Genomic DNA, 144,179 nt, shown 5'->3' with positions numbered 1-144,179 from the left:
ATAAACATGAGGTTTGGAGATCTTCTGGTTGGATGAAAGGCGACGTCAAGAGGCGTCTGGCCGCTGCTATCTCGGATGAACATGTCCGCGTCCACGGACAGGAGTGCTCTCATATTCTGCTCGTTGTTGTACCATCTGCTGGAGGTCACGTGCATGGCCGTGCGACCTTCCAGAGTTTGCTGATCGATGTCCGCGCCGTATTTCAGCAGAGTTAGCAACACCGATGGCGAGTTATGGGTTTCCGCTGCTATGTAGAGCGGAAAAACGTCGTTTTTCGCCGGCGAATTCACGTCCGCGCCGTGCTTCAAGTAGAGCGTAGCCTGAAAAATGAACGAGGATTATGTTAGAGATTGAATTTCGAACGGAATGTCGAAGAAGTGTGAAATTTTCTCGTGTACTTACCAAAGCATCCTTTCCCTCGCGAACCGCTACGTGTATCGGCTGGTACTCGTGAACGACATCTCTGTCGTCGAGCGAGACGCCCTTCAGGATCATGACCTTGGCTAGCGCGATATGCTCGACGGCGGCGTATGCCAAGTAGTGCAGGATGTTCATTCCTGCGTCGTCCCTCTCGGCGAAGTCGGCTCCGTGATTAATCAGCAACTTCACCACTTTGTCGGCTTGGCTACTTCTTTGGAAAAACACGCGCTTGGCGTTAGGGTCGCCCTGCTTGTCGGCGTACTTTTCCGCCTCAATTTTATAAGTCCGGAGCACGTTGTGCAACGCGCTGCGGCCTAGTGTTGTTTTCAGATCGACGTTCGCGCCCCGTTCCAACAAGAGCTCTATTATTATCAGATTCTTATTCGCAGCCGCGATGTGCAGCGGAGTCTCGTCGTCCGCCGCCAGCGCATTCACGTTCGCGCCGTGGTCCAAGAACAGCTTCGTCTGAAAAAGAAAGAATCAGATAGTAAGTAGAGGAAAATTTACAATCGATTTCGAAGTCGAGTCGCACTGCGCACGAAATTTATACTCACCATTTCGAGATTTCCCTCGTGGACGGCTTGATGGATCGGCTGGAACTGCCTGATATTTTCTCGGTCATCGAGCGAAACGCCTCTGTCGATCAATGCTTTTGCCAGCTTCTCGAGATGGCTTTCACTAGCACAGGCCAATTCATGCAATATGTTCCGGCCGTCGCTATACCTGACGCCGACGTCTGCTCCGTTCACCAGGAGAAGGGGCAGCAGCTCTTCGGCTTTTTTACCACAGGCTGCTAGGAGAAGCGGCGTCATGCCCTCGCCGTCAACGGCATTAACGTCTGCTCCTTTTGCAAGAAGCAACTCAGCCGCTTGTACTCTGCCACACTCCACAGCGTGATGCAGGGCAGTTTTTCCTCTGGAGTCGCAGATTTGAAAATCGGCGCCGTTATCCAGTGTCAGAGCGATGAACTGCTCGTTCCAGCTGGACGGGAACATTTGGAGGAGTACGTGTAGAATATTCTTGGCTTCGTCCAGATCGTCAAGCGCAATTTCGTGGTGACAGGACTCGTTTACGTTGACGCCCAAGCGCAGCAGCAGCTCCGCCGAATACTGGTAATTTCTCAGCACAAATGTCCAGAGAAGCGGGATGTCATCTCTTGCTGAGAAGAATTGCGCGAAACCGGGCTCTCGCTTCAGTATGAAGCTTTTAATTTGGTCGCAATTCACTGTCTCGCCACTCGTTCTACACTCACTGAAGATCTCTTCGAGTATGCCCTGCAGCAATTCGTCTTCTTTTTTTATATTTTCGTCATACGGATCGAAACCCAACTCGTCCGAAAAAAGACTCTCGTCGAACCGCGTGAATTTGAAATAGTCACTGCAAGCCATCTTCTTATGATTCGATTATTCTACTGTTAACACGAGAACCTCTACTTGCGTTGTCCGGTTACACACCGATGTCCCGACTAGAAGAGCTTTCTTGAAGACCAACTCCGAGAGACTAATGTTCTGCACTGCCCGAACCGATCTATTTAAGGGGTCCTCGGGCCCCGATTCTTGCACTTGCGATGCGCAAACGGACCAATAAAATCGCTGCAGAGCAGACTCAGGTATACGCGCGAAATTTTCGATACACCGGGGCGACGGCTCCAAGGGACATCTCCGCCTCCTCCACCCCCCCCCCCACCCCATCCCAACCCCGCCACACCGACACCTCAAGGGGTGTGGCAAGGCAAAATTCCAGACCCAGACCACCTTCGAAAAGCCGAAACTTTTATAGCCGAGTACAATAAACTATCGGCTGCAGCGTTTAAAGGATAATCCTGTGCACGGGGCTTGCGAATGTCTCGGACTTTGCGAATTACGAATATCCGTCGCAGCTGTGGGAAAAATTGTATGTACACTCACAAGCCGTGTTTCGTCGAAATAAAAGAGAAAGTTGTACACAGTACCCCCCCGCCGCCCAAAGCACACGGCGCATATTATCATAGGTAACACGCGACTTTTTCATACTCGATTGTCGCAGCGCTTAGCAAAGCGAATCGCCACGATTCATCAGCCTCGCTCGACTCTCCGGCGACAAAATAAATTTCCCCTCGCCTATGTGCGCTAATTCTCATCTCGACGCGCATCAGCCGCGCTCTCGCAGACAGCTACAATCCGGGAAAAGCGCTCTCTCTCTCTCTCTCTCTCTCTAACAAACATTCTATTATACGAGGGCTGTATACCTGTGCTCGCGCGGGCGGGCGATGAATTATTTCATCTCGCACACACGCGCACGAACGGACGACTCTCTCTCTCTCTCTCGTGGGACTTTCGAAGGAAACTTGCGCGTACGTGCCCTCGTGTACTTTTTTTCTCTTCTCCTTGTCGTCGTCTCGCGATTTATCGTCTCTGCCTCGTCGGGATAAGTAGCTGCGTGACGGCGCCGAGCGACTGCATGTATAGCTGTGTGTGTGTGTGTGTGTCGCGTCGAAAGTTCGCGAAGCGCGTAGGCGCGAATAAGTTTCGCTTGGGTAAACGCGCCCGCCGTGGCCAAGATCGTGAGAGTGGAGTAGGGTGAAAGTGGGTTTGAAGAAAGAATTATTAAAGGAGACGTCGATGCTCCGAGGAGCGCGTATCGATGGGGTTTTTTGTCGATGGGCCCAAGTTTTGAAGAGCTTTCGGACTTTTATTTGAGCATTAAGGGGGTAGGCGCGAAGGACGCTGTAAAGACGAGACACCCGTTTCATAATAATAGGCGTTGGAAAGCAACACACACACACGCACACGCATACCTTTAGTTAATAATTTTGACGTAGTAGCCAAAACGAGACACCCGTTTCATAATAATAGGCGTTGAAAAGCAACACACACACGCGCGCGCGCGCGCACAGGCACACGCATACAGCGGATTATGGTTTACGACCGCCTGCACAGCGTCCTTGACTTAACAACATTGACCTAGGAGGCAATCGTAAATCGGGTGCACCTACCCGTCTCCGTTACGGGTACGCATTCTTCTGCCGACGCGAAAGACAATGTTAATGAGGGGGGCTATATAAGAGAGATGCGGGTGCGCTGTACCGTTATCGCTGTACCTAGAAACGAAATGCGGTCGGGTATATAGAACCAGGTATTATTGGCGCCGAGCATTGTCGGGACACTTGACTGAGCCGCGTCGCGCCGACGCCGCACTCCCACCTAGCAGGGGGTGAAAATTGGTGTTATGGAATAATAAAGGTATTAGTCTCAGCTCCGGGCGAGGCGACTAGCATTAATCTTCGTCTCTCGGTTTCAGGGGAAAAAAAGGAAGCCCGAAAAGAAAAACAATTTCGTTTGAACGAGAGAGCAGCTCTTCGTTGTGCTCCTCTTACATATAGCATATCTCGGCGTGTGCCACTTTCATCAATTTCGCGATTGATCGCTGCCACGGTCTATATACCGACGCTCGACCGGCGTAAAAAGGCCAGGCGTTTGACGTCGAGCACAGCTGCTCTGTTTACAAGTCTGTCGGCCGTCGAGTCTGCCGCAGCCCTCGACCGCCCTCGTCTCTGCCGGCGGCGCGCACTCGAAGACACTCTAGTGCCACGGGGGCCTTGATCGATCCGCGAGGCCTCCAAGAAGCGCGAGAAGAGATACAGAAGCAGCAGCAGCAGCAGCAGCAGTCTATGCGAGTTTACGGTCGGCGGCTCTTGTCGCTCGTTAATACCGCGTGTATTTGGCTACGACGAGTTATTTCGAGGATCTCTGACGGCTCTCTCGACGGGCTTCGGAGATTGAATTGAGTTTACGGCTCTTAGGAGCTGGCTCCGATGCGCGATGGGAATGAGAATGGGTTTCGGAATTTTGACGGGCTTTGGGGAGCTTTGCCGGTACCGATATGCGCGCGGAAAAATTGTGCGTTGATTCTGCTTTACATTTACGATACCCCCTTATACTCTCTTGATTAAAAGACAGCACAGGGTTGCGTTAAATTTATACGGAGCAACTTTTTTCTCGACTCGACGATTCGCGCGCCGAGTGAATTGATCAATCGCGAAAGCTGCGTAGAGCCAAATTCTCGTTTCAATTAAACGACCGTACGCGAAAGTTCGCATCAGCGCAACAAAAACAGAACGGAGCCAAGATAGAGAAAATTTTCAAAACAAAGCTGCACCGAGAGAGAGAGAGAGAGAGAGATAGAACAACGAACTTCGTTACGGCGTCAGCGCACGTTCGACTTGCAGTGTATACGAAAAGTTCGCTGATTGCGAGTAAGAGAGTGAGAGAGACGCTTAAATCTGTTCTCCTCCTTTCTCCGAATTTTACGTCAAAGTCACACTGTGAGCGAGAGAATCGAGAGAGATGTACATGGGTTACAAAAAAAAGAGAGAAAAAGCGATCACAGGGAGCGATTCATTAAGTTATGAGGGAATGTGGGTCGTCGCCATGGAGACGAAAGAGAGAGAGAGAGAGAGAGAGAACACACAACTCTGCAGTCGGCACATGCAGTGCACCGCACGCGCGCGAATTTCGTTTCGCCAAGCCGTGAATTGTCGCGCGAGAGCTGAATGCAGGTATGCAGCGAAGGAGCTGCGATCTCTGTGTTGTGGGGCAATTGCTCCCGAGGAGTGGCTGTATACGCGATCGTCTCGTATCGAGGTGACGGCTTCGCTGATACCAAGACTGCGGGGATCTTTTCGAACGAGGTTCTTCGGGTATTTAAAAAAAACAACTTCATTTTTTTCCAGTTTTATCGCTAACTGCCAGCGGTATATGAACTAGTTCACGCGCATATCGCACTCGTCGATCTTCGCATTGTGCTTTGCTTCAATACGCGTCGGAAAGAGCAGCCGCACAGCTTAACGCGCGGATATCTTCTCTCGAACCGTAACGAATTAATCGCTATACGCAAAGAAAACGGCTCGTCCTTATAAAAGCATCAGATGTCAGCCGATGCGAAAACCTTAACGCCGCCGTTCGAGAAGTTTGAAAAAGGGAGAGAAAAATTGTCGCGCTGCAAGAAAAGGACGACGATGCCGAGATGAAGATAGGCGTCTCCTCCTCGCTGACATCGCCGGCCGCGACTTTATATTCGCCGACGAGAGAAAGCTGTAGCCGGAGCCGCGACACAACAAACTGCGAAGAGGGAGGGAGAGCCGACGTAGTAATTTTCCTGCGCCACGCGCCTTCGGCCGCGGATAAAAGAGTTATTGTCTACTGCCTCGCTCTCTACCGCCGCCGCCGTCAGGAGGATCCTTTTTAGTCTACGGCGCAGAGAGTGAGAGAGAGAGAGAGAGAGAGGCGGCAACGTCGGGCATTAATGACGCTGAAAACTCCCGGCCGATTTTTCACCGCTGTATACTAGCTCTAAAACTCTACGGTTATAGCCGGCGAAGTAACGGCATTAATTCCTCGCGACAATTTGCACGAGTGAATTTCGATCGAGCCTTGTCCTGAATAGCTACGCGTCGCTGCCCTTCTATCATCGGTACACATATAGCGTATAACAGCTTGTCAAGTTTTACCGGCATACGCATTGTGCATTTGCGCTCATTGTTGCCGAGCGCGGCCCTGAGCCCATATAGCTCTACCCCTCGATGCCGCTGCTATACTCCTTCGACACTTCATCAAGGACTATATGTATACCTATATACTCGTGGCCGCACGTGCCGTATTATAGTAGGACACGCTGCTGCTCCATAGGCTGCAGACGCTTTTCGTCGGGGGCGGATTAATCCGCGCGAACTTTTGCTTTATCATCGGATTATTCTTCGCGGCTACCGCTGCGCGTATACAGCACAGCTCGCCTGGCGGGACTATTCGCCTTGGAAAGGGCACACTAGCACCAAGCACTTACGTGTAAATCAAACGACCGCAATTGGAACAAGGGGCGTGGCAGCGCCAAATTCTCAGACCGGTGGGAATTCTATAAGCCGATAAGTTAAAACTTTTACAGCTGAGTGCAATAAAGTCATCGGCTGCCGCAATGAAGGGGCTGTCGGAGGTGCAGCCGAAAGGCCTCGCCGCAACGTCCGAGTGGCACTGCGGTCAGGTAGCCCTTATGCATTAGTTACATGCCCTTGAACAATGGCTATTTTTCGATGTTGGAAGGCGGCTTTGCATGGTTCTAAACATGTACGATAAGAAAAAAAAAGTTGCGGGAGCGTGCCCCAACATTTGTTTTTTTCGGTTTCTCCAACCAGAAAATCGCATTTTTCCCATAGAATTCCCTGTATCTACGGACTGCGCAGCGGCAAGTGCGCATCATCGTTTTCCTCTCGCCCAGACAGACGAGGCTCCCTTTTTTCCTTCCTTCTTTCATTCAAGCTCGCGCGTATGCGCGACAAGGACGACGAGCTTGATTTTAAATATACGATTTGAAAAAAGGTCTGTCCCTAATTGGCTGTTAGGCAAAGCTACAGTACGTACATCGCCGTATAAATAGCAAGCACGGACAGTAAGAGCTGCGCGGAATTGAAAATACTTCCTCGAACAGCTTCATTCTGCCGAGAAAGAGGTCAGGTTGAAAAATACTACGTTCTAAAAGGGGCTCAGCGATCGTATTTTAAATATTCAATAAGCAAAGTCGATATACACGCGATCGATTTATTCGAACTCGAGTATAATCATATAGGGAACGACGTGGATTCGTAAAAAACACCTCGCGCGACAGAGTCATAAAATCGTCGAGCACAGTGTCTCCTCGTCGTTTTTCGCAGCGAAAACCCCATAAAACGCGCGAGCTTCGCCGTGAAACAAGTCGGGGCCGCACAGCTATACGAGACTTCAATTACGCCGGTGCTCTGTTGTACGCGACCACAGGGGGCGCGAATTCGAGGTAAATAAAAGATATTCGCCGATGTGACGTTTGACGAACTCCTGACCCAGTTTCCAGACGCGAGAGAGAGAGAGGGGGGGGGGGGGGAGGGAGAGGTGAGGCACATCGCGGAGAATAATAAAATTCGTGCAGCTGAGAGGTATCATTGGACGTTTTATGCGCTCTCAAGGTGGAATCGAAGTGATTTTTTAAAATTATCTTCTACGTCGTGTTTGTTGCGAAAATTCAAAACGATAAAAAAAGACCTATATACGGAGCAACTCAATTCGCGCGCGGCAGCCGATGAAATCTCCATCAAATTGAGAGCAATCCACGCGCGCCGCGGGAATAATCCCCGAATAGCTCGACTTTAAAAATTGGGACGTGGGCACGTATTCCGCGCGTAAAAGCGAGCTATCGGAGCGGCCTGTAATTTAAAAAATTTCCGATCGATTTGCAGCGATCGACTCTCCCTCCGCAACCGCGAAGTAATAAAAGGATAGAGCGCTGCTGCACGTATATATAAAAGTCAGCGAGCAGCGGTCCCGCAATCAAGGATGAACTCGATATGGCGCGGCGGGTATTTTTCAGCGGGAAAGAGAGCAAAGTGGTAACAGCATGACTATGGTCATCGGCGCTGGAAAACAATGGCTGACCAGCCATTGTTGGCGAGATCGAGAGAAAGAGCCGTTATAAAACCCTCGTCCGATATCGCCCGCGCACATCCTCTCTTCCTTGCCAATCGCGCTTCGTACATCTCTCTTTCTGTGCGTCCGAGTTTCGCTCGGTGTACAACTCCGCGGTGGGCTATGCGCTCTTAATCGCGTAAATCATCGCGCTATAGCTCTCGGGAGACAAAAATCGCCCCCTCGAAAACACTCGTATAGAGAGAGAGAGAGAGAGAGATGTGGAACGCGGGGATATCGTGCCGAGGCTGGGAGCTAGGTGGAGAAAAATGGATGAATGGAGAGAAAGAGGCGGAACAAAGGGATGCTCCTCTCTATATCCGCGCAAGGATCGGTTATATTGAAAGTAAATTTACTTTTCGATCTTGAGTGCTCCCTCTTAACGATCGAATTGCATTTTGTGGTTCAAAAGGGTTGCTGTGAGCTTCAAACTTTTCAAGACGCCGATTTATCAAAAATAAACCCTCTGACGATAAATAAATTCGAAGACTCATTCAATCTCTCGTAAAACCCGTAAAACGATAAAAACACACGCGCAAGTCGCATAGAAGGTGCAGAAGAGCCGGGCGCTCGGAAGAAAAGTCTCTCGCGACACAATACAAGTGAAAGTCAGGGGAGCGAAATAAAGATAGACGCGCGGAAAGATGTCACCCACGAGTTCGGTCGTGATTAATCGTCGGCTATAGCAGTTTGATGAAAATTACCCTCTATAGAATACACGCGATATCCGAGCATTGTATACAGCGCGCGATCGAGTTAACCGAAAGCGGCGAGTAAATGCCGGCGATTACTTTCGTGACGAAGCAATTTAACGGCGGCGAAACTCTCTCGTTTAAAGGGGAGTATGCTCCGCGCCGCGAGTTAAACAAATCATTCCGTGTCTAAGAGGCCGATTAAACTGCGTAAAACGCGTCGAACGGGAGTACGTTTCGCGGCTATGCTGAAAAGCTCGAGTGTGCGAGGGGTAAGCGTGCGCCACCTGATGTGTATTATTGGCCCCTTCACCCTCAGTAGCGTCCTTATCAACAATAATAGCGACAGCGCCGAAAAAGCTCGGTATAGGTCAAACTTGCATCACAGACAAAGTTCAGCGCGCAGGAGGTGTTTGGTCATCGAACGTTTTATGCAACAGCCAATCTGAAACAAGCGGACACTTTGACTTCCAATGAATATTCAAACCGATTCAAAATTAATACACCTTTCGCCGTGTATCGGTGAGCTCTTAATTAGCAAGTGGCACTTGATGCGTAACGCACGAGAAAGGGCAAGGAAACGCGCTGAACCCCTATATATAGCAAGAGGCGCCGCTCGATCGCAGAGTCTGATCTTCCTGCGAGAAAGTGCAGCGAAAACCAACGACGATGACGGCAAAATGAGACACGAGAAGGTATAAGAGCTTGAATTTCAGCTCAGCGTATATCGCAGGAGCGAGAGAGAGAGAGAGAGAGAGCGAGTGAGGTGAAATTACAGAGACACCTTTTCCGCGTCTCCGCCGAGAGAGAAATCCCTCCGCTAATGAGAGCTTAATGAGCTACACACCCACACGCGGCTGTATGAACCTACTAGACGGCGGCACACGCACATGTCGAATGCCGAGCGATGACGAATTATTAAAATACTCGCGCTGGGATTTTCTCCCCCTTCCTCTCGTCGGCTTTTCAGTACACACACGCCAGAGCGTTCACGTCATAAATATTCACCTCCGCCGCGTAATCAGCAGCAATTAGAATGTTGTCGGGAGGTTTAAAACGCCGGCCTTTGTCGCCTTATTTGTCGTGGCAATGCGGCTTGTATAATATAGGGTTATTCTTCCCGCGGAGGATCGCGCGTGCGCTCGATTGTCTCTCGTTGAAACGCGATATTCTTCCGCATTTTGCACAGCGATTCTGTTAACGATCTCGAGTCGAAAGACGCGTCAGCACTGCTGCGTATTTACATTTTCAAGATCTAATAAACCTGGCACCGTTGATTATGCAGTTTGGCCCGGAGTTATACGAAACAGCGTTACAATTCAGATTACACGAAGTAGTTGGACGTCTAGAGCAGTAGTCTACTGTCAGGCGCAACGAATCTTAATCCGGGCTCGCTCGAGTTTGCAGCAGCGAGAGTCGGCAATATAATTTGTCTTTTAAATGTTGCAATGGGGGATGGTCGTGTACCAAGGAGACTTTAGCAGTCATAGCATGAACCGATCAAGCAGCAGGCCCAGCATGGATGGCGACTCGCTTAAATGTCAGTGTGTCTCGCGAATAGTGCAGAGGGAAAGAAGAAAGTGCCCGCGCGCCACCTATTTTCGCTGCCCTGCAATTTCAATTTTCGTAATCGCATCTATACACATAAGACCGATCACAAGCCGTCTACATATCCGCTAAAAATACAATCCGGAAGCCCAGCGATGTAAACGACTTGTAGCAAGTTTCGCGAGGAGCCGAGAGGCTTCGTTTCCCTCTCGGCGGAATAACAGCTTCTGGCTTTTTGGCAAGAATTCTGCATCGCTCGCTCGCTCCGATCGAATCTCCAAGATGACGAGCCTTTCAGATCCGCGCAATATGAGTAGTCGTGTCAGCGTGAGAGATGGAAGTGTGCATACTAGGTACACATTCGGGATGTGCTCGAGAGTCGCGATGCAAGCTGACGTTAGTAATTAACGCGAGTCTTTATCAGTACTCCCGGGATTAGAGCGGCATATTGCTTCTGAGGAACGTTCGGCGAAAACCGCATTGAATAAATAAAGAAAATCGCGCAAAAGACGCTCGCGTCGTTTACATCTCGAGTCTCATCGTCCCGCAGTAGTGGCAAGCGCCACGTACTTACTCGCAAAGCATGCAAGGTCAAGAACGCCCACACGAGAGCGAGGACAATAAAATCAGTCGCGCCGCGGAGTCAACGGCCCGTGCGAGAGCCGCGGTGAAAGTCGTTTAATGCGATTACACGGAAGCGCCGCCGCCGCGCGCCGGACTGTTCGTGGCGCTTCGAGGAGAGTTGATAATGTTCTCGAGAGCTCTCGGGAAAAATGGCTTTGTTTCGACGATGCGATAGTTATAAAATTTTACTGAAAAAGACGTCAGAGGACTTGAGAAGCGTAGCATGATGCGAAAGCTGTTCACATCAAAGGCTCTTATACCCTTGTACAGTTCTGTGCACTCTTTATGTACATTATTTTCATACCAACTATACACTAAAAAATCGCTCGAGTCAATTTCTTCTAAAATTTACACAACATCTATACTACACGCCATGTCTCGTAGAGGCCTTTAAGAACGTCTTTATCATCGGCCATCTCATTGCGCCGTATACGAGTACACATACGAGGATTTCGCCGCGTAGGCGTGTATACACCGGCCGGCGTCTGGGGACCAGCTTTATACAGGTATATGCGTGTAACGGCTGCATTTGAATTGAATGAGAGCGATTACTCGTATGGCACATATATTACATGCCTGTCGGCTTCGAGAAACTCGTTTTAAAGCTGATGGAATTCGTATAGATTCGATTCTCGGCGTTATGTATCTTCGACTCGCGATAACGACTCCGAGAGAACAGTATACCGACAAAGGGCCGCAAATCTCTGTACTATATCCTCGGCAGCAGATCTTGAGCGCGATCGACGGGGCAAAAAGCAGCGGCAGCGCAACCAACTGCTCGCAGGAAAACAGATAGAAAACGGATCCGCTATAACAGGGCTTTTCACGCTGAGCCGAGCATTCCGACCTTGTAATTACAGTAGTCAGTTCGACCGGACGCCGCGATGACGAATGACAATCTGCGCTTCTTGTATGCAAAAAGAAGAGGCGTAGCAGCGTAACAAGCAGAGCGCGACGACGACGAGACTTGGATCTCTTCCTCCTCACCTAAGCTGGAGACGCGTGACCCCCTGAACAGCCAGTTCTCGGAAAGTTTGACCCTAATCCGCGCTTCTCTGCTCTCTCTCTCTCTCTCTACACGCGAATGGTGTCTTCGAGCTAATTGATCGATTCGGTCATTGTTATTGCGCCGCAGCGGTATAAGTATTAAGAGAAATCCCGAGTTCAGGAAGAAGTGGTGTAAGAAGCTGCTCCAGTTTGGCATTTATCGCGCGGCTGATTTGATGGAGCTTTTTGCTTGCCCGAGATGGATCTGTACACTTTTAGCGAGCCGTGTAGAAAGTTTGATCGACCGTAAGGTTTAATAACCCTTTTTGCGTGCAGAGGCTTTTGATCTCCCGCTTATCAGAGCGAGATATAGCGATTCGAAAGCGTCTTCTTAAATTTCGACGAAACTGCCGCCTATACACCCTCGAAAACTCACTACAATCTTCGACTAGCCAGAGCAGCAGCAAAAGGTGCCGATCAGCGAGTCAATTATCAAGAGTACTAGTACAGCCCGTGTCTGGCTGAATAATTCATCGATGCCCGCGCTCGATGAGCTGCCGATAGCCACAGGAGTACAAGAGCAAAGCAGCCGCCTCGAGTCTGCAGCGTATGGCTTTCTAAACTAGCTGCAAAGAGCTTCTCTCTTAGCCGCAAGCGCCCGAGTGCGAGATTCGCTTCATAACTCGCCGTGTGTAACGAGTATTATGCATACGCTGCGCGCGCTCTCTCTCTCTCTCTACCCACTGAGATCGATTTTCTGTTTCCTACTGTTTTGCTCGGTATATGAACTCGGGCAAGTTGTATTAGCAAAGTTTTTAAATTAAGGAGGTTCCAAGTTTTATCGGATTCCCTGGCTTTTTGCCTCGGGGCGAGGGTCGATCTGGAGACCGGCGAGTTCTTGCCGCTGCATGCTCCAAAATATTTCTCGAAAATAACCTCGGCGTTCGACGGAATCTATAAAAATCCAAACTTGTCTCTGTAAGACACGCGATTTCTCCGCGAGAGTCTCGGCGGCTCGTTACTTCCTCGTTGCGGCGTCGGTCGCCGTCGTCTATACGAGGTAACCGACGTCGAGGAGTTTTTGCGGATTGAGTCGACCGGCGCGCAAGCCATTTTGTCTTCGACAACGTCTCTCTCGTTTCGTCTGGATTTTTTGCCGCTAGCTACGGGCAAAAAGTCAGACGGCATTCGGCGAGTTTCCAGTGGAGAACAGATGTCCGCAGTTAGAATTAATTCAATGCGTTAATACATGACGTTATTGTATTATATGAATGGGTCGCTAAAAATAACGTTATCGTTGAATTCCAGCCCCAGAATTCATTCCACGGAATGAGAACATTGTTATAGGTCAAAAGTTCAGAGTATATTCAACGAACCGGCGAAATTGGAAGGTTTATCGCTACAAAGCGGACGTTTCCAATCGATATACCGAATGTAATAATCCAGTTAATTCGATGAAGCTTACACAACTCTCTCGATCACGCAGAGATAAAACTACAAGCTTCGCCATTACCAACTTTTTTATCGCAGCCCGTGCACACAACAGCGATACTGCAGCAACTCGCAAACTGAATAATCGCCGGTTGTTTATCACGCTCTATACAGCCTTATAACTGTATCGCGCGCGAATCCGCCTCTCATTTTTCTCATAACAAGCGCCGTCTTGTCCGCTGTACTTTTCTGACCAGGTGCAGCCGCGTTGTATATCCCGTTGCACCTGCTGCCGCGCGTATGATTCACGCTGCCGTAAACAGCATTACAATTAGTAAACTACACAATATCCCGGCCTTCCACGTTTATTGCTGAACCTTTTCTCGCTTTACTATATGTATATACTCGGCTGCGCTTTTGTTGCGATTAAATTATCGAGTCAACAGGTTGTCATTATGCGCCCGATGACTTTTTCCACGATAATCAACGGATATACGCGTGTACGATGATGAGCAGAAACATCAGAATTAATAGCGTAGTGGTGCCTCTTGTTTACAGAGGAATAGTTCGGCGTACACAGCTTATACATCCTTAAGTAGCGAGATCTCCAATCGTACTTCCGAGTGTACGTAAACTCGCTATCTCTTTCTCTCGGAGCGCGAAAAGAAATGGACAAACGAATAAGCAAAGTTTGTATTTCCCGACTACTCTTCGAAAACATAACTTCTCTCCGCCAAGGCTTATCGATCCCTATGACAAACTCACACACATACGTAGAGCGGCGAGGAATCTCCTCGAGAAACAAATGGAAGCAATTCCGGAAGTTTCGTCGTCTCGAAAAGCCGGTCACTTTAACCCTCCGTCGATCCTCTTCCCTCTTCCTCTCATCCTATTTTGTCTGAACGGGCAAAAATCAACTGACGACGACGACGTCGACGCAAAGTCTCTCCATATAACTCGCGTGCGCGCGACGACACGACATTTCCCCCGGGATGATACGAGCGGCTCTTTATTACCTCTCATACTTGCAAACTTCGTCGCGCTCGGGTCCCCCGGCGTTTTTCGTATAATTATCGATTTTTTGAGTTTGCGTTACACGTTGTTGTTTGTGAACATTTTGTCGAGCCAATATGCGACTGGCAAATTTTTCCGGAATTTCCCTCTTGATTTATTACACTCGCGCTTGCGGATAAGAGCTGCGAGATAATAGAGGCCGCGCGGGAGCTTGTCTCGCGCTGCACTAGCTCTCGAGCTAAAACGGCCTGAGAACACTCGGGCCAAAGTCACATATTTGTCGGACAAATATTACCGAGACCTTATAGTACGCGCGGGGAAACCTCCTTATGCTGTATCGCGATTTGTTAAATCAGGCGGGCGATGATCTCTGAAAAAATTTCCTTTAATACGAGCGAGCGAGTTATAAACCATCCCGAGATTCGACGAGAAGCCTTTAACAGCTGCTCGTAAAGGTAATCTCGGTCCATAAATGTTTAAGAGTGAAATTCAGCCTGAATAAGAGAGAGAGAGAGAGAGAGAGAGAGAGAGAGAGAGAGAAGTTTATACAGTGCGCGGATCGAGACGTAGGATATAAGAGAGGGAGAGTGTCTCGTCTCTCGAAAACAATTCAACGCTAATCGCCGCAATCAGCGCGAGTAATTAGCGGAGCTTCAATGTTTCATCGACCTGCAAAAATTACCATCGCTTATCGTACACTATACTTTCTGACCCATAAGACCGTCCGCTTCATCAGCTGCTTGAAAAACACGCAGACGTCGTCCGGCACGATAATCTTGAAACTCCCAAGTAGACACATGTATACACGGTATATCCGCGACGTCAGCAAACACACACACACACACACACACACAGAACGCGAAGCTCGATCGAAAGTCGGCCCCGTGAAACTTGGCAAATTGGACGGGACTATAGGACGCGGCGCCACTTAAAAGTTCAACCATCGCGATGATCCTCCGAGGAGTTAACTAATACGCGCGGACGCAGACGTTTAGTGGCCGCCGAAGGGCTGTCCGTCCGATTACAGCTCGCTCGGCGTGTGATTTTGTTATTCATCGGGAGGATCTCCCGAGACTCGCAGGGAGCGGTTTCGATATTGAATGTAGAATCGTGGAAGCTTCTTGGCTGCTGGAATTTCGATCCGGCGCTTTTGAAACTCATAGAGAGAAATGCGTTTACAGTGCACTCGAGGCTGAAAAATCGGCTGATGGGTCGAGTGAAATTTGCATCGGTCGAGTGTCTCGCTCTCGTAATCAGCTACGTTTGATGAAAATTCAAGGCTCTCATTGACACGTCCATCGAGGGCCAATTTCGAGAGACTCGAGAGGGTCTTAACTCGCCGGAAGGGTCCTTTCCTGGATATCCGATGCATGTATCGATGTATCGACTGTCTCTCCTTTCCGCCGTCGAGTGTACGCGATAAATACGGATTCGCGTTACACGGGCTTTTAATTCAGTTCGATTACCTTTTTCTCGTCGTTGTTTAAATTTCAGTTACTGGGTCAAGTTGAGCCTTATTGACTCTCGCGCATCGCTCGGCGCGAATAAAATTCCAGCGAATCGTTTTATAATTGAAATTGGATGCAGCGAGGCAACGAAACGTACGCGAGTCCTTTGAATATCTCTCCCCGACAAAGTATCGAAATAACCATATCTCAATACAACGATCGTCGCAGTACACTCGAATCCAAATTAGCGCGGAGCATTCAGCGCACACCAATCTGGCGACAGTTTAAATCCGTCCCTCGTATACTATACGCGATTTCATCAGCCCTCAAAAGCGAGGTCGTCAAAGACGACGAGAGCGACGCGACACGACAGCAGTATACGCTATACACACCTATATACCCTATAACATACTGCAGCTTCTCTCGCGAGCGAGCGCTAAAGTGCTTTTTGTTTTAATTAGTCTTTGTTCGCTCTCCCGACACTACAACCCTCGCGTGTACGTCGTTTTTCAGCGACACATACAACTGTATACGCGCCTTTGATCAGTGAACACTATGCTCTCTGTACATATGTACGCTTAAATTCTACGAACGACACAGCAGCAGCGGAGCCGATAAACCGAGTTCATTGTGCTCCGATCGCTGGAAAGAAAATCGGCGGCTGCGTCGCATTCGGCAAACTCGTGCGTGTCGAGCGAATTAACCCCCGCAGAGCCGCGCGCTGGTATACATATAAGCACAAAGCTGTATTTTTCGTATATGGGGAATTCTACGGGAAAATGCGATTTTCTGGTTGGAGAAACCGAAAAAAACAAATGTTGGAGCACGCTCCCGCAACTTTTTTTTCTTATCGTACATGTTTAGAACCACGCAAAACCGCGTTCCAACATCGAAAAATAGCCATTGTTCAAGGGCATGTAACTAATGCATAAGGGCTATCTGACCGCAGTGTCACTCGGACGTTGCGGCGAGGCCTTTCGGCTGCACCTCCGACAGCCCCTTTATTGCGGCAGCCGATGACTTTATTGCACTCCGCTGTAAAAGTTTTAACTTATCGGCTTATAGAATTCCTACCGGTCTGAGAATTTGGCGCTGCCACACCCCTTGTTGTAAAGTTCCAATTGCCGTCATTAGATTTACACGGAAGTGCTTGGTGCTAGTGTGCCCTTACCAAGGCTAATAGTCCGCCACGAGTTGGAACCTGGTTTTGCATGGATCTAAACATGTACAATAAGAAAAAAAAGGTTACGGGAGTGTGCCCCAACATTTGTTTTTTTTTTCGGTTTTTCCAACCAGAAAATGGCATTTTTCCCGTAGAATCCCTCATATGTGCGCGGGGACGAATTTTCCCTCGGCTCGCACGCTACTTTTCCACCCCCTCGGAGAAAGCGAGAGAAAGAGACTGATCTGGACCGGGTTTACGAGCCATTTGTGATTTTATCGCTTGATGCGTTCGTTGACTCGGCTGTGGGATTTATTTTGTTCGGTGTGTGTGTGCGTGCGTGCGTGTGTGTGTGTGTGTGTTTTACACATTTTGGGCGATAAAACACGCTGCGCGACGGATTAATCACCCTAACGACTCCCCATGATAATGCCCCGTTAATTGCTTTCAATTATACGAAACAGACGAGTGAATGATAAATTCTATGTACCCTTCGAAAACACCCACACACGCGGCATAAACCACTGGCGCACTGCGCAGGTTAAAGACGGAATTTAATTTCCCCGTTTCGCCCTAGACCATATATATTCTACACAGCCCTGTACGTCCGCATAAATCACGATCGCATTGTCTCTCCCGACTAACCCACATCTATACGTAGTTTATATATCAGAGAAACAGGGGAACGCCACGGTGCGCGCATTCGTCATATGCGACGACTAATACGTGAATAATAACGCGGAAAAGAAGCGGTACACTTTTATGGAAGTTTAATCCGCGTATCGCCCCCCCCCCCTATACTAGCTCGTATAGGAGTGAGAGAGAGAGAGAGACACACCCCCTTTCACCGACCCTCGTGTGTACGCGTCGTCCCATCTGGTTCTGCGTCTGACTTTTGCACCTCGAGTCTGTGCGCGGGCGCTAGTTCGTTTTTCTCGCCGGACGAGGGAGATTAATGGCGTTGCTTGCATTGTTTAGTCGTAGATGTCGAGCGTCTAGTACGAGGCTGATGACGTTCTTCTTCTGTTACACGCGCGCGGCTATATCTGGATACCCTAACGAAATTCGAGACTATTTTTGCGTGTAAATCTGAGAGTATTTCGCGCACACGTCGATGGCACCGCGTTTCGAAATTCGATAAAGGGCCGTCCCGGAAATATTTTCAATTTCCTATCCGCGCGCGAGAGCGGGCTGACCAAATTTGGCAGATATGGCTTTATATACTCTAATGGAATATGCAGAAAAATATCGGAGTAGGGCTTTCGCTGCTATTTCATACATATACGTAGTTTTCCGTTGTTCCCTCGTACACACAGCTTTAATAACTCAAAAGGCATTTCGCTATTTTTCAAACGATACTAAGGCGCGATCTCTCTTGATATTTTTCCTGAAAAAAAAAAAGTTCCCAGATTGTCGCAACGTTTTCCCTACTCAGCTGCACGCGTCTCAGCAGGTGCCCCGCAGTACCTCCTAATGAATCCACTCACGCGACACGAGCACACAGCCTAATGCATCAAACTCGTTGACTCAATCCCGCGGCGTCGGCATACACAGAAAGAACGAGAGATAACGAAGCCCTAATAAGGCCTGTATAAATCAATCTGTCTCTCTCTCTCTCTCTCACGCGCGCGCAGAGCCATCAGTTCACATGTCCTGCGCATTCCCCTTGAAAATCCCGAATCCCTCCGATATATCGATCCCCCCAAGCGCAGCGGCCCCTCCCCCATTCTATCAAGAATCCCCCGACGTTAAGTTCTCCGCTCAAAAGCTGCCGCTGCCGCCGCGTTATGCCTAATGGTCTGCGAGTAAATATCGTCCGGAGATATCGTCGGCCACACGGGTATCAGTATAATGCGATTATACACCGAGGGCTGCAGCGGCGGCGACAAATTCGCCTTTCTTCGAAGTGTACATACCTAGGATTCTTCGAAGGGCATTGTTTTTCGGGGCTGACCCTCGTGGGGCGATCGAAGACTCTGCGTTGATACAACTCGGCTGGTCGTGCGCGATAACGCTTACGCATATACGTGTGTACAGATAAGAGTCGGCTTTGCCCGATATTTATGTGCGCAGCTAGCTCTCTGCGGAATGGGACCGAAGCTTTTCCGTTCGTATACGTAAGTGCACACTATGCGCACGTGTGTGCGTACACGGGGTATAATATAATGATAGAGTTGTGAGCGGCCGGGAAAATTGAAAAGCGTCCAATTTCACGGTATAATTATGTATCGGCCTCTCGATCGCTGTCGGAGTCGACCGACGATTGTTATCCACGGGGTATCTTTCGTTGGACACTTTATAGCGCGGATATAATCGGCCGTGTACCTATGGTCAACGCGATGAGTCGAATAAACGTAATGGAATGATGCGATCGATCTCGCCGGTATGAAAGAGTCTAATCCACTCTAATTTGGCGTATACGAAAAAGCAAATGGTAACGAACCAAGTTAATAGCTGGGTATATTATCCCGAAGTCATTAACGGCTCTATACAACCTATTAATTATCGCGCGAAATAACGTAATCACGGTAAAAGCCCACTCCATTTCGATTCATTACACCCCCGCGCGGTTATCAGCCTCTCGCGCGATTTTAAACCGGCCGGAAAGCGCGTAATTACTTCCCAGCGAGCAAAAACTCGTACATTATCGCACAAAAGTAACCAAACCCTAAAACACTCAGCGCGAAGAAAAGAATAAAACGCATTCCAATTTCGCCGCGTCGATATATCAGGTGAATAAAATAAACCCAAGGCGCCGTATCATACCGCGTAAATTCCGAATCGCCCGATCATCGTCTGCAGACGAACGAAAAAAAAAAGAGAATCGAGAGGTTGTTCCTTCCTGCCGTAAACCGAGGAACGCGAGCTCTGGCTTTTTTTATGACTCGTAAAAAAGCAGAGCCGGAAAAGCTTCGCCGTTCGTAAAACGCCGAGAACCGCGCGCATAGATCGTTCCCCGCCGAAAGACTACGCGGGACGAGTATTATTGCGACTTTGATCCGTGAGCCTGAGCGAGTGTCCTTTTTAATATTCATTCGGCAAAAAAAAACACACACGCACGCACAGGTCCGTATGATCCACTTTTTTTCGATAAAACCGCTCTTCCTTTTTCTTTGGCACCCGATCGACTGCGCGAAACGAAAAGAGAGAACTTAACGAAAGCTTCGCCTCGAGAGCTTTTCGATATATTGCCCGAGCGAAGCTGAATTTTTCGAGAGAGATAACGCGCGAACTCTGGAAAATTGCGACAAACTGTTGCGGACTGCTGCGCAGATGCTCGCGCGCGAGTGTGGGAAACGAGTTTTTGAACTCTGACCCAGTCGCGCGCGCGCGCGCGGCGATGATGATAAATATTTTACGATGAACTGGTTACAAAGTGGGAGTAAATATTTTGCAAAGTTGCGGTAGAGCGAATAGCTGCGGTATTACGGCCGGAGCCTAGAGTAGTTTATAACTTGTTGTTGAAAGTTGTAAAAACGTCGGCTGTATATTTTGGCGTAGTTAAACCTCGTTTTTTTTTATAACACATCGACGCGCGAGTTCTCACTTGCACCTGAAGTAGAAATAGTAGTAGGGGATGACGCGGGTTCGGTATGAAATAATGAGACAGCGTCAGGGTTATAGATATAGCTAGCAGCGATAACGAGACTCGTGATTGACGGAAGGTGACCGACTGATAAGCCGGAATCAGGAGAAGCTCGAGCTCAGCGATCTATGTCAGAGCCCGATGACACTTTGCTCGTTACGTCCTCGCGCGACGTGTGTGTGTGTGTGTGCGTAGCTTGTCGTAAGGCCGTATTTGTTTGCTCGCGAAATTACTCGTCACACGCGCTGATGCGTAATTGTTATTCACTTTGACGATGTCGTGGCTAGTTTCACGCGTTTCGAGGTGTAACGGAATATGTAACAGCTTCCAAACTGTCGTTAGCTCAGGGGCGCGCGCAGAAGCTTTTGTTTGCATACGAAGCTCGTAAACGCGAATTATGAATTCTTACGAGCGTTTTCGCGTGTACAACGTCCGAAAAATTTCCCCCGAACTGCGAGGGTCTCGAAGGAGAATCGAAAGAGACGAAGTGACGGTGCCGATGACCCTCCATCAAAATTTTGCAAGTAAAAGCATTTTCATGTAGCCGCGCACACGTGTGAAAACAAGCGCCTTGTTTCCGAGAACCGAAATAGATATATTTTGAGAGTTGCTCGCGCACGCGCGTTGTAGTTTGCTCTCTCGAAATTGCTGACGATAACAAAACACGCCGCCGAAAACTACTCCGTCCACGAGCAACGCGTCTCGGTCTGCACATGCGCTTGTACGATCGGTCGCACGTGCGAAATCAGGCAACGGCAACGAAATACTTCATGGGCCATAAAAACGCGGCCATCCTCAAAGAAAGCCGATATTCAAAAAGCTGAAAATATCATTACAAGAACGCTCGTAAAAACTCACTTGCGCGTGACTTTTGTTGCCTCTGCCTCTCGGCGCATAGCGTCAAAGAAGTCTGTCTAATTAACAACGTCAAAGGCCTTATTGGAAAAACTCGCGCTTAATTAAAAATCAAATCCGAATTCGAAATCGAACACAGCATAGAGCTCGCTCAGTTCGTCTCAGAAAGGAAGTGCGTGCAGCAACACATGCACTCTTTCGATCGCATCTCGTGCAAAATTCGCACAAAGCCAGAGAGCGTAAGGTTCCCAGGAGGCAAAAAACGAGAATAATAACGGACGAGATGTTCGCGCCACCGATGACTGCACTGCTGCACACGTTTCGAGCGCGTATATACGCATATCGGAATCCTCTAACAGCCTTACGCAACCCGGCGGCCAGATGTTCCGCGCTTTCGAAAACTGCCGCATCGAAAGGGAGAGTCACTGCAGCGCTCGGAGAAGATGATGCACATGCGTGCGATGGTATAGCCTTGGGTGGACACACGGCGTTCTGTCTCGGCCGCCGAGAGCGAGACCGACTGGCAGGGAAAGTGTCCTTTGTTGTTTTTTTTTTTTTTTTTTTTTTTTTTTGGACGTAGTCGGAAGATCGTAAACTGGAGGGAAACGCAAAAAATAGCGGAAGTGGCTGCGGATTTAATGGGTTGAAAGTTGCGCCCGACGATATTTATTCTCCCGGTTGCACTCCGTATTATGAATAAAATCGAGTGCATAAATTAGGGGCTTAGTTACAATTTCAAATGCGCCCGGAATTATAGCATCTAATCCAACAAAATTGTTGAAGGAGCTGGCAAGTGGATTTTCAGGTCGTTGGGATCTCGAGTGCCCGAGCGCCGTCGTCGACAAAAGTAATGCATAATTTCTCCCGGCTGAAATTCGTACGCAAAGCGAGAAACTCTCCTCACGCGGAAAAAATAAGCCAACGGCGCATCGCCAGCTCGTTTTTCTCCCGCTTGAATATTCGATGCCGATTAATAATTTGCGCTCGGGATAATAAAGTCGATGCGCGACGTGCGAAAAAGGACGTTTGATTTGAATTTATTAAGAAAGAGGAGTAAAAATTATTTTTACCCGACTTTTACCAGAAAATTGCCGCAGAAGAAAGAAGGGAAGCTCGGAGCAAAAGGAAATAAAAGTAGCTATATGTCCGGACGGGCAGAGAACACAAGCGAGCTCGAGAGAGGGAACGGAATATAGGCCGCGGGTATTTTCAGGTCACTTTACATTACTCCTCGGCTGTTTCTTCGCCTTTACACACACACACACGCACGCACACACGTGCAGTCAACGTATAAGAAGAATGAGCCGAGTCTCGATAGTACAACCGAGAGCTATTTTCGAGGTCGAATTTGATACCGAATATATTTTTGTACCTAGCAGTGCGATCGATCGGACGAGAGCTGATAAAGCGATGCAGAATTCGGGTAAGCTTTTAATAACGAGCGCCTCTGCAGCTCGAGGATTTTCATTTCCCGGTAGAGTTTGTGTGCATCATTTAATGCCGAGAGGTATTTTATATAGAATCTCGGCAGTTTCAAGGAGCTCTTATTTCGGCTTCAGGGGTAAAATTGTTTGTCGGATGCGCTTTATGTTTTTAATACAATTATATAGGCATTATCGGCTAACGATTAATTATTCGGGGCGGCTTCTTTTTTTAAGCGATCGATCGCTTGTTATGACGCTAGCTCTGGCTGAATAATTGACTGGTCTGGATTTTCATATTTAAGTACAGTCGCAGATGAGCGAACGTATCGCTGACCTTTGCGGTCGTGTATAGCATCATCATAACTCGTGACACAGATCGAGCATCAACTCTGTGTATTAATGTATGAATGAAGTAGTAGACACGTAATGTCCATCACGTTAATCGGGCGGTTTCAGTAGTAAAGTAAAATATACACCACTTCGGAGAGCTAATAGTACACACAAAACACACGCTTCGCGGAATCCTCAGAGCACCGCAGTAGGGCTGGCGCTTCTGAAAAAATCACGGAATTCCTCTCCTAAAACCGTCCTCAATCAGCAAGGGAACACAACAAGCATATATACAGCCAAACGCACAAAACTCCTCGAACGGCGAGTATTTATCTAGAGAACCTCGTAAACAAAGGAGCCCAAGTCAAGGCCGTCGTCATCTCCCTTCGCCCATATCTGTATATACATACCTCTGCACACAGGCGTACAGCGCATACATACCTCCGCAGGCAGCAAAACCCCGATCCGCGGAGAGAGAATACGCAGAAAACCAGACGCATCGATTGCACACTGGGGGGGCGAGAGCCGCTACCTATGCTGCTGCAGACAAACTAGGCAAAACTCGGCGGGCACGAAGGAAGTAAAGCTCTGGCGAAAAAAGCCGCGGCGCACACGCACACGGACGAAGCGCGCGGCGAAAGAGAGAAAAAAAAATCGAAGCCCGCAGACACGCGCCCTCCGCGGTTCCACTGGATGAGTTCCACTGCTCGTCGCCGCCGCTGCTTTTCCCCCACCGCATCTCACTCGCGCCCCGGCGACGCACAGCCGCGGCTCCCGGCGCGCCAGTCGCCGATCGACGCTCGTGAGGCGCGTATGCAACGCGCGCGCGCTTCCCCCACACGTGTGTTTTTTTTCCTTCCTCTACCTACGACAATCTTACACACGGCATCGCTTTTTTTCTCTGACTCGCGTCTGGACTGCGCGGGTGATATCTGTGCGGTGCTTCTTACTCTCTCGCTCTCTCTCTCTCTCTCTCTCTCTCTCTGCAGTGCTGGTGCAGCAGCGTTCCGTCTCGATACACACGTACACTGCACACAGCACACGCATGTGTATTATTGACCCTCGCGGGATCGTGGGAGTATCTCCGCGCGGCTCGTGACCTAACCTAGCCGCAGGAGGAGGAAGTTCCCTGTGTGCAGTACTCGACAAAGGGAGATAGACGCGAAGAGGAAAGGAACCTCGACCAAAGTGCTTCTGCTGCTGTTTGTTTAGTTTCGTCGTTGCTTTTTTTTTCTTTTTATTTTCCTTTCCCTTCTGTTCGCTGTGTCATAATCGGGGAGCTCGCGAGTGGACGTATATATGATAAATGTATAAGCTCGTAATAATCGCACTGCGCGCGCGGAGCCGGTGATTTGTTTTGACATGTGTGTGGCCATACTGGATTACAGCAGCGACAGCCGCGAGTGATATCAAGACGGAAAGAAAGAGGAAATCACCCGCAGGAGCCGCTTCGCCCCCGCTCTTTCTCTCGTCCCGCCTCCGTCGTCGACCCTCCAACGCACATCGCAAGGTGAGACTCTGGGAATGAAGTTTTATCTCTATCTATCATATAGCTCTGTGTTATATCCACGTATTAAACGACGCACGGGCGGAAGATCGGGGGATGCAGGACTGCGTCAAGGACGGAGGATGATTACGGAGCAGGAAGGGGAGAGACTCGATGAAAGAAAGGGGGGGGGGGGAGTCAACTCGACACGTGCTGTTTTTTCGTCCCGAAGGTCCAGCAACCCCCCCCTGTGTCGGTGTTTTCCCTCGCCCCAGTTCGTTTAGGCCCGACGCGCTACGCTGAGAGTGAGAGAATCGATTCGAGTGAGAGAGAGAGAGAGAGAAAGAGGAACGACTACGCCTGAGTGCACGTATCCGTATATGTATAGAAAAATCGATGGCTCTTGAAGCGTAACGAGAGAGATTCCCTGGATTCTTTTCGGCAGATGAATTTCGGACTTGTCTGCGCGTGCGAATAGGAGGCTCTTTAAATCCTGTTTCGGAACACCGATGGCGAGTATTCGTCTGTTTTCGTGGTCACGCGCGTATTGCTCCGAAATTCAAGATTATTGAGTTTCCCTCGAGATTTCGCTATTTCAAACGCGTTCGTTCTCGCGACGTTCTCTGTGTGTTTTCATAGAGCGCCTCGAGAGTCCGATGTAATAACAAACAGGACGATTGATCGAGCCAATTCGAATAAACGTCACGCGCTGCAATCTGCAATTATTTGTGCAGCTCTCGCGGACGGAACACTTGTATTGTCGCCCGCGAGAATAGTTGCCGTATTGATCTTTCTCTCTCAGCTCTCTCCCAGCTCGAGAGCCGATACTTCTTTTCTTAAAGCGAACAAATCCAGCGTATTCACGTCGCTTCTCTGGCAACTTTCGCGGATTAACTGCTATTTCAGTCTCTTCGTAAGAATTATTTCAGCCTCAAACGAGATTCGCGACTGCAGAGTTTTTCAATCGAGCCTGGTTATCAACCGGCAATATATAAAGCCAGTCGCACAACCGTTATTATCCAGAAGCCATCTAGTCCACTTACACTCCTAGCGGAGCTTTTTTATCCAGTGTCAATTTTGTTCCGTTACTCGCTCCGGCGCGTGTAATCCATTTGTAATTACAGTACGCTCTCATTATCTATACTATTTATCTTCGTTCCTGATTACGTATTGTGTTTCCTTCCATCTGAAACTCGACACACGCAAAACTACTTAATCCATCATCATTGTTTATAAACAAGTCGAGCTAAGCATAGATTCCTCCGCTATTTCTTTTTTACCGAATTCAATTAGCGCTAATCGCCGCTCGCAGCGATTCCAGTTTTCATTTCTCACGGCAATTTCCCCGAAGTCAGCATCGGCGAACTTTTTTCCGCGTAACCTCCACACACACCCAGAGCGTAAACACACTCTTTCCGATACACCGCAGTTCATCGAAATCGTATAAAACGTCTCCGCCTCTCTCTCTCTCTCTCTCTCTCTCTCTCGCCGAAATTCAGATACACAAACACGGAGCGTTCAAATTTTCACTTTCACCCACACGCTCACTTGCGCGCGCATAACGCAAGCGGCGAAGGTGTGTACACACAGCAGCAGGCGGTGATCGTGTGTGTGTATATATATAGTACAAAAAGCTATACGGCGGAGGATGTCCAGAGCGCGAAAAGAGCCTTATTTGGCGGCGAGCTCGAGCCTGGAACAAGAGACTCGATTGCCTTGCGGCGGAGGCTCCGATCTCATGATTTCGAAATACCCGAGGCTCGCGCGCGCGTGTGTGTCTGTACCACACACTACCTATATATAAACACTTCTTGTGCTGCTGCACTGCACACGCGAACTCGTATAAGTATAGCCGGTGGGGGACTGGTATTGGGAGAAAGAGAGTGCAGCTTGGCGGCTGCATTGTATATTGCCCGCGAGAGATGAGAGATCAGACTGTTGGAGTATTATGGCTCGCGAGGGGTAATATCGCGGAATTGGATATTTTTCACGGAGAGCTGCTGCGCGGGTCATTTGGAATCGTTGATCCGGCGCTGAGTGACAGGCGGCCAATTGCTATGCGATCGATATTCGAATTTCTACGGTACGATACTCGGTAATTTCGAATTCAAATATTTACCTCTCCGCCCGCCAAATCAAAATTCCAAGAGGATCGTCCAATCCGCTCTTACTTAGGCGCGCGAGAAAAGGGTTTTTCATAAGTTCCGAGAGCAGAAGAAGATTTTCTACGAAGAAAAAGAGAGGGAGGGCAGACCAGCAGCACAGGAGCTCTTGTTTGACCGAGGCAAACTCCCCGACGTACACAGGGCACACTCCCCGGTGTACGAGAGAAGACGACCAGCGCTGCAGCGGCGGAACTTTGGTTTTGCGAGATTGGCCCGAAAGAGATCTCGCCGATGTTTATTCTCAGAAGCTGATGTTTTGCGCGCGGTATCGAGGCACGCTCAGGCGAGCATAAACGAGACAATACCGGAAATTGCCTGGTATATATAGTCCGCTGGATTTTCTCCGTATGTATGTGTATAGGGGGATCGCTTCGTTTTTATTTTGTTTCCTCTCTGAGACGATGATCTGATTAGCGAAGTGGACGAAGGATCGTTTTTATCTGCTCGGTTTGTGATGGATTTATTCGCCGCCGTTAGACTGATTGGTATATTTTGTTTTCATAGTGTCGGAAGTAAGGAAGAATAAATGATAAGCTCGTGGCGCAGTCTATCGTGTAAATATTCGACTCCCTTTTTGGAAACGGCGAAATACATAGCCGTTACAAAGCTGCTGGAAATAAACTCGCTGGAACAACAACAACAGAGAGAGAGACGGGAAAAAAACTGCTGAAGCTATCCGGATTATCTCGAGAGCGCTGTCCTTCAGCTCGCTTTTTGCTTTTCGACTAGCGAAAAACGCACGGTCCTTGCTTTCCAATTATTTTCAGTAAAATTACGAAGTTCGAGATAAACTCATGCGCGCGTACTCTATGCACACAATCGTCGCCGAAAAAATGAGTTGGTTGCCGCGTTTTTCATCGCGATACCAGTACTTCCAGTCTTTTCGGGCAACATCGCATAAATCCAACTCGGCGAGTTCTCTCTATGTGTATAGAGCAGAAACGGATAAATTATACACGCTCGCGAATTACATTCGGCTCACATTTCCAGATGATTCATTCACTCTCCTCCGACGTGGTCGCGTTATAAACATTGTTTTTTAATGCTTCGATTCAGCTCCACTCGCCGGAAGTACTTTTTTCTTCCAAGAAGCATAATAACCGTTCCGAAAAAAACCATTAATCCACGTTTAACGTTTCGGCAGGCCATAAAAAGCACCGCAGTACAGCGCCGACGACGAAATTGGAGCTATGGGTCTCTGTGCGCGTTATCGCGAGAGGTATACCGCTTAGAAAACGAGTTTCGCCGCGGACGCGTGACTATTTACATACGCGATCTTCGCATTGTTCCGAAGCTGTGAACGTCAGGGGCAAAGGATAGGTTCTTTCAGGGCACTAGACGCGCGACCACACGTGCCGCCGAAAAAAAGCGCGCAAGGGTATCAGCGGGTTCGAAAAAAGCAGCGAGGAGAGAAGGCTTAGGTGCATTTGGATCCGCTCGTTTTTCTCCTTCACGTGCAGAGCGGCGGCTTTTCATCTCTTTATTATCGCGTTTTTCCTCTCGTTTTCCGCGCAGGGCGTTGGCGGCCAGCTCGAAAAAGCGCCGCGATAGACTCTTCCATTATGCGTCGTATACGTGTGTGTGTGTGTGTGTGTGTGATAAGATCGCGGGGAACGTCGTTGTTGGGGGGTACTATGGACGGGAGAGCGCGGGGGAATTAAAGACCAGGCGAGTAATGAGGAGTGTCCGAGTCGTCGTCGACCGAAAGTACCGGGAGATTAAAGCCTCGTGTGTGTGTGTGTGTGTGTGCGTTGCGATGCTTGGAATAAATGGATTTGCTTCATGGCGCTGCTGATTGGACGTGAAATCACGAGGGAATTGAATTTTCATTCTTATTCCACGCTTTTGCGGACACCCCATCGCTCGAATCGATGCAGGAATATTTTCTGAACAAATAAAACGTCCGATTGTGCAATCGTACACCAGCAGCAGAAATAAGCCACCTCCGCCAACGCATACTGGAAATAATCCTCCTCCTCGGACGCTGACAAAGTGGTTCCCTAATCCCTGCACCGCCGGCGGTGCATGCAATAACAAACAGCGACGCAAAGCGCAAAGAAAACCATATATCCGTCCATCGAACTCCCTCGTCGTCGATCTCTCTCTCTCGCCTCTATGCTGAAACCCGATCCGAATTTTCTCGCCTCTCTAACATACGCTCGCGCGTATAGACTGGACCAAAAAAGTCGAGCAGCAATACTCCTCTCGCTCTCACTCTATTTATCTATCCCACTTTCTGGTCTATCGCTGCAGCGTCCAAGTATCACCGGCTCTGATCTCTCTCGGCTTGTTTTCTCAATCTTCCCTATTCATCACAGAGACGGCGTCTCTCTCTCTCTCTTTCAAAACCGCGCACGCACACGCAGCCAGTCACTTAGGTCTCGCTTTCATGTAAAAAAAACGCATCGGCTCTCGCGCGCGCGCACACGTATGAAAGAGCGTACACACGAGAGAGAGAGAGGATAGACTCGAAGTTCGTTCACCTCTCCCGCGCTTAAAGCGCGAGCGCGCGCATATAGCTTGGCTGAGCAGCAGCAGCGAGTTCTGTAAAAACGAGGCGTACAGTGCAGCTCTCGGTTCATCCATATACTCCCAGGGCGGGCTGTAAACAAACAAGGCCACTTGCGAGAGCTCGGGCTCGATCGTCGAAAAAGCAGCAGCGATTTCTCTCCCGTCTGCAGTCTCTCTCTCGCTCTATCTCTGTGGGCGCTCTCTGAATGGAGCGCGAATTTCGAGGCGAGAGGGGAAAAACAGTCGAATGAGCTCTCCTCTCTCTCCCAGACGATCACCTGTCTCTCTCCTCGGCTAGACTCTCTCACTCCCATTCTGTTTTCTGCGTTTTGCACTCGGCGAAATATTTTACTTTCCATTTTCTTGCAGCAGCAGCAGCAGCAGCTACCCCTTTTATATTCGGAGATCCGTCATTTTATGTCTTGATTACTTTTTCCGGACGCTCTTTCTTCTTCCTGCTCTGTTTTGCTCCCCAGTCCTTTTTTCTCTCTATATCTGCGCCGAGTCTCACCTGCTCTTTTATAATCTCTCTCGCGGCTCTTTGCAGCCTTTTTTCTCGCTCTCGCTCCTTCATCGCGCTCTTCAGGCGAGCTGTGCGTGTAGGCGTGCGGTCGTACGTCGAGAGTCGCTATGAAATTTTTAGATCGATTACTTTGGCGGCCGGGTATCCAGTTCAAACATAATCGCTCGAGTGAATGCCGCTTTAGATCAACGTGCGCTGGGCTATAGCGCGCCGGTATATTTATGAATTTAGGGCTTAGCGTGTGCTTAGCTGCGCACGTGTGTTTGGATTAGGGAGATTACGCGCAGGCGTATAAGGCTGATCGGTTCGTAAATTTGCTCTCTCTCTCTCTCTCTCTCTCGGAACCTACATTTCGATAAAGACGCTGTCCGGCACTGGGTCGCCGTATCTGAAACTCGCGTAGTAATGAGCCGCATCACTCATGCGGGCGAGAATAAAGTCTGATGAGGAGCGTCGCTAAATATTTATAAGCTCTACTCTGCCCAGCTTTCGTTCGACGTCGCGCTGAATATTTCAGCGCGGCGATTCCTCTCCATGCAAATACATCGGATGAAAATGTTCCTAATTAAGAGCGCAGGCTTGCAGCACATATAGATTACAATGCGCAGCACATACTCTACCGCGATTGTTATCTCGAGGCATTTGAACAACTGGGCCGTAATCAAAGACAAACAGGAATCGAGCTCAGCTGAGGAATCCATTAGTAATACGTCTGTTTGCGGAAAACCAAACGTGCCTTCCTCGCAAAAAGCCAACCGTATTGTTTCGTTAATAAGCCAATAACCAGCAGCGTCAGGGGGAACGACGGCTGTGCATGCAGGAGAGCCGTAGCATTAGAGTAGCGGCCCGCACGCACTATATAATATTCATTCGCAACGACCTCTCTCCCGCGTATCCCCTTCCGCGCAATATGCGCACTTCCACTCCGTACACTATCGCCCTCGTGTTCCCTCTTCCACCTTGCGGGTACGATACACCTATATACAACGTTGCCGCGTGCGACGTTGCTCTCGTGATCTACGCGCGTGTCACGTGCCGCGCGTAGAAGAAGAAGAAGAAGCGACAAGGCCAGGTGGAAGATAAAAGCCAGCAGTACACGCGGTCTGCTCTCGAAATCAAAGGTCGGCGCACATGCACGAGATACACGCCGTTTTCCTTCTACTCGCGCGTAGGAGAGACAAAGAAGCGCGTGTGCGCCGTTCCGACAGTTAACGCACCGAGAGAGACAAACGCGCGAGTGCATTATCCTCGCGTTGTATACGCGCGCGCGTTCGATTGTGTATACATATATACACGTGTACACACCTAGGGTAGGGGGGGGGGGGGGAGTACTCGACTGCATTAAAGTCCGCCGCTAAAATGCAAATTTAAAGCTCTCCTCTGATGCGGCGCGCTTGTCTCGACGCCGTCTCCTCGTCGTCGTAGTGCATTTAACGACGGCGACGCGGCTGCACATGTGTGTATAGAGAGAGAGAGAGAGAGAGAGAGAGCGTTGCTGCTGCTGTTTACGCGCATCGCGACGCGTTGCTGTTTGTGAGTTCGCCGTTGTGCGCGAGAATGGGACGGGAGATTAAAGGGAGCCCGGATGAACAGTTGGAAAATGTTTCCCGTATGTATGCGCGCAGTGCGTATAGGGCTGTATAACTGTTGCTGTGTGTGCGTGTTTTTTCCGCGCTTTTTCTCTTTTGAAATTTCTCTACGTATTTCGCTCGATGCGTTAGGACTTATGCTTGATGTGTGTGTTTGTGTGTGAAAAGGGAGATCGTTAGAGTTTGTTACGTTTTTTCGTGTTTTTCGCCTTGTGCGCAGTCTCTTTTTACGCCTGATCAAGCTGTCTGGGAGTGCGTCGAGATGAATTTTTTAAAAGTTTAGAGAAATATTATCATTGTGGGCAATAACGCTGGTTTTCAATCCAACAACGCACACACTACATAAGCTCGAAGGTCTGGCCTGAAATGGAGTTGTTAAAATACATACGGGACTGTGACACTAACGCTCGATAGATATACGCACAGGTGGTAACGCACATCCATTGTTTGGTTGATTGGACAAAACTATGTTGTTTTTTTTTGGCTTAGGTATACAACTGTGTGGCGACATTCGGCATGTGGCGACATATACGACATTCGGCTGTACCAGATAAAGCTGTTATTACGCGCGCATCCGGGTACCCGGATCAATCCGGTGCTTTGAGTGATTAGTGATTTTTACGCGCGATGCCCTGCATATAACCGATGCTCGTAACACATCGGATTAGAGTATACGGTTTCCGTGTTGTTATTTTAGATATAGATTTGATAGCTTACAATAAAGGACAATGCGATACGTAAGCTATTGACTTTTTGAACGAAAATAGAAAGGTTGCTCGACGCTTCGTGTAGCGCTACAGGTGTGCGTAGACAGAACTGGATTATATTCTAAGTATAGAAATACGTCGATTCGCGTGATTCATAAACGTTTGTGCATAAGCACGAAGCTTCTGTAAAGTTCCGAAATCAAAACAACGTTATTCCAACATACACATAGCGGTTATCTAAGGATCTTACATCACACAGCTTTTGAAGACTTCCATCCATACCCCCTCACAAAACCTTCAAAAGCAGCCGCTTACGCACGCGATTCCGAATTAAAAAAGAAAAACCCCGCATCGATCGCGTCTTTGATCCCAAGCCGCCGCTCCGTACCCCCACACACGGCTTTCAATTAATCTCCGAAAATAGAGCTCGTCCATTTCATAATTCATTTCCACGACCCGCGGGAAGCGCGCACTTGCCGCATTGTCGGCAAAGACGGAAAGAAAAATTAAAAATTGAAAAGGCGGAAGAGAGCCAAGCTAGATGTGCGTAGAGGAGGGCAGGGACCGAAAAAAAAAAGAACCGAGCCTGCAAAGCAAAGAAAAGGGGCGAGGTATAGAGCGCGCCACAATGAATCCCCTGTGCGTGACGCGACGGACGGTCTCGGCACAAAGAACCGACGATAATTGTCCTTTCGCGCGGCGTCGATGGGCTGACTGCTCCGGCCGCCTCTGTATATTCTATAAGCTCGTGCGCGAGAGAGAGAGAGATAGAGCACAGGTGCGTAGGACGTACGCGAGCGGAGATTATTGCGATCTCTGTCGCGTGCGTTGGTTTTGTATACGTATCTTCTCGAGGGCATGCGCGCGCGCGTGTGTGTGTGTGTGTGTGTGTGTGTGACGTAACGACATCGAGATGTGTCGAGGACGGTAGATTGAAAATTTCACGCCCACGCGCCGCGCGTAGTATTTCGTTGGAATTTGGCAATCCTTATGGGAGACGTATATAGAGAGCGATTCGAGGTTGCGGGACGTGTGCGGCGTGTACGATGGGTATACGGGATTCGGATTTCTATTTTGTGGGCTTTAATGGCTGCGTTGCGCAGTTTTCTTGTGATTTATGCTTTTAGCGCTTTTTTAAGTGTTTGTGTTTATTTTGAAAGATGCAAATTAATTCAAGTATAATGTACTTTTTTTTACTTGAAAAGCTAGTCAACACTCGAAGAAAAAACAGCTCGTAAACCCTCAAGATCCTTTCATAACCTAATTTTTCTAGAACATCTTGAAGTCGCTTATGTACGAAGCGCGCCTGGCCCGGTTTCAGTAAAAAGCTCGCGACTCCCGCTAAGTGTAACGCGTGCACGAAGACGTCACTCCTCCTTCAGTCTCCGGCTCGATTAACGCGCCGAAAGGACGCCTTTTTCTAATTAAAGCCGAGTTCGACTCGTCCTCTATCACTTTCCACTGTTGTCGCTTTTAATTGGACTAATTAAACTTTCAACGTCCTTCGGAAGAATCGCGCCACCCTGTGCTCTCGAGACGCGTGTTTTTTAGATGCAACCCTTTTTAGATGTTACGAGAAAAAGCGTTTCACGCACCGCCCGCGTGTTACCTCTCGATGTAGAGAGAAAACGTCGTTGGCCCTCGTGAAGGAGACTTTTTTGGCGCGATTTTACCGCTACATTATCGCTTTTCATCTGGATTTTCGCACGCTTTTTTAACTACGCTGAAAAAGAAACACAGTCGTTTCTGCTGTAAAGTCCGGTAGTTTTAACCGTTCTGCCACTGTAACGACTGTTCAGTAAGAACAACGGTGTGTCACTGGTAGTTTTGGCGAGTCGCGACTCGTATAATTGGTCGCTTACGCGGGACACCAGCAAAAACGACCAAACTGATTCTTTAAAACTGCTGAACTCTACGGTAATTTTGGCGAGTATTCGTAAAATGACGGATTACTGGTACGAGTTCAGTTAAAATGGCTGCGTTTTTTTCAGTGTATGCTTGAGGAATTCGTTTCGGTTCGAAAAAGAAGTATCGCAGAAGTAGGTATTGCGCGAATGAATAGGTGTAGCAACCTGGCGTAAAAATGGAAAAATCATACAGCGCTGTATTAGCATACAATATCAAGGAAATCGCATAACACCTCGTTTCTTCGATATAGCACACGAAAGCGAGGAGCAATTCTAATTACGTAAGGAATATCGTGTTATATTCGATTTGCAAAAAATCCGCGGGGAAAGTGAAAAACTCGCTCAAAACTCGAGCGAAGCCAAAAGCGCATGCGGTAATTCAGCATCCTCGAAGTGACGAGGTTATCGCCGCAAGCTTTCATCTCTTTTTTTTAATTCCCGGGCGATTGACTTCTCAACAAGAGTTTCGCGGTACAAGAGCGTGAGAGGCTAAGAGCTCGCGAGACGGCGCGAAATTCGCTGAACTCTCACTATACGCTACTGTTGTACGTCTCCTCGTCGTCGTCGTCGTCGTCGCCGTCGGTCCCTCGACTTGACTTCCGACACTTGAACGCGCGCACGTCCTCGGCTATACGCTCGAGAAACTTTCGATGCAAATATTTTAGCGATCGATAGTCTCGTCTGTACACCTCGGCATGCGCGTCAACTTTGCTGCTCTGCAGCTTCCAGGGAAGGAGTACCTCAGGAGAGCCACTGCAGCACAAAGCGATTGTGTTTCGCTGCAAGTGAATGAGAAATGCTAATTAGCCGATACATTACCAATTCAAAAATCCCGCGCTCGCGCACGCGCATCCGAAATAGATGAAGATAGTTCGTCGGTCCTTCGCGCGCGCGGTGAGCGACGTTGATATTAGAAACCCAGTTCGGACGTTTTTTTTCTGAGCCGAGAGCTTGTGTGTCATGGTAATCGCTTTTCCGAACTGCCTGTGGATATCTCTTTCCTCGCTGAAATGGAGCGAAACTGGGTTAGCGGTTGAATTTTCATGAAGGTTTTCCACAAAGGGAGAGATTTTTTCCCTCTCTCTTGGCTATATCCTTCGACATTGTCGCGTGGGGCGAATAATATTAGTCCCGGTCCTATGCATTTTTATTAGAAAATTTTAAAAATGGAGAGCTCTTTGTGCCGAATGATCCTACATCATAACTCGCATATTGCTTCCGTAATATGCATGCGAGCGAGTGATTCACTGCCGCTGCTGCCATCGTGGCTGAAAACAATAAACTATTAAATTTAATCTGTTTTACGAGACAGTCGCATCTACGTCTTGGCCGGGCAATAAAGATCGTAACAATGGATAAAACTTGAAAGGAAGTTTAATTTATACGCAGTTTAGCGGCCGGTTGAAAAATTATCTCGTGACTCAACTGTAAGCACACTCCGATGAAGATAAAACTTCGTATAGATTTCGATTCTTTTTCATCTAGGCTAACCGTAAGCTACAGAATCTCGTCCCTAAAATTGATCCAGCACACGATTTAAATAGCAAACACGCATCGCAGCACCGACACATTAAGAAGCTCTGCGCTGCGCATATGGAATATCTTCCGCAGGCATGACGGAGCGTAATTTGAATTATCGCTCGGTTTAATCGACGCAACGGATTTTTACTTGCGGTCCGGTGACGTCAGCCTTCGATGTAACGCATATGGGGAATTCTAAGGAAAAAATGCCATTTTCTGGTTGGAGAAACCGAAAAAAACAAATGTTGCGGCACACTCCCGCAACTTTTTTTTTCTTATTGTATATGTTAAGAACCATGCAAAACCACGTTCCAACATCGAAAAAGTGCTATTCTTGCACTAGTGCAAAAAGGATTATTCTTCGCTGCGGCCGCTGTGCGTATAATTGAATGAGCTTTGATTCAAGAGAGAGAGAGAGAGAGAGAGAGAGAGAGAGAGAGAGAGAGAGAGAGAGAGAGAGAGAGAGAGAGAGAGAGAGAGAGAGAGAGAGAAACGCATTGCGGGTAAAAAGCAAATCTTGAGAGCACAGCTCGTGGCGGGACTATTAGCCTTGGTAAGGGCACACTAGCACCAAGCACTTCCGTGTAAATCTAATGACGGCAATTGGAACTTTACAACAAGGGGTGTGGCAGCGCCAAATTCTCAGACCGGTAGGAATTCTATAAGCCGATAAGTTAAAACTTTTACAGCGGAGTGCAATAAAGTCATCGGCTGCCGCAATAAAGGGGCTGTCGGAGGATCAGCCGAAAAGCCTCGCCGCAACGTCCGAGTGGCACTGCGGTCAGGTACCTGTTCAGTCAGTACATTAACAGTAACTCGTACAAACATGGTATTAAGTGCATATTTTCGACGTAGTATTAGAATTACGGTATGACCTGCCAAGGCACGGTGACTGTATATAATTTCAAGATGGCCGCTTGTTCGGCTGCTCTGTTGCTGTAACGTAATTCTAATACTACGACGAAAAGATGTACTTAATGCGATGTTTTGCACGAGTTACTATTACTTTAGGATAAAAAGAAGGGCGGTAAAGAGCGATTTTTTTTCTAAAGTACGCGGTTCTGTTGTATTTATTGTTTAATCGTGATTTTGCCACCTGACCTGAATATCCGTCGCCCGCATGACGCAGCTGCTGATCTAAGGGAGGAATCGAAACATGTTTTTTTCGGTTTCTCCAACTAGAAAATGGCATTTTTCCCGTAGAATTTCTCATATACACTCGACAAGGAAGGCCTGTGTTATGTGTGTCTGCTCGATCTCTCAGCTTCGCTATGCTATTATACACTCGGCGATAATGACGTCAAATCAGAAGCGGGAGCAAATTAGAGACGTCGATTCTTTGCACTTGACATTATGGTCTATCGGCTCTCCTGTCCTCGTTCCGCTCGAGTGGACGCAATTGGAAACTGTTGCAGCCGTTCTGGCATATAAATTCATTGGGTATCGCTGCAGCGACGTCACAATCGCGCAATATTTTAATCCTGAAGAAGGCATTAAATCCGGACTTTTAATTAATCCCGCCGCTGCGCGTCAGAGGGACGCATAAAAACATAAAAGCGATGAAAGCCTCTCCTGCTGGTGACTTATATACTTTTAATGCATTCGGTCTAGTTTACTTTCTCCGCAATTTAATCAAAAGTATACAAAAGTCGTTCCTGGGGGAGCTAGAGAGTAAAAGAGCAGTAGCGCAGAGATGCGCTGGCGCGCGCGACTGTACAGCGAAGAGAGAAAATATACAACAAATCTCCGCGCCGAACATCACGTCCATGCGGGCTGCCGCTGTCGCAGTAAAAATTTAATTTTGCAGAAAACTCCCTCGACCCACATCGCGATCGTATACACTGCACCGGAAAGAAAAGAACACAAAACTCGCTCTCGGTCCAACGCTCCGCTCGCTTCCTGTTTACGTCGAGATGTGCGTGGGCGAATTATTGCTTTTTTTTTTGTATTCCGTCAGCTACAATTTTTTTTCGGACCCGCATAGATCTCGGTTTTAGATTGTCTGTGTTCTCTACCATTTTTTCCTCTATATACGTTTCGAGGGAATCGTTGTTCCGCGTAGACTGTAGTATAGACGAGAAAGTGAGTGGCGGCGAGAGCCTCTGCTTCGACGGAGGGAGAGGGCTTCTTAATCTTGCAGATAAATCTGAATGCGAGCAGGAGAACGCGCGACTTCTTCTTCGCCCAGACGACGACGATGGGATACATACAGCTCGCGACCGTTGTCCTTTTGTCCTGCTGCTTCTTGTTTTTCTGCAGCCTCTTTACGGACGGAAGAGAAACCATTTGAGATTTATATTCCATGATCCAGACTACTGTTTGTTCTCTCGTGTATACACTTTGGAGATGGCGAAAAAATGCCGTGGAATAGAATTTGTATACGCTGGAAGCAGAGAAGAGAAGAGAAGGGGGTCGAGAACCCGACGTTTTTCCGAGCGAGAGTCGTGAATGCCCAGTGCTGCTGGCGGAATAATCGCAAAGTCGGGTGAAAAACTTGGCAGTATGTATTCAGCTGTTATTAACTCATCGCGCGTTTTTTTCCCCACAGTAATTGTACAATCGGTGCTATTCAATTCTCAAAAGTACTCTACGGGGAAACGCAGTCCCGCGCAATCTTCATCTTTCCGCGACTCTGACTTCATTTCGCATATCTGTTTCCATATGCTCTCCGCCGCGCTTTCTCGCTTCCAGGAGGACAAACAGTTTGCAAAATACAAGAGCAGAAGCAGCACAGACTGTCTCCTCCGTATCTTTTCAAACGGCCGTGTCTTTGTCCTCTCCGCACTTTCGCTCTCTCTTTATCCGCGCATATCCAGCTCTCTTTGCGCGGAACAAGCGCCGCGTATAATTTGCATTGAGATTAGGGTTATGAGTCTAGCGCGCGCGTGTAGCTGCCTCCGCCGAGTATAAACAGCCGCTCGGGGAGAATCGGATGTACACGATGACTTCTTCGTCGCTTCGAATTGCGTGTGGAGGAAATTTGCATATTTTTTAACCACCACTATGTTGTGTGCGGCGTCATAAAAGGGGGCTACTCTGCAGCCGCGCGGCTCATTAAATAAATTAGCGCGAGCATTAAGTGTCGAGCTGGTAGAGAGAGAGAGAGAGAGAGAGAGAGAGAGAGAGAGAGAGAGAGAGAGAGAGAGAGAGAGAGAGAGAGAGAAGAAACCGGTGCAGTGTGAGGCTTCTCTCTTGCTTGCGCCCTTTTTCCTTTTACGCTGCTGCTGGTCTTTGTGTTGCATGAAATTACTTTGCTGGATTTTTTCAGAGACCCTCTTTGTGAGTGAAGCTGCTTGGGAGCTACAAAGCCTCTGGGATCACTTTGCTAAATAGAGGCGTTTAAGCTGCGTATGATTTATTTGAAAATATCAATTTGGTCGTGACTTTTGGTGTCCAATGATAAATCTGTTTTTGAAGCAAGTACTCACATCTTGACCGGGGCTAGTACAGCGTATCTATCGATAAACATTTTTAAGTGCTCTTCGCTGAGATATCCCCCGAGTGGTTTCAACTGTTTAGATTGTGGCTGTTTATGCGCGCTTCCGAGTTATATTTACGCCGAATAAATTTAGATACGCTTACCAAGTTCATCTCGACGTTTCTGAATCACGAACGCAAATAACGAATACCACTACTATAGACGAATATTTGTTTTCAAATTTTAAGAAAACATCACTACGCCGTCACGAATAAACCATTCGGCGCCTCAAATCACAACAAAAGAGAACTGCATCGGATTTACATATCTCCTTCGAGAAAATTCCACGTCGAATTCCCTGCCAGCACGTCGAGATGTAAGCCCACTAAAAATAGCACCCCCGCCCGCCAAAAAACTAAAATCAAGGAAGCGGCGCATGCAGCTGAGCCGTGAAATATTTCGAATTCGCGCTTTGCGGTTTTGCACGAAAAAGCCGAAATACTTGCGCTTACGTAACCCGAGAGACTCGCACGAAGCGTACATCGCTATGGCCTTGGCATGTATTTTTAGTGCGAGAAAATGCGTGGCCTACATTGTCGTCGTCAAAGTGCAAGACGCTGTATATACGTATAGAGCCGTGGTTCCGGCGTCATTGCGACAGTCTTCTACATAGTACTACTATACTACGTGAAAAAAGGAAGCAAAGCCGTCGGCGCAATTATGTAAATTCATACTTATACTCCTGCGTAAACATCGATGCACACTTTTTTTCTTCATTATTCGCGTTAGATAACGCTATCGCGCACTTCGTGCCTCGTAATAATACATTAACTCGTCCACGTGCGAGAACGTTGAAAATTCAAGAGATTTACAGTGAGTCACGGAATTGAAAATATGCGCTCGCGGCATCGCGCTTGAAATAACAAATAATAAAACGTGCGATATTTCCACCAGCCGCCGCGAGTCGTCCGCAAGTTTATTATTCTCGAATCATACGTGTGACCTAGTCTCTTTCTCTCTCGATCGTTCACTAAAAAATTCGCCGGGAAATAACCGGAGCTAAACAACAACAACAACGACAACGTTACGTCGAGCTCTAACACAAAGCATTCACTCTCTCTAATTCGTGGTATTCAAATCATCCGAGTACACAGGCGAGCCGTCTGGAATAAATTCATCATCCGTTTGCGCGCCCTGCCCTCTGAAAAATTCTCGAAATTCTTCATCCCAGTCGCCCCTGCTGTTACATATTCCCCAAATTTCCCCGCGCGAGAGCGTCTGTGTATTCCTCGCGAGTAATTCAGCCACGTCTCTGCAGCTTTAGCAGCAGCGGCGGCTTCTATACAGCTACGGAACAAGGCAAATTTGCCGCTCACGTATATAACCTTCCGCACAGAGTCGGAATTTCTCCCTTTTTCCTCCTCGTGCTTCCCTTCTCTCTCTCTCTCTCTCTCTCTCTCTCTCTCTCTCTCTCTCTCTCTCTCTCTCTCTCTCCAGTTCACCCATACCCCCGCACTCGAATCAGCGGCGCATCGCCTGGATTTATGTAAATCGAGGCGTGGAAGACGCACCTTCCGTCTGATGTACAGCCCCTCAACACGTATAGGTATACATACATACGTGTGTGTGTGAGCAAACAGTGGCGCTTCGTTTTATTTCTGGACGTTTGTTTTGACTTTGTTTTGCGCCTGCGATTCCGCGGATGGATACGCCTTTATGCTCGTCCGACTGGCGCTCGGCGCAGCTTGTAAAAGATGTATGCACGCGATATCTTTTTCGCGAACGCGCGTTTGCCGGCTAACTCGATGTGCGCGTGTGTGCTGTGCGCGACGTACCGAGAGTGAGCTTGAAAGCGAGAGCTGGAAGTTTGTTTCCACTTGCCTTTTTTCGCCTGATCGGTTAAACAAATGCGCCGCTAGATTTATGCCCGTATTGTTGAGCGAGCGCGCATCTGCGCGTACGCGGAATGCGTGGACTGTTTTAGTTGGCGCTTTTGGCTGGTGAACTGGAAAGGTCACTTTTGTTTGTTTGGCGATCAGGATATAAATGGCGATACAGGAATAAACGTTGGTGAAAATATTTTTTTCCGCCGTATTGATATGCACAGATTGTTTTAACGCGCATTCGTTTACGCATCGATATTTTGCACGACGTATGAATAATTAACGATGAATTTGCTTTTGTCGTTGCAGAGAGGACCAGGCCGAGCTGTAGTCATGGGACTTCGATTGACAATCGCGCCGTGCAGTTAAGGTGAGCAGAATTATTATGGATAATTTATGCAAGTACAGCGGAGTGAAAAGTTTGAGAAAATAAATTCCGAAGAAATGCCCGCGACAGGCTCTTGAGAGGACGTAAATAATTAGACGAGCTTCTCATAATTCCTTCGAGCGCAAAGTTAGCTAGTAAAAGTTCTTCTAACCAACTTTGGAAACTTTTTAAAATAGCTTTACAAGCTCGAGCGTCAAATGATAATTCGTGAAATTACATCGATCAATATTCCCCACACAATAACATCCAGAAATGAGACCAAAAAATAAAAGAATAACATTTCTCGCCATTAACAACAACGACAGAGATAATCACGAGGTTAACGAATGCAAGAAAGATTCAAACCCATTTTTTTCCCACAAAAGACCGCAGCACGCTCGCAGAAAGAGATTTCTCCTCGTTAGAAAATTCAAAAGAAGAGAAATTTCATAACCCCGAATTGTTCCCTCCTACATTCGCGCGGGTGCATCCATTTTTCGTCCGCGCGCGTGCAGAAGAGCGAGGTGCCAATTAGGAAATCACCTGTATGTGTGTGTGTGTGTGTGTGTCGGGGTCTGCTCCTCGTCGACCCGGTAACCCAGTGAAGCGACGAGCGTGCGAAACCAGCGGCGTCGTGTTCCATTGTCGCGAATTTACCAGCCGCAAAGACAATAAATTCCAGGTGTGTCTGGGAAAGAGAGATAACTTGGCACATCCACAGCGAGAGAGGGTGAGAGGGACTGAGCTACGTAGCTCTATGCAGTCGTGTGGAACGACTCTGGCGCAGTGCGCGAAGGCACATATCTGGCCTGATGTATACGGTTTTGGATTATGTCTGAAAAATGTAATGGCGCGGTATGTGGTAGCGTCGAGAAATGTGGAGGAATGAAAGTCCTTTTGGAAAATATTGAATTTTTTTAAAAGGATTGCAAATGTTTAGGCAGTCGGCGAATATTTACCACAAAGTCTTTTTATTGAGTTTGGGGTCGTAACGAATGCAGAAAACATTACATTTGTATACGGTAGCGGGATGTAACGGAACGGCCATAATTTTAGGGGCTATACGGGGACTACCGGCACTCGTGCAGCGCTACTGCGGATTTCCCAAGTGTCTCTTTGAATTATCGTTGCCATTTAGTCAAAAAGAGAGCCAAAGATAGGTGGCGCCACCCTCTTTCTTGCGACCCTCTCGCTCCCTTTTCTCTCTTTCGAGCCATCAGAGAGAGTCCCCCTTGATCCAACTATCCCTTCGGTCCCCCCTTTTACCTCTCCGAGGCCATAACCGGGGGATACAGGAGCCAAAGGAAGGGCAAGTTAACTATTTTGATTAAAACTTGCTTCCGCGTATAGTCAATATGCGCGAGCGAAATTAAGAGTTATTTTATACCCCCAGTGTAACGACTGAAATTGACTTTGAGCATTTTAAAGGGGCGGGTTACCTTCCGAGGGTTCTTCAGGGAGCCCGGACTGGAAGTTTTCGCGGCTAACTTTTTTGAGTGCCCCCGCTTCGTTTTTCCTTGAATATTAGTTATTGCGTCGTGATTTAATATCTGGGCTGACTAAAATTTCATGCGATGCCTGGATATTCATAATTTTCTCGTTACTCACTACGTTCGGATTATTAGATCACTGAGGCGAGAGAAAAAATTGTAAACTAGGTAATGGATTCATTGCGGGACATTTTACATATCATCTCTCTTCATAAATCTATTGAATAATACATCGTAAATGAATCTTCCTTTTATACATTCTCCTTTTTCATTTCAATGCGGATGAATAATGTATATTGTAAACGTTGAATCAAAATGTGATTCTTCACCATTAAAAGACCATTAGAGCGTGACTTACTTTGAATGATCGATTTGTTATGTTTTAACATGCGTTCAAAAAATTGGAGCAGATGTTTCAAAGCTCGGAACAGGTAACGGTTCATGTCAAATTCAAGGCTCGACTTTGCTGTCTCAAGCTGTTTTATATCCTTCCAGATAATATATGAAAGTACACTTAAGAAAGCGTAAAATATACTTTTATAATATAATCTGATACAATAACACATTGTATTCAAATTTTCGCCTCTCTCTCTCTCTCTCTCTCTCTCTCTCTCTCTCTCTCTCTCTCTCTCTCTCTCAAAGCCCATTCACACAACGTCGGATTTTCGAAACCAGTCGGAAAGAGTAAAACAAAATCGAAACCGCCAACTCGATGGAACAAAAAAAACGCAGTTCCAGCAAAACGCAATTATCCGGAAACGCCCACGCCACATCTCTCACTCCTTCGAGCAATGATCGAATCGATGACGCAACGATTAACCGCATTCAACCGTTTCGCGCTTCGTATATCGAATTTCCCAAATATTTAATCCCGTCCTTCAGCCATTATGAACCGAAACCACCCACACTCGCTAATAGACGCGTCAAACCCAGCCATTATATCCAGCGCATCTTGACTCCTCCGCTTAAAGAACGCTAATTGTAGGTAATTAGGTCGAATTAATGTTCGAGGCTGCGCGACGAGAGGAGAACGCCGACAAGAAGTCCGAAACGGATACCCAGAGAGAGAGAGAGAGAGAGAGAGAGAGAGAGAGAGAGAGAGAGAGAGAGAGAGAGAGAGAGAGAGAGAGAGAGAGAGAGAGAGCTGAGAGCATAGGTAAGAACGAGCCGAGTTATGTGTGTATATAGAGCCACGGCGAAATGCCGTAGAATGCAGGCGCGCTACGTTGCACCTCGGTCATGCGATTAAGCCGTCATTATGCAGTTTTGGCCGCGCCCTCGCGATTCCTGGTTATACACACTCGGTTTTTTGCAAATTTCCCTGGCTCGAGTTTCCAGCAAAGTATGCGCGGACTTTCAAGCGCTGCTTTATATTGTTGATCGAAATTAGGTTTACGCGAGGATTTCCTTCTTCTTCGCGAGCATGCGGTTAAGCTATACGCATAACGGTGTTGAAAAACGTTTTAGCATTAATTTTCGTAGCTGCAAAAAATATCGTGGCTCGTTGAGTTATGGCCGTATCGTTTTTACATGCGCACGCGCGTATTACGAAGGCAGGTACAGTTACACTCGAAATGGATATAATTCTTTCTTTAACTACGACGTATCGTAGTAGTATATATGGTAGTCGCGCGAAGCTATCATCTTGCAATTGCCGCAGTGACTGAAAGCTGCAGATGGCGTGGTTACGAGCACATTCCACGTTGGTACAAAATTTTCTCTCGATTCCCGTAATATCAACGAGAACATTTGAAATAACCGAGCGTTTACAGTCGACTAATGAGGCTTTTTGTATAATCACGTGCTGCTGATTGCTCGAATTGAATCGGAATTTGTAAAGTGAGGTAATCGTTCTAATTGACGTTCCCCGTATACGAATGAAAATTTTGTTTTTCTGATCGATTCAAACTGAATTTCGACGAAACGAGAACATTAAAGCAATAATAGAAACGAGGAGAGCCCTGATACGTTAGTATTTCATAAACTTCGCAAACGGCAAAGCTGACTTTACAGCATCGTAAAACTGCTACTACGGGCATCTCCTCTCTCTCTCTCTCTCCGACAACACTGCAGCTAGGAAAATTTCATTAAATTTTCGCCGAAGCCTCGCCGCGGTAATTAGAGTTGTACACGTATAGGGTAAAAATCTCATGAAAACTTTTTAGCCGGTACTTTCGGCGAATCGTGAAACTCAGATAGCAGAATGGTTAATGTTGGTTTACAAGCTACCGGCGGCGGCGCGGCGCGTACGTTTCAAAAAGTAATAGTGCCGGCGCGCGCTCATTTGAATTTACGGCCGGCTCGCTGTGTTCGGCGGCGAATATCGCAGTGATGCAGTAGGGGCTTCTCTCGCGAAAGTCGAGAGGGTAATTTAATTATGCGAAGAATCGCAGATGGAGAGAGACGAGCTGCGAGTGGAGAAATTATGGAAAAATTTCTCTCCGAGTAATGAACGTATAAGGCGTGTATAGGTTATAAGATGATGAAGAAGCGGATTCAGCGCCACAATGAGCGTAACGGAGAAAGGCGAATTGATGGTATTTACGATGAGATTGGAGATCTTTTGTGAGATGCCTTTTCGTAAATATCATATCACAACTTAAATAATTAAAATTTTCACGTTATCGATCAGCACGAGATAAAGGGTCCGAAAAATCCATCATAAACATTTCTCGCACAGAGCACACAGCGAACCAAAGCTTCGCCATCCATAAAAACTTTCAGAAACTCCGCTCGTGTATCTCCAGCCCACGTAGACATATCCTGGCCAGTCGTAAATCATCGATGCATCGCTGAGAAAAAAAGCAGCTCACACGCCGCGACACAAAAACTATGTATACACACTTTCGCACACAACAAGCAACTCTCTCGCGACGCTTGAAACACGAGCGAAGCAGGACAACTTTCTTCGATTTCGAAAAAAAATATCGCGCGCGCTCGGGGGATATCGAGCGGCGAAATGAAATCTCTCGCGGGATCGCGTGTCGCGGTGATACCGCTGGGCACGCGCCCAGTCGAGCTCGAATATCCTAACTCTTTTTCTCTCTCTCGCGCGATTTTTCATTTTTTTTTTTAAATTTCTCGTTCCTCCTGTTGGCGCGAGACACCGCAAAGTGCCGGCGGCGGCTGGATGAACGAGCAGCAGCGGGTTTAAACGCCGTCGGAGCCCACCTACGGCGTTTTCTATTTGCCATACTCGCTGCTGCGGCGCGGCTGGCTGTGTGTAGACCCGCATGAGCTTTATATGATTAATTAAGCGAATTAATTAAATCGCTTTTCTGGCGCTTCCTTGCTTACGCTATAGTATCGGATACGTAAGCTGATGAGTTATGGAAGCTTCCCTCAAGCTTCTGACGAGGTATTATGAATTATAAACGTTGAGTAAACTTCGACGTCGGTGATGGTTACTAGTCAAAGGTTTGGGAAAATTGAATCGTGCTGCAAAAATAACAGCCTCATACTCTCAAAGCATCAGGCTGAAAACAACACAGCGCTATCCGCAACAACTACAGGCCTTTTCGCGCGTGTCTCAGATAATGCAGCGTTAGCTCGCGTGCCGCACGGTCACGTTTTGGCGCGCGCGCATCCGCCTCTTTTCTCTCGCTCTCTCGCAGCGAGTGATTTCGAATGCGAAGAACGCCGCGGAGCTCGGAAGCCGCGGATGATGACCGTGAGCGCGAGGTTCTGTACTGCTGAATCGTGCGATGGTCCAGGCTCTCGCGCGCTCGAGCTCTCCTCCACTGCGGTCTGGAAATGATAGAAATATTTCAGGATGGGGAAGTGCCTTTATCGCGATGCGCGTTTGTAAGTGCGATCGTTAGAACGGTGGTTCTCTCGCGCTCGAATTGGCCGGTTAGGATCTAGAGGAAATTTCGAAAAGGTCCCTTTTGAATTGGCTGTTATTGGATGTTTGGGTTGAGGTGTGGGATTGTATTTGAAATTGCGGTAGTAGATGTGCAAAACTATGGTATAGCCGTGAAAGAAAACGGTTTTGGACTGGCCTTTCCCTCACCGCATTAACTTTTCGGCTCTTTAGTTTCTGGTCGGCGAAGATAGGTGGCGCATAGGCACTTTTTCCATTACCCACATCACTTTGATGCGCGCATAGTGCATTATAGCGCTTTGTCACCCATGACAAAATTGCCTGTTATTGAGCCCGCTTGAGGGCCGCTCATGCTATAACTGCAACTGTATCAACAAGGCAGTGATTTCACAATTTCCTCAACGTGCATACTTTGAAGGAAATCATAATCTTGTCTAATACAATTAACGAACGTATAAATTTGCGCAATCCACAGCCCCTGTTACATCAGCAATCGTGACAGCAGGCAAAATCCACAAGCCCACACAGTCCCTCGTACATCAGTCAACCCCTTCCCTTATAGTCAGAAAGCCAATAACACAACCGGCGCAAACATCACACTCGTGCGTACACGTCCCGCCGTGCACTTTTCCCTTTCGATATACCCTGAACTTGATACTTTGCGTCTCTCCATAACACAGATCCCCTGACGCTCGCACACACAGAGCGTCGACTGCAGCACGTTCCGCGACGTGATAAATTGCACCGCGAGAGAGCTGTGGCCAAGATGCAGCAGCGGTTTTTCCCTCGACGCCGGCAGTCTCGTGACGAGGCGTTTCGCCGCCTCTAATCGACGGGATCCTGTTGCGAGAGAGCGTGTACAACATACGTACACGATCGCCTGGAGAGAAAAAGGCTCTGCTGCTGCGCAGCACTTATCTGATTCCTTGTCACTGTGCGGCTGCAGCTGCAGATGCTGTATGTCTGTGTGTGTGTGTGTGTGGAAATCGAGTTATTACTCGCCGCCTAGGAGACCCCGAGGTTTTTCTTCCTAGGAATCGTACTGCTCCAGCTTTTATCGCGTGGCTCTTTCTCTTCGAGTATAACTGCGGTTGAATTTTTAGTGTAAGTCGTGCGTAGGCATTTGTAATCTTTAAATGGATATGAGGAAACGAGTATGCTCGGTTTTTGTAGGAGTTATAACAGTGTATCACTAGCGGCGGTGAGAGAGCGAGGGATTTCGATTTTGTTTAGAAAGGGAGCCGAAGCTCGATCGCGATGGTAGACTCTTGCACTATATAGACAGTCGGTGAAAGTCGGAGTAGGAAAAACACGGTTACGGCTGATCGAATAAAGCGCATGTGTTTTACATAAGCCGAGTAGAACGCGCACGACACGGAATATGGCTGCGAACCAGAGCGTCATTTAATCTCTACCGCGAGATGCGAATTTTTATTTTCAATCGAAAAAATCGCTCGTTTCGTCATAGTCATTCTCGCAAAGCTCTACTTCGCATTATACTCTTCTCTTTACCGCTCCAAAAGAAAAAAAAGAGGAGATGAGCGCTTGTTCGAAGAAAAAGCTCTCCTTCGAATTTACCGTCGGGGTAATTGTTGTCGTGTGGTGGATAAGTATCTAAATAACTGTTGGGCCGCGCGTTGCATTATGTACCTTTAAGACTCGATCGACAAGAGGGGGCGCCGCTGCAACCGAACTCGTTTGCGAGACCCGTAACGATCCCTCGGCTATCGGGCTTCTCTCTCCCGCGCACATCCAGCCGCTCCATATATTCCAAACTTTACGCGCTCGTTCGCTCCCGTGTATCGGCTCTCCGCGCTTTACTCTGTCGGCTCGAGTTTTCTATGGGATGGAGATGGTTATTTCCCTGTAGCGTCGTTGAAGAAAATACTCCCGGGCTTCTTGAGCTTCTGTCGGCTTTTTTCGACGAAATCAAATAATTTCACCTCGTTAATACACGAAGCAGCCGTTAAAACTCAGTTAAAAATCCGCGTGGTATGCAAATCGCAAGGAAGACTTCGTGAAAACGGGAGAAAATAAGTTTCGCGGGAACAAGTCTACCGCACACTGGCCATTGTGCAGCGTCGCTACTGTGCACGCAACGGGCATGTGCACGCAGATGTGGGAACGACGCGTCCTCTATTCTTTGGCTTCTTCCACGTCGATGTGCTGCAGCGGCTGCTCCTCCTCGTTTCTTCAAAACTCGCCTAATTAACGCGACGAACGCTCCCAAGTGCCTCTCTTGACAATACCCTCGACTGGTTAAAAGTCCCGACGAATTCTGACGACACTGCGCAGCAGTTTCTCTTTTAACGCGCACAAAATCGTAAATAGATTCTTCTTAACGAACTCGACCTTCCGCACACAGCAATTACAGGAGAGACGATCTAAAAAGCTCTCGTCTAAGCTGTGCGCCAGCCATCGTTACAAGTATTTCCCATTAAAAGTTTAGCGACTCTCCTCGTTCGCGTTACATAAAATCCGATCCGGAAATTGATACACTCGGCTCTCTTGTTCCTTTTTAATTACCTCCGCTAATGGCGCACTCAACGCACTGCCTGTCGCGCATATTACAGCAAAATTTTCGTGACAAATCACCCGCGCGCTCCAACGAGTCGCGCAATAAAAGTCGCTCTCGCTATAACACACGTCCTGCCTCGTAAAGCACCTATGCACATCCGCGAATGTTCCGCAGTCGCCTGCGGGCATTTACGCAACAAAACGTGAAGGCTTCCTCGATCTTCCTTCGAGTTATCTCGCTCCAAATGGTAAATTACGCGTCGGTGGCGAGTCGATGCAGGCGTAAATCAAAAGTTTATCGGGAAAACGCGCCGCCTCGTAACGCTTCGCTGGAGTCGCCGCTCTGCGTTTCTGGCAATTAGCCTCGGACTGGAAAATTGGGGGCATCGGGGAAAATATAACGCCCGGCTTCTCACGTCCGATTCATTATGCACGGCTCCGTTGAGCGAGAACGATATTCTCTTCGCGGCTGAGAAAATATGTATAGGAGAGCGAGTGAAAATAATCGGGATTTCGCGCGAGCGCGAGATTGATGAGCGAGAGGGAGTGTTATTACCCTCTGGCATGGCACGCGACGCGTACGTTAGCGGATTTTTATTTTATTTTCTTTTTCAGAGCTGTGCGCGCGAGACGAGCGTCTGTGGAAAACTACGATGAGATCGAGAGAAAAAGATTTATCAGGGGAAACAGAGTGAGAGAGATGAGCTGGTGAGAATTAATGCGCGACTGATGGCCTCTAATGGCTGCGGGATTTTGCGCGGTTCTTATTTTAACGATTTTAATTTTATTTTTTGCTACAGCCAAACTTTCTTCGCGAAATTAAGCGTCACCCGTTAATTCAATAAAGAATTTTGAAGTAACGTAAACCCACATAATACCTTCCCGGAACACAGAGCGTCAAAACTTTCCTCTCATTAAGCGCTTTAAAGCCTCGCGCTAACACAATAGCAGTGCGCGCAAGCCCCGAAAGAATGTGACGACGACGAAAAAAAAAAGCGAGTGAGAGTGATCGCCTCCGCGCTAAAAGCGACCATCAGACGAGAAATATTACTCGACGGGTGGCAACTTTCGCGCGCGCGTAATCTCCTTCATGTTATTGTGCGCCGTTCGCTGCTTTGAATATTCGACTCGCGCGCGTGGGCAACGCGATGAAGCGGAGGAAACAAATACGCGCCGGCGCCGAAATAAAACGTGCGTTTATACGGGCGAGCACCGTCAGTGAGCGTGACCTTGTGGACGCGGTCATGCGAAGGTTTATTTTTAGATTTTGTACATGGAGAAATTTTCTCTTCGGCTGGTTTAAAGTTCACAGCGTTTCCGATACAGACTTACGTGAGTCGGTGCACGAACCGACTGTAAACTGTAGACTATATACCTCTTGGAAACTTAACGCTATAATTCCCGTGAAAAAAGCACATAATAGCAGCCGGCTGAGCCGCAATACCCCGATTTTATCAGCCATTAATAATAGCCAGAAAATTAAATCGCGGCGTTGCAAAAAGAAGCTGTATAGCAACCGCTCGGGTGTAAGCACAAAAGAAACCCGATGATCTCTCTCTCTCTCTCTCTCTCTCTCTCTCGCGCGCGCGCGCGGCGAAACGAGAGAACCCGCGAAAATTATTGCGATCGCGTGTGCAGCGCTGCGTCAAACTATCTCTCTTCTGCGGCAGATAAATAAGCGGACGACGACCGGTGCACTTTCTCTATCATTATGAGCTTACGTAAGAGAGCCGTGCGCATGCGCACGCTTGACCTATCCCGCGAGTAAGAGGATATAGCGCCGCGCGCGCGGGGAGAAAAAATTAGCTCTCTTGGATGTGCGCTCATTATTATAGGCTGCGTTTTTTGTTTTGTCCCTCCGACTGTGGAGCTGCGCGGCTGCGGTAGACAAAGGGATATGCTTCTTGTTATTGGCGTGACGATGGCCTTTTTTTACTCCACTGTGTAGCGAGCGAGAAGTCGATTTTTTTTCTCAAGCATCGCTCTTTCATCGTAGTTTTTGGATAGGTTTCAATAGTAATCGATCGACCAAGCTACATCGAAATTCGTTCCCGCCGAAGCACTAAAATATTCGGCAGCAGAATCAAACTTGCATATGTCATCGTTAATCACTTAATTCCCATCATGGATATAATATTCACGTAACGCACTGTCCTCGTTCGTTCGACCGAATATACCTCACACACAGAGCTCGAAATCGAAAATCCAGAGCGTAAAACGTAACAACGCGGGGAGTAGAGTACAGACGACGACGAGGTAATGAGTTAATTTCGCCATTGTTCGAGTCCTCGGGCAGAAACTCCGTCTCACGTGTGTGTTTGTGTGTGTGTGTGTGTATAGGTACACCCGGGCAGGATGAAGCACCCATTGAAAACTCGGTTCGCCTATTAATGCGCGCGCGTACGGCAGTTGTATACACTTGCGCGCATTATATTGTATACGTACACACACCCGTATGATGCATTGACGCGAGAGCGCACGTGACTGTGACGCTACGGGGTATGTGTGTACGACTATATTTATATGGCCCCGTCGTGTGTAAATCAAAACCCTCTCTCTAGTCTTTCCTCTAATTATACCCAGCCAATCACGAGAAGCGGGCTTCGGTTGATCCTGTAATCAATTTGTAATTGTGACTCGCGGGGCGAAATATGCTATATTATAGCACCGTTATTAATTAGATGTATGTGCGGGAGGTGTGGTTTCGTGGGAAAAATCTTAATAACTTCTACATCGTGTGGAATGAAATCGAGAAATAGGTATATCCAGATACATTTCGAATTCAAAGCATCTGTCGAGGTCGGCTCGACGAATAAAAGCAAAATCCCGGCGGATCGATTCTCCTTCTCTCTCTCTCTCCTCGATTATTCCATTTTTCAAACATCGCACCCTTCAAAATCCAGCTAATCTCCATTCCCTCGCGAGGAAATCGTTGCGGCAAAAAAACTCACTCTCTCTCTCTCTCTCTCTCTCACTCGCGAGCATTTCACCCCGCGAAATATAAAGTGTAATTTACGTCGTTGTAAAATTCTCCCTTTCCATGTACACCATCGCATCTTCCTCCAAAAAGCCAAGGCCGACACCCCGCACGTACAGTCTGGCTCTCTCTCTCTCTCTCTCTCTCTCTCTCCCCAACAGCAGCAGCAGCTAAATTGCAAATATTCCCCATTAAAAGCAGAATCGGGAAAGAGCTCGGCGCCGTCCCTCGTAATAAATCATAATGAAAATAGCGCGGCGCAGCGGCCGCCAACAGCAGCGGAGCAAACACGACGACGTTTCGCGCTCTCGCCTATAATTTCGGGGGTCTCCCCTCCTGCTTGTATATACGTAGCCTCTATAGCTATACACCACGCTGCTGCATGCCGTTGGGCCAATCGATAATCCAGCCTGGCGCTAAAGCCTTCTCCCTCGGTTTAATTGATGAAAATTCGACGAAAGCAGAGAACGTAACGTGTGTACCTTCTCGGTTGCGAAAAAAGATTGGATTCGTTTGTACTTTATCTTTATCACCTGTGCCAAAATAGGAATCGGCTCAATTAGCAGAGTCGTGCGTCCGCATTAATGTCCGCTTTTCCTTCACTATGCGAGTACACAGCTTGATTATCCTCGCTTCTATATGGAAGAGGAGACGCTATTTGCATCTCTCAGCTGAGTCGATGAAATCGGAATTCAGTTCGGCCCGGTGCGATTGGAGAACCCCCAGCTCTCGTTTATTATTTTTTCTCGCTACTCGCCGAATGGCAATGAGATGATAAGGGAATTAAAGTATTCTCAGCCACGAGGTCTTCATCGCTCAAGATCGCGGGAGATAAGTATACAGCCGTTCGTATGGAAAGTAATGATCGAGTAAGAAGTTTATTTACCGTCTAGCTTCCTCTTATCTCTATATTCACTCTGCTGCTGTTTGCGCGGAGCACATAAGTCTCGAGAAAAATTGCCCGAACGCCGAAATTGTATAATTCCACGATTCAATTCCCACTGACTTTTTTCTCTCAGCTCTCTCGTCAAGTCGGAGGATCCCTCGTTATTTTTACTCAAACTTCGCGTCAAAGCGGCTTTCCACCCCCGAAAAAAGAAACGACGGAACTAATCGGTCTTCGACTTTTTTCCCCGTATTCATCCTCGACTCGCCGCATACGGCGTATCTAATCGCTGGGGATCGCGCACGAAATGAAACTAATTTCACCGAAGCAAGAATCACGTCATACTCTTATTATTATACACATGAGACACACACACACATAACGGGGGAGCTTCTTATATCTCGGATTTCATTCCGAGCCGACGCGCGAGCTGCGCATATACAATTTGCCGACGGCTTTGGCTCTCCCCCTTTTCTTAATTTTGCCTTAACGCACTGACTGACTGATTGCTACTGCTGGGGTTCTCCCGCTCGAATTGGCTTCGAGCTTGACGCGGCGTCGTGCTCGTCAGCAGTTTTCGAAGTGAACAAATGCTGTTTATGATTTAGACCTGTCAGTCTTGGGGTGTTCGCGAGTTTTCGATTTAAACGATATGAATCCTCGCAGGGGGTTGATGGGGCTATTTGGAATATTGAGTTCTGTCGAAATCGAGTCTGTTCGCGAACGATTAGTTATAAGGCCTTTGTATTCATCTTCTGTTTGTGATTAACGATGATGTTTTCTCTTTTGTTTCAGGTGAGTTACAAATGCAAATCCTGGCATATAATCGTATTCCGTAAGTTCGACCGATAAATCACTGAATTTTCGATTGGCCTCATTCAATCCCTACGTTAATTTCGTTCCCCTCTCCTTTTTATTTCGCGCCCAAATATTTGAATTTACGCGCGGCTCTTGGCCATTCATGCTTTCGGCCGCAATCGAATTGGAGCCCCGATATTTTCAAAAATTCGTTATTGTCGCACAGCACAATGCCCCCATCCCGTTCAATATTCCAGGCTCGTGTGCACACAGATCGGATGAAAAATTCGATTCGCCGAGCAAAATATTTCGAGCCGCATACGCTGCGCGCGCGGACGAGATTCCCGAGTCCAGTGTTCTCTGCGGTGATGTCGTTCCCCCTCTACAGGCAGTACTGTATGGAGGCTCGCGCATGAGAAAGGCAGACAATTATTCGAGTGTCGGATTAATTTTCAATTAAGCTTAATCAATAGGCAATTTGACACTTTAGTTATGGTTCATCACGATCTCGTGCCAGTGGTCGGGTGCGGTGGTCCTTTAATTTATCGCATTCTTAGCTTCGTTGAAACCGGTGCCCGTTGAGCGAATATACTTCTGCGGAGGGTTATAAATGCTCGTTCGTAATGCTCGAACGATCAAAAGAACGGTCGTTTATTTTACACGTACCGCGCTATACCCTGTAACGATGTGCAATGAATTATCATCAGTTTCATTGCAGCAGCCTGGAGCCATCCCGGTTCATCAAAAGCTCTATCCCTCGGTTTTATCACTCCACATCCTCCGCAGACTTTCTCTCGCTCTCGTGTAATTACGCGCGCACAGAAGCAGCAACGAATTATTTCAATGGCGCAATGAATTCAAAACACAAACCAGCCTCGAAACTTCGCTCTCGCGAGAATCAGCCCAGCGATCTATATAACAACGCTGCAGCTCACACATCCAGACAGTATATCAACGCGGAGAGAGATTCTCCAGCAAACTTTCGTCTGGCTCGTCGGCGGCAGGTATACGCACAGTTGCGCACTCGCTATACGAGGTTAAAACAATTCGCAACGTATATACGCGCGTGTAAAACGCCTAGACATCTCCGACGCAGGAAAATCAATTAGGTGCCCCCAGCTCTCTCACGGAATTGTTTAATTACGCGGGCGAATCGAAGCCTCACGCTCGACGTCCCTTTTCATCCTGCCGAACTTTTCTCTCTCCCCGACGTAGGCTGTTTGTGCGCTCGAGGCTTTCTTATGTATACGTGTAGGTGCGCGCCGGCACCGGTGAAAAAGGCTTCGCTCGTTCTTCGTTATAGACTGCGGGGAGTAATTTTTACCTGATTTGCCAGCCCGACGGATTATTGATCCACCAGTCGCGAGAGAGGCTGCTCTTTTCGCGAATCATTTAATCGGCTGCTGCTGCTGCAGCCGCAGCTTTGTTCGCTCGCTCGAACTTTTCACGGGGAAAGGAGCTTTTTATTTTACTCGAAGGCTGCTGCTGCTTTTCCCCGTGAACTTTTTCAGTCTTTGTTTATCCCTTCGAGTGTTCGTTTAATTAACATTTTTTTTCCGCGCTGCACAAAGGAGAAGAAAAGTTGACGGATAAACATTCGTTGTCGTTGTGACATGAGCTTTGATGTGCAAAACGTTTGTCTCGGCGGTGAATAATTCCGAAAGCCTGCCGAAGAAGGCTAACTGATTAGACCTCGATCAATCAAGTTGCAGAAACGCCTTTGAACTTCTTGGGGCAGAGGGCTACGTGCTCGATCGGTTTTACGTAACGAAGCTTCGACCAGGCGTGCTCATATCGACTTCCAAACTCCCATTATACGATCCGAGGGCTCTATAGCTCGCTCTACTTATCACAAATTGAACGACGCTTGATTACGTCTAAGCAGTGCTCCGCCGTAAAAAAAGCGTCCCAGCTGCACTAACTTTTTACGTCCCGGCTGTAAAAAGTCTTGCCTGCAGCGTATACTACTATATTATCCAACTAAACTCCCTCTCTCTCTCTCTCTCTCTCTCTCTCTCTCTCTCTCTCTCTCTCTCTCTCTCTCTCTCTCTCTCCAGTGCGAATAAAAAGCACCCTAGACATCCCTCAGCTTATCCCCGTGCTATCAGCCCCCGCTGGAATTTTTCGAATTCACGGTAATCTTCGTCGGCTCGTCGACGCTGCAACGACGCCTTGTGTGTTTCCAGGCGCGAGAGAGAAGAAAAAAGATTTTTAGCCAGAGGCGCAAACGAACTGTAACGGCCGGATCCTCCCGAAATCCCGGAAGGCGGCAATTTCGCCGCGCGGAAAACACTGCTGATCTCGTAAACATGCCAGGGGGGAGTAGAAAAAGAGAGAATCTCTCCGGCTGTGTGTAGACGGAAAAAAAGTGGAGGAAGGACGGGGTGAAGCGTCTTCATCGCGCGGAGGTGCGAGGAGCCGTGAAAGACGGGTGGAGTCAACGAGATAAAAGTGGGTGGAGTAGTCGAGGCTGAGGAGGGAGAGCGAGATGGAGTAGTTCAGCTGGCGGAAGGATAGTGGACCGTGTGTATAGGGATGTAGACGGTGATGGCGCGATCGGGATAACGGGAGTCGACTATTCTATTTTTGACTGAGTGATGATACTTACCCCCGGCTGGGCTAAACGCTGTACTGCGAGTAAACATCGAAAAAATTTAATCAAAGGACCTTACGCACGCGAAATATTCGCGCAAACTTTCTCTTGCGCAACGTCGCTCGAATGAAACCAAATCTGCAAGAGGGACGACGGAGAACCCCCGAAAGCGTCGCGATAAAACTCATAAAGCGCCACGTGCGCGGCGCATATAACCCAAAAAGAGGGTGCGCTGCTATGCCTCTTCCCTCGCGCATTATAACACAGAGCTATATAGCATCAGAGAAAGCGACAGGGCATGCAATATGAAAAACCGACAGAGAATGAGCAGCGCAGCACGTCTCGCTATCGGCGCGCGATAGCGAGACGTGCCATCATATATAACGCGCTAAAGGCGCCGAGAGCCCATAAATTCACGCGGAAGAAGATCGCGATAGTCGACAGTCGTCCTCGCGACGAAGGGAATACGCGGCGCGTCACTATGGAAATGATACTTTTTGTTCGGCCCCTAGCTCCGTTATACGCTCTTTATTACGTTGGAATTTTCGCGAGTACCATGAGCTCTACTCGTCTCGCCGTTGTCACCCAGTTTAATCCGAGCCGGTGTTATGCTCTGTTTCGCGGATGCCTCCGCGGTTCATCGGACGTATGTGCTGCAACTGGCGCTTTTTTCCATTCGATCTGCGGCGCCTGTCAATGGCCTCTCTTCCAATGAAGCTCGCTTTCCTTCCGCGTTCTTTTTTCGTCCTCGTCGTTGCTGTTGGGAGGTATCGCGCAATTGCCTTTATCGATTGGCTTGCGACCTTGCAAACGTCGCAGCCGCGTCGATACGAGGAATGTCGTTCGATTCGGCCAAGCCCTGAGTGCGCGGAAGAAACAAGCGAGTGAGGCGAGTGTGGTGCGGGCACACTAGAGAGAGAGAGAGAACTCGAGAGACCAGGGTGTTGGTGTGCAGTGCGGGCGCACACCAAGACGTCTTCTGCGCGAGGCGTCTGGCCAGCGCACGCGAGAGAGAGAGAGAGAGAGAGAGAGAGAGAGAGAGAGAGAGAGAGCAGTGCGAGGAGACGCGTGTGCGAGGGATAGAGACAGCGCGAGAGAAAACCCTATAGCTGCGCGGCTGCAGCAGGTCGGGCTTGCCACAAGCGGGAGGCATAGCCCGCGCGCGCGAGAGAGAGAGAGGTCACACTGGCCGCGCGGTGACCGGCGAGAGCCGAGTCGAGCGCGTACGTGTGCGAGCGAGGCCGCGAGCGCGTACCACGTGACGCTACAGGCTACGGCTTGGGGGCTAACGTGCAGACGCGAGAGAGAGAGAGAGAGAGAGAGAGAGAGAAAGAGAGAGAGAGAGAGAGAGAGAGAGAGAGAGTCAGCCGTCAGCGGACTGGACCTGGGCCTGTGGCCCGCCGTCTGCTGCACGAGCGTGGCTCGTGTTTGAGCGTCCCAGCGTAAGCCCTGCGTGGCTAAACTGTGCGCGGGAGGCACTACAGACACCGTGTTGTACCGTGGAAGGGCTGGGCGAAATACATGTGCAATAAAACTTAACCATTGTGTGTGATCATTTTCCCCTCTACCGAGCGTTCTACCAAACGTGATGATCGCGGTCAAAAGCTACGTTTAGAAAAATCCTAGTGCATGCGAGGCTCTAGGTGTTGCACACCTGTGTTGGGAGGCACAGCGTCGCAGGCTGTTGCTGTTAGGGACACGTAACGCCCCGCTGACTTGTCAGAGGATGAACGAGGTTTTAGAACATCGGGGCTTTACGTAAAAAGCTTTGTTGGACAGAGCCTAATTTTGGATTTTCATCAACGCTGATAAACAAACTGATAAATCAACAAGCTGTGGCGTTTTCACCAATCGAAATCATTACATCCCTCGCTCGCTATCTCGAAAATCCCCCTCAAGCCGCTATTATATCTATTGGCTCGCCGGCGTCTTTTCCCACACCCTCATCCCGAGCCATATATTTCTCTCGTGTTTTTTCTTTATTCTCATCTTGGCTCGCTGTACAACAGAGGCGAACCTGCGTATGGCGGCAGACTGCCGAGCGAGCGTTTCGCGGCCGCAGAAGAGAGAGAGAGAGAGAGAGAGAGAGAGAGAGAGAGAGAGAGGGAGAGAGAGAGAGAGAGAATAATACAAGAGACGGGATCTAATCCCCGAAGATAGATTTCGCGTTTTTCGGCGGTGATCGAGCACGCGGTATCTTCTCTGATAAATATCGATGACAAGCCCGACTGATTGAATTCGCCTCGAGTTTGTACGGAGGACGGAAAAACGTCGTCGCGGTGGATGGATAGCCGAGGATTTTTTTTCTTCTTCCGCGACCCTTGTGTGTGCGCCCTTTCGTTCTGATACTCTTAACGGCGGATCCATCGAGATTTCGCTGTTTGCTCGAGAGGAAAATTGAGAAATTCTTTTCGTACTCGACTAATTTAAAAACTTTGCGGAAAGATGAAACGAGCGTGTTTGTAAAGCCCCGCCACTCGCGCTCAATCCCTCATTAGACTGCGTAAAAGGAAAGGAAAACACATGGGATTGAACGAGTCGCTCGGGTGAAAAGAGAGATGTGCGAGAGGGTAGTGTACGTAGTAGTCTCTCGTCAGTGCGTGGGGCGTCATGAGACCGCGGGATCAGAAGCTTAAACGATCTCCTCCGCTCACACGGCTACTTTTATATACGCTCGGCAGCCTCACCTTTATCGCTTATTCCACTGCGGGGTCATCGCTTTCTCTCGCGTCGAGGGCAGCTCTTTCTCGTTTCGCCTTTTTCCCTACTTTCTTTTCCTTCTCCTCCCGCGTATCACTTTCGCATACGATGAATACCGCGGTACAGACGCGACGATTCAATTTTTTTTTCTAAAATTAAAAGCTGCTTTTCACAAACTATGGCGATTCGGGGAAAAATCTGCCAAAGGCTTTTAACTAAATAGTCCCGCACGCGTACGCGAAACTCGAAACCGCTCGCAGCCTTTCTCGCGCCCGACGACATCAAAGGCCGGAGCATCAAGAGGATAAAAGCACAAAAGCAGCAACTAATTAACAGAGCTTCGGGCCGAGATTCACCGCAGAATTTGCAAAATCCGAACCGTGGCGGGGTTTCCAAATTTTCCGTACGCGTATAGTCCCGGTGACATTGAATACGGAGTAATTATATTCGGTCCTTTATAAAGCAGTATTATCGAGGGATCATATCGACCATACGACACTCTTACTCTCGACAAAAGCGGATCCGATGATACAGAGCCGACTCCTTGGAGGAAGAGGCGTTATTGCACGAGCAGCAGTCGCACAATGGCGCTGTATAAAAAAAAGTAGGGGGAGGATTCATATTTATAGACGCGCGTCTCTCTCTCTCTCTCTCTCTCTCTCTCTCTCTCTCGCTTTCTTCTTCCACGTGGCTTTGACGCGTATACGCGTATAAAAGCGAAAGGGAGAGCAAAAGCGTTCCTGTTTCATAATTTACGTCGGCCGACCGACGCGCATTTGGCTCAACTGCGGACGAACTTTATTTACGCGCGTATTATCTTGGGCCGCTCTATGCGTGTGTGAGGGAGGGCATTTGGCAAAGGTCTATCTTTAGGAGGAAAAATATGGCCGTAATCTCTCTGATGCCGTGCTAGAGGCGTTTGTTTGATCGTTTCCTTCTCGTTGTTTCTTTCTTTTGCTGAAAGTTACGTTTGTTTGCTTCGGTTTCTAATAGTACGCTGTGTGTGTGTGTTTTTTTTTTGGCGAATCGATGCGGCTTTTCATCGTCGTTGTTTCCCGGGATATAACGCAATGTATAAAGTTTCAAAGTGCATAATGCCCAAGCCTTTTCATTGACGCGTGTATAATAGGGTTTTGCCTATGAGCGGCTTAGTATTAGTGTTAATGTGCAATTTACATAAAAGCGACGCGGGGAGATTTCGCAGGACGATCTTCATAAAAATGTAGAGAGTAAATCCCTCTCCCTGAAGCTCTATTCTTTTACGACTTCTCCTCTCGTTCCGCGAAAAATACTGTTGCGCAAAGTCCCACACAAACAAGAGAGGTCCAGCTTTGAATTTTCGAAAACTGTCTAGCTCTCAGACGTCGTTATCGACGTCTATGGGATTTGGGCGCTGCCCAGAGAACGGAATTGATTTGGCACACAGGGCGCATTAAATTTCGATAAATCGCGGGAGGCAAATAAGAAGCTGCGCCTCTGCGATGGCCAAACAGAAAAGTTGGCCGGAAACCGAAGACAGGGAAAGAGAGAGAGAGAGAGAGATAGAGAGAGAGAGAGAGAGCTAGAGTTCCATCCAGTTCTGTCATCCTCGCGGATTATGGACTAAGCCTCGAGGGTGCAGGAAAGGGGGGAAAGTGCCGCCTAAGCCGTTTTGTCCGACGTCGTCTAACAAACACGTAGACGTCGCTGATGCACACACGAACGCTGTAGCTCAAATCCTAGACAAAATAAAAGCCAAGAGATAGCGCAAATCCTTCCCCGAACTTTTCTGCCCAAGTCGCTTTCAATTCGCTTCTGAATCAATGATGCCGCTGCTGTATTATGCTCGTCGAGGGGCCCAAGTTGTCGAAGTTGGAGGTAATGTGGTATCGAAGTGGATTTTCGCCTCGAATTTCTTCAATTCATGCATGACTTATGCATACCGCTGCGGCTATAGATTTGTCGACGTTGTTTGTCGAAACCGAGATGGACGTATTAATATTTATGATGTGGAGAGGTTCCTTCGTCTACTCGTCCACGAGGGGAGAGTCCCGATGAACTTGTGAACTTTCCCGAGACATTTTGTACAAGTAACCTCCCGCGCGCTGCGGGTCACAGGTTCAATATAAGCGCGACGTGAAAGGTATGATGCCGCGCGAATAACTTGCGAAACAAGTAGTTAATAGAGATCGATTCGGCTACAAATTTTCCTTATATAAAGATGTTTATACAGCTGCCTCGCTGGAAATTTCGTAGCTTTCTAATTGCAACAAGATTATGGGAATCGCTGATACTCCAAACTCTCACACCTTAAACTTGGTTACTCAACATCAGACGCAGCGCGAATAAAAGGATATAAAGTCAAGCTCTTCCGTCGACTCAAAGAGTTAACTGTTGCTTCCACTTGGCCTCGAGGCATTATAGCTTCGATCGAACGGCTCTCGCGACAAAAAGAAGGAAAGAAAAATGTCGCGCGCGTGCGGAAGACCGCAGCGAGTAAATTAAGAAGCTAACATATCGTCCTCGACCCCCCGAAATCCGATACCTCACTCTCCAGAAGCTGAACGACGTCGACACAGAGTCGGCTCCGCGTGAACACAAAAAAGCCAGGGGTTCGCCTGCAGGATATACACTCCTTATCTCCTCTCCAGTCCTTTGCAATGATAATAAACGCGCTCGCCCCCAAAGGGGACAGATAGCTGAAAGCTCGCCGCAGTAGCTGGTAGTTTCGAAAAAATTTATTCCCCAACGCTTCTTCTTCTTCCTCTCTCTCTCTCTCTCTCTTCGTCTTGATTCCGGGGCGCGTGTGCGGTCAAAGAGCGCGACAGCAGAAGCCCGAGGATATACAGACTGCGGTGGTGTATATAGCTACCTACTGTGTTACGCGCGCGCCGCATCGCCTGAAATTTTTATCCCCGCGTCAGCTGCAGGGCTGAAGTATCGGGGGGGAAATGGTCCTTGAGTTACCCTATACTCCTTCTCTCCTAGCAAGCATTTTTTTTTTTTTTTACATGGGGGACTGTAACCTCCTCTTGGCTTTTTTGAAATCATCCTTTCTGTCTTCGTCTTCTCTTCTTTAATTTTTTACACGAGGATTGGATATTACACTTGTGGCAGCCGCGCCACACGCTTTTGCCAGCACACTCAACACACATACGCGCACACGCAGACCCAGGCGCCCGTGCCTCGAACAGCGTGGTCCGGATTCGCACTCATTAGTGCGGATTTGTTTTCCGCGTCGGGGAGACAATAAAGCGTTCGAGCCGCGCTCGAACGTTTTATTGTAGCCGCCCGCATCTCGATACCCGTGACCGACGCTAGACTGCGCCCGGGTTTTCCCTGACGTGGTAAAACTATAAACGGCTAGAGACACTGGAGGATTACCGGCGTAATAAAACAGCAAACGGCGGGCCGCTTGGGCCAGCCGACCCCGCCGCCGACGCGCTGCCCGGGCCGCGTACGCTCCGTCCCTGGTCAATCCGAACGGTTGATCGGTACAGGAGGCGGAGCTGACGAAACCTTCAACGGCCGACGTCAGAGTCACGACACGAGTCGCACGTACTTCATCCGATATGCATTTTGTTAGAATAAGTCATATAGAAGGCCTTTCTCGTGAAAAACGGGACCCGTTAACGAATACTACATCTTCCTTATGATAACGGTCAGGACAGTTGAGTAAGCATTTCAATTCACGCATTGTTTTCCAACCGATACAGCAGGTATAGCAGATTTCGCTCTCGGAGCAGCCGCTGCGCACAATAGTCTCCGCTCATAAGCTGCGCATGCATCCTCCATTGTTCCCCCGTAGAACTTGATCTATTATAACGGCAAGTCATTCATATAGACACAGAGACTATATATTCCACTTTAGTCCACAATAAGATCGCATTATCTCTTCATTACTTAACACCCGCCGGCTAGCCTCTATGGCGCATATCGAAATTCAAAACTCCCTCCCCGTAAAATAAAATCAATAAAAAACCTCCCCCCAGTCCCTCTTTAACCGCTTTTTCGTCCCAAGCCGGTTATTTCTCTATCTCTCCCTCAGCCCACTCTCCAGATCGATACGCGCGTGACGTCGGCAGAAATTTGCCGCTGAGGGGAAGAAGACACGCCGGGAAAGAGAGAGAGAGAGAGAGAGAAAAGTAAGGAGGGTTGAGCGAAATCGCGCGGAGGCACGCTCTCGGAATAGAGAGGAGAGAGAGAGAGAGAGAGAGAAAAATCCGCGAGCGTAAACAGCGGATCAAATTAATTTCCCATAGATGAGAATCTTACCCCCTCGGCGCACGTTTTTCCGCTCCAGCATGCGGATGGATGCTCGCGACGGTCTATAGATTAGGGTAAGGGCTTGGTTAATTAAGAAATAGAAAATTACGTCTCTCCTTACGCGGGACTATCCGATCCCCGCAGGCTTTAGCTGTGTCGCGTGCTGAAATCGTTGAGTGATTTTTTTCTCAAGAGTATTCCGCGCGTGACGATGCGTATCTGTGTTATTAGCCGCGTAATTGGTGGCCATTTATACGGGCAGCTGAATTCTGCATGCTGTATGTGTGTGCGTGGAACGAAAATAATGTCTTCATCTCGTGGATCCCGGCGATCGGCGCGTATCCGTTTACGTGGAACTACGAAAAGAAATTGACGGTCGCTCGTTAGCGGCTTGTAATGTCGATGACCCACTTCGAGGCAATGAAAACGATCACGGCAGCGTAATACAAATAATAGCCGCGCGCGATCATCATTTGGATTGGCATGAAAAAGGTTAACGCCATCGCATCACGCTACGCGAAACGAGCGCGTAATTATCATCTGTAGTTGAATTTTCACGACTGTCTGCTGCAGGGCTGGATGATTAATTTTCTCCTCCTCTTTCTGTTTCAGGTAATATCACACGAATCCTCGACTCCTCGACTGTGTATAAGCGTACAGCGGATTACGCGTGAGTTTTACAACAGTGGCCGTTTAATCGAGCACACACAACTCTCGAGAGGCGCGTTTGAAGGTATTCCGGCGACAGAGAGAATGATAATGGACTTGCAGTGGAAATCATCGCGCTCGAACGGATTAATGCGCGATTCACGCAAGTTCGCGAAGCCGAAACTTGCATGAATCCTCGGCGCGATTTAGCTCAAAGTTTCCGACTCCGCGAGAATACCTGCTCTGCAAGTATTATTACAGGAATTATAATTTCACCTCGAGCAGCTTCTTCTTCGCGGTGTGATTAAAATCTTCTTCGTTAAAGTGTACAGGCTTCCTCGGGCATTGTTGTTAAAATTAAAACTCGCGCGATCTTCGAAAAAATTGAAAAGAAGAGAAAAGATTATTTTTTGAACTTTACAATCCGCTTGTCAGAAAAGCAACAGTGCAGCGCACAATGTAAACGCGCTCTGCGCGAGTAATAACCTTTCACATTTCTCTACGGAAAAAATGCCTCTAGACCGTAACAGAGAAACACAAAAGTCCGCATTGTGCGAAATAATTACGTAAAAAAACTGAACCGGCGTTTCAATCCTCGAGTTTTCGTTAACCCGAGGAGGAAGCTTGAAAAAAGAAGGAAGAAAAATCAATTCTTTTATTCCCCGGAATAAAGCCTCGGCGGTAATTGAATATTCTTAGTTTAACGCACTACTTATCATAACGCGACACTGTCGCTCTCTCTCGCGCGCGAAAGACCCATGGAGTCTACACTGCACTACACGCGCCGGTGCAATTACACGACGGTCCGCGCTGTGAAAGGACTGAAAGGAGCCACGTCGCAAATGAAGCCCGCAAGCACGTCCCTCTCCTTCTCTCTCGACGTTTTCCGCCTGTAAATAAGAAACGGACTCTCTCATTTCTTCTTCTTGTACTTTCCCCTCTCGTTGTCTTCGCTCCTTAATTTCAGTTCAATCAAGCAGCTCGTTGCCGCTCTTTCTCTCGCGGTAATTTGCGATATCGCAATTTTTCCCCCTTCCTTCCTTTTGACGTCGCCGAGCAATCTGCGCTGGCAGAAGTCGCTCCAGACTATCAGATTATTTCGACGGGAGAGAGAGAGAGAGAGTGCACGCGATTATTATTGGCTGGCAGTCGTCGTCGCACCTCAACGTCTTCGGCTGTCTCTCTTCCTTGCATATTGACGCAGTAGGATCTCTTTCTAATGTTCTCGTTTTCTCCTGACTCTACTGCACTGATGGAGAGAGAGAGAAAAATAGAGGAAGACGCGGCGGCCTAATGCGTGGGCTTGGCCTCTCATCAGACCGACTCACGGCTCCTTCTTCTGCGGCTTCGCTTGTTACTTATACCTCGAGCTAGTGGTGAATCCTCCTCTCATTTACTCCCAGCGCTCGTCTGAAGTTTCTCACCGAGAGATTTTACTTTCGCTGCTCGCGCGAGGGCTGTAATTTTTGCGTACCGATGGATTTCCCTTCCGCTGATTGGACGGCCCGCGTTATTTGCATGATTTCGGTCTGTGTATTTTCGGCTGAAAGGCTTGCGTAAACGCACCGAGTGGTTACACCTGTTTTAATAATAACCGCGCGTAAAGAGGCCCATTCGTAACAAACCACTCCGCCTACTGGGCACATCAAGGAAACAACGTTTCGCAGCCACTCCGGCTCAGCATTTAAATTCCCGTTTCCGTGCGGGGAAAAATACAAAAAAAAAGCGCTCGCTTCGGACACTCTCGCGCGCGCACAAACGCGATGCGAAAAAGCACATCCACTCGCAGCGAAACTGCTCTCGTGCAGAAAGAAGCCTCTTTTTCCCTCTCTCTCACTACACACTGCTCCATCCCGTCAATGCCACGGCAAACACAGCGGCTCGGCGTTTTTTTCACGGACAGCCCGAGCTATACCGCCTTTTAGTGTACACACGCGTAGAGCGAGAGAGCTTCGCAGTCGTCGAATCGATCGCGAGAGGTATAGGCTGGACCGAGGTAATATCGGCCGCTCGCCAAGTCCTTTCGGCTTTTCCGCTTCGGGTTTCAAACAAAGCGCCACTGCTGCTGCCCATCGCGCGTCGTCCCTTCCGTTTTTCGCAGCGAGCGGAGGACGCAAAGTGGCTCGCTGTGTTTGTATGTACACAGGGACGGTCTCTCTCTCTCTCTCTGGCGCGCAGTGCGCATGCGCGCCCCGAAAACGTGACCTTGTGTGCATCCTCTCTTCGTCCGGTCGAGTGTCTCTGTCGGCCGGAAGAGCACTCGATGTCAATGTCGATGGCCGATCTGGAAATTGATTATACGTCGTATTACTGTGTCCCCCGCCGACGCCGGAACTCGATATTCGCCGAGCGAGCGACGAAGGCTACATCAGCGATGTCTCGAGAATCGCAATTAAATTTTCCCTACTCCTCTTGCTACAGCTCTCGCCGTAAATTATGCGCGGCGCCGTGACGAGAGGTTCTTGGCGCGGTTGTTGTTGTTTTTTGGAGGCTGTGTATATAAGAAGAAAAATGACGACTCGCGAAGAGAGAAAAAAGTCGCCGTTGGAAGGCTTTGTTTGCGATATCGCCGTATCGATGACTCGAGTCAGGCAGCAGCGCGTCGCGCAAGGGAAAGTTTTTAATTGAAAGGTCGAGGCTTTGTTGTTTATTTTTAGACGGTGAAGGTTATTACGAATTCGCCGCGATTTCCAATTCCAACTTTCTCGAGGAGGGATTATTATAAAAAATTTTCTCTCCGATGCGCAGTCGCGTGTATACGCCGCGCTGAGGAGAATAAGAGAATCTGGGAATAAAAATGAAATCAAATAAGATTTTAATTATAGAGTCTGAGACCGCGCGCCGCATGAATACGCTTTTATCCCGGCTGAGAAACAGAGATAAGATTAATTTCACTCGTCGTAGCGATAAATCTTAATCCGTTAGAGTGCTTTTTCAGGAGCGCCGCTGAAAAGAGAGTATACGAACTCTTCCGAATTTTCCTCGATATATACTTTTCTTCATTGTGAAGAAGATCTTAGAGACTTTCTCGGAAATATTGCGATAATTTTAATGCGACGAGTGTTTCAGCCCGTGATTATCTCCCTACAGCTACACACTGCACTTGACATCGGCTACCAACACAATATCTATTCTATTATAAACATCGTTGTTTCTGCAGATAATAATTCAACTATCGCGCAGCGGCAGCAAAGCTACTGCGAATGAAATTAACGCTCGCGGTAAATTAAGCGAATGATTCAGCGCCGCGCATCATCTGCATATACGATTAATCGCGCGCATACGACATACGATGCGATGATTGCGTTGTGCATCGTGCAATGAAAAACCGTTAACTTCCACGATAAAAATTAACGGGCGTGACCTGCAAAAGGGACACACAGCGCTGCTCGATCGCCGGCAATCTGCATAAAGTCAATATTCCCGTATGTAGGCAATAACTCGGAGAACGATAAGCGAAACGCGCAGCCGCACGTCATAAACATCGGATCCACGTGCAATCACGCTCTCGAGCGCGATTAATATTTCGATCGCTAGCCTGGATAACCCAATTACCCTCGACGCTGACCCAACTACGCGCGGGCATTTTGATTTAGCCCGTTACGGCCTCTGGGTAAAACACGTTATTATATCGGAAAAAATTTGGCCGATGCTCCAGTAGAATCGTCTATATCCTCTTGGATAAACTCGGCGACAAAATACTCAAAACGCTCTCGCGTTTACGTGCAAACGAACGAAGCACAACTATTTACACTAATTAACAGAAGAGACCTAGAGAGAAAGAGAGGGGATAGGGAAGCCCAGCGGCACGAAACTCTAAACGCGTCGGCGAACTTTGAATTCGTTATTTCCAGCATGCAGCAGTGGCAGCCGCGGGGCACTGGCCTCTCCTCTCTCTCTCTCTCTCTCTCTCTCTCTCTCTCTCTCTCTCTCTCTCTCGTCCTACCCAGCGAATAATCGATCGTCGCCGCTCGCGCGCTATACTCGCGGCGGATTATGCAGGGGCCTCTCACTCTTCGCTGCATTACACCGGCTGCGCGCTTACGTGTGTGGAGCGGGAGAGAGACTCTTCTATGTGCAAAAAAAAGAAGGCGAAGATTACGAAACTCTCTCTTTTTCTAATCTACGGCGACTCGCGCGCTAAGGATTTATGTCTGCTGTGTATGCGTTTAATTAGCGGCGCTGCTGTACACGCTGCGGGTATACGTGGAAAATGTTCGGGCTCGTCAGGCGCATGTTTTTATTTTCCGCGTAACAGGATTGCGCGGTAGCTTCGTTAATTCAAACTCTCTTCGATGGGCGTATGTAAACAGAAAAAAAGGAGGAAAAATCCGATGCAACACGCAGGTTACGCGCGCAGAGGCCCGATGACCATCATGCAAATTCACCGATAAGCGCCGAGAGAGCAAATAGGGGGTTAATTAACGAGGAAGAGAGGAGCTAAGAAAAGCCGTAGTGCGAGACGCTGCAGTGAATAACCGGCGCATGTGTGCTGTATACGGAGAAGAGTATCAACAGAACGCCCGAGCGGCTCCGTTCACACTGACTCGCAGCTGTACTCATTACCCCCGAGGGACGCGGCGTTAATTTCGCGATGCGCCTCGTCGTTTCCATACGGTTTACGTATTAGTCGCTGCTGCTGCTCGGGGGCCTGGAAAAAGTATCGACGTCGTTAAGAGAGTATACTACTGCTGGCGCCGCTCGTTCTCGTGTGTGAATAAATAAGCGCGAACTCGGTCAGTCGGAAATTAGAGCCTTTGGGGCTCGTAGTCGTTGTTTCGACGATGAGGAGTAAAGTCTGCCTCTCGGTACTTACATCTATACTTAAAAATCTCGTAAACAGCGTATATACACGAATGAACAACTCCAAAAAGAGAGAAAGAGGAACAATCCGCAGCCCGGGCGAAATCAGTTTTTCCCCGGCGGCGACTTCACTTCCGTCGACTTCTTCTGCTGGCGCACATACTGGAAATCCGCGACACTCGCGTAATCCTGCCAGAGCGAGCGCTCGGACACGAGGAGCATAGTCAATGAGCAAAGAAGGTATAGTACCTCTCTCTCTCTCTCCTTCGCACGTGACTCGTTTAGAAGCGCGAAGGAGAGCATTATACGTTATAGATGCATTGCTGCAGCTTGTACAGTCCCGTCGGCCAACGGCACGTGTCGCTAACTCCTATACCCGGAAGAATCTCGGAAGACAAGTCGGCTGCGATGCTCATTGTTTTGAATGGGAGGAACGAGAGGTGATATGCTTTCTAGGCAGGATCTCGCGAGACGTTGCGCGACGTCGTCGTCGTCTTTGCGAAAAGAAAGGGAAATGATTATACGGGGTATTCTTTGCGTATAACGATGGAGGATAATGGCGTGGTGAAACGATGCTGGAATTTAACGAGGGTATAGAATATGCCTGCGTCGTTATTTTTATAAAATATACACCTGTTATATGAGCTAATGTAACCCCCACGAGGCTCACTAAACACTCAGACCGACAGAAAAAAATGCGTCCCCCTGGCGTACCGTGTCAACTAATTCCAGCACACAAATCTTTTCCCAAAGGCAATCCTTTTTGCTTCCGCACAGTCCTGCACGGGAGAGTATGAAAAAGACGACGCGGCGCGTCTGCTCGAACGCGCGTTAATCCCATACGCGTTTTGTCGCATCAAGTATTCATGGCCGTATTTAATTGAGCTCCAGCTGAGCACAGAATGGCTCTTGGCTCGGAGATAAAGCTCTCAGTCGTAGAAAATCAGTGTATCAGAAAATGTGAGAGAAACGGCGACTACTACTACGATAGAGGAAGGGAGAGAGTCTCCGGGAAACGAATGTGCAATTTTAGAACCGAGACTTTATTGCTGCTTTGCATAGCCAGCTTGGCCATTGCCGCATAGTGTGAATTCGCGACGGCGATGACGCTCGGTTTGCATGTTAATCAGTGTTTAGCGCGGGATATACACGTCGGGGACTTTATTACGTTTGATAAAGTAATTTAGTCCCGGGTCTCGGCAGCACCTGGAGAGCGCGGTGTATATGACATGATACGTGTGTATGTGTATCCGATATGTTTATTGCTGCGGTGAAAAAATGCTCATACTGGTTTCACCTATAGCCGAGCCGTTGAACTGCGCATGACACTTCCGTTGGATGTGGCCCGTCTCTCTGACGAATAAGCTATTTGTGTCTTAGTTTGCATGGCGAATTACACACTCGAGAGAGATGGTATCGTTACAGCCGTGCAAACATTACATCCGCAGGGTTGAATCAATAAAACGATGGTAATTGGAGAACAACGTCTCTGAATAAATACGAGGAATTCACTCTTGCTCCAGTTATTTGTTGTTCCAGAGACACGCGCGTTTGTTGATTGAACGCGCGCCGCTCGCATATAGCACTTCCTCCTAAGCAATATGGGCGTTGCCTGCGCCCGTGACGTCTTCCTTCTAGCGACAAACATCAAAGAATCCCCATTTTCGCGCTACCTCACACAGCTCGACCTGTGCCAAACAATGCATATTACACCCCTCCCCTGAAAACATCGCACATCCATTACAAAATTCAACCAACGCAAACATCCCATAATACAGAGCTGCTATACCCAGCCAACATAACATCAGCCACTGATTAGTTCGTCCGCGATCGCTGCAGCTGTGTGTAGAGCAGCAGCCCGTCATCGCAGCGCCACCCCCGCGGCAATCGATAATCCCTGCCGCTGCCGCCGGCTGCGAACGGGAAAGTGGAAAGACGATCGAAACGCGCCGCTAAATACAACGACGCGCACACACGAAAAGAAGCATTAGGTGTGTGTGGCTCCGTGTGTCTATGTGTGGGTTCGAGGGCGAGGAGACACCGGTGCGCGGAGAGCGAGAGAGAGAGAGAGAGCGAGAGAGAGAGAGAGAGAGAGAGAGAGAGAGAGAGAGTAGGGTGGATATGTACATGGGAAGCAGAGTTGGGAGGTCGAAGTTTGACGAGAAACAAAGTTAAGCCGGAGGTCGCGTTGGCAGCTCCGAGGTATAACGTATATATTATGGAGAGAGGGTGTACTGGTCGATGAGACTTTGCGGATTCTCTCGTGTGTATTCTGCGCGGAGTGTCGATTTCGGGACATTTCGTTAATTCCTCCCAAGAAGCTCGGGACGATGCTTCTTTGAAAAAGAAGCTTTTTGAAAAAAGTGAAGTTCCGCAGAGAGAGAGAGAGAGAGAGAGCGATGCAGCAGCGGACAAAAAAGTCTGAGGAAGCTGGGTTAGAAAAACATCGCCCTCTGGCCATCCACCCCTACGCTCTTTTTTTTCACCACTTGTCCCATTTTCGCCGGCGTGTGCAAAAGAGCCGAGAGTATCCGTCGCGAAGTCACTTTTTTTCTCGCGAAGAAGCTTCTGACACCAGCATCACTTCTGGCAAGAGCGAACAATACATTTACCGGAATTTCTTATTCCAAATCAGGGATAAAAATACGCGCAGCAGTGAGCTGACGCAGCCAATTCGATTCTATTTGACGTTCATCGTGCGCTTTTTAGGCACGGCGACACCTTCCCTCGCTCCTTGCTTTCATAAACCGGCAACTTTGAGTCCCTCTCTGCCGCGTAAAATATGCAGACCGCAATCACGTCCGGTGAATGTGGAGTCGAGCAAGAGGGTGAGAGATGAGGGCGCACCACGGCGAAGAACGAAAACTGACGAAAGTATGTTAGAACCGCTGCCGCTGCTATGATAGCGGGAGACGAATAAAGAAGACACACAAGTCGGAGAATCGACGCTGAAATAAAGAGATGGAGAGATAGATACAGAGCGTGTGTGGGTGTCGAGGTGGCATGGGATCCTGATGGAAAAATCGAGGAACAAAAGGCGGCGCAAAACAAAAACGTGAAGGAGTTGAAGGAGAAATCGGTCTTCTCTCTATCTCTTTACACACACAGACTAGTGCTGCGGAAGACAAAGCTAACGGCGGCAGCTTGATAGATTTAAATGCGCGGCGCCGCAGTAGCCGAAGAGAGGAGATAAGACGAGAGACAGTGACGGAGGAAGATCGAGGGAGAAAGTGAATATCCTATACTGCGCAGCCGGATAACGAGGAAAAGAGCGAACAGAGAGGCGAAAGGGTACAGGCGAATAGCAGAGGGAGCCCGGCAATTCAGCTGAAACTGACGAGACTCTGCAGCCGCCACCGCCGCCACCGCCGCTTGCTTCCTTTAATATCGCCTTTCTCCGCGCTCTCTGCTCTCTTTTACGGGAACGAGGTTTTCCTTCCTGGCTTTTGCTTTTTCTTTCGCTTCTATGTGCTCGTGCTTTTCTATTTGGAGGACGCGCGAATCGCGATGATTAAAAGCGTTTCCGATATTGTCGCCCCTGCTGCGAATTCCTCTTCGGCACCTGCTGTTCTCATTAAGGTGTTTTCTTTTATTGCGACTAATTTTGTTGACGCGTTAGTCAGAAGGAAAACCCTTCCAAAAGCAATTCGAGCCGCACACGTACGAATTCCATGACAGCCCCGAATTCCGCATTTCCTCGAATTTTCACCCTCTATTTACCCAGCAGCAGCAGTGCTCGTCCAAATTCTATTACTTCTGTCACACAGAGACAGTAGCAGCCACTATCCGGGGGCCGTAACCTCATTTCTCGCTCTCTCCCGATATACATCTCCACTACGTGCCGTTCGCAAAAAATCCTCATAACTAGCCGATCTCCGCATTGTTCTCTCTGCTCTCCGTCGCGAGCAAACTACGTTCATCCACATACGCTCGGCGTCCCAGTTCGCGAGGATCGGATTTTCGACGACGCCGGGATTTAAATATTGCAATGTTTCATTGTTCGTCGGGATTTTAATGAGCGAGCGCTGACGCGGAACTTTTTTCGTAGGCAGTAGGTCGCCGGGATATGATGATCGAATTTTTTCCTCTTTCCTGGGCATTTTTAATGAACGACGCCCGAGATGCGAGCATAGCTGCGTGGGGAAAGGAAAATGCTCTCGGAGGCTCGCGATGAGGGGAATATATTGGAAATTTTGTGGATGCAATTACGCGTTACTTTTGAATTTTTTTAGCGTGATCGTTAAGTTCGTTCGGGTTAATTGACGGTCTCCAATTGGTAATTAGAACAGGTATACCGAAGTTTTCGTTAAAGCACGCAATGAACGTCTACCGTTCAGGTGAAATACCTTATTTTTGGAAAATTTCACACTGCAACATCCCAAAACACTTGTCCCGCTGCTGCTTTTCCACCAATATTCGATATCGGTGCAGTGCAAGAAAATAATATAGCGGAAGGCGTCGGGTTATCGATAGTTTTAGAAGGTCGCTATCGAGCGTTTCCTCTTTTAAAATTGGCGCAAACTCCGGCGCCGAGCTGCACTCGCTCTCGGCTCTCCTACTGCAATATTGGTGACGTTATTGCGCGGCGATGAATCAGAGCACCGAAATAGGCGTGACTCGCCTATGTATTACGTACGTATACGTTACATACACGTTCCTTTACTCTCGAGGAACACGTGTATCCATATCTCCGTGTGTACACACTGCGGTCGCTTCGGGGAAAAAATTCAATTTGACACGTCGATAACTCCTGCTTCCGATACAAATCATAATGGCATCGTTTGTACGAATTTTTCCTTGCGATTTTTTTCACACCCGACTGTAAAAATGTCGCGGCGGTGGCGGCGAAAAAGAGCCTGCCGCCCAGGCTAGCTCAAAGGCTCTCGGAATAGTGGGAGAAAAAAGCAAGTCTCAGGAGGTCGTTGTTCACGACGTCAGAGCCACACACTGCAGAGAAAGGGCTGGTGGGTGGCTGCGCGCTATTTGCGAGCCCGACAATGACGAGTTTGTTTTGACTGCGACGAACGCGAGCCTTCCGGCAGGACGACGACGACGTAACACATCGCGTATGTACACACACGTTTCAGGAGAGAGAGAGAGAGAGATAGAAAGAGAGAAAGAAGGACGGCGGCAAGTGCAGGAGGAAAGGGACATTTCGCTCGTCGCGTATACGTATACATATACATATACGAGTGTGCCGGCGCACTCGACGACAGAGACGGACGTGCCCCGCGAAAAAGCAGGAGAGAGGTATATAAGGTGCTGTAGTTGGCTGTACAGGCAAGACAGCTGAGAGAAGCGGAGATTGAGACGGGGACCCAGACGACGGACGGACGTCGAGAGCTGCACGGCGGCGCAGGAAGCCGGGGGAATAACGTGCGACGGGAAGGTTAATGAAGGATGAGTAGGTATAGGTATATACATACGTATGCGGAGCCAGACGCGGAAAAAGTGAAAAGTTAATTAACGATTTTTTGGGCCGGCGACGTGTATTATCGCGTATACAAGCCTGCGAGGGGCCGAGAGCGCAGTAGAGTAATGCGCCGGAAAAGCGTAAATAAAATTAACGACGGTAAATCACTCCGATAACCCCCAGTTCGGAGCCAAATGGATCCAATTAAACGGTCCGCTTTGAGGGAAAAATTTAACGTGCTTTCGAGTCTTTTGTGTATATTTTTACCGGAACGCCAGCCGAGAGAAAGAGCGTATAATGAACAATAACCAAAAGCACGAGCTCGTATCGATCTCCGCGTTATATAGGCGAGAGCATGTGACAGTGTTGGCGGCTAGCCGCACTTGAAATTATTCATAAGTACGCAGTGTCGCGTAAACTTGACAATATAAACACGTGGGCTCCTAAAGACACTTATAGCCGGTATATAAACCCGCAAGGCTATATTGCCACACACCGCGCGAATAAGAAACATAAGAAATTCGTTCCTGCCTATAAGCAAACTAGACACGTCCGCGTTTCCCGCTGAAAAAAAATCGGATAGATACGCGCGAGATTAAATTACTCTATCTTGGTAAAAAGCTATGGCACGTCGGAATCATGCATAAAATAATGCGCCGCGAAAAAGCATCTCGCAGCAGCAGCATCAGCGAAACGGTACTACATGACTCAGGTCCGGGCGATACGGAGGCTACTTACATAATTTAAACGTCCGGCGGGGCCGTGTCTTCTGATGAAGTCGTTGGCCGCTCTTTCCTCTCCGTCTCTCTCTCTCTCTCTCTCTCTCTCTCTCTCTCTCTCTCGGGCCGTCCATTGTGCACGAGTTGCCTCCTAACGAGACTGCGCTCGCGTCCATTCTTCTTTTCCCCGCGCGGCAAACACTTGCAGCGCAGGGGCGCAGTTTGTTTATTCTTTTTTCTCCGCCTGGACCTGACGCCGCGACGACGTGCGCTGATGACGTGAAATGGGATTGATGGAAGATTTTATTGGATGATTTTGTTTGTGCGTGGATTTGTATTTGGAAGTGCAGGGACGTATGCTTGTATGATGTGTGTGTGTGTGTTGTTGCGGCAATTGCGGAGGAGTGTAATTACGAGGGTTTCTCTTTTGTACCGCTGTATTATTGAAAGAAAAGCCGAGGAAAATACGGTCAACGCTAATGAAACGCGGAGCACGGATGGTAGCGTGTCTACTTGCTCTAAGTAAAATGAGGAGAATGCGGTGTAAGACGTGGGATGTACGTTATTCGCAAGCATTGTATTTTTACTCAGCTCATTGCAGTCTCCACTTCTGAGAATGAAAGAAAATATCAGTGTTTTCTCAAAATTTTTTAATTAAATCTCAGAAAATAAAACGAATAACGAAATTTTCATTTCTTCTTGCAGGTCGGGCCGTTGATGCCTGATGGCGCGCGCTGGCACTCAGCGCTGGAGGAACCCCGCTCCAGAGTAAGTCAACTCTCTCTCTCTCTCTCTCTCACAATATCGCACGTATCAACCCTTTTGCAGTGAAAAAAATCCCCGAATTCCCTCTCCGTACATACGCAGCTGGAAATTTAACGCCACAGCGCGGCGGCATTCACTGTGCGGCGGAATACAAAGTAGCGCCGGGGAATGTAAATGTTTCTTCTTGCGAAGTCGCGAGAAAAAGTTTTTCCGCTGTATAGCTGCATGCACCGGTCGCCAGAGAGTGATAAGAGTTATCGATCTTTTTACCACGGGCCAAAGCTGCGAGTCGCACTTTACGCCCGAGAAAGATTTGCGCGCGAGTTTTGAGTATTTCCGGCGCGCGATAAATTTCGCTCGAGCTGCAACAAAGCCCGGCTCTTTGAAGAATACGAATAGGAGTAGTTTATCGGAAAAATGACTTTGAAGCGCGTGAAAATCGAATCCGGACGCGTCGCTTTCGGCGAACCGAAGGATTCGAAAAAACAGACTCGATTCGAAAACTTGGGGATTTTTCACGAGAGCGAGCCAAAATATCTCGCGAGTGCGAGCGAGAAACGCTCTTCTACTGTCAAAGAGCCGCCGCCCTTTGGCGAGCTCGTCCCTTTTGAAATTTCGCGCGCGGAGGAGGAAAGGAATACTCGAGAGTAGTACCGCCGCTGCTGCAGCCGTCGAGGAAAATCATTCTCGTTGCCCCGGAGACTTCTTTTTTCTCTCCCACGAGCTCTTGAGTTCTCTCCGGCTACCGCTCACGTACGAGCTCTAGGCCGAAATTCCTCGCGAACAATGTGATTTCGAGGCCGCGCTAAGCGGTCATTGTGCTGTGTGCTCGAGGAGGTGAGGTGGTTCTCGGATCAAAGTCTATGGGACGCGACGCCGTGTGTGTGTGGAGTCTTCTTCGTTGGTGGATAATCGAGCTTTTTGATTATGGGGCTTAGGGTGGACTCGGAGGATCGTTAAGGGTTGTAGGATTTTTGCGTTGGGTCTGCGCGATTGACTGGAATATTTTAATCAAAATCGGATTACGCAGCTACTTAACGCTACTTTGATGTGCTAATGAGATTTCACGCATAATGTAATCACGAAATTCGGCTTCACAATTCGGCGTAAATTATCATCGCAACGTTAATAAATCAAATCCGCTGTAAATTTGTACATGCCTATCAATTCACAACATTCTTTTAAATTTACTCAATATCTTCTGGTAAATTAATAATCAAGCTATTCAGAGTATCAAATAAACGTAGTCGCATTACGTGCACTTGATTCCGATATAATTATCAACAGACATATCGGCCTCTCGAATCTATCAAACGTTCCTAGCAAAGCGATATCTCTGAACTACTACGCATACACCATGTCGCGTAAATTCAAAGCGCCTCGTCGAAGAGAGTAAAATAGCACTTGTGCGCGCGCGCAGGAGATCAAAGTGCGCGCTAAAAGGGTTAAAGGCCCCGCGCGCCCTAGGCGTCGCGTCAACTTTTTTATTCTGCTCCGACTAATGCTATACATACTGCAGTAGCTGATGGTTTTTCGCGCGACTCTAGTGCAGCCGTTCGATCGTTTTGATAAACACTTGAGAGAGGCGCGCAACTTTGCTGTAATGGCTCTTTCAGTCTGCGAACCGTTTTACAGAGGCTGTTCATCGAGGCTTGACAGAGCTCGGCGCTCATCGTTTTTTCACTCGAAAGCCCGGTCGCATCTGAATTTTCAATGAAGATCGCTCGAATAAATATCACCGCCTATCTCTGAGTTCTTTTCACCTTTTTTCCAGTGGAAAAATCATTGTCCGCAACTTTGCAATTCTCTACACAACGAAAGCGTCGCTCGCCGGGTTGCCGGGTTCCATCGTTTATGCATAACACCGATCCGCCCAGCTTCCACTCGAGCCCTTCAATCACTCTGAAAAATTAATCATTTTCGCGCGCGTCAGGCTCGATTAATATTACAAGCTTTACATCGCTGCACTCGACTCCGGAAAATAAATCTCGTGATTAACGACCGATGCCGTCGCAAAAAGTAATTCTGTTTGCCCCCGAAAAAAAGCTCCTTCCCACCAAAAACACAACCCTCGGGTAAATCCGACTTTGATCCTCCGCAGGGGTGTGCGCGCGACGGCCTCGTTATACCCGCTCCTTATACCCTAAGCCCCTCAACGCATTCGTCCAGCAGCACAAACAGAATCAGCGGGTAAACATCGCGCGCAGCGAAGGGAAGACACGTAAGAAAGAAGCCCTGGTGTGTACAGAAAACACGTCGAAAATACACGGAGGGTGGGATCAAGTGGTCAGGGAGCACTCGCGCAAATTGCAGTGCAGCGCAAGGCGATACCGCGAATATATAAGGGGGGGGGGGGGGGATCGAGCCCGCGAATCAGAAAATCCGCAAATGGAGGAAGCCCATGCAATATTTATCGGCGCGCACGCGATCTGTTCGCGGAAGGGATTGCGGCTCGCGAAAATGAAGGACACGCAGGCGCAGACGGGCTTCGCGGAATTTCTAAGCGAGAGGGTAGCGCAGAGGGATGTGTATGGCTGACGATGGGGATCCGTCCGCGCCCTTTTACTACTGCGCGCGCATACACGCCCGTGTATAGGAATAATGACGATGGCGATTATACTTTTTTTTCTAGTATATATAATTTTTGCTTTTCACGAGCTCAGGGTCGAGTGTCAAGCGTAATCGACGCTAAACGGGACAGACGAGTCGCGTCCACTTTCTAGAGCTGCGCCGTTTTCATTGTTAGACTTTCGGCCCTGTAATTTTCGAAGCACACACGGACTTGACTACCAGACTGTATCGAGTTTAATTATACCATCTGCGAACTGTACATACGAAAAAAAGAGACGCATCAAAATTTCAAAACGCACTCCGTCATCCAGAAAGCCAATGCACATAGGCTATTATACGTAGAACCCGCCCACGTGAACAACCGCCTAATAGCCAGCTCGCTCGAGAGTCGCGTCGCCGGGATATAAAAAAGTCCGGTGCAACGGCACGTCGAGCGCCGAGAGTCAAAGAGCACACGTAGGTAAACAACGCCGGCGAGCGAGACTCGAATGCGGCGCATAGATATGTAAATCGCGTGCCCGGAGAGATTTCTGCTCGATTCTTTTATGCAACTCGACTGCGCTCGCGCGTGTGACGCGTTTACCAAGCGCTGCACGCAGTAATACCGGCAGTAGCCGCGGCAGAAAGTGAAATTCCATTCTGGGCGAGAAATTGGCCTGAATTATTCAATTCAAAAATGATATCGTCATCAGTCAACGTCGGCGAGACGGAAAAACAGCCCCGACGTTGAGAAATACAACGCACTGCAGCGAGAGCTGCTGCTCGTTGCCGTGCAGGAATTTTTCTCTCTCGCGCGGAAAAAGGGTTGCGAGAGTGCACCACTCTCGTGCGTGCGCGCAGGAAGACGCAGCGAAGCGGGAGCAAAAAAGCGGCAGCGTCGCGTATACCGCTGATTACTTCCCTCTGCACTACGGAGAGAGAAGGGACTAATCAATGCCGCGCCTACTCCCGCACACACACACACACACACACAGATGCGCTCGTGCGCAGAACAGCGGATTAATTATCGCTCATTATGGCGAGCTGCTCTCCGCCAATTAAAGCCAGACTACTGTACGCACTGCATGATTTTTCGATATATCGCGGCTGTAAGCTACTTTGAAGTGCGGCAGCGCGCAGCGACAATCGATTCGTCGTCGCGCAGTGTAGCCCCCGCGGTATCGATTCTCGCCGTTGTAGCGAGAGAGGCACTAAATAACTTCCGGCGCTGCGCCGCTGTCTGACTCTCCTGCACCGCTGCTGCAACGAAAAACCCGAGGGACTGCGCGACGGACGATTTTTTGCGAAGAGAGACGCTGCAGTTTGTTTCGACTCTGCGCGGAAAATTGCGCCGCTGCAGCGTTTATTACGAGCGGCGCGGTTGATAAGCCGAAAGTTATGGCGAGACCCGGAGGTCTTTTAAATGCTTCCAGGGGAGCTGGGGTACAGGAGCGCCAGATTTCGTTAATGTGCTTATTGGGGATTTTATTGCGGAAAATTTTTATCAGGTATTTCAGGAGTATAGGTGTGAGTGCTTCGCATGAATCGTTGGGCTGACGAAGCTCGGGGGAAACACAAATCAATGCACCACCCCAAAAGAAAACAATGAGCGCGTGCCACTCACGTGCCACCGACAGCAGCAACCCCACCAAAGATAAGTCAACGCTTTGCTCCCTATATTAGCGCCTCTGCTTTACACAGCAGCAATAACTGCCCGGATCGATGTCCTCGTCCTCGTCGTCGATTATCATCGGTCAGCGCAGTATACACATACCCAAATGACTGGCTTTTGCCACGATGATGCAGCCTATATGATGTAACAGCAGAGCCGTGAGTGATAAGAGCCGACACGTGCTGTGCCCCCAGCCCACGTACATACAGTGCGGCGAGCGGACCATCCGGTGCAAATCCGATCAGCGACCGCACGAGACACTCCCACGAGGCGCCGATTCCAGATCAAAGTGTTGGGGAGGGTGGACGATGAGAGAATTCGAGGGACGAGCGAAAGGGTGTAGTGACATTTTTGAGATTTAACTTCGTTTGGCGCCGGTCAGGACTCGCAGGCTCTCACGCGCGCCTGATGTGCGGTCGTTGGGGAATAGTTTGACGGAGATTTGTTTAGGCCGATAGGAGAGGTGGTTATTTATGGCGGTTAATCATCGATTAGTATTGCGCGAGTGATACGGACTGGTTGTCGACCCACATTACGCGCGGTATTTATGAATATCCACGTCATATTACAAAATACATATTATCGATAAATAATAATCCTCACTGAAATACAACATTCGAAAGAGTGAAACAGACGCGCAACAACGTAATCAAAATCGTCGACTGTCATCCTCGCGAGCACATATTATAATCCAGCAACGCGGGCAGAATTTGAATAACAAATAGTTGTGCGCTCGACGCGCACAACCAATAATTCAAATGCGAGGCGGGAGGGCCGGAGCCGCCCATTTACAGTTCATAATTCATGCGCATGATTTAAATATACGACGCAGAGCCGTCTGATCCACTTGTCCGACTGGCGATGCTTGTCCTGCAGTAGTAGCGTCGAAAGTCAAGTCAACCGTTTCATTCGTTGCAGCAGAATAATCTCTCGAGATGCATCGACGAATTTCCGCTTCGACGGCTCTCCACAAATCTCCCCCTCCTCGAACGAAGTCAGCGCGCATCAGCACTGGCTTCGATTAGAAATTGGACTAAACCCCATCGCGATAATTGATTGATTAATTCATTAATTAATCGCTCGCGCTACTCTCTACGCGGAGAGTTACTTCCGATGTTTCTCTCGGGAGGATGCGAGTATCCGCGGAACTCGATCAATCCGCGACGTTTACCTTTGGCAGTTATGGGGGGGGGGGGGGGGGGAGAGGTGAGTGGCCTAGTTTTCGGCCGAACTGCGAGCGCGATCGGGAAATTTCGCCCACCCCGTGTTTGCCCTCGGTTATTGGCCGAGAGCGCGAGGATGAGTAATTGAAAATTAACAGCGAATTTTAACGAGCTTTTTCCTCGCTTTGTTGATGAAGGATAAATTTGCTTTTGGAAATTGGATGTTTTTTTTTTCTAAAAATTGAAATACATATTTTTTTCCCGAATTCAAGAGTACGTATACCTAATTTAAACTTTTTCTGGTGAACGACCCGAGGGAAGAGTGTACAACTCGCTCGTGAAGTTCCTCGACTCTTCGGATGCATCGACTTCAAACTTGCTTAATTCGTAAATCGGAAGAGCTCTCGCGAACTGAAACACGATAAAATATTTAATCAAAACGCCTCTACTGTTGCTAATTTGGAACGATTCCTCTGACCTACAAACCGTCACGGAAACTCCAGTCGCTCTCCCGACGAAGAAGCAACTCTGAATTCAATAATTTCGCAAAAATTTTTCCGAATTCCCAGGCTTACTTTCGGCAAAAAGTGGCTAAAAAGTTTTCTCGTTACTTACGCGCATTTGGCGTCCGTCCACCGCAATGACAAAAGCTCGCACTCACCGAATTATTCGGCGTTACAGCAGCTATATGTACGCGGGAACGAAGAGAGGAGAGGAGAGAAGGATGGAAAGAGTGGCAGGAAGAGCGAGAGCGCGCAAAGTCGACGAGGAAATTATACTCGAAAATCCAATTGCCGACGGTTTCCCAGGCGACATTGCTTAGTTATTGGGAGGCGGAAGCTGTCGCTACTGCGGAAGTCGGAGAGGAAGGGAAAAGTGAAGGGATGGAGAGAGAGAGAGAGAGAGTCTGACGGAGATGTACACGCCGAGAGAGATAGTAGATTTTTTCGTGCGCCAACATTTGCATGAGAAAAGGTGCGCAGCCTCGGTCTAATTTTTCAAAAAAAATTTCCGCCAACTCGGCGCAGATGGATGGTATTACTCTGGAGGAATATTGCATCCGATAAATATACGCTCGAGAGCCAGAAAGCTTGGATATATCCTTTTACCCCAAAAGAGAAGAATCTTCGAAACGGAAACACTTACGCAGCGAGGTGTCGTCTCTCTCCTAAGGGCTGCCACCATAACCCGTCTCGCAGCTGCTGTACACATAGAAGGCGAAAATTGGCCGCGGGCCGATTCACGCCCGACTGTTAATTCCGGGCAAACAGCGCTTAACCGGCTTAACCCGTTAATTAAAGTTGTAATCTTGGAATCAGTCCCGTCGCCTCCGGGGCTCCTCCTCGCGCGCATCGAGTCTTCCGTAGATACGCCCCGCCGCTATGCGCTTCCAAGGTTAAGACGCCGGCAGCAGCCAGCAGAGAGATTGGTCCGGAAATGGCGTGAGAGAGGGGGGGGGGCGGGGGCGAGGGAAAAATTGCACACTGCAGGCTGAGATAAGGCGATATAAGCCGACGAGACCCAGCGCGCACTGATTGGTTAATGGTTTTGTAAATTGAAAATGAAGACGATGCCAGTAGCGAGCTTCTCCTGTAAACTCGCAGTAAACGGGCATAGAAGTAATTTGTTTTGTCTCTATTACGGAGCATAAAGGCTGAGTATACGGCGAGTAGTAAGATGCCGGAATGCGCCAGACGTGCGGAATGTATTCTGCGCGTAATTCTTTGAGAATTAAAAGCTACGGGGGAGAGAGAAGAACGAGTTGATTTTTTTCAATCTACCAACGAAATCCTTCGCCGAGCAGTCCGAGATACCCAGAAAATTGAATGAGAATGCAACAAAGAGCTTGCAAAAAAATCTCCGTGAGATGAAGTTTCATTTGCATAGCAACTTTTATAAGCCCGGCGTTATATTGTGCAGCGCTGCAGCTAGTCGCGAAAAAAGCCATAAAAATTCATGACTCGCGCGTGTCGTATAAACGCCCCCGCGCGTCGATCTCCCTGACCGAGAGATATTATCACTCGCTGGACTATTTAATAAATCTCCGAAAACAGAGTCGAGACAGATACATAAAGCGAGTCGTTTTAATTTCCTCGAAAAAAGCACTGCATCCGTCCTCCCGCGCGCGTAAGTCAACTTATATGCATACATGACGAATGGCCCGATGCAGCGCGGCGCGAAATTATATTTCACGTTCAGGCTTTGCATTTTAATGGAGTAGCCTGGCATTTGGCGAAGATGCATTGGCTGTCTCGTTGCACTCTCGGCTTATGCCTCTTCTCTCTTCTCGCTGCGCGGAACTTCCGGAATTCCCGCTGAAATCCGCATTAACACGGCTAAGCGCGAGCTCTCTAGCGGCGAAACTAATGAAAATAATGAAGCTTCGTACACCAGAGTCCTTCTCTCTCTCCCTCGTGTGGCGAAAGAGCTAAGAGAAGTTGAGCCGCTGCCGCGCGACGAGACGGCAGTGTGGCCCTCTGCGGTTTCTCCGATTTTATGTTAGAGCTGAGGAGGGAAACTCCCATTACGCGCTCTAACTTGGCCAACTTTCTTCCTGGAATATTTTCGCCCGGACGTTCTATTTATTTTGTAAACGAGAAATTGCGAGCCGAGGGGAATTACGCGCTTCTTGCGTGGGATTATGTTCCCGCGATTTTATGATTATGAAATATATCTCTAAGTTAATATTTCTCCTTCGTGGAAACGTTATTTTTGTTGTTTTTTTTTGCAATAAAGCCATTCTCGAAATTGGTACATTCGATAACCCAGAAAAATATTTCCACGAACTTCCCTTACAGTTTCATAAAAAAGAAAAAACAAACAAGCATATGAACCCCGGCTTTTTTCAAACTGCAGCTACCCAACGGAAAAACTTCTCGATTTAATTCACCTCGATCCGAGCGAATTCTCCGGACGCAGCTTTTTCTCTCTTGTTAGTTACGCGAAAAAGCCTCGCTAGAATAACGCACGTAATTGGATAAACCGACAAAACTACGCAAGCTTCACCCCTCCCCCACAGTATAAATTCTTAGCGAATTTTTCCTCACGCAGCCGGAGCGAAGTCAAGCCCTAGCTTAAGCTCATTATTGCGCCGGCCCGTGAAAAATTTGGGTTAATTACTTGCGTGCGCAGCAGCACACGCCGACGTTCTATTTAAGCTCGCCCGCTGGAAAAGAGAGCTACGTGGCAACAACCGAAACCCGAGAGGGAACAAAGCGGCGCGGTTGCAGCTAGCCGCGGCTTCGTTTAAATTATACACAAGCCGAGTAGGAAGAAAAAAAAATAAGAGCGGGGCTGTAATTCTATAATCATTTCAGGAATCGCTCTCCTGTGTAATTGCAAGCTCTCGTTCGTCGCGCGCAGAATGGCGCGCTCTCGTGAAAAATTACGCGACAATCGTCGTCGCGAGCGCGAATTATGCATGACGCGCGCGATGGAGAACGTCGCTCGGAAAAATTGCGCCACGGCGCTAAAACTTTCACGAGTCTCATGACTTTCCTCCGCCCCTTTTCTTTTATTTTCTCCAGCTCCGTATATGAAATTACTCTGCGCGCGCGCGCGACTTTTCCTCCAGTGTCTAAGTGCATATACGTTTTTGAGCGCTTCGTGTGTGGGTGTGTGGGAAGGCGTTTAATTCCCGAAGTTGGTCGGTTAGGCATTACGGAAAGTTTATAGTGGAAAGTACGGACGACTTCGGAACGAGAGCTGGTCTTGTACACGCGGCGGAATCGACTCGCCGGATTCCCGAAAGTCCCGGGGATTTTTAACGACGTCGCGCTTCATTACGTTTCTTCGGCTGCGGGAGACAGAGACAGGTAATGGAAATATGCTGCTCTCCTGCGGTATTTTCGAGGTTTTGTCAACATCGGAATGTAATTTTCGGCTTTTTGCGCGCGCGAGGGCGGGAGAGAGAACTAAATTACTTCGCGACGCGGAATCTCCGCTAGAAATCTGCATGAGGAGAGGGAGATAGATAGAGTTTAAACCCGTAAAACATTTGATTAATATGAAAATGAGGCTTTAAAACTTCTCTCCAACTAATTAAGCTCTAATAGCCATTTTATATATACAACTAAAGCTCTCGAGTGCTTACGACGAATTTTACATTTAATTAGCCCTATAGCGCACACGTATATAAGCAGCTCATATCGCGAAGTAAAATTTTACACAGGTCATAATCCACCTGCATAAAGCTCCGTCGTTACACCTCTATTACCGCGCGCTGCATTATGCATACAACGGAATCGATTCCCCGAAGAGTCACGACAAGCTTTCCTTCTTCTCGCTGTTTTGAAGAAAAGACGGGGCTTCCGTCAGGGCTGAGTATCTTCGGCGCGTCGTCCGTGCTTTCCGCGAAATCATCCAATTTAGTCGGCGTCAATTTTTATAACGCGCCGTCGAGCTAAGCTCCGAAAAATCGACTGTCCCCGTCACCTATAAGCGACATAGAGTGCTGGAATCCTGCAGCTACTCGGCTGTTTTTTCGCCAGAGAAATGCCGAGCACGAGGGAGATAAGTTTGGGATTCCAGTCTTATCTTATAATGATAATTCAGTTAGCACCGCAGAATATTCGGGTCTGACTCGACTCTACCCTTATCTACTCGCGCGTATTCCAACTCTCGAAGAAGAATCCGAACTACGGTCCATCCATCGCGAAACTGAATCGCCGAAACAAGCAAACTACTACGGTGTACAATCCCATCAAGTCGACCGAAAGCTGCGATCAGCAGCAACAAAATTTCCCTCGTTCGGCATGCCCTTAACACAAACGATAAATCGGCTGAGGCATAGCACGGTACACACGCACACACACACACACACACACAGAGGGGGGGGGGGGGTTAGGAAGAGATGCAGCGCGAGCAACTTCTCTCCCCGCAAGTGATTTCCGGAAATTTAACGTCCGACCGCACCGCCGAGAAGCCGGCATTCCGCGCGGCACACGGCTCTCAACTCGCGCGCGATGCGCTCGTAAACTTGATCGCTCCGTCGTCTACTTACTTGGCCGAACTCTCGTAATCGTAAAAACCGCGACGCGCGGGGAAACTGCTGCTTCTCGGCTAATCTATTCGGGCTATACTGTCGCTCACGATGCACACGGGCGAATGTCGTAATACGCGTCGATTGCGCTTTCGTAATTGTAACAAGGTTGTGCGTCTCATCCTCGATGATTCGATCCGTGTAAATAAATAACGCGCCGATGTAGAGAATACAGAATTTTCCATCGGCCACGTTCATTCCTCATGCATACGTGAAAGAGCATCGGTGGAATTTTTCTCTCTGCACTCGGCTGTATACACACGTCCATTAAGTCTCCGTCGGCAGCTGTCACGCCTACGAAAATCCGCGTATTCCCCTTTTCCGGCGAAACCTAAGCGATCTCGTGCGTTGAACTTGAGACTTAATTATAGATCGCGGCGCGCTGCGGCCATCGGTTTGAATAAACTTTTAATCGGCTGTGTGCGCGTAGCAAGACGTAAACAGCGAGCTTTATCGCGAGTCGAGGCCGATCCGCTATGCTCGCCGTAGGAGATGTACTTTTTATGTTAATGATTATACGGGACGTTAGTTATGGCGGCGATGTATAAGGCTGTGGGCGAGTAGAGCTGATTCGTTTGAAGTGCGTTATAAAGTTTGGGATTTTTAGGTGAGCCGCTTGATTGCGTGAGTAATGATACACTATGCTAGAAAGCGATTTATCACTGGGCGAGTTCTATGTGTGCATGGAAATGTGCATGCGAAATCTCTCGCTTCGAAGTAAACTTTGCTAACGAGCACAACCTAGCGCAAAAACCAAACAGTCTTCGATTCAATATTGACGTCGAATATGGAAGAAGCAAAGTCATCCCACTGCGCATATTGACACGTCCTTCGGTACAGATCGTTCGAACATTCGTTACAAAGAGATAAACTTAACAGTCCAGCCCGAAAAGCGTCTCACCAACGCGAATGGCAAGCACAGGTGCAGCGCGAGCGAAGTCGACTCGTCCTGCCCCATCTTGCCGCGTCGGAATTTCGGGGATAGGGTATAGCTGGCGGCTCGGTCCATTGTGATGCCGGTCAATATGCGCCGGCGCTGCTTCGTCGTCGCTACAACATCTACAGCCCTATATACGAAACACGGATACACACGTGCGTGCGTGTGTGTGTGTGTGTGTAGCTCGCGGCGCTCGTCGAGTCGCAATTTGTCGAGTTAATTGATTGGTAATTTCCGGGGTGCGAGCGCGCGCTTATGCCGCTCCGTTTACCTTTTAACCCCGAGGCTCTGTCTATACCTGCGCCTATACGTCTGCGGTTTGCGTCGTCTCGCTCCGGTGTTTTTACACGGGAAAAAAGACGGGGGTGGCATACAGCTCGTGTATACGCGCAAATGGGCGTGCGCGCGTTGATTGAAAATTTAATTGATCCAGCTTCGAAAATAGATAGACACGACGAAGAAAATAACGCAGATTACACATAGAGCATACAAAAAACAACGCGCGTGTTTATACTCGTGATATTTCCTACAATCCGCGCGCACAATTGAGAAAGCACGCGCTCGCTCGCGGGCAGCCATGACCCGAACACCCACGTCCTGTACCACTTCCCACACACACACATACACACATAAGCGTCGCACGCGCGGCGACTCGGTATACAAGGTGTCCCGTTTCAATCTGCTCAGCCGTGATGATCGAGATTAAAGGGAGATGGGACAGGTGTTCGACGCTGGGAAAGATGACCGTGTATGGGATGTCGTCCTTTTTGGATATTTTGAAGCTTGTCCGGATTGCTATCATTTCGATTTCAATCTCAACTGGAGCACCGTCTGCGAAACTTCGGATTGAAAAATTCGAAACTGGATGTCCAATAAAGCTGTATAGGCGCGACGTACTACCTAATTGCTCGAGTGATTCTAGTTTGACGGAGATCAAAATGAAAACTAGTGTTCGGCGGAATCGTCAATCTATACATCGAAAGCGATCTGCTCTTTCGTGAAATATCGTTCGTCATGTGCACGGAGCGATAAGTTTTTACGGCCTCGAATATACAGTCGATAGTATAGCGCGAACTGGTTTAACGATTTTCCGGCCAATACTCGCTGATAAATATTTCCCGCTTATCTATTGCAAGCATTTTCCTATAAACAATAACGGCATCAGCGACCATCGCGCATTTGTGCGCGGGTGCAACATTACATTTGAGTCATTGTCGGGTTCCCTTCGCGCCGATTCAAATGCACGCGATATGAAAAAAAGGCGAGCTTACACACACACACACGCGCGCGCGCGCACACAAATGACTTTTGGACGTGACGCAAGGGAGCATCTACACCGCTGCAGGAGCAAAAGCCTCGGCTTAAGAGACTGACTTAAAGCGCGACGCCGGGCCAACAACTTCCGGGATTAAAGTTGTCGAGCTCGTTTGGCTCTGGAGTTTTGTGTTGTCCGTCCCACACGGTAACTCCACTGACCTCGCTCTCTGCAGCTCGTACATCTCGACTCGCTCGGTACCGCAAAGTGTTTCGCTTCATTAGCCCCACTGCCTCTGGGATAATGTTCGCTTTTATCGTAAAAATCGCGCCGCCGTCATAGATCTCGATGATATACACACCAGCGAGAGAGAAAGAGAGAGTGAAAGGTGTGAACAAATTGGAGCAATGATCGAGCCAATCAGGGCCAATAAAATCGCGATAAAATCATCGCAGCAGTAGCGAGGCGTCCTCCAGACGGATCAATTTCGCACTTACGTGCGTCCGTTACGATCATTGCCCAATGTGACGTCGGTTAAGCGCAGTAATTCGATGAAAGCTCATCTTCGAAGCGGTAAGAGAGAGAGAGAGAGAAAAAAGAACGTTTGGGAGATGCACTTGCGCGCGATGCATCATCGGCGGCGGCGGGTACATAATACGATAACGTCGGGATCTCGTTACTTGATGGATACGACCGGCAATTTCCGTTCAATCTCGCTGCGGCGGAGAGCTTTCAAGGTCGACGAGCGCGAATTTCAAATCGCGCTCGGTCGAGCTTATTACGGCGATTTGGCTGCTGCGCTGTCGCGCTTCGCTGCTGCACTCGATTGAGTAGAGAGAGAGAGAGAGAGAGAGAGAGAGAGAGAGAGAGAGAGAGAGAGAGAGAGAGAGAGAGAGAGAGAGAGAGAGAGAGAGAGAGAGAGAGAGAGAGAGAGAGAGAGAGCTTTATTCGATGATATTGCGAGCTGCCTAATACCAGCTCTGGGATGGGCAAATTCGATGGTGCTTCATTTCGCGGGTAAACAGCGCCGACTCGCCTCCCGTTTTCCATATATCGCTCCGATCGGATTGGCTGACGGAGTGTTTAGTTTTTGGCTGCGCAGTGTGTCGTACCGATTTGTTATAATGAGAGCGACTGAGTAGAATGTACAACTTCGCGAACACACATCGGTTTTAAAGAGTAGCTATATACATCGCTGTATGCGCATAACACACGTCGGCGTGCAAACACACCTCACCTACCGGGCCGCGGGTAATGCACTTGCAAAGAGAGTTTGCCCATCTATCACATGGCCTTTTAACCAATCGCTCGTCGGCGCTGCAATTAGGGTCGATGAACCTACAGCCGCGCGGCCGTGGATGTGCGCCGTTACGTACACACATATCCCAGCTCGCCAATCCGCAGACGTAGGTGAGTCTCTACTCGCGTGAGTCCGAACAATATGCAAAGTGCAAGCGCGGCCGAAACCGGCCATCTCTTAAACTCGGAAAGATTCTCCGCGTCGGTAGGACGACTTCTCTCTCTCTCTCTCTCTCTCTCTCTCCCGAGTTAATTTCGAGCTGATGACGCGCGATAACTTATCATCGTTAAGGAACAGCGCCGAGCCGAGAGTCTCGGGGCCGTATAATAGTTGGGCGCAGCGCGCGGGAACGGGATTCGCGAGTTTTATTACGAGGAGATTATTCCGGGACTGGAATAGCGCGCTCGACGTGCTGTTATACGAGAGAGTATGGTCGTCGCGACGTGGTTTATTGGACTGTTATTCGCGCACGCGTGTGTATAGAAGATGCGCGCGATGATTAAAGCAGGCGGGGATTGATTATTTTTCTCGCTGGCGGTTTGTTTGCCGCGAGCTGATTTTATTTACGTCGGCGAGATGGACTGGCTCGATCGAGAAGTTATTCCAGATTCGTTGGCCTTTCCCTCTCCCTCAGTCTCCGGCTAGCTACGATAGGTGGCGCATTGGCGCTTTTTTATCTCCCACCATCGCTATCCGCGTGCAAAGTCTTGATATAGCGGTGTGCCAGCTTTGACAAAGCAACCGGGCTGAGCTCGCTGCTCGGGCCACGTTTGTTATAACTGCTGCTACTTCGTTTGTTTAGCTATTATATGCTATGGCTAAGTAAATTTATTTTTCATCAGATATTAATTGTTAATCTATTGTCCCAGCGTCGTTTTTTCGAGCTCTCCTAAAAAGCTTACCGATGAGAGTAATATCCATCTGCGCGAGCGCGAGGGAAAGAAGACTCTCGCTATTAAATAATCATCGTACAAGAAAACTAATTTAGTCCGTAAAACAAGACACACAGCTCCTTCAGCTCTCTCGAATGTGCTGCAGCGTGTTTATCAATGTTTCAGCCGCTCGCGCTCGCCGAGACAAGTTCAGAGCCGGGCATTAGAAACTTCGACGTATACGCCCGTGTCTTGACGTTAATTTGTCGTCCTGGTGTGATATATATATATATATATATATATGTGTGTGTATATATCGGTATATACACACACACACACACACCTGTACAACCGCGCGCGAGTATCTATCTTCTCTATATACACCACAGCAGTAGCAGTAGTATAGCAGCACGTCCCGTTAATGATTGATCGGTCCCCAGGCCGTGTCTCGCGAATTTACTGCTCCGTCGGATCAGGAAAAATGTCTGGATATCTGCAGCAGCTACTCGAGCTCTCTCTCTCTCTCTCTCTCTCTCTCTCTCTCTCTCTCTGTGAAAAAGTGCCACGTGTACATATTGCGCGAAGAATTTTTTTCCCTCGCGGAAGACGTGTAATAATGACGAATCGTCGTCCCAGCTAGATATACACTCGCTCGATTTTTCTCCGTTAATTGAGGTGTCCTCTACACACAGGGGAATCACATTCAGAGGAAGAGAGAAAAGGTCACACGAAGAGGTCGATGCTCTCTTTGTCGCCGCTACGTTACGCCCGAAGGGCTTCAGTTTTTTTTTTTTTTGCGAATAACGCTCGGAAAAAGCCATTGTATACTGCACTCGAGCTTCTCGTCGGTGTGTATAACGTGTAACTGCAGATAGCAACAAACGAAATTATCAAAGAGCTATCCGATTTCAGCCGCGAATTTTAGCATTCGAATACATTCCGAGCCGCGCGGAAACGGAAAAAAACGCCGAGTCGAAATGTTGCGCCTCGTGCGTCTAGAGAGTCGCGCTTTCCTTTATGTTTACCGAAACATTTAGCCTCTTCCGCGCGAAAATTCCAGCGTCGCTCTTTTATTTTCAAACAAAGAATTGCAGTATTAAAGAGAAGAGAATAACGAGTCGTTCACGGACGATAAAGTCGCGAGAGCAGAGATATTGTACAGCGAGGGAGCACGAATCCAGTGACCGAATTCGAGGGATCGAACGGCGCACTCGATGCGCCCGCCACCGCCGTCACTTGACTGCAATCAGTCATCTCTGCTAGCCGCGTGTTTGCCCTCTGATACCACGAGGCCGCGCAGTAGCAGCGGCGGAGGCTATAATGCGTAAGCGTGACTGGGTCACCGGTCAATAGGCAGTCCCTCCCTCCCTCCTCTCGCACGTGTACTCTGTATCTATGTGCGTTTCTCTCTCCTCTGCAGTGGACATATTGTGTGTCGGGTTGCGTAATGTAACGTGCGTTTACATCAGTCTGTCTATGGAATGCTCTTTTACCCGTTGTCCTTTGGTCTTGAGCGGACAGATTAACGAGTTCTCGATTCGACATCGAGGTTCTTTCAATTATCGCGTCTATCTCTATCTGGAACTGGTTCGAACGCGGATAATTCAGTCGTTTCGCATATATTCATCGATCGGGAGAATGCAGCTAGCGAGCGATAGATTTTAGCTCGACGCCCGTATAAATTTACTCTAAATTATTATAGAGTCGTAATTCCGCCTCGCTGTACCAATTTATTTATTGATTAATCTCGCTTGACCAGCCGTCAAACGCCCCCACAATTCCTCGTCACACACACACACACACACACACACTCCCTTGTTTTATCCACACACTCAGCCTAGTCATAATCGCGATTCCGAAGCGGCGCATTTTGTTTGACTCGCGCGCGACCGATGATTTACTCGCGAGCCCTCGAATTACATGCCCACGCGATCAGTGCTCGACGAGAGGCATGGTAGTTCTGATTTTCCGCGTTTAAGGTCAATTTCGCCGGGACTTAATGATCCGGCGCAGTAGCGTTATTGCGCGGCTGCTGCTGCTGCTGCTTGACGCAATCACCGAGCTGATTGTTCGTTATGGCTCTCGGATTGCAGCGTTGCGTGGAGTTGATGATTCCCCCGGCGGTATTTTCTTCGCGGGTGTATATGCGAGCTTCAATTTCCCCCACAGTGCTGCTGGCGTGTAATTTTTTACGTGTGGCAAGAGATAATCGCTCTGCGGAATGTGGGTCAGTTTATGACGTGTGTGTATGGTTTTCTTTATTTTGTATATACTCGATCGAAATTCAAAAGCTGTACCTTTAGATCGACTCCATCGAGGTACACCTATATTGCCCAATGATCCGTGAACCACTATTCAAGCCTTAATTTCATAGCCGCAGTCGTGTACGTCAGTAGCAGCAGCACCGGACAACCGGGTAGTATCGGGTTACGAGGAGGTCACAAGCTGCCTCGTATACACGTACATAAACAGTCACGCCGAGCAAACAATTAGAAGCGCTACACGGCGCCGCCGTCGAGCTTAGACACCGGTGATCTCTCGCACGGCGAAGTCAGTGACACCGTTAAATTAGCCTATAGGCTCCGAGCGATTATTCAAAGTGTCGCGTCGCGCGACTTCTGCCAGACGAAAATATTCTATACTTATTAACTTTAACGTTGTGTATACGTCTGATAAATATTTCTTTTTCTGTTTCAGGTAAGTTACTGAAATGCTCCCACTGTCCGCTTCATCCCCGGTAGCGTAAGTCCTGATATTCTCAATGTATACACAAAGCCAGCTTGGAAAAATCTGTTTACATCAGCCAGCCGCAACACAAGAAAAAAATCAGGTCGCCCATAAAAAGCTCCTCATCCCCGGCGTGAAAAAAAAACAAGGATTCCCGCAATATTGCGTGTCAGATAGAAATCTCGCGCAAATATCTCACATCTCGACAGCGGCGATGTATAAATTCTCGTCTCAGCTGAAAACGCGTCAAGCCCCGCTCACCCGTTAGCTCTTCAATTTTCTCGAGAGATTTTCCTCGTCGTTATACACACATACACTCGTACGTTAGAGATCGAGGCCATCGTATATTCCGCGTTCTATATTGGAAGCTTCCTGGCTCCGCTTGTCGGCTTCGATTTGAATCCCCTGGAATTCCGGAAGCCGGCTCTTTTGCGCGAACGTCAAGCGCCATGGTGTAACGAATTTATTATTCGGGACTGCCTTTTCTCTCCCCTTTATTCTCCGGGATTTTTCGATGCCAAGCTTGTGTGCTTATTTATACGTAAGTCTTCGGAGCGAAGAGAGCACGTACGCGCTGTGATGATGTCAGAGCTGCTCGTTGTTTTCGAGAGATCTCTTGATGCGCCGCAACGACGTCGTTCTCCGCAGTAGAGGCGCAGCCTTTGTGATTGTAATTCGAGGAGGAGAGCTGCTACTCTTCCGTGTGGCATATTATGTACGCGTGTTTTTATGCGCGCGGAAAATGAGTGACTAATCCAGAGGCAGCTTTATTTTTTAATATTTCACGTTTCCGAGCGCGAGAGCCGAGAGAGCCTAGAGCTAATATTTGGCTTTGCAGCGTAGACGTTTCGCCGAGTCGGCGATGAATGCGTTAGCGTGTTATTGCGATGTGTAAGGATACCGGGAACTATAATAAAAGAGGTCGCGTTTTTCGAGTTTCCGGATACTTCGCAATTAAAGTCGAGTGTAATCCACTCTCTGGGCTAACAAATTTCCGTCCTGCCAGGAGCGCGCGAAGGAAACATATAAAAGAAGCGGCGCATCCGCTCTCCTCAGGAGAATTTGATTGATCACAGCTGCATAGAATTAATCCTCCGAAATCTCTTGAACCCGTCGTCGCCGAGATTATATACAGTCTCTCTGAAATTACGATCAATCACCTCCCCGCGCCCTTTTCAAGAAGATTCTTTAATCCATCCCTCTCCTCGGCACAAGTTTCCCGGCAAGCTCGTTAGCGAATTATTAAATTTAAATATCCCGCTGTACACACATCTATACGCATCGATCGCAGAGCTTAGGTTGGCTGACCTTGGTTAAACACGCGGGTGTACAGGATATCCAGACGTCTGCACGACCTTATCTCTCCTCGGGATCCCATCCTGCGCAGCTGCGCTGCTTTTTTTAGCGGCTTCATTCAATTCCAGCTCACGCCGTGCCCTCGGATTACGGCGCTGCTGCTCGCTTCCTCCCATTTTTTCTCTCCTCCCGCTCTCGTCCTTTTTGAATTTAATTAAAAGATTTATAAGGCTCGACAATGATGGACGTGATTCAATATCGGCGCGCCAACCGAGGTACTTCCGCGAGTACAGAAATTTAATATCGCGCCTCTCTCGACAGGTGTTTTGCTTGGATCGGTAATCACTCGGGGGAGATTGATTTTGTTTATGAATTTTTTCGAGCTTCCGCGAATCGTTCCGAAAGAATTGAAACTTATGCTTTATCGATGGTGAGAGACTGCTCGGGTATTCGCTGGAGATTCGAATTAAATGCTCAAGAGGAAAGGCTAATATAACCATCCGACCTGTCAGCTGTCAAATGTAATCTCGGCAATTATTCTGCAAATAGGGAATTTATCAGAAGCTCGGATCTGGCAATTCCTCAGGGAGAGTCTCAGGCTTCCCGGCGTCGTTTCGAGCATCTAGATTTCGATCTCGTAATTTTATCCGCATCTCGGAGACTGTCCGTTCATTTGTCTCTCTCTCTCTCCCTCTCTTTCTCTCTCTCTCTCTCTCTCTCTCTCTCTCTCTCTCTCTCGGCGAATTTAAATCCAGCTAATTCAGTCGTCGAGGCTTGATTAGTTGTAAAAGAAACTTTTTCGCTCGATAAACAACGTACAGTCGCATACCGGCTTGAATTATCAGATTTAATCGAGTCGCACGGATTAAACTCGGGAAACTCCTGATAAGTGACGTGACGTAATACGATGCCAAGCCCGGGCGCCTAATCTGCATCTCAAACTATCCTCTAAGTAGTTACCGCGAGTACGATGTGGTTAATATTTGAAATAATGCCGAAAGCTATCAAGCACGAAAGCATCTCGCACACTTTCAAAAAATCAAAGTATCCATACTCACTTCCGATATTGCACTAGAGTACACACACATCAATTCCACTTTGGCCTAATTCAAGCGCCATCCAACTGTCACTCTCGCACAGAGAGATGCGGAGCCGTCCCAAGACGTCACTGCACTGCAGAGAGATGGAGATTCTCTCTCTCGCGCGCGTCGATTGACGCGTATATACACGCACATACGAGACAGAGGGCTTAAGTGCATATCCTCGTCCGTTTGAGACACGGAGTAGGCTACTGCAGTGGCGCGCAGTCGAGGAACCTCTCGGGGCGTAATCGCTCCTGGGTCCCGGCTCTGATCCCAATTACGAGATTTAATTACGCACTCTCGATGTGTCGGCGCTGTAGTTTAATGGAATTGGACGCGACTTTCGAGATGCAGCTCGCTGATCTGATTTGCTTATGGAGTGTGGCTGAGGATGAGTTATTATGGAAAAAAGTTACAATCCTGTACAACTCGTCCTCATCAGACACAATACATCAGTAGATAACAATACAGTATACAGCCGAATTGATTTCGCCTGCGTTTGACAAACGACGCGAGCGCGCGCGCGCGCGCTCGATCGTATCTTTCCGCTCGCCGGCTCGGGCTAATTCACGATGGCCTGACAAGGCCAGCAGGCGATCGCTATATAGTGTATTAAACACAGTCGCGCGCGCAAGAACTTTCGGTATCGTGGGCTTCGCGCATCATCGAGCCTCAAAGAGCGCGCTTTAATCGCCTTGCTTCGCGTGACTTGCGTCGCGTATAATCTGCCGCGCCGCAGAAGTGCGCGCAATATAACTCGCATAGAGATTGTCCTATAGCACAGCGCGTGGATTCCACGAGACAAAGAAGGAAGCGCCGACGACGACGATCTGCAGCAGCTAGCATCGAGTTCCAGAAATGCTTTCGGCTCATTGGGCACTTTTAGCGATTGTCTTCGGAGCCGCTATTTATCTTTCGCTCGGTCTATTCTTTTATTTACGCGACACGACGGTGTATACGCAGTCGAGCTGGGAGTTATTCGCGCTCGCATTGTGCATCGGCTGCTGCAGTGACCCTTTTAATTAATGAACGCTTAAAGCCGCCGCCTTGTGTTGCTACGGGCTAGCTGTGCGACTGTATGCAGGGGGAAATGAATTTCAGAAGCTATTATAAGTTTTGATTGTGTATTCGGAATGTCGGGCCGGGCTGCAATTAAGATTGTTATTCCGCTTGCGCTTGTGTATGAGCTTCTTTTGTTCGACAGTCTCTCGCGGGCATCTGCTTTACTGCGCCGCGGATGTATACGTTTGAGGGCGTAACGATCCTGTAGCGCTTTATTTTCCTAAATATAGACGCTCTCGTCGCTGGAGCGGGAATTCAAAGTTTCGCCGAGTCTTGCCCAGTACACTCGTTAATTACAGATTCCCGTAAAAACGTTCATTTTTAGTTGCATAATATAGTGTATTGAGACGATAACTCGAGGTATAACCACCGCGTAAACAATTTACACGAGTCAAGAGCACTCTCTCCAAAGTCAACGCGCTGAAAGAGAGCAACAACTCGACTACAAGCTTGCAAGCTCCCTCTCTCTCTCCCTCTCCTCTAACTTTTTAAGGGCCCTCTCGGTACTTTCCTTGGCGATATACGTATAACTTAATACCTTCGATCGGTGTGTTCTCTCGCGTAAACTTTTATTCGCTCGTTCGGACGCGATTATGCTCGTGGTCTGCTGGCTATGTACGTAGAGAATACACGCACACACAGGGTTAAATGCACCGTGTGAAAATAGCGGTCCGGCCGGGCCGTGATCGGAGGAGGAACTTTTTGCTGGCTAAGCGAAAGAAAAGGCGAGGACGAAGGAAAAGAGAGCGCCGGGGATAGGACGAGAGAGGAATAAACCGGTTGGGGCAAAAAATAAACAGGATTTATTTTGCTAGCAGATACGTGCTTCGCTGTTTTCGACTACTTTTTCGGAATACTGATGGGATGTAATTTTATTAATTTAATCATCTCTTCATTAAATACACACTGTATCTCGGCAAATGATGATGATTACGGTATAGCCGTCCCATTTCCAAGCCTAAAACGCACCGAGAGTATAGTCCACGTCCGAAAGAAGCACTCGCAAAAATGATACCTCGGCGCAATTCAGCACGTCATTACGATCATTAAAACCGTGGCGGCGCAGCAAAAAAAAAGAGGAAACCCAAGCCAAATAAATGCGCATAGTACGCGGCGCATAAGCTTCGCGGGTAAAAACGCAATTACACCAAGTGCCGGCATAACTAGCGCGCGCTAGATAAAAACGCACACATACGAACGCGAAGGAGATAGACGGGTTAGCAACACACGCGAGAAAGACAAGCTCCGGAAAGTTTGCCCGCGCGAAGCTGGAAAAGTGGATGAAATACGCAAACGCTCGCTCGCTATACTCGAGTGGCCGTAATGCGCTCCCGAACAAAGTAAACGCGTCCGCTAACTGCAAGCTCTCTCTCCCTCGTTGAATCCAACGCCTTGGACCTACGCGGTATAATGCGCCGAGCTTTTGTTTCGCGGGATAATACTCGCAAGACGCTTAGTCGAAAAGAGGACAAACCGTTTTGTATACGTATAAACATCGTAAGCGCTTCGTCGCTGAGGTGGATGATTCGAGGAAAATTGCGCCGCGCTGGGAATAGTTTTTAGTGCTGCGTGTACGCGTGCTTGCGGAGAGATGGATTATGGATATTACGCGGTTACTGTTCAACAGCATCTGATTGCGTCGCCGTTAATGAGAGGATACGCGGATTTTGATCTAATCTATTCGAATGCGTTGTGGCGCTGCCGAAACGCGATTATACATCAGCGGTGATCGTTGTTGTTACGCGACTAGCCGAATACAGCTATACGGCTACTTTGGGCAAAGTGAGTTTTTAATCGTGAAACTCGAAGCTCGGAGCTTTATGGCTCCTTAATTATAGGCTGTTTATAAAGTGCAGCGCTGACGGAGCATCAAGCTTTAACGGTCCACTACACTTTTATCTTCTCTCGCTTAAGGGCTGGATAGGTCACCGCTGTGTGCACCATGGATACACCGAGCCGGGGGTGTAAAATTATTTCCCCGTGGAATGTTTGCTGCGAATACGTTGCATCATACTTCAGACGTCGCCGTGTACTTTATACAGCGACGGGCGTAAAACTGCGCTAGAGAGAGAGAGAGAGAGAGAAAGAGAGAGAGAGAGAGAGAGAGAGAGAGAGAGAGCCGTAATATGGACGGAGACGCTTTTACAAGTGCATTATGAGAATTATGAGGCAACGAAGCGAGGGTAATTTCGTTTGACGAAAGTAGGTGGCGAGAAATTTTTCCAAGACGTCGAGCTTGCAATTTTGAAAGAATTAGGTCAGAGCTTTCGAGGAATAATTCTTATTTAAGAGGCTCATAAAGCTGGAATTTCGTTTACCGTATAATTCCCCGCGCCGCGTTTTCCAATCAACACAGAAGCACAAACACAGCTCTCTCCTCGCGCAAAGCCGCAAAGACTGCTCTCGCAATCCCATCGAGTCCAAATGAACAGCTGATCGAATCCCCAGCAGAGTTGAGTTCGTGCAGTGAAACCAGCCGGTGAATCGCTGCTGCTGCTCTTCCGATGAAAAGCTCGCTGCTGGCAGAGATCGAAACGAGTCGACACGCGCCGCGCGGCAGCTGATCGTCGCGCTGCAGTAGAGAGAGCCCTTGTGTGGCCAGACAGACTCGTGTACGTCTCGCGCGTGCGGCCAATGTACGCAAGACAATGCGACAGTTGTTCGGCAGGCCGGATTACCGGCGCCGCTAAGCGGCTTCGATTTCCGGCGGGCCTCTACGCGCTTAGTCTGCCAGTAGTGCCGTGGAAACAATCGTTGGCTTTTCTCTCTCTCTCTCCCGTCGTCGTTTTGTTCCTCGTCTGCGTCAATCTCTCTCTCTCTCTCTCTCTCTCTCTCTCTCTCTCTCTCTCTCTCTCTCTCTCTCTCTCTCTCTCTCTCTCTCTCTCTCTCTCTCTCTCTCTCTCTCTCTCTCTCTCTCTCTCTCTCTCTCTCTCTGTCTGTCTCTTCGGTTTTTGTCCGGTTCTCCGCGTGTTTGCCTCCTGCGTTGTGTAAATTTTCATGCTGTTTGCTCGGGGTCTACAGTTTTTTCTGGAGTTATTCGATAGCTATTTATGGAACACGATGTTTGCTTCGCGGAGAGATGCAATTCGCTCGCGGCGCGCTGGCTGTTAAAGCTCGGGGAATTCGAGTTATAATCAGCGCAAAATTGGAATTAGCAGCTCGAAATTGGGTCGAACCAGTAGCTGCTAATGAATTTGCCGTTCGGTTTCACTGCGTTTCTGTTTAGAATTATCGCTGAAACTATAACTACAGAGTCGAGTGCCCGAATGAAAGAGCATTGCTATTAAAGAGCGAGAAATCCACATTATTTTCCACCGGGTGCAAGCCAGCTCTTTAACTGTCGGATATAAACCGTCCGTTTCTACTGCGGAGCTTTTTTCGACCCACATGCAGTCTCCGCGAGCTTTTACTCTCTCTCTCTCTCTCTCTCTCTCTCTCTCTCTCTCTCTCTCTCTCTCTCTCTCTCTCTCTCTCTCTCTCTCTCTCTCGTTCTCGGAGAAATCGGTAAATATCTCGAAGCAGCGGTGAAACTGGATAGAAGAATCGTTCGGAGCTTGAATTTCTTCGAGTAGCGCGATTTTCAACGTTTGCCCAAAGTATTTATTCGTTCAATTAACGATTTTCGCAGTAGTAGAAGCAGAAAACGAACTGCATAGCTTAACGAGCTACGGGCGAGAATTACGCTCGGGCATCTGCAAATTCAGCCACGAAAGGGCGATAAAAATAGTCCGCATAGCGCTTGGGATCTCACAACAAGGAAGTCCAGGTGAAATATCTAAGCCGTTAACGAACTCTCTCGGCAAAAGAACTAAGCGATTTCTCTCTCCGGCTAAAAAGTCCAAGATAAAACGTCGCGGGACGTGATCCGATTCTAATGGTCTTAGAGGAGAGACGACTGCGCGACGGAAGTTCGGCCCGATAAGAGAGCGAGCGAATCCGTTCTCCACTTATTTCACCTTTCTCTCTTTGTCCGTACTTCCGGTGACGCTCTCCGCTGCAGCAGCAGCTGCCGGAACAAGACGAATCTTCCGAGCGATCGAGCATAAATAATCCGGCCATTTCGCAAGAGAGCGAGTTCCTCTGTACTGTATCGCTCGGTATCAGGGATACAAATAGCCGCATTCGGTTCGTTAGGGCTCGGTCTCGAATGATCCGCTGCACTGGATGGTACTCGAGTGGGTTGCTGCGATAACTTCCGCGAAAGTAAGAGATGGTGTAATCGGAGGTCAATAAAAATTGATGCGCGTAATTGCAGCTGCTTGGATTCTTTTATCGGTTTTCGGGCGATGTTACGACGGAGGTAAATGCCCGACCATTCCAGTTTCGCGGGGTTTCTTTTTTTCAACCCGCGCTTTCTTCCACCGAGAGCTTTGAATAAGGCAGAGAGAACGGTTACTTTTATGTTACGAGATGGGGAGTAGTTGCGCCGGCGGTTATGCTCGAGCGTGAGATTATTGTTTCGGCTCCATTTGGAAGATAACGAGCAGTTTTCCCGCTGCCTGCGGATTGAAATTTAATGCAAAGAGGAAATCACAATAACTCCCGCCAATGAATGTGCCTCTGTTCGACACGGAAATCGCTAATTACTCCATTACAGCATTAACGAACTTATCAAAGCAGATCCAAATCAACAAAGCAAGCTCTCTCTCGGCTTCAAAATCTCTCTCCACCCTCGAAATTTCCATGCGAAAGCTTCAAAGACATTTATTAGCGCGCAATCAGAGCGGAAAAGATCGGCCAGATGCAGCAGTGACGACGACGAAGAAAGCTAGTCGGGCACAATAGTTCTCGTCGCTCGAATGGGCTGTCAAAAGCGAAAGAGAGTGAGCGAGAGAGAGAGAGAGAGAGAGAGAGAGACGGGCCGAGCTTGCGATAGCTGATTAAGAAGCCCCGTGCCTCTGCTTCTCACAATGCGGACGATAAGAAAAGGCGAGAGATACAGAGCGAACAAAGCGTCAGCGCGAACAACGACGTTGGCTGCTGCTGCTGCAGAGAGAGAGAGAGAGAGTAGGTCGCGAGATTTGTCACTGACACGCTGCTGCGCGCCGCGATAACCGCGCTGGCCTAAATTCGGAATTCGATTCGCTTTATTAGCGCATAGCATACAGTTGCAGCGCCGGCGGCAGGTGAAGGCTGTGATTTGCGTAAAAGCCTGTGAAATCAGCTAACGAGCGCTGGGAGTATAGGAGCGAGGTTAGTCTTATCGCGCAATCGTGGGATTTGGGTTTTTTTTTCTATTTTATCTCGAACGTTACCTCCTTATCGCGATTTTAATTGTTAGCGATTACGCGAATCGTTTAAAACGAAGAATATTATTACTCCGAATTACAGTGCTTCAATTTTACGGCTATTCAAAGCCAGCTTTCCAACTCGAAGTAATTCCACGGTATTTTCCGAGAAGCTCTCCGACGCAACAGTCGCACCTGCAACAAATTCATCAAGGTAAAAACGTCGACAACAAAGCGTTACAGCGAATCGCTCGCCTCACGTTAATTATCACAGAAGTCAAAGGCTTGGGTAGTCAGAAAAAAATAGAAGAAAGACTCGCGAGGAATTCGCGAAATTGCATGACCCGCGCTCAGTTTTTGACGTAGCAGCATAGCAGGTGCTCGTAAACACAACGCTCGAATTATTTTTCCCAGAGCTCTTTCATTTTCTCCTCTTTCGCTTCCTCGTCTGCCGCGACCTATTTTTTTTTACTCCTCTCTCGGTCAGCCCTGAATTTACACGTTCTACGTCTCGCGTAACGCCCCGAATATTTGATTCGCAAAAATTTTCACTTGAAGACCCTCGAGGATTCATCGAATTCTCTCGAAATCGATGATCCCTCACCGGTGTAAAGCAGCAGCAGCCACGTGTGAAATTCATACCTCAGAGCAGTTCTTTCATCAGACGCGAACGCGTGGAGCATTCTTCTCGTGTCGCATCAGAGAATTTTTTCATTAAAAGCTCGAGAGCGAGCGGCGATCGGGCGACTCTTTGCTGCAAATAAATTCCTCGAGATTCCTCTCGCAGCTCTTTTGATCTTTGACACACGCAAGTCTCTATCTCTCTCTCACTCGCCAGAGGAAAAAGAAGATAGATGGGACACACGGGTAACTACTTCATTCGGGGCTGGATACTTTGTGTGTCTCTTTGAAAAGTCGCCGGCGGACTTTGGCCCAAATCCACCGCTGTTGTCTATTATGAACGAGATTTACTTTGAATCGAGTTCGAGCGTGCTGCAGCTTTTTATTTATGGTGTAAAAAAGTTCCTCTCCCTCTCTCTCTCTAGCTACCGCGGCGTCGTTGTTGTTTCTTTTGGCTTTGTGTACGGCCGGATCTGAGTTAGCGTCACAGTCGGCTTTGCTTAAGAAGCGGAAAAAGATTTCGCCGTGTGCGAGCTTTTCCTCTCTGAATGCGTACGCGGCGCTACTTTAATTACCGACTTTTCGAGAGGATAAACCGCAAAGCTACAACACATAGAAGACGGAAAAATATTTGCTTGTAAACTCGAGAGCTGAATATGCACATTTTTCAAGCTTAATGGCGAGAGAGCGATGAAAAAAAATATCATGTAACGCTTTTAATCATCCTTTTAATCAGTACACCGATATCCTCCTCCGCGAGCGAGCGAGGGAGCACTAGCTCGCGCGATGAATAATCGCGCTGGCGCAACTCTGATAATTAAAAGACAGATTATATCCTCCAACGAGATCCGCACAGCTGCTGGAAGAACATTTTTTAATAAAGCTTCCTCCGGCGGATAGTTTCCGTTGCGCAGCTTCGATCGAGCTTCAAATGAAGGAGGCCGAGAGAAGCGGCGCCGAGGAAGAAGAAGAAGAAGAAGGAAGGAGGAAAAGGAGAAAAAGAAAACGAGCGATAATTCACGAGGTTAGCCTCGGCGAATCCCTTTTGAGTAGCCATCGCGTGGCTCGCCCGCTCCATTTCTCCTTCTCTCTCTAGCTTTCTACGAGAGTCGTTCTACGGGAAAATCGAAATTCCCTTTTCCCTCCAGCTGGAAGATTATCCGAAATTCGGAACTTTTTTCACGAAAAAAGAAATCGATCTCGTGCATTTATTTATGCGACAAATTGCCATCGCAAGCTCTCAATCAAGTAACGACGAACGCGAGACTGGGAGAACCCCCGGAAAGGCATAAAATCGAACGGGACGAAAAAAGAAGAAGAAGAAGAAGAAGCAGTAGCAGCCGGGCACTGATGACTTTTCGCTTGAATTTCCACCCGAGCTGCGCGGCGACGGACGCTCCAACTTTTTTACGCCCGAGTGCGCGAATTGCGCCGACTCTCCGAGGTCCCTGGCTCGTTACGCGCGAGCTTAATGGCTGTATTACGGGCTTATTGAAAGGCAAATTCCGCGATTATACAATGATCGAGAATCGAGATGGCTATTACAGCTTTACTGGCTCTCGTCGACGTTCTATGTGCTTATATACGATTTGAAAAGAAAAATCCAAGAAGCTTCGAGCTGCCCCTTCGCGCGCTAAAAATCGAACAGCAGCAGCGCATCGAGTGCATGCTCTTTCGAAATGAAAACCGCTGCAGCAGTAGCGCGACTCGTCTGCTGCCTCGAGAATAGTCCCAATTAGAGCGTCAATTCATCCGTGCGAGAGCGGAGCAGTAGGTACACACAGTCTGCACAGCAGCATGACACGTGTTTCAGCTGGACTACTAGAGCAGAAGGTGAAAAAAGCGCCAGCCTACTGCGAAGCAGCTCTGATCGCAACAAAGCTCCCGTCGGGATCGAGAGAAGAAGCTTGAAAGGCGCGGAGGGCAGAGAGTACACGGTGCACTTGTGTGCGTGAGTGCAGGTATATATAGATAGTCATTATAAGAGTAAGAGAAACGCGATTTTTCAGACGCGCAGTCGAGTGCCCTGGGCTTTAGCGATGGTTTTCCCTGGAAATGTAATGAAAGAGAGATTGTACATAAACCGAGCTTTCGATTAGCCGTCGTCGTGAAGTTTTCTCGAAAATTGAAGACTTTTCTCCTCTATTTCATTGGCTCAATTCGATGTATACGACCGCCTCGTATATAAAAGAGCTCCTCGCAGTAGAGAGCCCGAGAGAGCGAGCTTAATCAAAGTGCAAATTACTGTCACCGCGCGTCGTCAAAGTGAATCATTTTTTCGGCCCCGGCGAGGAGATAACTCTATCGCGGCGCCACGCGCTAATCGCCGCACATCAAAGCGCTTTTCTTATACGCCTGCGAATGAAAAAAAAGAGGTGAAATTTTTAAAACCGCGAGAGAGAGAGAGAGCTGCGCTCTTGCTCCGCCGCGCCATTTAATTAAACGCGTTCATTTAATCTTCCCGCAGATACGCGAAATTGCTTCGCAGCGTTTTAAAAATATTGTGCACTTTTTAGACTCTGGCTGATGTAACAGGACGGCGTCGCGAAAGTTTCTGCTGATGCGACGAGCCTCATTAACAAAAATCCGATAACGCACGGACTAGCGCGCATGTGTGTGTGGCTGCTTATGCATAAGTGTGTTAAAACTAGGCGGCTGCGTTCGACGCTCGGTGCTGTAGTTCTTTGTGATTCTACTGGAGCGCAAAGTGCGTCGGCTCGTTTTTGCGTGTTCTTTGTGCGTTTCGAGCTTTCCGTCATGCGCGATTATACGCGAGCGGGAAGTTTGGATGAGCGTACCGCGGAAAATTGCGTTCTGGTTGTTATACGCGTGTGCGGTCAAGCTAAAAAAGCTGTAATCCTGACTAACGATATTTCTTTCTACAAACGAGCAACGCGTACCGACGGCTAATGAAATCAGCATTGTCTGCCAAAGTACACCTCCGCGCATTCGGAAAAACTCGAGCTTTTTTCACTCCGCCCATTTTTTCCAGTTTCTCTCGAGCTCGGGGCACGTGTGGGCAATGTAAAACCGAAGCTCTATTTACATCGCGCTCGAGAGGCCGCAGGTGGAGCTCGTTGTCGAGGGATTAAATTTTAAAAGCACTTTCCCGGTAATTGAAAATAGGAAGCAGGTTTTTTTATTTTGCGCTGTACCGCGCGATATAAACAGAATAGCAACAAAGTCCATTAACGCTTTCCGTGTTAATGGCACGATGTCGCGCGGAGTATAATCCGCGAATAAAAAGAATATTGCAAAACGTAATATCAGTCGAAAGCGAAGCCAACACAACACGCAGGTGCATTGCCCGGAATAACGACTCTCCCGTTAACCAGCACCGTGTATACAGGCACATAAACACACAGCTGATGGAAAGTCATCGGTCGCGTCGCGACGTATCCACTTCTCGCTTGCATTGTACTCGTAATCCGAGGCGTTGCTCGGGGCATTGTCGCGACTCGCGCGACGCTTCGCTACCCGCGAAAGATCGCTGATAATGTCCCGGATACGTTTCTACTCGCGGGAATGGAGCACCGACTCTCCTCCATACTTCAGCCTTTCTCAAGATTGCACGAGAGTGCAAAAGTTGCACGGCCGAGATGCGTTGTTTCATTTTTTCAAGTATTCAAGAGCAAACTCGATTTTCATTCGAGTCATTGCTTTTCGGGCATTGTCGTCAGCAAAGCCCACATAAATCTCAGCAGCAGAAAACGTCGCCGAGGAAGACAAACCTCTCCCGCTTCCGAATTCCATTCCCGAATCCGCAAAGCTCTTTAAACTCGCCCCCGCTGCGATAAAAGCTCCGTAAGCGCTTATTTTTCACGATCGACCGATCCGCCGTGTGTACACAAGACACAGTGCCGGCGAAATCCATATACACACATTCCCCGATGAAAAACTCAAAGAACACCGGAGAGAAAGAGAAAATAGTCTCGGGCTATCGCGAGCACAAAGGGGCGCGCGCGTGTGTAGGTGCGAGAATCGAAGGCTCTCTCGCGGTTCGTTACCCCGGAAACCTTCGTGCTTTATTCAAATACACACACACATAGCGAAGCTTTTTCCTCCTTCGCGAGGCGGTGGTATAGTGTAGCGGCTCGTTACGTAATCCGAGTTTAGTGGCTCGTAAATTCACCAGACGTCGAAGTATAGCGACGGGAAGCCAAACGTATACGACACTCGGACGGTTGAAGTGATGGCGAGGGAACGACGCGATCGATCCGATTTATTTCTTTCTGGCTATACGGGAGAGTGAAAAAGCCGACTCGGTATTAGGCTCGTATGCGGGGAATTATAAGGCGTGTCGTAAAGTTTATTGCTTCCATTGAGAACAACACACAATGCAACAAACCGCGTGCGCGCGCGCGCACAAGAGCGGCGGCAGCGATTGAATTTGCAAGGGCGAGCGATTGGCATTGGTGCGACGAAAGGCGCTCTCTCGCGTGACTATCCGTACGTGCTCGGAATCGAGGATTCCCTCGTGGCCTTAGGGTCATTACGACCGTTGGCGCGAGCGCCAGACACGTTGAATCATTCAATAATATCGACTCTCTCTTTCTCGCCCTTATATTCGCGTGTCTTCTTTTTTCCTCTCCCGCTCTTTCCTTATACAACTCATCCTTCGCCTAGCCTGGCTGGCAGCCCGCCGCCGCGATTCGAGACTGCGAAATTAGCTCTCGCTCCGCGCTATGGCGCGTGGAAAATTGCCGCCGATAAGACTTCCTTCTATCTTGTATTTTTTTTTTCTTATTCCCCGACGTGCTTTTATTTTTCGCGGGTTGTTGGCGACACTGCAATTTTAATACACACCAGCTGCACGCTGATATCGCGCTCGCGAGCGGCTAATTTATTATGCGGGCTGTGCTGCTTTTTACTTTCGAGGTACGCTGTTCTTTTTTTTTCAGATGCGGTATTTTATCTCTCGAGTCTTAAAGACGAGCGCTTAACTGAGTTTGCGAAAGACGAGGCAGTGAGGGTGTTGAGTTACGATGATTAACTGCATTTCGGGGCGAATGAACGTGCCGGTGCCTCTTCTTTGATGAGAATACGGAATGCGGAGCTAGTCGAGTTTTCGCCGCTGAAAAGTCACGTCGAGATTCGATTAAACGTTTTTCGCACTTTCTATTGCACGCGAAGACTCAACACCGCCTAAATCATCGCTTGTCCAGGGACGGATCCCAAAGCGATTACACGCTTCTTAAAGCTACGATACCGGCTCTCTGCGCGTTGTGCCGCGCAAGGACGTTTGTTAACTCGTCGCGTAGTCCTCGCTTCCTTCCTTCCTTCCTGCCGCAATGACGCACATACCGTCGCGGAATAGCAACATTCTCCTCGTCCGCAGTACAGCGTGTGTACAGCTGGGGGATGCCCCCCTTGCGCTGCTCTCTCCCGCGGGGATTCCCCGCTGCTGCACACTTCGGGCTGTAGCGGGAAATTGCAATACGTGCAACAGCGGCGGATACATCGCTGATAGAGTGTACTCCTTGTGTAAGCGTACGTGTATGTGTGTGTAAGCGAAGGAAAAAGTTATTGGAAAATCTCGTATAAATCCTCGTTGCGGCACCTTCGATTCGGTCCGTAAAAATGTTGACACATTTGAGGTCGGCGGGATAAATATCGGGATTGCTTTTTTCTCATCTTGAAAAATGAACGTCGAGATTTCGAGAGGATGGCGGTGTTATTGGATTTCGAAAATATGAGAGGGTATGTAGTTCGAAAAAAGTCAGTTATTTTTAGAATCTCGTCCACGCTTAAAGTGCTTTTCGATCGGAAGCATTATTTACCGGGGGCCTATTTCATACACACTAACCGCCGTTATAATTAAATCGATTCCGATAAGGAGAGAGCGGTTCGAAATTAAGGTCGACCTTTTTAAATTCAACGAGGCGAGCTCAATATGCCGCGCGGAAAAATGCGATATCGCAGGCGTATGAAATTCCATGCATTATTTTAGAATTTCAAATCGCGCGATTCCGGTTTTATAAAAAATTCTGAGCATCGAATCCTTACATCGTGCACAGAATTTACACATCTTTGCGGAAAAATGTCCGACCACGCGTCCAGCGCATTACAACTCGCAGAAATGTTTCCCTCTTCAACAAACAAACTAGGATACAACATTCTCCGTACGAAAATACCTTTCGGAAATACCGGCGGATTATCTCTCGAAATTTTCCCGAGCAAATCCGGCATTCAAGCCAGAGCGCGGGCTAATCTCTCTAAAGCAAGCGTTTCCATCCCCCCGCATACGCGTACCATCGACACTTGTATACAGCGGACGATTCTCGTGCAAACTCGTGCGTGCGAGTAGCACAATGGACCAGCAAAATATGCCCTGTCGTCCAGGATATTACGTCGCGGAAGGTGCTTATACACGCGAAGCCTATAGGGACACCAGGAAGCCGCGATAGTGTTGGGCGGAGAAACAGGGTCACGCGCGACAATCGATAATACACGCGGCGCGTAGTGACCTGTGCGTCGTGTTCTGTACCGCAACGGGTGTTGCGCGTCGGTGCGCTCGGCAGCGAGAGATTTCGCTGGGAGTTGTTGTCCCAGAGCTACGCTCGGACCGGGTGTCGGAGAGGGTGACCGAAGTGCTGTTGCGGAGTCCAGCAGTATATATTACTCGCGCCAACCGAAACTTTTTATTTATAAAGGAGAGTAAAGAAAATTTTTCTCAAATTAACACAATTGCCCATCCACGAATATTTCGTCAAATCCACCGCAAGCTCCCGCGCAAAGGCCCAACGCTCTGCAGATAATCCCTTTCTCGGAAAACTCTCCCCCGCAAAGGAGATAAACCCTTCACGCACAGCCCGTCCATAGAGCCTAGAGGCTTAATAGCCGTGCTTTTTTAATCGGGGCAAACTTGTCCACCCTACTCGAGTTTACCTCATCCACCCTTTGCGAGGGTATGTGTACGCGCAAGACAGGCTTCGCCTCGCGACGAGCGAGGTCATGTATACACGCGTGGCAACAAGCTGACCCGACCCGGCTCTATACCCTATGCACCCAAAGGATTTAAGTGCCTCTGTGTCCTCGGGACTTTGATCTCGCACACACACACACACACGCGCGTCTCTCCCGGCAACGCGCCGGATTCAAAGCGAAAACTCGATTCGATCACTGATTTTTCTATATCGCCGATGCTGGATCGGAAAAATTCGGCCGCTAATGGAATCTGTATACGGGGCGCACCTGCGTGTACAGGTGGAAAAGTGTGCAGTTTCGGTATCGTACAGTTTCAGGGAAAAATAGAGTTATCGAGAGGAGCTAGTCGGGGTTGTCTATTTTTGGGAGAGTGTAGACGCGAGATTTATATTTTTACAATGGCTGAAACAACATACACCTCTAAACGAGATGCATCAGGTATAAATATAATTATCTATCGCGTAGAGAGAGAATAGTTGCAGCTAATTCGTTGAACAAATACTCGCGGCTTTTACTACAGCGCCGCTAAAAATACACGAGTCGCGAGTTCAATGATCCGCGCGAGCCCTCGACGATTCCTCTGATATATAACCTGAAATAGCTTCCATTACTGATTCAAGTGATGCACGTCAGGAGTCTAATTTTCCTAATAGCTTTCCGTCTGCATTATATTTATGAACGTCTGCGTACTATCCGTTCCCTCTTTTATAGCCATGTTGCTCGCACGAAATTACAACCGCTAATCAAATGTAGCCTTTCACTCGATGTCCCATCTATTCGTTCGATTTCCTGCCAGAAAATTATGGATAAATAAACAGAGTCATCGCGTCGCTCGCTCTCAATTTACTCCGTTCGGAGCTTCCGGCCTTGAAACCGTTCCGGCCTACGGAGCAGCTCGCCGGCAGCACTTTGTCGCCTCTGAAAGTTTCGCACCCCGACGCGCAATTCGCATTTGCGCGAACTTTCCTCCCGCGCGAGTGCCGGGGATGAAAGTTTGAATTTGCACCCGGACTTTCTATCTCTATCCTTTTGCCGTACGGCGGCTCATTTTTGTGCTCGTTTTTCCGGGATCCGTATACGTATGGAGATATACAAACTTTGCGAGCTCTTGATTCGAGTGCGAAGGGCTACTCTTCGGGGAATAAGCTGATTTCGATTGTGGGCGTTTGAGGGCCCGGTTATTGTGACGCGAGGAAGTTTTCTTTTCTTCTCGGTAAAAGCATTCGCGCTATTCAGACTGATACGGCTTCCGAATCCGACGACGATTAAAGCAAAAATATACACTCGCAGCTCGAATCGACACCATCCGCCGTTGAAACGAATTCTCTCTCTAGCGTCGGGGAAAAAAAGGCAAAACCGTTTCCATTAAAACGGAACAGCAGAGTCGCGCAGGGAATATAATGCCGAGAAAACAGTGAAAAGGTCCTCGGAATATGGCTGCGAGGATGAAACGTATAGTCAGCCGTTTAAAGCGGCTGCAGCGCAGAAAAAAAGGTGCGGTCGCGGGCCGCAAGGTTAGCGGCGGCGACGTCGCCTGAGGTCACGGGTTCGTAAGGAGAAAGAGAGAGAGAGAGAGAGAGAGAGAGAGAGAGAGAGAGAGAGAGAGAGAGAGAGAGAGAGAGATAGAGAGATAGAGAGAGAGAGAGAGAGAGAACAGAGAAAGAAAGGAGCTCCGCCGCCGCGTCGCTTTCGGGCAATTAGGATCTTGAATTATGAAACGAGCGTAACGACGTGTACGGAGTCGTGAAACTTTCGACCTGTGTGTTCGAGGCAGAGATAGAGACAGTATGAAGCTCTCGCCGCTCTTTGTTTTCCCTCGGCGTTTCGGGCTGCACAAAAGAATCGCTAATTCATATCCTCGGCGTCGATGTCATTAGAGCTATGTTGTAGAGATATATTGTAATTGTTTGTACCGCGACTATCGGACCCACAGCCACCAACAAACCTCCATCGATCTCCCCCCTCTCATTCACGTTAACAAAACGTCAGCCGCACACACTCTCCTCCTTCCCCCCGCGTCGCAATGCGTCACTTCGTCAAAACTTTTCTCCCTTCCCTCGCTCAGTGTTTGTCCTGGCGCGTAATCACAATTGTTAATTAGCTCCGCAGGTTCGTCGCGCGAGAGGTCACCGTCGAGGGGGCGCTGCCGAATTAGGCATTCGTTAGCGACGCGTCTCTTGAAAAAAAAAAAAAAACGTTGTAGAGCTGTAGGGGTACATAGAATCATCCAAATCAGGGGCTGAATTGCCAGCGGCGACAAAAGGCGACGACGAGTGCGCGCCTTTTTTTCACCAGTTTTCGAGAGCCTGCAGATCTCGTTAGCGCGACTACAGTCCGACGCGCTCTTATTAACTCAGATTTTTTGTGAATATAAGGGAATCGATGCGCGCGTTGTCTGACGCGGGATAAAAAGTCCATCGACGCGTTGCAAATATTTCGCTCGTAATACGAAGAAAACAAATTGAAAGTTAAACTCATCCTAGCGGGGCTAACGAACCGCGCGAAAATTCCTCCGTCGAGCCTGGGCTCCGCTTTGCAGCAGAGCGAAAAATCACGAGCCATACGCTCCTCTCTAAACGAATTAGAATCCTCCATATTTATCCAGGCCTCTCTCTCTCCGGAACTTTCAATTTTCGGGGCAAACCCAGCTCTCGATCCTCGCGCGCGTCACCGATTCCGAGCTCCGGCGCATATCAGTATTCGGCCCTTTCAACTTTGCTCATCAAGCCTCGGACCGGTTGGCCTAATTAAATGCCTGGATTATCGGGGAGGCTGCAGCGGAGAAGCCACAGGAGAGAGGAGGCTCTCTCCGCACAGTATGACGCGGCGCTGCTGTTCTTGCTACTAAAACCATCGGAGCGAGTCTGGCTGCGATATAGCTCTCTCTGTGGAGTCGATCGAATTATCCGGGACGCGTGGTGCAGCTATAGCGGTGCGGCCAAGCCGCCAAGTGGCTTTGTTTCAGCTCTGCTTATGGACTTCATTGGGGCGAGTGATTTATGCGAGTGTGTGCCTATATCAGCTCTCTGATTGACGAGTGATTCGCTACACTGCTGCTGATGATCCCCGTCGATTCCTGGCGGCCCGGTCTTTACGATTGGCTTCGAAATTCTCTTATTTCAGCGCGATCGATACGATTCAATCGAACTAAGCATCGGCCAAGCCTCGTCGTCGATCAGTCCGATAATAAAATAAAAATCTTAATTCACTCCAGAGTAGCGGCTCGTCTGAAGGACTCTCGAGATTCCAGACACGCGCCGGGAATTATGGCCGGCTCTCCTCGCGCTTTCCCGGGCTATAACTAAAAATAACTTCTCGATGCTTGCCATCGAAGGCCGCCGCCGCGGAATACAAACCGATGGCGATAAAGTGCGCCGCACACGCGCGCGAGAGAGTTTAATGAAGTTTACCGAGGAGCAACGTTGTTGCGTCGCCGCGTCCATATACAGCTCGGTTTTGCTGCGCGACATTCCTGAAACTAAACTAGATGTCCTAATTAAAGGGGCTCCCCCCCTCCATTTCTCTGTGGTCTATGGCTCGAGCTCGTGTTGTTCCTTCGCATAAAGAGCTGGGTCAGGCAAACATGCCGGTATGTGTACGCGACGGGATGTAGGACAGGGTTTACACTTTGAAAAATAATTTCCACGTCAGCTTTGACACCCGCAACGAAGATTAATCTCCTAAACGTATACATTCCCTTTTTCCGCAGCCTGCTTACGCCCCTCCGTAACATCGCATTCGCGGAAAACGTAATTATCGAGGGCTGCAGGCAGCAGAGGACTCAAACCTTGTTAGTTCGTTAGGTGTCCTCCGTTGCGCGCTGGCGTTGATTAAACTCGTCCCATCTATAAGCCTACACCTCTCTCTCGCTCTCTGGCCGCAGCAGCTTAATCGCAGAGCAGCGTTTAATCTTCATGACCCCGAAATCATCCCTAGCGCGCGAATCGTCCGAATTTTTTCAGGCTAACGAGCTCATACGCGCTGTTTAAAAGCGTCGCACGTGCGCGCGGGAAAATTACAGCTCACTCGTGTGTACGCGGCGGTAGGCTGTGTAATTAAAAGGATCGTAAAAATTCCAATTTGCCTGGGGCTCTGCGCCGCGGAGAAAATATACGAAGTTTACGGCGCGAAATCACGGCGGGAGCTTTTTCACGCTGAGAGTATATATATATATATATATATATATATATAGTGTAGGGGCTGTTTATGGAATTGGGGTTTGCGGAGAGTGAAATTGTAGTAGAAGTGCAGGTGTCGTACGTCTCGCTGAAGCGACGGTTTCGGTTACACGAGGAGCTTGGCTTTACAACCTTGTTGCAGGTAATTACGGCTTCTCTCTTTGCGCGGAAACGTGCGCGAATACGCAGTTCGCGATTCGGACTTATACATCTTTTGAACAGCGCTGACCGCTTTTCTGCGAATACGATGTAACGTTTGCAAAATTAATCGAGACGAGAGAATCGTTTGCTTTCGGCGAATTTCGCTCGCCCACTTTATACAAACCCTTTGAAATATCTCTCCTCGAAAAGAAAGCTTTCCATTCCACACATCGGTCCGCACTGGGATCTCGGCTGCAAACGCGTCGGCCTCATCAATCAAAAGCTCGGCTGAAAAGTTTTCCGCCCGCGCTCGATTAAAATCCCTTCCGTTATATTACACTCGCGTACACAGAATGTACACACACGTGAAGAAAAATGGGTCAGTCCCGCGTCACAGGCCATTAAAACGAAACGCACCGCTTGCCCCGCGGAGAGTTTCCGTTTATTCTCTCGTCCCGTCGGCGTCTTTTGTCGCGTCGCTGCGATTAGAATCGCAGGGGATCATAATTATACAGATGTGCGCCTCGGGCGACTGTGTCTTGCTTATATTCCGCGTAATTACGACCTCATCTCGCCGCGGCTCTCGATTTCTGCGTGCTGAAAATCGCCGCGCGATTAACGTTGTTATCGAAATCGACGTTATTATCATCGCGAATCAGAGGTCTGCTCTGCTTCGAAACGCCCAGAAGGCGGAAGAGCATAAAATAGAAAGCAAAGGGAGGTAGGGAAAAAAGAACGACGGAAAGCGTTTTGTGCGAGGGAGAGATATATGTGTGTGCGAGTACTGACCCGGAGTAGCGCTACAGGGGGAAGCAATTTTCTGCCCAGCGCAATTTCATTGGACTCGCTTTAACGAGCCGAGGGTCAGTCGTCGCTGCGGCTGTACTGCTCTACCATCAGCCCTTGGACTCGCTCGGAAGGAAGAAGCCGAAGAGGAACTAGTTGCGTCACCTTTGATACGAGGACTTCACCCTGTGGGAATCCGATGAAAAAGTTTCCTTTGATACGTCGGACGAAAGGCTTTGCCCATAGACTGCGAGAAGGAGAGATCCAGTGCGGATAGTTTTCTCGCGCAGCTCTGAAACTCGACCGCGCGATTTATATCGAATCGTAAACAGATTTTTCCTCGTAATATCGAGAAACACCCCCTGCAGCCTCAAAGAGAGGCGCTAACTCAAATTTACCCCCGATAAGAACTTGTATAGCAGCAAAGAGAGCGAGCAAAAGCTCGTGCCAAGAAGCGAAGCAGACGTGTGTATATATACCGTCGCTATAGAGTGCCCGCTTGACGTTTTGTTCCAGAGGTGACGATGTGCAGCGATCGATCGAGCTGTTGGACAAAGTGCTCTCCGAATACGACGAGCACGAGGTCGAGGGCGAAGGTGGCGGCGGTGGTGGTGGTGGAGGCGGAGGAGGAGGAGTCGGCGGAGGACTCGCGACGACGACCGATTGCAGCAGCAGCACCGAGCCGAGCATTGGCCTCACGCCGGATGACGAGAGTCCGTCCTTAGGTAAGTGCCGCAGCGCAGCCGAGAGCTGCTGAGCGAGCCTATTGTTGTTGTTCATTTACGAGCCAATAAGCCGGTTCCTTCCTTTCAATTTTAAGCTTCTTTGGCCCGCAAGCTCGCGCGATAAAAAAGCTCGCTCCGCCGAGATTAAAGCTGGCTGTGTACGCCTCATAGTCGCGCGCGCTTATGGAGGGGATTAATGAGGAAAAGTGCGCCGCTTTGAAAATTTTCAGCTCTGACCGGCGCTGTGTAATTTTAAAAGCGTCGCGCTCGAGCTTTTTTCGAAATTCGCCTGAATGAGTCGCCGCGGCTTCTAGAGAGTCGAAAAATTTAATCTCGAGCTTTGTACACCGCCGAGGAGGTTAAAAAAAGTAATCCGCGCAGGCTTCTTTCGACTTCCCCGCACGTAGCGACGTAAAAGCAACGGCGTCCGGGAAATCAGCGATACGTTGGAAAAACCGCAGCGGTTTACCGTTGCGCGCAGCCGAGGCAGTTCCTTGCATGAATTTCAACGCACATACACACCTGTGCATACGTGTGTAGCCGTGCACACGTCTTACTACTCGACGACGACCCTGCGCGTCGATGAATCGACTTTTTCCGGATCGACACGGGGGCGGAAAAAAAGGGGAGGAGGAAGAGAGCTTTTCTCGCTTTGAATGCGCTCGCAGACACGACGACGACGCTGACGCTGCATACGCCGCGTGGATGAATAAAAGATTATAGCCGGCGCTCGTTACGCCTCGAGAGAGAAAAAAGAAACATCGCGCGCGCTTTTTTTCGCTCTTATTCTTCTTTTTCCGCGGGTCCTCTTCATTTTTCCTCCCCCGCGTGTATATAGCGCCGCGCGACTCCTGCGGCCGATTACGTACTTCTCGAGTTACGCCCTTTCTTACTTACCACTGTGAATGAAGTAACAGCTGGAGAGAGTTTAAGAGAAGCTAATCGTTGGATTTTGTTCTTCCCTGCGCAGGACACCAATCCGAGGACGACGGATACATGAGCATGAATGGCCGGAAAGCGAAGATGGCGTTGGTAGCATTACGTCCGGTACCGGATTGCCCCGAGCCCCAGGATACCACTGGAGCTCCAGCTCAGGAATTTCCTCCGCCGCCAGAAGAGGCCGAAAGAATCATCTCCACTCTCCTCCCCATGTGAGTATCGCTTTCAGCATTTATACCTGTAACTCGATCAATCGACACGATTGTGGAGCGTTGAATTAGCTCCCCGACACCGTTGCGTCCACATCCCGTAGAAAGAGCCTCTCCCCTGCACTGAGTCGACTCAACAAATAAGAGACGTTGTTTTTCTCTCGGTCGCTCGGGAGAGGAGAGAATCGAGTCCGATAAAGGGAAAGAAACAAAGGGCGTCGAGAGATTCGGAGACTTTTTCCTCGATTCGGTCCCGGCGGAAATCGGACCCTCTTTAGGTCGCCGCGACGGTGATGCGAAAGGGTTTCATTATAGGGAATCCGGAGGGGACGAAGCAGCGGCTCTCGCTCTCTCAAAGAACTTTGGCGAGTAGCTCGTGCCTCAATCTGTCGCGTCTGTTCGGGAAAATGTGCGCGGCAGAGTAGCTCGATTGCGAGTGTTTTCTGGCTTAGCAAGTGCCTCGATTCGTGGTGATTTATTTGGCTAGTGGGAGGATGAAGACATTTAGAAGAGACGTGCGATTTTGAGTTTTTTGTCGATTTATTGTGAAGATTCATTGGATTGCTACAAGATATCGTTGTCTTGTTTGCTGTTTATGAAATAACGCGATTGGAGTGTTCTGAGCTTCATGGTTATTTTAACGTCCGCTTAAAATATCTGATTCGTCTGACAGTTCGGAGTATGTGCTAGTTGTTTGAGCTAGAACAATATTAAATATTTAAAAAATAAATTGACGTTACCGTGCAACGCTATTCATTAAAACAGTTTAATAAAGACTCTATATTATTGATCAATAAATCTTACTTATACTAACCAGAGAGGGAATTTTCTGGTAAAAGCTCCGTATGACGATCAGCTATAAACACAAAAATTCAAAAAACATTTTAACCAAGGATAATTGTACGAACCTATTTTAAAGAATAAAATCGTTAAGTCGTTTGTAGTTATATTTATCTTTAGTCTTTAACATACGGGTTGGCGTCGTTTGATTAATTCTTCTTGGCAGCTCCAAGCCAGACTGAGGAATCTCCAGTACAACTCGTGCCAGTACCGTGCGAGCCCTGTCCAACAAAAGTGATTCTTCCTCTGGACCCAGATCGAACAATCGTGACCAGAAAGACTTTTGCGACTGGGCCGCAGTTTCGCGGAGCGTTACGAAAATGACGAAAATCAGACAAACCGCCGCGAACTTCATGTCGATCGTGGTAATACGGAACAGCGACTGTAACTGGAATAAACAGCAGGTATCGAGATGTACTGTGTGCTGTCTTCTGCGGGAGCGCGAATTTATACGAAACAGAACAAAAACCATACGTATCGCGTACGTGATCCCACATGCATTAATTGCAAGGTCTGAATTTTAGCGCTTTTCTTTGAAAATTTATACTGTTTCCTAGATACTTTTTTTCTTCTATTCTATAACTTTATCTACAAGGTCGCGCGCATTATTAAGTTTTCTTGAAAATACAACCTAGAGTCTCAAAATAAACACTCGATAGCTTTGTTTTTATCCATCTCCGAAACGAACTCAAAAAGGCCTTGGTCCTCGCAGTATACACTTTTATCAAGCGTCGCACAGCCTCGAAGCTTATTCGTTAAATCGAATCCTCCCCTCTCCATCTCTCTAAAAGTAATTTGCAAGAAGAAGAGGAAGATCGCGCGCTACACCCAATTTAGGGCCACTATCGACACAGTCTAAACGCGCATAGCTAGTCACCGCTGATTGCGAACAATCAAACTTTAGCCTCCCTATATACAAGCCCCAAGGCGCGGCCTGCAATGCGGAAACAGACGGAATGAGAGTGAGAGAAAAGGCGCGCGAGAGGTAAATCAATCGTCTGGAGGTGCCGATAACGACGAAGGATTTATTCGCAATCGGGCGCACACTTCTCAATCCCATTTCCCGCTCGACAAGATTTTCAGCCCGGCTCCCTCTTATACTTTGCCTGAGTTTTCCGAGGATCTCTTTCGACGCCGTAAGAGAAATGCAGGTTTGACGATTCCCGGGGATATATGCTAAGCGCGACGGGATAATTAAATGCGCGGAAGCTCCAATCCGCTTAATTGAAGTCGCGCACCGCGAAAGCTCTTCCAAACGCGCGCGTGCGATCGAATATAATGATTCGCGAGGAAAATATTGAAAATGCAGGGCGCGATGCCTCAGGGCTCGCGAAATCGCGGGGGCTCTAATGGAAAAAGCAAGCGCCGACGATATAAATCATCCGTCGGCGGCGTAATGGCATTTCGACGAATCAAGCATATAAAACCGTCCGTCTGCAGCATCAAGGCACGCGCGCGCCTGTCAGCCTCCTCCTGCTTCGATCATAATTGCCAATCCAATCGCGTTCAGTCATCTGGAAGCGGACACGTTCGCAGCTCCGTTGGGAAATTCATAAAACGACGCCGCCGCCGCCGCCGCCGCCGCCGCGAAACCGGCGTGTATACAAGGCGCCGACGGCTTGTGTCTGCAAGCTCGACTGCGAATATTATATAAATGCGTGATGCGTGGGATCGATCGCGATTGTAACAGGTGTTTCGCATGTCTCAATTATAGTATAGTCATTTTCTGGATGTTTAGTGGTAATAGCCGTCAATAAAATCGAAAACCGACCATCAAAATCCACCCACGAGTTTACGAGCAAAAACTCTTCGTCCCGCACAAAGAGCATACTACAAAGCGATCAGTCGATCCAGCGAACCGACTCGGTCTTGCTGACCCGTTAAATTATTAACGCTCATCCCGTTGTCTTCTTTGTTTTCCAGGGTTTCCCCAGGAAACTCGTCGAAGAGAAGTGGTCAGAAGCAGCAGCAGCAACAGGGACGCAACCGAGGAGGCAACAAACAGCAGTGGATGGCCGCGATGGACGACCCGAAACGTCCAGGACAGGCCGTCACCACGCAAACTACCCTCGTGAGTTTCTCATCTCCTTGTTTGTACGCCTGTGTGGGTGTGTGTCTGTGCATAAGTGCGCGGGTCGAATTTTCCTTCAGCCAGAGCTCTGTGGCGCAGCTCGAGTGTAATGTAGTCCGCGAGTGTAGGCGAGCCGCACTTCTTGTTGGAGGGTTAACCTCGTTTAACCATCGACCTGCCCCTCGCGGCCGAGGTGCAAGCCGCACCGTTACAACTACCGACTTATTCAACTTCGTATCAAGCACTATCGATCCGGATGCACTTGTACTTTCTGGCGGTTGCGAAGTACAATGCTTCGCACGGTTGGTGTGTAAGGTCGTTGTAATGCTGTGTAACTTTGCGGCTGTACGTAGGCGCGAGGCTTTCTTTGTTTATTCATCAACGTGGGCAAGTTTTTCAATCAAGCCCGAGTATACACACGTGTCGTAGATTCAACAATGCGATCCATTCAAGAGAACAACATGCGACGAGCAATTATCGTGTTTACCCTCTCAGCCTACTAAACGCAATATCAAACACATTCGGCTCTGCTGTAGAAACAAACAATAACGCACACTCTTCCCCTACATACAAACGCTTCATTAAAAGACCAACCTGACTACAACCTTCCACTTCCCGCCAGCCTCCATCTCTCAAGAGTCCAACGCAGATAACAATAATAATGCCGCGGACGTTCGCAAAGTAGCTCGAACGCGAGAGCTTGCGAAAGTTTGCGCAGAGAGAACGAGCTTTAAGCTCCCTCGCGGGCGCGCGTTATTAGCTTAGAGGTCCTCGCTAAAAGCCACTAAAAGATCGCTCATCGAATCGATGCCGGCTATGCTCTATTCCTGAGAGCTTTTCCTCGTTCCTTCCGCGCGCGGAGAAAACAGCAGCTGCAGCGACAGCATAGCGCGCGTAGTTGCTGGGAAAGCGATCTTTTTGTTGCAAAGACGGGCGACGCAGCGACGGGCTTGAAGAGAGAGAGAGAGCACCTCTGATTTTGCGCGCGCCTCGAGTTTGCTCCGAGCTTTATGGGATGTATACTGTATACAGACGCTTGATGGATCGTCATTGGAAACGGATTTGAGCTTTTGTTTTTATTGGCTTCTGTTTACCCGGCGAATCTGCTTTTATTTGCCGGCAGTAAATGCCATATTCTCGAATTTACTAGCTTCAAAAAAGCGGTGCGATACGATATTTAGAAAAACAAGTTTTTAACGAGAACTCTAACGAAACCGTATTAATTTCAGCCGAAGACGAGGCATCAGCGGCCCTACGGCTGGGAGAACGGCGGCAACCACGCAGTGGAGCCCTTCCTCCTGGCGGATCCGCCGAGTCCGCCGAGCAAGTTCGCCAGTCTGCCTTACGACGGCAAGGTGTCGTTCAACTGGACAACGGCGCGAAGCGCCCCGACGCCGGAGAGCAACAACAAGCGCCGCCAGTCCTCGGAGGACGGCCTCGAGGAGCTGCGACAGTCGTCCGAGGATGGCCTCGACGAGGAGGACGAGGTCGACGACGAGGAGGCTGACGACGCCGACGAGGACGGCGAAGAGGACGACGAGGACGAGGACGAGGACGAGTCGAATCACCCCAGCCCCGAGAAGGAGAGGGCTGCCTCGGCGCACAACAACCACCATCACCTGCACCACCACCTGCACTCGCGCAGGCCGCCTAGGCAGACCGAGATCTGCAAGTCCAGCAGGTACGTACCTCTTCGACGATTAAGCTCGGCCCGATGCGAACGAGCTTAGCTAATGGGATCGGCAAGCTAATCCTCGAAATAACGAAGCGCTCGATGTAATAGTTTAAGCAGATACACCGCGCGCGTATCGGCTTTACGCTCCCATTATTATTAGCGCAACGCGGCTGTTTAATAATGCTCTCGTTACATGCTGTATTTAACGAGCACGCGGCCGACTATTCCCGCGCCGCACTACTTGTTGCGCGAAGATTTAACAACTCGAAAATTCATTGATCCAACAGCGTGGAGGACCGCCTGCTGATGAACAACCACCACCCGCACCACTCGCGCAGCGCAGCCTCGGGCAGCCACAGCACCTGCGGCGGCAGTCGGCTCCTGAACAACGGCAGCGGCACCGCCGGCAGCACCACGAGCAACGGCGCCGGCTCGGCCCGTCGCCGACGCAACAACTCAGACTCGAGCGAGGGCCGTTTCTCGCGCGCCGCCAGCGAGGCCGAGTCCCGCGGCTCGATGCCCCGCTCCTCGTCGGTCAGCGTCGAGCGCTTCTCCATGCGGGCCAACTGCGACAGCTCAGACTTCTCGCGCGCCAACTCCACGTCGAACGAGCGCTTCCACTCGGACTTCTCGATAGCCGTGGCCAGCGCCAGCTCGAACGACCACGTGAGCGTGCCGACCTCCGAGCCCTTCTCCATCCGCAACCTCGACTTTGTCTCGTTCAGCCTGCCGCACGCCGACTCGAGCGAGCGCTTCTCCGCCCAGACCTCGGACCGCTGCTCCGAGGAGAGATACTCCGAGATATTCTCTACGAGAAACTCGGACTTCTCCACGAGGAACTCCACCGACTTCAGGACGCAGTCGGAGGAGGAGCACTTCTCGGATGACTCGCTCGAGGAGCTTCTGCCCCCGCCGCCCGCGCTCAGCAAGAGGCACAGCATCGCTTGGGAAGTCTCGCTCGACGACGATCCGCTCTACGTGCCCGGCAGTACCAAGGTCGTCGGAAGGAGGAGACGGAAGAGCAGCGACGTTTCTAGTGAGTATTTCGAGCGTTTTTTCTCTTTTTTCGACTTTACCGATGCTAAAGGTGGCCTTTTTTATCACCAGGTGTCGGCTCAGCCTCGAAGCTCCGAGATTTCGACGACTGGCAGGACCCGCGGGTCTCCACGACCGACGACGACCTGATCTCGCCGTACTCGGACTCCTCGACGAACGACTTGGATCAGCTGCGTCTCCAGGATCTCAGCAAGAGCGGCACCTACGTCATTCGTCGTGGCCGCAAGAAGGAGCGCAAGCTCCTACCCAAGAGCCCTACTAAGAGCCTCGACGACGAGACGGAGGACAGCAGGCTGACAGAGATGCGCCGCTTCTCCAACACATTCGACAACATCAAGAGCCTCCTCAAGGAAAACAGCAAGCTGGAGGGCATCAACGAGCCGCCCAGTGAGTTCGCCAACTCGCAGACGGTCTCTCAGCCGGACCTCGTGCACGTCCCCTCTAGGACATCGTCCTGCGAGCGCAGGGAGAAGCGCAGATCCGCCCACCGCGAGCCCGAGCCTCTACCCATCGAAGAGGAGAAGTCCAATGGCCCGGAGAACTTGCAACCTCAGCAGCCTCAGCAGCAGCAACAGCAGCAACAGCAGGAGAAGGAAGAGCAGGAGCCAGAGCAGCAGCCCGAGGACAATGACTCGGGGTCGATGAAGATCACGAGCTTCGCCGAACGAACGAAGGAGTGCAACGGCATAACCATAACCACGTCCAAAAGTCTGGACGTGTCTCGTGCCGTGCACCTGATCGTCGACGAAGTGCCAGTGCGTCGGTCCGCAAACAGCGATCACCACTCGCGACTCGAGTCCAAGATCCCTGTGAATCTGCTGATTGAAGACCAGATAGTGAAGAAGGCGCTGAACGAGAACCGCCGCCAGCTCGAGAAGGTCAGCGACGCGATCAAGGAGATCGAGAGCGTGAAGAACAGCTGTGTGGCTGAGTTCGCGGATACGGGCAGTGGCCGACAACGCTGGCGCAGCAACGGCGACTGCAAGCTCGCCGGCTCCAAGAGGAATAGCTTCGAGAACGACAGCTGCGAGCGGAGGCTCCTCGACGTCAGCGCCTACGACAGTAGGCAGCCGCACGCCAGAAAGGCTCAGCCGCCGCCACCCGCGCCACCGCCGCACGCTACCGACCTAACGGATGGGGCTTCCAAACCGAGCGAGCTCGACTTTGAGCGTAGGAGGTTGAACGGAGGGGACATATACTCGTCCGGGAGGAGAACAAGGGTTGGAGACCTTGAGAATCACAAGAACGACACGAAACAAATCGAGAACGTGATCGATGCTATACTCGAGGACTCCAAGAATCCAGACTTTCAGGTACTGAGTGCTTTGCTGTTAAGTGTCGTGGAGATGTTGAATGTACGCACGCTGTTCACTTGATTCGATCTTCAGAGTTTTGTGCAGTAAAATATTGACTGAAAACATCTCGTGCAGTAATGACGTAAACCTTGTACTGCATTTCGCCCTTGATTGCTAATAACGATTCTGCAAGGATGGAAATACCCTTATCGTATACGCCAAAACGGAATCAGCTCCATTAGAATTTCCCTATAGATATCAGTTATTAGTCGTAGTGCTTAACGGCAAACGTATCTATATGCGAACCTGAATGAAAGGGATAGAGGCAGAAATGTAGTCTCGTTACGCGATAGAGTACCGTGAGAGCTCGTCGATATTCGCAGACTACGTACTCGTGGAGAGGCTATGAGAGGCTCGTTAATCATGCGACGCATCGGAAAAGCTCCATACTGCAGGCGTATCTTCTGTCTGTCTGTCTCTATCTTTCATGCGTAGCTGTTTGAAGCTTCACGCCTTTTCTCTTGTTAGGCTCAGCCGTGCTTACATTCTTCAGCAACTCTACTTTGCGTAAACTAAAAATAAATCTAACACCACTTGTGACTTAAAAATTAAACTCGATATCTGTTGGCTTTGTCTGTTCGTCTCTATAAAGAAACTGGGCCCGTATGCACAGGTGAGCGTGGAGGTGTTGGAGTTCCCACCGCTACCGCCGTCGCCAGTCGAGGAGGCCGACGAGGAAAGCTCCGACGTAGGCGGCTCGGGCGGTTGCAACGGCAGCACAACGACGGCGGTGAGAGAGACGAAGCCGAAGGTGCCCGGACACGCGAATCGCACGATGGACTACAGGCCACGAGTGCCGCCCCATCGAGGCATCAGCCTCGATTCCTCCAAGGAGCATCACCAGACCACCTCGCTCAACACGAGGTCTATGGATGCGGGCTACTCGCGCGGACGTAGAACCGCTGCGGGCATCGCCAATGCCAGACGAGAGGTGAGTGACTCCACTTTTTTTGTAAGTGTTTGGATGTGGCAGTAAACGTGAGCTATGGCAAAACGCCTAACGATTCTTAATTTTCTATAAATGCTGCACTAGTTAACGAAATTGATAACCATTGCAGCTATAAAGATAAATAGTGTATAATACGCTAAATATACATCCGAAACATGCAGATTCTTTGAAACTTTCAAGCTTAAACGTTTCTCTCGAGCAGCTGCGGATAATTTAGTTTTCCTCCGCACGAGAGAAGAAAGTATTAAAAACGCTTGTTGGTCCGAGCATACGTCAAGGAGCTTAGTGCGGGAGAAGGAACAAGCAAGCGGCACAGAAGTAAAGAAAGGAAATGAAGAACGAGAGCGCGCGAGAAAAGTGCTCTCGAAGATGCTCCGCCGGTCTGAGGCGCGGAAGAAAGAGTTCCGCGCGAATAGCCGTCGCGCTCGTGCAGGGTCTTTAAAACTTTGCGAGCTCCTCCGCCGACGACCGGTCGCACTCGAAATGATAAAAAGTGGGAAAAAGCGCAAACTTGCCGCGCGAGGAAAATTCTCCGCTGGAATTGAGGAGCAGCACCGCCCGAGCTTTTATATTACACCGCGAGTTTTCTTATACGAGCATTTTCTTCCGAGCGCGTAGTTTGTTGTAGGTATGCGGGGACTCGCTCGAGTATTTGTAAGTTGGCTCGCCGCTCGTAAATAGACCGACTCGGGTCTGTCGTCTGAGATATAGCCAGCGTTTGCCGCACCTATCTGCGAAATTTTTCCGAGAAAGCACGGTTACGCGGGTACCGGCTGTGCCATTAGCCAATTTTATTTAAAGGATGATTTTTATTTATTGTGTTGTACTCGAAGAACTTTATTGCAACTTGAGTGCAAATTTAAACCGTGACAAGTATTTGCTAAACAAACTGTTTCGCGAAGCGGATTTGCTGTAGTAGACTGTAAAAAGAATTATTCCAGACGGCCGGATAGACGAACGTTCCAAGTGAATTCGTTAAACGTAAAAAAAGTAACTACAACTTGAACGCAATTTCGAGAACCCAGAGAGAAACAAATAGAAGCTAAAGCAAAACTTCCGACGCGTAGGAAGCCATGGTGGAATCTTAATTCTTCGATTTACTTTTATAGTCTCCATAGTTTAGTATTGTAATAGCTAGGGTGTTTTTTTAGTTATTTGGAATTAGGAGACTTTTGAATACTGTAATATACGTGATACATTTATAAAGTGTTATTTAAACTACCAAACACATTGTTTACAAAATTAAGGTCTCTATAGTGGAAAAAACCCCAATAAGCAAAGGCCAAAGGTCTAAATGAATCTCGTAAATGAGGAGAAAGAAAGAAAAACAGAGGCACGCGCGAAGACTCGGAAGTAGTTACACGAAGTCAAGTGAGGCAGGAAATCAAGGAATTGTCCCTGTCTGCTTGCTCCCGTTTCTTTTGTTTCGCGGGTAAATATACTAAATCCGAGACAGGAAAGAAAAAAACATTCAGTGGCTTGCTATTCTATCACTTTTTTCTCGTGCAATAGTTGGATTTATAAAAGCAGATATAGTTGAATCACCAAACATGTATTTTATACCTGCACTAATTAACGAGTTAACAACCTCGGAAACAGTATTATTTTTTCTCTAAATCATAAAACTAACGAACAAGCGTTGTGAAAAAACAAAAAGTCGACGGGAAGAATCGCATAGTAACGGCGGTATTGAAAACGTGGAAACAAATGGAAAGAGAAAAGACGCTCAACGCGAGGAAAAGCCGAGGGCATCGCGCTCGCTCAACCGAAGAGTGAAAATACGGGAAACATGGGCGCGTACAACCGTGCCTAGCGCTGTTTACACTTTTTCTTGTTGCACCCTTTTCTCTGAATACACCTCGGCTGTCTGCTGTCTTCCTCTCCCTACATTTCCATTCCTTTCTCGACGCTTTGCCCTGGCTGCCTTCATTTCACTTTCGTCAACACTCTTCCATTTTCTCCTTTTTATTTTTCATCTCGCTCTGCGTCTTTGTATTGGAGCATTTCCTTTCTCCTCCGCGTTGATTTCAGCGGTTGTTGCACGCACACTGTGATATCGGTCGCTCGTGACATTGAAGAGCATTGTTTTTTTTTCTTTGGCAGAACTTTGCGAAACTTTTTAGTAGTTTAGTGAAAAGGTGTATCCTTATCGCACGCAACAAACAAAAATCCTTGTTCCGCAAAAGTTAAAGTTTCACGAGCTTTGCGGTTCTCTCTAACAACGAATTACCAAGCAATAATTACTCGTAATTAATTTCTGCGTTGCGGTCTTTGGCGTAACTTTCAACACTCGACGCTTTCCTTCCTATTCTCTCCAACTCCTGCTTTTCTCTCGACCCCCGCCCACGCTATATGCTTCTTCGTCCACTTTTTTCCGGCGGCGACTGCTCGCGCAATTTTGCTGAAAGCCGCAGACCGCCGAGACTGGCCGAATATCGTATATATACATACACATAACCGGAGAAAGTGCAAGAGGGAAAAGGGAGATTAAAGGGAAAGAGGGGCGAAAATAAGCGAAAAGTGCGAGAGAGGCTGAGCGAGAAATATGAAAAGGAAAAGGATTAAAAAGATCGAGGGGCAAACAGAGATGAATGGAATTGTTTCCTTTTTTTTTCTATACCACTGGAAATATAATTTTCGAACGTTTATACCCGCGCACAGTTCTATCGCTCTTCGTACGTGTATATGCTTCCATAACGAATTCAGTTGCCCTTGGATTTTCCCGAACGCGCAGACGCATTTCTCAAGATGCGGAGGAGCTTACACAGTATTCCCCCTTTTTATCGCTGGCTGGCTTCCGTTGCCACAGCCATTCGCGAAATATTGTCGACTACTAAATCAGACCAATCGGCTTTTATAGCTCCCGCTCTCACTCGAATACGATCAACCGAGGAGATTAAATTTACTGCTGCATCCAAATATCTCCGAGAAAATCTGCGTTCGATGAAAAGCGTGAACTAAAAAAAAACAAATTTGTTTCAGGTGCCGGTGGAGCGAAGGACACTGCCGACGGATCTGCCAGGGCCGTCGCGACGACGTCCCTTCACGAAGCGCCACTCGCCCTCGACGGAGGCCTGTTCGTCGACGGGCAACGGCAGCGGAGGCGGAGCCGGCAACACGGCCACAGGCTCGGGTATGCAGACCAGCTGCTCGCTGCCGGAGACGCCGGTCTTCGCACGGGGCAGCGATATCCCGAGGACGCCACAGCACGCGAGCGGAGGTAACCCCACGCAGCCGCGCAGACAACCCGGATGGTACGCGCCCACCACCGCCACCACTGGGTAAGCTCGACTTTACCGACTCGTGATACGGCACGCTTCGGATCTTGAATTTTCAAACTGACGATAAACGATCGCTCGCAGGTACCGGAGGAACAATCCAGGCCTGGAGCAGGCGATAATCGGCACGGAGTTGCTGCGGCTTGCGGGCGGACCGAATCGCGGCTGGTACCCGACGCGCAAGTCCAATCAGCCGCGGCCAGCCTCGATCGAGCACCTGGAGCGGCTGAACAGCGCGTACGACGCGAGGCTGCCAGGAGCCGGCGAGCAGAGGAAGCCCCTGACCTTGCCGACCAACATCACGCCCAACAAATACTTCGGCCAAAGTAAGCACAGCTCCACCTCCAGTACACGCGAGGCGCTCAGGAGGGTCACTAGCTTACTCATCAAGAAAGGTAAGCGTCGGTAAAGTTGCGCGACAACGACTATCCTCTTAACCGGCGATCATCGCACATCTGCAGTTATTATCTTTTCATAAACCTGACGGTTCATCGTACGCGGAAACTCGACGAGGAGCCTGTTATTTTTGCTATATTTGAGCAAAGAGCTAAACTCGTTTTTTTAAATTATCGCTCATTGAGTTTTCGTGTCTTGCAAATAACCGTCGTCAAAATCATAACTTTCGACATTAATAACATCGATCAAAACTTCTTTAACTACTACTCGACCATCTGGGTGACCTTTCGTGGCATAAAACTACCTTTAGGTAGATATTATCAGCATGCATTCAACAGTTCTATATATTATCATTATTACTATACTATTAATATTACGTCACTTAGGTGCTATGCGCTTCAAACACTTTTATATTATATTTAGTGTGATACTCTAATCGTTTTCTCATATACACGTGCCAAGTTAGTAAGTTGATTCGATCAGAAGGTCAGTCGGTTCATGACGACGCTTGCGTCAATGATAGGATACGGTACGTAGACGTTTGTGTGTTTGAAAACTAAATTATCCTTGATTATATATTATATCTGCTGAAAAGGACTCGTGAGCTGCAAATGTGCTACCATAGGTGCACCGCATGTTCTGTTTTAGGATATAAGTCTACTTTTAATACTTGAGTGTCCGTTTTGATTGAGTATATCGATTTGCTTTGAGCTTTGAAAATCAATATGCAATAAGACCGTTAGGGCAGCTAAGATGCGCTTCGAATTCAAAAAAAGGCGCTCAAATCCGTCGGTACAGTAGAAATCCAACCTCGGGCCATCGGTACCAAAGGTCCCTCTCTCCGCCTACTCCATCATTTCGCCGCAGATGGAGCCAGCGATCGAATCGACGGGCGACGCTCTCTCGGTTCGATTTCCGGCTAGCAGCGGCACCACGTGTGGCCGCTCACCTCGGCACCTGGCGCCACCTATGCTCGAGCCGGCAACGGTCACCGTGTCTCTCTCTCTCTCTCTCTTCCTCTCCCGGCATTTCTAACCGCGGATAGCTATATAGTCGAACGAAGGCGAGAGAGAGAGAGACCGACCTTGAATGATGACGGGGAGGACAAGGCCTCTCGCTCTCGCTCGCTCGAGCGTCGTACACGTTGCTAAGGGCGCTTAGCAAATGAATCACTGGATGTATAGCTATCGCCGCGACGACGACTTCGTTTCTTATTTGTTCCTCTTCCCCTCGCGCCTCGAGACATATTTCGCCGTGCGTCCAACTGTTGAATCCGGAGAGGGCGCGAAAATTTCGAAAAGATACGACTTCCGCTGGACGTATATATACGCACGTCCTTTTTAGAAAGCGCTCCGCGTACGCTCGAGGTATTTCTCGTCGTCGGCTGCGACAGTCATCGGATTTTTGGGAAATCGTCGCTCGAAAAAGTAAAGCCATAATTATCGAATTTCGGAGAGTTTTTGCCGCAGTAGGGACTCGGCGATCGGGACGATGAGTCACCGAAATATTGGCAGACACTTTGGAAACCTTCGCGCACACGTATAATGCGTAATGCATCGCGTATAGATTTAACGTCACGCTCACATCATCTGACTCACGCTACTCGATTTACAACTTATTCACGTCTGGCTCTAATTGATTTCTCTTTGACGCGAGCTCGCATCGGCGCATCTTATGAGAAAAAAATAACTACTCGATTTCGCATCGAGGAATAGATATATATCTTCGCGAGAGAGAGAGCGAGAGAGAGGGAGATCTTGTTTACATCGCTATCGAATGGCCTTTTTTGAGGTCATCGACAACAAGTCGAGAGTATATTTTCCTGAATGTAAGAATAGCTTTAATCGACGATCGACTATTTCTTTTTCCAAACATCCCGACTAATTCCAAAAGCTCCCAATAAACAATCGCGCGTACAGTGCCTAAAACAAAGGAAAGCTAAATCTCCCAGTGCCCATTACGTAAATTAGCCGCGTACAAGTCCGAACAGCAAACACACGTCGGCATAAAGCCGCATTATCCGCTCAAACGCAGAGAATCGACTTTACAGCCCTCGCCGCGCGCATACACAATACCGTCGTCCTGCGCGTATGTGTTATATGCATCGTGAAAGTCGTCGACGCGCGAGAACTTGTAAAAGCTGCGGCTGTACACATGTGAAAAGCTGTACCGAGGAAGAAAAGCCCCGACAATGCGATGGTGCATCGGCGCTGGTGTGTTGGTCAGGGCGGAAGCTTTCCGAGGCGGAACTGTCTCGGCGGTTCCGCTATCGATTCGCCGCAGCCGCAGTGAATGTAGTGGTATAGAGTATATAGCAGTCGCTGCCGCCTTCTGACGCTGCTCTGTGGGGCTCGTGCGGATTTTCCAGTGACGCTGCGCGGGAGGATTACCCATATATCGTCGCCTGGCTGGGCATTGACTTGCTGCGAGATTAGGAGGGATGAGTTTTTTCTCGCGACGCGCGATGGTACACTGAGATTATATCGTATTCGAAAGCTCGTTTCGTACTTTACTCTTAAGAAAAAGTCTCCAGCCACAAGGGCTGATTTACCGCGCATTAGCGTCGACTCACCGGCGCAATGCAAGTAACGAATGTCGTTGTCCTCTGGCATTGTTTAGTTGCGGCTTCGCCGGCGTCGCAGTTGTTTAACTCGCAAATTGTCGCGCTACCCGAACAATGCGCGCGACGCATCAGGCGAACTCTCAAGTCTCTCGACTCCGTTGCGCCTCGCTCCTTATCAATCGTTTTATTTATAGAGAAGGAGGCTTCGTTTTCACGGATAAGAGCACACATGCACTCTTTTTCCGATCGACTCGAAAGAGAGCACATATTATACTCATAAGGCGATTGGGAAACGAGCGAACAACATCGCGCAAACGTGCCGATAATGTAAAAGGTTGACCGACCGGTAAACTGCGCTGCGCGCGCGCGCCTTATCGCCTGCACGCTCGATATACGTATTATACACACACACACACACGGACACACGCCAAGAGAGGCGAAAATAAATTTTATGCGCTCGTACGGAGTTTGGTAACGATGAAGAATTTCTCTCGCGGAGATAACCGGGTGTTTTGAAGATGATTCGCCGACTGCGATAACAAGGGAGTTTTGGAGGTATCGACGACGGTTTGCGGTATACAATGGGAGTAGAAATCAATTCTCGTTATCGTCCGAGGGCCGCGCGCGCGGTGTGTATATTGAAAAGCTGTGTTCGCTCGGGTATTGACTTTGATTGTATTAGCGACCTTTTACCGCGCGAATCGATATAGCAGCTGCGGATAACTTTGCATTTCAAACGAGCAACTAATTAAAGTACACACTCCGGCGAATCGAGGCTCCTCGCGCCGAGAAACGAGGTAATGAGAGGCTTTTTTTCTGAAAAATACTCGGCTATCAAGCCGCAGGTGCAAATGGAGACATTATATAGCCGGGGCTCGTCCGGCAGATTTTCATGCGGCGATAAGTCACGTGACACGCGCGCAGACACGCACCTTACAATTTCGAGCTTCTCTCGAGTACAAACACGATGTAGAATCGCAAACCGTGGATAAATTCGTCACGTAGCTCCGGCTCCGCTCGTTCTTTCGGTGAGTAGCCGCGTATGAAAATTCGTGATTAAAAAAGTTCGCATCGCAGGCGTTCTGATAAGGCGGGTTCTCGTCCACTCGAAACTTATACCATACCAGAGTGCGATAAATAAACCACCAGCAGGAAAAAAAATAGCCCGTGTAATTTCGGCGCTACGGTCGTTATACCGAAAAAGAGGCACGGGGCTCCCGGAGGAGGAGCATCGTCCCTGCGACTGCACGCACACGTGCAGCTCTCTCTCTCTCTATTCTACATTATAGTACAGCATCGGGGGCGGGTGTGCGCGAGAGAGGGAAATGTTTTTCGCTCGTGCAGTAGCTCAGCTCGGCTCTGTACGCAGGGGGTAGCAATCCTATTCTTCTGCTCTTCTGCGTGTGTCTTTGCCTCCTTTTTCGTCCATTTGCGTTATTTATAGATGTCGCGAGGTCCAGCTTTATTCGTTTATCTAATAAGAAAGCGTTTCATCGATCGATCGATGTATCGCGACAAAAGCCAAGTGCATAGCCCCGTCGAATTAACGAGATAGAGTAGTGCGCGTAGGTATAAAGGAGGGGGCGGCGAGTTCGTCGTCATCGTCCTCGGCTGCTGCGCAATCGTTACTCGCGCCGTCTGCGAGCACGTCTAGCGCCAGCCAGCAGCACCAGCCAGTGCTGGAAAAATGACCCGGTCGTACCCGTACGCGCGCGCGCGCGCACTTGCGGCACTGAACACCTCGACTCGTGCGAGGCTAATGCCGTTGCCCTCGACTCTCTACATGTATTATACAGGACGAAAGCTCGGGGAGCCGAGAGGGACATGTCACTTGTCGATCAGTTTTTGCCGAGCGGACTCTATACAAGAGCGCATGGATTAGGTGTGCTTGTATGCCGATAACTAACTCTCGCAGATTCGGAACGCACAGATACATCACGCGCCAGCGCTTTTCTTGTCCCTCGCTGTCGAGAGCTGTGCAACCAGCCTCGTATAAGAAGCCTCCGTGCTGTAATGAACTTTCACATCTGGATATATACCCGCGAGCGAGAAAAGGGAACGATCTCGATAAATACACTTTGAAAGCAGGCGAATAAATTTTCCTTATCACTCTCGCGTGAATTCCGACGCGATTTTCGCCGGTCATACCGACTTCATTTCCGTCACGTCGCTCTCAACCCCCGAGAAATCATAAAAATCCATCGACCTGCACAGCATCAGCCTCTCATTGATCTCTCCATAGCATCGCAGATATATAACCTCACACACTCCGATATCGCCGTCTAGCCTCGACGCGTTCAACGGAAGAGTGTCCAGCCGGCGACGACGGCCCAGACACCGCGCTCCCGGGAGCTTCTCCACACTATATACGTATTACGCGTAAAGATGCTCACGACGGTATAACACACACACACACACACACATCGCTCGCCTGCGAGCTACCTCAATAGAAACCAGTTTTTCACTCGCCCGATGACGCAGCCTCGGTGGAATCCTCGATCGACGATCCTTGCACACGTTTAATTGAAATTTCGCCGCGCCCTAATTTGTTCTCATATATTATATATATAGCCGCGAACACTTTCGTTTTCCGTAATATCGCGCTGGAATTCGCGCTTCTGGAAGCGTTTCTCTGAATTTTCAATAGAAGACTCGCGCGCGCGCGCGGTGTGGATTTTTTCGTTCCCCTATAACTTCTCGGCATTCCGCGCGCGCGAGCTTTACTGCTGTGTTGGAAACAAATTACGCGCCTAAGTGCAGCGCGAAATCGCTCCCGTGCGCTAGATATTATGCGGCGCAGCTCGTTGCGATGCTACTGAAGTGCTGAGGGAGTATTGAAAGTAATTTTTCTTTTTACGGGAGAGGATTTAATTTGAAGAAGCTGGTAAATTACACGGACGTGCAATGTTGCTGTGTAATTCGGAGCGGCACGCGACATCTGAGTATGATTATATTACTTTGCTTTAAGGGAACTTTTACAATGCGATGTAGGAAGGAGCTGGAAAGATCAACCTTAGGCTGAGACTCGTGTACACACGCGCTTTACCTCGCATAAATCAGGCTACGCCCATAAATCACCTAAATTACACGTTGCAGCCCATCTATCAAGCGGTCTACGACATAATTATCGCGCGCGGTTATACTTCTCAATCGTTGCGCGGACAATAAAAGCGCGGCTAATACAAACTCGAGAGGCTAGATTTATCGGTCCTCCTCTCGCGGAATCTCGTATAAGGTTTGATTATCGCGCGAATTAATGCTATAAGTAAACCCACGCGATTCGCTGCACCGATTCTTCCGAGTCTGCATATAAAAATCGGCGTTTATAGACGAATCGGTTTTCCCTCGGAAAATTCGATGGCGTGCTTGGATTCGCTTACCCTGCACTACGTCAACCCGATACCTAGTCTAATGCTCCACTCAGGAAATATACATTCGCCCTATATATAGTCGATAGAATTCGATCTCGAGGAAACATCCACATGCAGCGAGTATCGTACACACCCTGCACATATATTTGAAATAACGCGGCGAGCTCTCGGCTATATTATACGAGTTTCGCATTATGAATTTTCCAGCGCATAAATCCGCGTCTGGCCGATAGAAATTTTCCGGAAAATGGCTTCGCCGCGCGCAAACTTGTTTGCGAGCGAAGCGCCGGCCTGCATGTATCCCTCGGTGACGTATCGAGTGCGCTACTGTGACGCGGGAAAAGTTCCGCTGCTGCGTGGCATTATACATACGGTTTGAAAAATATTTCCATTTTTACCTCGCTTGTGCTCTGTACGTATACTGTAAAAGTGATCGGTTATTGAGCGAGTTTTTGCGGTGCGCGCTGAGCGGAACAATGGATATACGTGCATGTGTAATCTCAAAAATGAGTGACTCAAGCAGAAATTATTCGAGATACGGTCAGAGAGGCGCAAGTGCAATCGACACCTATGAACGTGTGTCGTATTACTTTAGCTCGCTCAGGCGCGCGCGAAGCTTTGTGCGGTAGAAAAGAACGCGGATTTGCAGGAAGTGCAGCAGACAATTTTTAATCTCCGCCTCGCAGCCGTGCGCTGAATATTCACACGGCAGTCTTGGGTGTGTATACGGTATTGCACTTTCGAATTTATATATATATATATATATATATATCGCATTGTGTCATTTGTTATGCAAATGTTTGACGGCCTGAGTCGTCGGTCTAATAATAAATCGACGCACAACTTTTTACTGACGTTCATCACTCCGCCGAGAACAAGAAAACTCACTCCGCAATAGCGTAATCCCATTTCCTCGCAGCGTCAGCTCCGATCCCGTAGTTTTCTCGCGAGAGAAGGTGAAAGCCAATTTCGAAATCCCCCCGAAAATTCACTGAAGCGTCATCCCCTGCCGAGAAAGTAAACATAGCGCGACCTTCTCCGAAGTCTCCTCTCGAGTTCCTCCGCGCGTTGGCTCGAAATCCGCTGCGCTAGACTGCATCAGAGGCCAACTTCCGGCTTTTTCTTTCTTCTCCAGTTGACAAAGTGCCGTTTTCCTTCCGAGTCTCGCGTAAGCGGCCTTTTTAGCGATCCTCATATCGCTCATGTGTATAAGGATACAGCCGTATAGGCTGGTATGTGCGGAAATTGACGAGGCTAAATAGAGAAATGCGCACATGGAGGAGTTAGCGGATGTTTTTTTTTTTGAGAGATGATTGACTCTAGCGGCAGGTGATGCTGTTTTTCGCGTTGAAAGAAGGACGTGTGACGCATGTGTTTGTCAGGAACAGTCGGCTTTGCCAAAAGGAGCTTCGAAAATAATCCCTTTTAATCGTCAGCTTACTATGCCAAGTGTCAAGCGCTCTATGCGTTTCTATTAATAATGCTGCTGCATTACGAGAAAAACAGGAGCGTATCAGTTTCGAGACGTTTTTACGCACGCACGAGCGTATAATCGAGTAGCTTATGCGCGTTTGGAGCAAACTCGACTCTTTGAAAGTCTGGGAGGCGCGGAGCGAGTTTCTTCTATAAATAGACGAAATTTCACGGCCTCCCACGCATCGAGTGACAGATGCTCCTCGCTCGCCGATGAACAAAGCTGCCTCTGCGCGCCTTAATCGTCGAGTTACGCGGAGTAGCTGTTGGTTAAATTTTAATTAGCTGCGCATTCTCTGTAATTTAAAAACTCGCACTTTTACCGTAACTGCTTAGAGTTTAATTCGATTGACCGCTCGATCGATCGACTAATTGCTCCGAAGGATTGTTGCCGGTTCGAATCGATCTACACAGGCTCGCGCTTGTGGCTTTCCTACGGGTTCTCTTTCGGAGGGAGAGAACTAATGGCGATGAAAAGAAACACGACTGACGCGCACGACCCATTGAACTGCTTTCGATACAAAAAAGGCAGCTGTATTGAATTTCACGCGCCTACCTTGTCGGATCAAGTCGATTCTTACAGACGAGTAGGAATCTTCTCCTCGTGTAGACCGAAGCTATCGTTTTTCTTCCTCGAAGCCGGTCCCTCATAGACTTGTACATTCATCTCTGATGGACGGCCTGTAATCGATTCGAATTATCCTCTCCCGAAAGCAAGAGCTAAAATACACTCGAAACGCATTAACGTTATTAAGAGCCGCGGCGCAGTGTCCCGTTGGGCTCGTGCTTCCGCGTATACTGTGTAAACCGACTGATTGTCCCGCGTTGAGGAGCCAGGTGGTTTCAACATGCCGTCCGCTCGCTCCGAGCCAATCTTTCAATGGGCGCACTGCGGAGCCACTTTTCACTCGTCTACCGCTACTGTTGCTCGACAGTCGCCGGTGCATAACGCGTTGTTATGTTGTTCTAGGGACGTCGGGCCGTTGAAACCGGAGAGCTGACGTTCTCGAGGCTGCTCTTGTGCTCGACTGTTCGAGAGCTAATTCGCAGCCACGTGAAATTTAACGTATTTAAAAATTTCAATAGCGAAAGAGCGCGCCACACAATTGCGTGCGCTCATCTCCCTGCACGCTCTCTACTCCCGAAGCCTTTATATTGATTTATACGCCGCGGAGAGTCCAGACGTCTACGTCGCTTATATATAGTATACATCATGCCTCTCGCGTTCGTTCTCACTCTCTCTCTCTCTCTCTCTCTCTCTCTCGGCTGCACGTCGAGCTCATCGTCCGTCTGTATAAACCTTTTTTCTCGGGGCAGAGGCTTTTATTGCGCGCGCGGGATTATAATTGCGCTTGGCTTCTTATCGGGCATCGTATTATATAGATATAACTGGATATATACTCCGAGCTCCACTTTCTCAACTGTGCGCCGCGACTGGGAATCGGATTGCGAAACTTTTAATCGATGCAACGGCTCGTAGATTTATTTCTGTCCGTTATTTAACAAAAGCCGATAATTACCGCAGAAAAAGTAATGTTGAAAAAGTATACCAGCACCGCAATATAGGCTCTCGGAGTCCGACACTAGAGCTCGTCATAAAGGTATACGCTTACGACATGCCTACCTGCAGCATCCCCATCAGCGGCGTGTAATAACCGCTGCTGCAGATCCTCACGGCTAATGGAGATACTAATTTCGTTGCGAGCCTTCGCGGAAGGGCAGATCGCGAAACGCGCAATTACACTGATATCGGCCTACGCCGGTGGCACAGGAGCTTTTTAAATCTCTTCCTCGCTTGTGTGTCGATATACATAGGCGAGCGATTTTACTTTCGAGACTCTGCGCGCTACCGAGTGCGAGCTTTAACGAGGATTCGTCGTTCTGGTCGCGGCTATATGGGTGCGGGGAACAGGTTTGCGGGAAACATTGCCGCGAGTGTACGCGTGTGCGCAGTATACAACACGGGACAGCGTTGATATATCAATTACGGTTATTTATTTATTGCCATCCGCTTGTCGCTCGATAGCTCGGAAATTAATGGCTGCAGTTGATTTAAATTCAATGCGCGGATGTATTATACTCGCAGTGTGTTTAAGCAGAGTGCGCGCAATTACGCCGATGTTTACACTCTTAAGGACCGATTTTCGCTTTTCTATTTCCGCAGCTAATGCTCGTGCGAAACGAGAAGGAAAAAGTTGTAATAACATTATTTCGAAGCGACGATCAAGTCTTTGCGAAACTTTGTTAAAACCCCGAGAGCAGTTTGAATCGCATTTGATTCCAGAGTCCCGCTATCTCACCCGAAGTTTTTCCCTCTCGCGCGTGGCAGGCCATTCCGTGAATTAACTGCGATTCCAGAACGAGTCCGCGCGCGGCGTAATCGTCGGCGTCGAGTCGTCGAGAAAAAGCAATCGTCCGCTTTATTTGTACGGAGACTCACGTATGCTGGATAAGGATGATTTTTCGGTGCACCATCGGACACGCTATATACATATATATGTATACTGTTTCTCGAAAATTGGGTCTTATCGACGCTCGTTAAACGAGATAGCTATTACTCTTAAATGGGCGAACGTCAATCAGCCGTGAATATACGAGATAATTGCTCCCCTTAAACGCTCTCGTCGTGAAAATCCATCATGCGACGAAGAAAAATGGTACGAATTCGTTATTTAGGGCGAATAACAAAGTTTCATGCGGATGTATCACGTGCACACTGTTAAATTTAGCGTCTGCACACGTATATACGGTAGAAAATTAGTCCTTCGCCTAAACTAGTTTAGCTGAATCCATTGTATAGTGCAATATCGGCCCTTAGGGTCGCCCGTCCACTCTGATCTTAATCCATAGTTAACGACCTCTTTGACCTATCTCTCATACTTTCCAAAGTGAATCTGCTACAAAATTGCTCACGCGTAGAGCCTCTAAGCCTTTGCGATAAGAATCATCGTCGGTGCATATCCTACGCGCGATATAACGATTCCCTCGAAGAGATAGCGCGGCGCGATAAAACTGCATCGCAAAACTGTACTTGTACTACGCTTTCTATACACGATGATTGCAGGCTCTCGAAAGCTCAGCGTGACTCGAGAGTTTCGAGACGTTGTAACGCGGGGTCCAATCGCGTAACGTTTCAATTTCGCTAATGAATTATATTGCTGAGGATCTCTTTTATCATGCGCTGCTTCTATTCTCGCTCGCTCTCACCTCTTTTTTCGTATATAACGCTGTCTTCATTTTTATTGTTCTCTCTCTCTCTCTCTCTCTCTCTCTCTCTCTCTCTCTCTCTCTCTCTCTCTCTCTCTCTCTCTCTCTGTCTTCATATTATATTTACATACGAATGTTTATTCTATATTATATCGGATATTATATTCTCATACACGATAGATCGATGCAGGCCGCTCGACTAACGCACTGTTTATCTTGTTGTTTCAGGGGGTGGAAGCAAGGACGGGAAGAGTGGCAAGGATAATCTTTCGCCATCCGGTCCTTATGCTGGTAAGTTTATCTCTTATCGCTTCCGCGCAGACCGATGAGTGTCTGAGAAATCTATGCACCGACCTTTCCTCTTCCTTCTTAATCACTCGCTCCCGACATACCAGTCAATAATCACTTGTTATTTAAAAAAAAAAAAAAAAAAAATACCTCGCCCTCGCCGGGGATGGAACCTACGTCTATTTCGAAGTCGCGCCAGATTCACGTCGTCGTCGGGCACGCGGAGAAATAGCTAAAATATTGTTTGCGCTGCGAGTCGGCCAAAAATAAGTGCCGAACCTTGCACCCCCCGCACACGCGGCTCTGTGCAGCGAGCGGTATTTTCAGAAGGCGTAAACATTACAATGTCATTAACGAGATTCCAAGCTGCTCTTTCTCTCTCTCTCTATCTCGCGGCGAATCGATTAAAATACATCGGCTCTCATTAAGCGAGCAAATATAGTCGAGCCGTCTATTTCTCCCACTGCTGACGCCGTTTCACCTTGCGAAGGTCGAACTAGATCGTCTACTCTGTGCTTTTCGCGGGTATTTTGAATTTTCGATCGCGATATCGGATTATCGATGGACGTTGAACCTCGTGCATCGCGATGCGAAACCTCGACGTGTATATATGCTTTACGTATACGTAACGGAAGGCAATAAATTAAACGTTAAAACGGATAACGGCTATAAATAAAGCGCTTAATTTTGGCGAGTTGAAAAACCGCATCGCGCGTGTCTACTTTCTGCAGTAAATATTTTCAGAAGCACGCGGCGCGCCGTTCGAGAGTTACTTAAGCCTCGAAAATATAAACCGACACGTCATCCCGAAACAATGAGCATTATTCCAAAATTAAGATCAGGAAACGGAGCTGCGCGCTAAAGGAATTTTTACGAAATTAGGAGCTTTTTTATCATAACGTTTTACGCTATGGATCGTGTCGGGTTTTGCATTTACCATAAAACGAATCCGCGATAAAGGCGGCTATAATTTTTGACGCGATACGTCCTACCCTTATAATAAACCCTTTTTACAGGGCACTCTCCCCATCGTCTAATACCTACGCCGTATCAAGCACACGAGATACGACTTTTTCCAGGGCGCATCGTCCAAACAAAATTTAAAATTCAAATCACTGATCCCAAACGGTATAATATGTAGAACGTGTGCAGGAAAAATTTTTTCCACCCGAGAACGCGCGCGCGCACATGCCGACGAATTTAACGCGGCGTCGGCGACGGTGGTGGCACAGTCATAGCGAGAGATCCAAAATATCTCCTCTCCCAGCGCTTCTCTCGGGCATCATCAGCAGCAGCACTCGGTCTCCTCCGCGAACGAGGAGAGCCTATTAATATTACCCGGTTATTTTTGAGGGGGACCGAGTATGCGCGTGTGTATGTGTGTGTGACACGCTGTATACGCGCAGAGCTTTTTCGTCTCCGCCGCTGTCCGGGGGAAAATCAAAGTGGATATCTTGATACACAGATTTCTTTGATTCTCGAGCCCGAGAGAGGCTTATTTTTAGAGAACTCGCGCGCGGAAAAGTTCATCATGGCACTTATTTCTCGTCTTGGATACTTCGCTCGGTCTTCAAAGCTCGCAAGCGTGTAACCGTAAAAGCTTAGCTCGAAAAAGAAAAGGCAGCTCATCATCCTCTCCCAATCCCGCCGTGGCATTGAAATTTCAATCGCCCTTTCAGCCCGCAGCAGCAGGACAAAAAGAGTCGAAGCGCGAGAACCGTTCGCACTCCGACTTGATACGCGCTGGGAAAAGCAGTGTCTCATCCGCGCCGTAAACAAGTCTGCGCGCAGCTCTTGCGTTAACCGTAAATCGATGTTTTCGGCAATATCGACTGCAGCAGCAGCCCTTAAAGGCGAAGGGGGTGGCGGTGGCGCCGAGAGATCGTCGGGACACACCCGAGAGCGTCTCCCTCGAGCGCGCATACGTATATATATATATAGATGTGCCGGCCGGCCGCGTGCTCTATTGGTATTGATCCAGGAGTACACGCACAGAGCGCCGCTGCTGCTGCTGCTGCTTTTTCTCTCTGTGTCTGCAGCGCTATCTTCCTTCCCTCGTCCCGCGTTCATTGGCCTCTCGATGTACCGCGTTGTTGTGAAGCCGATGCCGCAGAGATGCCGATTTTCCTAACAAATGCGAGGTGGAGAAGAAATATTTTTCGACGTAATAACCGAGCGACACTCTACGCCTTATCGCATCCACGAGTGTGTACACACGCGATATCTATATAGTAGCTTCCTGCGCGATTCGCTGTCCAGCCGGAAGAGAGGCTGCTTTGGATTCAGCTGACGCGCCGACTGTATGCGTATAAAAACGTGGATGAAATATTTTAAATCGAAGCCCTCGCCGCTAACGAGGACGCGCGACTTATTCTCCTCGATGGACTCGCCACTCGCACAACTTGCCTCGATTATTGGAAAAAATACGTGATATCGCAAACTAACGACAGACCCGTGCCAACGGGTCACTACCGAGCTGTTGTTGCAGGTGTCGAGACGAGCGACGCGCCGAAGAAGAAGGGCTTCTTCAAGAACTTCTGGAAGCGCTCGCGACACTACTCCCTGGAGAACCAATAGCCCAGGTGCGCCAGGGTAGCCAATCGCCAGCGACAGGGACAGCAGCGAGCCACGGCCAACGGACACCTCCAGCAGCAGAATCAGCTCGCGATATCGAGCAATCCCTGCTGCTGCATCGTCCAGTGAATCCGAGGATAAGCTTCGTTCAACATAACGGCCAGGCTTAAATTCATCTATCGAGTTTTATCGTCTTTTCTCATCCTGTTTTCGTCTGTGTGTCTGCTGCGCTTATTCTATTCCGAGTTTTGCTCGTTTCTTTCGGTTACTATACATGTATATGCACGATATGTATAGGTTGTGTCTAGCGCGACGGTTTCTCCTTTTTCATCGATCTATATGGGCCGGATGTTCGAAGGTATAGTCTTCATTAACAAAGCATATGATAACGCACGACTAATGTATTAACGATTATTATCCCGCTCTGTGTTCGAATGTCCGGCTGTCTAATGTCTTAGATTTTTACAATTCGGTTCAATATTATACTGCGAGAGATACGCTATTTATACAGTATATATACATACGGAATTCGCATTGCGAGTACGCGACTGCCAGTTCTACTGCAATAGAGCACTCTAAGCCTAAGACACACACGTTTTTACAATAATATTATTACAAATTTCATAAAGACAATTAGGGTGTAAGCTTGAGGATATAATATAATGTAACGTGTATCCTCGGATGAAGAGGAGGACGATTTTCTAAAGAAAACGAATAACGAGTGTACCCTCAATGCGAATTCTCGTGATATGCCTATACGTATATATATATTTGTAGGTAAGTGTGTACAAAGTTTAGCGAAGGTGTATCGCGCCGCGCGTATATAATATATATATAATACGAGAAGCCGTTGCGCTAGAACAGCTGCTGCCGCGGAGTATAAACACGCGAGGCATATACGTATAATCACTCTCCGAGAGCTGAAACAGTTGTATTTCGGAGTTTCTCTCTGCGCGCAGAGCAGGCGTGTGTTCTTTCTGACAAAATATAATATGGGTTGGAAAATGCAAAAAAAAAAAAAAAGAAACGAGAAGAAAGTGTAAATAATTTGTTCATCGCCGACGAGTGAGAGTATCGCTGATATCCCTGATCCTGAAATGATGACACACGATGATTATATGACACGAAAGAGAAACAGCAAACCGCGCACAGACGGTCGAAAATGTTCGAGGCGAAGAACGAACAATCAATCGTAAAATCGTTGAACTGGGGAGAGAATTGCGGAAAGAGAAAATAAGAGAGTATTTTTCCCGTCGCTGGACATTCGCCGATGGATTGTCTACCCTGACGTATAGTATCTATATAAATATATTATCTTATCGATGACTCGCGCGCGCATAACACGCGCGCGTTTCCTTTTTCGTTTTTCATTTATTACGTATGTATATGTAAACGAGCTTTTACACGAGTACGGATGTAACGATGACGATATGTAGGGCTATAGTGCCAATTTGTTTACCTTCCTGCATAGTGTTTTTATTTTTTGTTTTCAAGCCCGCGCTTGTGTATTTTTGACGAGTACGGAAACTTGTTGTTTTTCTATCATGATGATATAGCGACGCGCGTCGCGTATATTACGATTTTTTTCTCCGCACCTCAAGCGATCCTTGGAATACGGATAGGAACGTGCTGATTTGACTATTTTTTTTTTTTTAGTAACTTTGACAAGAAGAAAACATAACATTGCGATCCTCGACCCACGAGGAATTATACTGCATAAATTGAATGGATTTTTTGCGACTGTATATCTGTTCCTTTGACAAATATGATATGTATAACGAAAGTGCGATTCACGAGTTTTTAAACGTGTTTGAGGTGTTTTTTGTCTCAAATGTGGGCCGCGAGTTTGTCTATGACTCTAATAACGCCAGATAATTTTTCATACGCATCGTATATTATAATGAAGAAAAATAAAAGAATGAAGAGTAAGAAAGAAAAGTGTATAGGTTTGAAGAAAGAGCGAAGAGAATGTACAATCGGGCCGAATGTCCAGCTCCAGATCGCGAAGAAAGCGCGGAAAGTTGGGAGGAGAATATAACAAGTTAATTGAATGACAAAAAATGAGTAAACTTTGCAATTTCTAGGGTCTAAAAAGAGGAAGTCATTTTGCACATGAGGTAACAATAAAAGGGATGCTCTTTTCGTCTCGTTTTCTTTCTTCTGATGCGAATGAAGGTAAAAAAGTTTAAGGTATAAATAAGAAAAAAAAAGATAAACTTTGTTGTCGTGATGCTGGATAGGCTCTGGCTACCGAATATACATAATGTGTTAACGTTCGCACAGACCATGTAAAATGTATGCAATGTGATTCAGAAAAGGGTTTTTTAGCGACCGTTGGTTTTCGTAGGGTTTGATGTCGATGTAATAACGTCGACCGTTTCGTATTCGATGTACTTTCGAGGCTGAGTTATGTGTAATAAAAAGCTCGTATCGCCCGCGCGATACGAGTTCTTCGCGGTAGTCTTCGTGTACCTCTTTTTGTGAGAAAAAAAACCGAGATTTGTGTGACTAAGAGAACAAAAAAAGTTTGTCGTATTTTCCTTTAGATGGTCAACGATAGGAGAAAAAAAATACGAAGCTAAAATCTAATTCGAGCTCGAACTATCTACAATACGAGACGCGAGATTGTAATCGGGGCGCAACTTTTGATCGCACGTGTAATAATCTTCGATCGAAAAGTATTTCGAGTACGACATGTATACACCTTATATAAAAGCGATTATTAGTGCGGTGTGAAGGAGGCATTTGCGTGCGAGTGTGTGCGCGTGTGCGATTGTGATGAAGCGCGAGAGTTCAAAGACACAGAGGATGTTAATGATACAATATTATTGATACGGTCGCAAGTTTATATATAGGATCATTAACATGTTGTAATGTTGCTAATAATTCGATTACACACGTCGCGGTAACGATAACGGTAATAATATTCTT

General features: G+C 48.6%; 3 protein-coding genes across 6 annotated transcripts in view; 1 reads left to right on the top strand and 2 right to left on the bottom strand.

Moving 5' to 3' along the window:
* LOC107980626 (ankyrin-3-like) overlaps positions 1 to 1,938 on the bottom strand; it is a 2,483-nt gene extending 545 nt beyond the window's left edge. The window contains exons 1-3 of the mRNA XM_031923174.1: positions 975 to 1,938; positions 403 to 885; positions 1 to 320 (exon numbers count right to left, since the gene is read on the bottom strand). The exon at positions 1 to 320 is cut by the window's left edge and continues 545 nt beyond it. Of these exons, the coding sequence (XP_031779034.1) occupies positions 1 to 320; positions 403 to 885; positions 975 to 1,808 (1,637 nt within the window). The 5' untranslated portion in view covers positions 1,809 to 1,938. The remainder of the gene's footprint in view (positions 321 to 402; positions 886 to 974) is intronic.
* Positions 1,939 to 23,759: 21,821 nt separating this feature from the next.
* Positions 23,760 to 143,275, top strand: LOC100679613 (dentin sialophosphoprotein). Of its 4 annotated transcripts, XR_512498.4 has the most exons (15): positions 23,772 to 24,497; positions 41,007 to 41,067; positions 75,382 to 75,444; positions 114,796 to 115,004; positions 115,975 to 116,155; positions 118,916 to 119,063; positions 120,293 to 120,744; positions 121,026 to 121,774; positions 121,846 to 123,107; positions 123,742 to 124,080; positions 127,081 to 127,379; positions 127,461 to 127,771; positions 138,615 to 138,677; positions 141,154 to 142,537; positions 142,905 to 143,167. XR_512498.4 is itself a non-coding variant. In XM_003427083.5 (14 exons), exons 3-14 carry the CDS (start codon positions 75,401 to 75,403, stop codon positions 141,249 to 141,251), a joined length of 4,155 nt encoding a protein of 1,384 aa, XP_003427131.2. In that variant the 5' UTR covers positions 23,760 to 24,497; positions 41,007 to 41,067; positions 75,382 to 75,400; the 3' UTR covers positions 141,252 to 143,275. The 4 variants fall into 4 exon arrangements, 3 of the variants coding, with proteins under 3 accessions (XP_003427131.2, XP_003427132.2, XP_003427133.2); XM_003427083.5 differs by having other exon boundaries at positions 23,760 to 24,497; positions 141,154 to 143,275; XM_003427084.5 differs by having other exon boundaries at positions 123,763 to 124,080; positions 141,154 to 143,275.
* On the bottom strand, positions 116,674 to 117,563 carry LOC100679693. The gene is made up of 3 exons (XM_003427086.4): positions 117,125 to 117,563; positions 116,967 to 117,008; positions 116,674 to 116,851 (listed from the first exon to the last, which is right to left on the bottom strand). The coding sequence occupies exons 1-3, from the start codon at positions 117,462 to 117,464 to the stop codon at positions 116,790 to 116,792; spliced, it is 444 nt and encodes a 147-aa protein (XP_003427134.2). The 5' UTR covers positions 117,465 to 117,563; the 3' UTR covers positions 116,674 to 116,789.
* Positions 143,276 to 144,179: the final 904 nt, after the last annotated feature.

Source organism: Nasonia vitripennis, chromosome 2 (genome assembly GCF_009193385.2).
Source record: "Nasonia vitripennis strain AsymCx chromosome 2, Nvit_psr_1.1, whole genome shotgun sequence".
In the NCBI taxonomy this organism is placed as follows: Eukaryota; Metazoa; Arthropoda; class Insecta; order Hymenoptera; family Pteromalidae; genus Nasonia; species Nasonia vitripennis.
The sequence above is the reverse complement of the archived record's forward strand: the minus strand, read 5'-3'. Positions and strand labels throughout refer to the sequence as shown.

Bases quoted from the DNA above. Each gene is read 5' to 3' on its own strand.
- LOC100679613 (XM_003427083.5), top strand. From the start codon at position 75,401: ATGGCGCGCGCTGGCACTCAGCGCTGGAGGAACCCCGCTCCAGA. The intron at 115,005-115,974 runs GTAAGTGCCGCA...TTCCCTGCGCAG, and splicing joins TGACGAGAGTCCGTCCTTAG to GACACCAATCCGAGGACGAC. The intron at 127,380-127,460 runs GTAAGCTCGACT...GATCGCTCGCAG, and splicing joins CCCACCACCGCCACCACTGG to GTACCGGAGGAACAATCCAG.
- LOC100679693 (XM_003427086.4), bottom strand. From the start codon at position 117,464: ATGGTTTTTGTTCTGTTTCGTATAAATTCGCGCTCCCGCAGAAGACAG. The intron at 117,009-117,124 runs GTATGTTAAAGA...TTGTGTTTATAG, and splicing joins TAATCAAACGACGCCAACCC to CTGATCGTCATACGGAGCTT. The intron at 116,852-116,966 runs GTTAGTATAAGT...ATATTGTTCTAG, and splicing joins ACCAGAAAATTCCCTCTCTG to CTCAAACAACTAGCACATAC.